At 54.2% G+C, this 137,069-nt stretch overlaps 9 protein-coding genes, 1 non-coding gene and 6 pseudogenes across 13 annotated transcripts in view; 13 read left to right on the top strand and 3 right to left on the bottom strand.

Moving 5' to 3' along the window:
• Positions 1-8,576: 8,576 nt before the first annotated feature.
• Positions 8,577-12,202, top strand: FIS1 (fission, mitochondrial 1). Its single transcript, XM_068969077.1, has 5 exons — positions 8,577-8,694; positions 9,576-9,708; positions 10,966-11,042; positions 11,483-11,588; positions 11,917-12,202. Exons 1-5 carry the CDS (start codon positions 8,650-8,652, stop codon positions 12,012-12,014), a joined length of 459 nt encoding a protein of 152 aa, XP_068825178.1. The 5' UTR covers positions 8,577-8,649; the 3' UTR covers positions 12,015-12,202.
• A 467-nt stretch (positions 12,203-12,669) lies between these two features.
• On the top strand, positions 12,670-19,335 carry CLDN15 (claudin 15). 4 transcript variants are annotated; one of them, XM_068968365.1, is made up of 7 exons: positions 12,670-13,139; positions 13,280-13,949; positions 14,067-14,530; positions 17,230-17,383; positions 18,503-18,584; positions 18,662-18,778; positions 18,858-19,335. In XM_068968365.1, the coding sequence occupies exons 3-7, from the start codon at positions 14,314-14,316 to the stop codon at positions 18,933-18,935; spliced, it is 648 nt and encodes a 215-aa protein (XP_068824466.1). In that variant the 5' UTR covers positions 12,670-13,139; positions 13,280-13,949; positions 14,067-14,313; the 3' UTR covers positions 18,936-19,335. The 4 variants fall into 4 exon arrangements, with proteins under 4 accessions (XP_068824466.1, XP_068824464.1, XP_068824465.1 ...); XM_068968363.1 differs by having other exon boundaries at positions 17,219-17,383; XM_068968364.1 differs by having other exon boundaries at positions 14,064-14,530; positions 17,219-17,383.
• A 4,690-nt stretch (positions 19,336-24,025) lies between these two features.
• On the bottom strand, positions 24,026-30,628 carry ZNHIT1 (zinc finger HIT-type containing 1). The gene is made up of 5 exons (XM_068969114.1): positions 30,548-30,628; positions 25,153-25,323; positions 24,606-24,685; positions 24,331-24,500; positions 24,026-24,238 (listed from the first exon to the last, which is right to left on the bottom strand). The coding sequence occupies exons 1-5, from the start codon at positions 30,567-30,569 to the stop codon at positions 24,217-24,219; spliced, it is 465 nt and encodes a 154-aa protein (XP_068825215.1). The 5' UTR covers positions 30,570-30,628; the 3' UTR covers positions 24,026-24,216.
• On the bottom strand, positions 27,721-27,792 carry TRNAC-ACA (transfer RNA cysteine (anticodon ACA)). Its single transcript has one exon. It is a non-coding gene; the product is annotated as a tRNA-Cys (tRNA).
• A 599-nt stretch (positions 30,629-31,227) lies between the features above and the next one.
• Positions 31,228-39,063, top strand: PLOD3 (procollagen-lysine,2-oxoglutarate 5-dioxygenase 3). The gene is made up of 19 exons (XM_068966987.1): positions 31,228-31,670; positions 32,255-32,346; positions 32,520-32,656; positions 32,740-32,903; positions 33,034-33,146; positions 33,306-33,369; positions 33,930-34,027; positions 34,257-34,358; positions 34,563-34,688; positions 34,895-35,016; positions 35,241-35,345; positions 35,463-35,588; positions 35,901-36,042; positions 36,132-36,245; positions 36,433-36,501; positions 37,018-37,122; positions 37,638-37,784; positions 38,200-38,325; positions 38,673-39,063. Exons 1-19 carry the CDS (start codon positions 31,523-31,525, stop codon positions 38,826-38,828), a joined length of 2,256 nt encoding a protein of 751 aa, XP_068823088.1. The 5' UTR covers positions 31,228-31,522; the 3' UTR covers positions 38,829-39,063.
• A 1,912-nt stretch (positions 39,064-40,975) lies between these two features.
• On the top strand, positions 40,976-47,775 carry LOC138076144 (2-acylglycerol O-acyltransferase 3-like; annotated as a pseudogene).
• A 137-nt stretch (positions 47,776-47,912) lies between these two features.
• LOC138076142 (2-acylglycerol O-acyltransferase 3-like) lies at positions 47,913-52,852 on the top strand (annotated as a pseudogene).
• A 3,469-nt stretch (positions 52,853-56,321) lies between these two features.
• LOC138076141 (2-acylglycerol O-acyltransferase 3-like) lies at positions 56,322-59,503 on the top strand. The gene is made up of 7 exons (XM_068968373.1): positions 56,322-56,448; positions 57,095-57,202; positions 57,456-57,526; positions 57,794-57,998; positions 58,310-58,484; positions 59,057-59,259; positions 59,349-59,503. Exons 1-7 carry the CDS (start codon positions 56,322-56,324, stop codon positions 59,501-59,503), a joined length of 1,044 nt encoding a protein of 347 aa, XP_068824474.1.
• A 1,679-nt stretch (positions 59,504-61,182) lies between these two features.
• On the top strand, positions 61,183-64,628 carry LOC138076140 (2-acylglycerol O-acyltransferase 3-like; annotated as a pseudogene).
• Positions 64,629-72,447: 7,819 nt separating this feature from the next.
• LOC138076139 (uncharacterized) lies at positions 72,448-80,022 on the top strand (annotated as a pseudogene).
• Positions 80,023-82,856: 2,834 nt separating this feature from the next.
• On the top strand, positions 82,857-84,853 carry LOC138076138 (replication termination factor 2 pseudogene; annotated as a pseudogene).
• A 768-nt stretch (positions 84,854-85,621) lies between these two features.
• Positions 85,622-91,258, top strand: LOC138076137 (2-acylglycerol O-acyltransferase 3-like; annotated as a pseudogene).
• Positions 91,259-93,186: 1,928 nt separating this feature from the next.
• Positions 93,187-100,678, top strand: LOC138076136 (2-acylglycerol O-acyltransferase 3-like). The gene is given in 9 exon segments (XM_068968372.1): positions 93,187-93,237; positions 94,469-94,570; positions 94,913-95,036; positions 98,101-98,197; positions 98,983-99,182; positions 99,490-99,556; positions 99,558-99,662; positions 100,232-100,434; positions 100,524-100,678. Coding segments are annotated over 9 exon segments (1,104 nt in total).
• A 16,666-nt stretch (positions 100,679-117,344) lies between these two features.
• NAT16 (N-acetyltransferase 16 (putative)) lies at positions 117,345-120,027 on the top strand. Its single transcript, XM_068967573.1, is given in 10 exon segments — positions 117,345-117,444; positions 117,531-117,598; positions 117,799-117,842; positions 117,875-117,925; positions 118,306-118,528; positions 118,653-118,715; positions 118,717-118,896; positions 119,537-119,746; positions 119,748-119,887; positions 119,889-120,027. Coding segments are annotated over 10 exon segments (1,218 nt in total).
• A 7,760-nt stretch (positions 120,028-127,787) lies between these two features.
• On the top strand, positions 127,788-129,647 carry VGF (VGF nerve growth factor inducible). Its single transcript, XM_068967090.1, has one exon. It carries the CDS (start codon positions 127,788-127,790, stop codon positions 129,645-129,647), a length of 1,860 nt encoding a protein of 619 aa, XP_068823191.1.
• Positions 129,648-131,170: 1,523 nt separating this feature from the next.
• The window catches only part of AP1S1 (adaptor related protein complex 1 subunit sigma 1), a 6,624-nt gene continuing 725 nt past the window's right edge, over positions 131,171-137,069 (bottom strand). The window contains exons 2-5 of the mRNA XM_068968805.1: positions 135,472-135,650; positions 134,534-134,642; positions 133,161-133,298; positions 131,171-131,836 (exon numbers count right to left, since the gene is read on the bottom strand). Coding sequence (XP_068824906.1) covers positions 131,789-131,836; positions 133,161-133,298; positions 134,534-134,642; positions 135,472-135,650 — 474 coding nt within the window. The 3' untranslated portion in view covers positions 131,171-131,788. The remainder of the gene's footprint in view (positions 131,837-133,160; positions 133,299-134,533; positions 134,643-135,471; positions 135,651-137,069) is intronic.

The following is a 137,069-nucleotide window of genomic DNA, read 5'->3' as shown; positions in this document are numbered from 1 at the left end:
GGTGTGGAGCCGGGCTCAATAATGTGCATTTCTAAACAATTCTCAGATGATGTCCAAGCTGCTAGTCCGGGCACCACCTTTAAGAACCACTGTTTCACACCTTTGCTCCTCAAAGTGTGTTAGAGATCAGGCACAGCATCGATGTCCTCTCGGAGCTAATTAGGAACACAGCATCTCGGGCCTCACCGAACACCTACTGAACCAACTCTGCACTTTTAGTAAGATTCCAGGTGATTCCTGGGCACGGTGTGCGCCCTCATCACATAGATGGGAGACAGACTCTAAAGGAGGCAACAGATAAATGTTCATTTACAGAGAGCGTCTCTGGTTTAAGGATTAGCAAGAAGAATCCCGCTCATCCCGGACCACAAGGGCGAGAACTGAGATTCGGGGATCCCAGGCCTCGGCACCGCCCCTTCTGCCTCTGTCTCACCGCGCCCCCCACCCCGCCCCGCGAAGATGCTCACGTTAATTGGCCAGCGGGGCCTCCGTGCCCCGCCCAGGGCTCGCTCTCGGCTCCGCCTCCTTCCAGAGGGCGGAGACTGCATAGACGCAGACTGCGCGCTCTTCCGGCTCGAGTCCTCGCGGGTCCTTCGGGTCACCGAGCCTTCCTCCTAGAGCAGACCCTGGGGTCACCCTTACCTCCGGGGCCGACCGAGCCGCTACCAGGAAGTGCAGATGTCTCCGAGGTTCTTAGCGTCTTTTTTTTTTTTTTTTTTTTTAAGAATGCCTGCGTTACTCTCTCATTCACCCCACGAACAATTCTGGGGTGTCTGCCCTTTGGCAGAGAGATAAACAAGACACGGTCCCTGTCCACATAAAGGACTGTGGGACTGGGTGACAAGCGCTGCCCCGGAGGGTAACGGCCCTGAGCCTGGGAGTTAGTTGCCGGCCACGCAGGGACTCAGGTGTTTGGTGGATGGAGAGCTCTGATTGGAGAGCATTCCGAGTGGAAGAAAGGTGGCCGTCATGAAAACTCTCCGTGTTCAGGGCGCGTGGGTGCCTGGAGACGAAGCTGGAGAGGTAAGCAGAGGCGATCCTGAAGGGCTTTGGTGCATCATAAGAAATTTCAACCATGTCCTGAGTAGTCTGCTGCTGCTGCTGCTGCTAAGTCGCTTCAGTCGTGTCCGACTCTGCGACCCCATAGACGGCAGCCCACCAGGCTCCGCCGTCCCTGGGATTCTCCAGGCAAGAACCCTGGAGTGGGTTGCCATTTCCTTCTCCAATGCATGAAAGTGAAAGTGAAGTCGCCCAGTCGTGTCCGACTCTTAGCGACCCCATGGACTGCAGCCTATCAGGCTCCTCCATCCACGGGATTTTCCAGGCAATAGTACTGGAGTGGGCCTGAGTAGTCTAGACGGTATTTTAATCAAGCGATGTGGGGTCTGATCTGCACTTTAAAATGCAGCTGGCAGCCAGGCTGGGTTGAAAGAGGAAAACAGGTGAAGGCTGTTAAAGAGTATGACGACAGAATGGAGGCAGCGGAGGCCTGAAGTTATGTTATTTATTCGTTAGCTGTCTTTTCTCTTCCCCTAAGATTGACTTCCATGGGAGAAGGGTTTATGACTTCCATGGGAGAAGGATTTACGTGTTTAGTTCATTTCTCTTACCCAGCACTTAGAAGGGTGCCTGGAACACACCAGACCCTTAAGAAATGTTTTGTTGGATGGATGAATGAATCAGTTGGGAGTTGACAGGACTTCCTGTCTAATTAAACAGTAGATGAAAGTGGGACGTAGAGGAGACTGATCACTGAAGATTAGAACACAAATAGTGGAACGCTTGGGACTTGCCTGGTGGTCCAGTGACTAAAACTCCGCGCGCCCACCCAGGGGGCCCATGTTCAATCCATGGTCAGGGAACTAGATCCTGCATACCATAACTAAGACTGGGCACAGCCAGATAATAAATTGTTGTTGTTCGGTCGTTAAGTCATGTGTGACTCTTTGCGACCCGGTGGACTGCAGCACTCCAGACTTCTCTGTCTTTCACTATCTCCCGGAGTTTGCTCAAACTCATGTCCATTGAGTCGGTGATGCCATCTAATCATCTCATCCTCTGTCACTCCTTCCCCTTCTGCCCTCCATCATTCCCAGCAACGGGCTCTTTTCCAGTGAGTCGGCTCTTCGCATCAGGTGGCCAGAGTATTGGAGCTTGAGCATCAGTCTTTCCAGTGAATATTCAGGGTTGATTTCCTTTAGGATTGACTGGTTTCATCTCCTATTAAGTTTTTAAAAATAATAGTGGAATTCTGTTTGGTGGGTGTTTGCTCAGAACTTCTCCTGGGCTGACCTGACAAGATGCTGTAAGGCAGAAGTCCGAAACAGGCTCCAATTTCTGGTGTCGTCAAAGGAGGGCCACTGCCACCAAGTACCAGTTCTAGGTTTTGGTTCCACCAGCAAAAAATGTCAGTTTCCTTTCTGCCCACTCACAGGACTGAATTTGAGAAGGTCATACTGTTTTGTTTTGTTTTGAATATTATCAGCCTACAATCCAGATGACTGACTTTAAGGCTGTTTATTCTTATATTGATGTAACATAATATTGATGTAACATCATTTAATAAAACCATTCCTTGGTGGTTTAGTTGTTTGTTTACCTTCAGAGATACGCAGGAATGAATATCTTCATGCCTTTTCTTTCCTTGCTTTTCAGCTTTTGTTGAATACTTTTTCCCCCACAGAAGTAGATTACTAGTCAAATAATATAGCTCTTACTATATATTGGCTGGTTTCTTTTCCAAAAAGTTAATCATAGCAACTGCAATAACCATTTATGCAACAATAATTAGTACAAATTGAGTATCTACTGGTAGAGGCTCTGAGCTCTATGGACATAAGATGAGCAAAGCAGACAGACCCTGCCCTCCTGTAGCTTCCAGTCTAATACAGGAGGGTGGCATTCATCAGCAAATCAAACAAGTGTATAATTAGCAAGTAATACATCAGTTCAGTTCAGTCCAGTCATTCAGTCGTGTCCAACTCTGCGACCTCATGAATCGCAGCACACCAGGCCTCCCTGTCCATCACCAACTCCCGTAGTTTACCCAAACTCATGTCCATCAAATCAGTGATGCCATCCAGCCATCTCATCCTCATCTTCTTTCGTCCGCTTCTCCTCCTGCCCCCAGTCCCTCCCAACATCAGGGTCTTTTCCAATGAGTCAACTCTTCGCATGAGGTGGCCAAACTACTGGAGTTTCAGCTTCAGCATCAGTCCTTCCAGTGAACACCCAGGACTGATCTCCTTTAGGATGGACTGGTTGGATCTCCTTGCAGTCCAAGGGACTCTCAAGAGTCTTCTCCAACACCACAGTTCAAAAGCATCAATTCTTCAGTGCTCAGCTTTCTTCACAGTCCACCTCTCACATCCATACATGACCACTGGAAAAACCATAGCCTTGGCTAGATGGACCTTTGTTGGCAAAGTAATGTCTCTGCTTTTGAATATGCTATCTAGGTTCGTAATAACTTTCCTTCCAAGGAGTAAGCATCTTTTAATTTCATGGCTGCAGTCATCATCTGCAGTGATTTTGGAGGCCCCCAAAATGAAGTCTGACACTGTTTCCCCATCTATTTCCCATGAAGTGATGGGACCAGATGCCTTGTTTTCTGAATGTTGAGCTTTAAGCCAACTTTTTCACTCTCCTCTTCCACTTTCATCAAGAGGCTTTCTAGTTCCTCTTCACTTTCTGCCATAAGGATGGTGTCATCTGCATATCTGAGGTTATTGATATTTCTCGGCAGTCTTGATTCCAGCTTGTGCTTCTTCCAGCCCAGCGTTTCTCATGAGGGGAAACATAAAGTAACACATACTGTGAACTAAAAACACAGGCCACTTGCCAAGAGACAGAAGTCAGTTATACAACAATCGCAGGGGCATTGTTGGTGGTTTGGGGGGTTTTGTTTTTAATTTTACTGTATTTTACTAAAAAAAGGGGAGGGAGGTTATTGCTGTTGCTTTGCCTGTTTTCATTTTGAATTAATCTGAATTGTTCCTTCCTCATTCATCTGCTGCTTAAGGGAAGTCCTCTACCGTGCGAAACAAAAACCAAAAAAAATGACAAATTTACACTTAAATTTTTTAAAGATAAAAACTGGAGCATACTTACAAAGTCGTCATATCCGTCTGTTTATTCTTTAACTGACTCGTCGTCCGTGATGCTGAAGCAGGACTCAGGTTTAAATCCCAGCTCCTCCGCTTCTAGCTCTGTGACCTTGGGGAGATGAATTAAGCTTTTTGAGTCTCAGTTTCCTCATAGATCAAACAGAACTCTTACCTTCCTGGTGTCATTTTGGACCACAGGTCACATGTGAGTCTTCCTTTATGTGGGGAAGAAAAGAGACAATAGCAGAATAGTCTTTGGCTCCTGGAAGATGTTATCACCATACCCAAACCAACACTCGTGTGGTTCACAAAAACACAGGGCTAACTAAGAAAAGAATGAGCGGGTTTCAGTCTTATATTCTGAAGATGCAGGATGGGTAGTGCTCAGCCTCTCAACAGGAGCCCTCCTAATCTGGATGCCAGGGAAGGCCTTCCCTAAGGAGGAGTCTTAGAGCTTAGAACTGACGTCAGTAGGAATTCACCAGGTCAGTCAGGGCACAAACCTATGTGTCATCCTACCCTCCTCTCTCACATCCAGTCCAACAGCAGTTCTTGCTGACCATACCTTCTGACCACATATCCTGAATGCCTTCACCTCCACTGCTACCGCTATAGACCAGGTCACTACTATCTCTTGCCTGGGCCACCCCAGTAGCCACCAGAGGGATTGCTCTATACTAGATCATTTCACTCTGCTGCCCAAAACCCTCCAATGCCTTCCCATCACTTATCACATTAAGTCCAGTTTCCTTACCATAGTCTACAAGGACCCCCACGATCTGCCCCTGGCTACCTCTCTGCCCTCATTTTCTAAACCACTCTTATGTGTTCCTTCCTTAAGGCTTTGGCTCTTGCCGTTTCGTCTCCCTGGAGTGTTCTCCCCATTCACCTGCACGGCTACTTCAGTTCTCTGTCCAGGTGTCACTTCTCCACGGTGGGCTTCTTTGAGCTCTCCTCCACCAGCATCCTCTTCTCTCACAGTCCCTTTCCCCTGCTTTTCTTGTTTTCACAGCACCCTGCCATTATTGTGTTTCTAGTTATTTACTTGTTTGATTATTTTTTCTGTTTCCCCCACTAAAATGCAAGTTCTCTGAGAACAGGAACTTTATTCAGTGCTGATCCCAAATACTTAAACAGTGCCTGGCACGTAACAGGTGTTCAATAAGTATCTGTTGAGTGAACTAAATCACAGATGAATGAATGAGTCATATAAGCAAAGCGGGGGGCATTTCATGGCGGAGGGCAAATGTTCTAGATAGCAAGGACTGCATGTACAGAGGGCCTGTGGCCACTAGGGGTTGCAGAACTGAAAGGAGGCCTGTGGGGTTAGTGTACACACAGGGAGAGGCAGTGAAGGAGAGATCATGCAGAGCAGGAGCCAGACCAGACTAGAGAGAACCTTCTGGGCTTTGCTGCAAGGTTTTGGCCTTTGTTCTAACAGCAGTGAGAAGCTATTAAAGGGTTTCAGATAAACTGAGAATTGTATTTTTATAAGGTCTCTCTGCCTATTCCAAAGTGACAATAGTTTGCATTTGGATGCTATTGAAAAAGATCAGTTCTGTAGCTTAGTCATGTCCCACTCTTTGTGACCCCAAGGACTGCAGCACGCCAGGCTTCCCTGTCCATCACCAACTCCCAGCGCTTACTCAAACTCCTGTCCATCGAATCAGTGATGCCATCCAACCATCTCATCCTCTTTCATCCCCTTCTCCTCCTACTTTCAATCTTTCCCAGCATCAGGGTCTTTTCCAATGAGTCAGTTCTTCGCATCAGGTGGCCAGAGTACTGGAGCTTCAGCTTCAGCATCAGTCCTTCCAATGAATATTCAAGACTGTTTTCCTTTAGGACTGACTGGTTGGATTTCTTTGCAGTCCAGGAAAATCTCAAGAGTTTTCTCCAACATCACAGTTCAATAACATCAATTCTTCAGCACTCAGCTTTCTTTATAGTCTTAACTCTCACATCCATACATGACTACTGGAAAAACCATAGCTTTGACTAGACGGACCTTTGTTGGTAATGTCTCTGCTTTTTAATATGCTGTCTAGGTTAGTTATAGCTTTTCTTTCAAGAAGCAAACATCTTTTAATTTCATGGCTGCAGTCACCATCCACAGTGATTTTGGAGCCTCTCAAAAATAAAGTCTCTCACTGTTTCCCCATCTATTTGTCATGAAGTGATGGGACTGGATGCCATGATCTTCATTTTCTGAATGTTGAGTTTTAAGCCAACTTTTTCACTCTCCTCTTTCACTTTCATCAGGAGGCTCTTTAGTTTTTTGCTTTCTGCCATAAGGGTGGTGTCATCTGCATATCTGAGGTTACTGATATTTCTCCCAGCAATCTTGATTCCAGCTTGTGCTTTATCCAGCCCGGCATTTCGCATGATGTACTCTGCCTGTAAGTTAAATAAGCAGAGTGATATTATACAGCCTTGATGTACTCCTTTCCTGATTTGGAACCAGTCTGTTGTTCCACGTCCAGTTCTAACTGTTGCTTCTTGACCTACAGGAGGCAGGTCAGGTGATATTCCTGGTATTCCTGTCTCTTTTAAGAATTTTCCACGGTTTGTTGTGATCTACACAGTCCAAGGCTTTGGCATACTCAATAAAGCAGATGTTTTTGAAAAAGACGGAGAAACATAATTTGGAAGTAAAATGAACAGGCACTACTTCTTATCCCTATAATCCAGGGTGGATGGCTGTGCTTACTGGACCCAAGGAACAAACTTAAGATCTCTTCATTGGCACAGAATCGAGCCATGTAACACATTCTTTTTCCCCCCACAAATTACATTTAACAAACCCTGATGGAGTTTTTGCCATGCGCCAGGCCTGTGCCAAGAGCTACAACAGATGCAAACACGGATGAGGGGTAGCAGGCCACCTGAGGAAAGTAACATCCTGATAGAAATAGTGGACTTTTGCCTTTCTTAAATTCCCTGCCTTCAAAGGAAGGTAAGTTCTACTTGCCCTTAGTGTTCAGCCCTGTTTTCACTCATCTGCTTCATATTATGTACACCTTTTTACCCTCTCTGCTCACCCCAATGCCCAGCCAAACTTAGGCACCCAGTACATCTTTGAAGGAACGTAAATTTTTCTCCTTGACTATTATGGAGCCAGTTCCCTAAATTGAGGTTTCTCCTAAAGTTTACTGAGCTCATATCAACTGTCCAAGCCAAACAGAAAAGAATAACTCCCTACTTTAACTCACAAGGCTATGAGGAAGAAAAGATTCAAGGGGCTTTGCAAATGTGAAGGGTGTTTGTTTGGACGCTAACCCCCTGCATTTGCACTGTGGTCATTACTATTATTTCCTGACAATTCAAGAAATATTTCTTGAACATTTCATTTTCCTTGTGCTCAGAGCTAGAAATGGACAGATAAACAAGATACAGTTTCTGCCCTCGGGGAACTTACATTCACAGGTGTGCTGGAGTACTGTGGGTCAAGGTAAAGAGAATTTGAAAGTCACTTAGCTTCCCTGGTGGCTCAGATGGTAAAGCATCTGCCTGCAATGCAGGAGACCTGGATTCGATCCCTGGGTTGGGAAGATCTCCTGGAGGAGGAAATGGCAACCCACTCTAGTATTCTTGCCTGGAGAATCCCACGGACGGAGGAGCATGGTAGGCTACAGTCCATGGGGTTGCAGAGTCAGACACGACTGAGCGACCCTCATGACCTACGCTTCACTGCACAGAACACAGATGCCAGACCAGCATGCAGCATATCCCCTTTCCATGTTTTGCTGCTTCTCACTTCCAAGCTCCTTAATGCCCATGACCCCACATGAATGGCCTTTCCCCCTTGAGTACACCCAGAGGATGCTTTATTAAATAATATTTAAAATATTGGACCTTCTGTGCAAGCAGAGGCAACAGCTTTTCTTTAAATTCCCATTAATAGCATCCCCCATTAGTATGTATTCCAGTCTCTGGTTTACGGTTGACAGATCTAGTTTTCTTTGCTCTTGCATGTTAAGTCCGCCCGGGCCCTGGAAACCCTGGTACTAGTTATGATTTTCTTGCAGGCACTAAAAAGTCACGTAGCCCCTAGGGTCCTAGATATCTGGGAGCAGGGAGTTGGGGCAGAGGGGATGGAGGAAGAGAGAGGGTTAGACTAGATCTTAAAATTACGGGATCCATGCCCAGATCCCCACCTTCTCTTTACGCTGTTTTCAGTCTGGGGGCTAACCATCAAGACACCATCTCGTACTTCACTGAGGGAGCCTCCGTAGACGGAGGCACTTGCAGGGTACCCAGGAAGACCAGCTTTAGGACTGGCCAGGCGCCGTGCGCGGCCTGCAGGCTCTGGTGAGGGAGAGGGACCAGTTGCAGCATGCGCATCAGTGAGCCCATCTGCGCGCGGCGGCGGCGGTAGGCGGAGGCGGGTTCGGCGGCGGCTACGGGAAGCGATTGGCTCTGCCTAGGGGAGGGCGGTCCCGCTTCCGCCGGACACCGGAAGTGACTCTCCGCCCCTGTCAGTGGGCCATGGAGAAAGTGGCAGTGTAGCGTCCGAGTTGTGAGGACTGCGGGGCCGGCGGCCATGGAGGCCGTGCTGAACGAGTTGGTGTCTGTGGAGGACCTGCTGGTGAGGCCCGGCTCCGAGGGAGGGAAAAGGAAGATTCGGAGGGGCGGGCCCTGAGGAGAGTCGGGTAGGGGCCAAACTCTCCTCCCAGCATCAGTTTTGCCTAGAGAAGCCGAACTACGGCTCCCGGCAGCCCCAGCAGCGTTCGGCTCTTGCCCAGAGGGTCCACTTTGCCCCAGAGCCTAGTGGGAGTTGTAGTTTCCTGTGCCACCACGCCTCAGACTCGGGGCCTGGAGTCTGACGGGTGCTAGGTTCTCTCAGAAGCTCGAGGTCAGGATGCGGGCACTTGATTTTAAGTGCTCCTTCAGTGGCGGGGGAGCACAGCGACCACCGTAAAGTTTCACATAGTACTCAATCCGGCACAGCGCTAAGTCCCTTGTAGGGGATGTCTCAATCTTCGTAGCTCTAATAGGAAGTAGGCAGGTTTATTACGGTTTTTTCCTTCAGATAAGATAGGGTCCAGACTAGGCAGGGTGGGGCTGAGAGAAGCAGTCTCCGACGAGGGGCCGCGTGGGCTGGACTGTTGTTGAGCTATTCTGACAGCCTGTTGTTTACTGTTCAGGGCAGCCTCCCGGGGTCAGCTGCTCCGGGAGCGGTGCCTGGGGCCGCCACCAGGTGGCATCTCCACTCGGCACCACTAGGGGGGAGGGAAGCAGAGAGGGGAGGTCCAAGGAGACAAAGGAGACGACCCGGCACTAAGAAGCAGAATGCCTGGGTCCCAGAGATGAAGATTGCAGGACCTGGGGTACCCCATGGTCGGGTACCCCAAGACCCGAACGGGGGTTGTGGCAAGGGAGAAGATGGGTAACAGGGACACCCAGGTCCTGCTAGAGTTCAGCTTGCCCCCTTCACTTCTAAATGACTCCTCTCCTCTCCTGTGGCAGAAATTTGAAAGGAAATTTAAGTCTGAGAAGGCAGCAGGCTCGGTGTCCAAGAGCACGCAGTTTGAATATGCCTGGTGCCTCGTGCGAAGCAAGTACAACGACGACATCCGTAAAGGCCTTGCTCTGCTGGAGGGTGAGGTGCTAGGCTGACTCCCCAACTCGCTCCTTCCCAACTTGCCATCGTCGTTCTCTGCCACCATTGGCCTGGTTTGCTCCCTCCATCTCCAGTGTGGGGATCCTTTCAACATGGGATCTCAGCGTTCAGTTATCTTCCAGTAAACTCACTGCAGGAAAGGGCTGCACTTAGTCTGACTTCTCCCAGTGTGCTTTTGGCTACTTGCTACCTCATTGGTGTTTTGCCAGACAGTCATAGCATGTCAGTCCCCGAGGGACTTTGGTGATCTGGTCATCTAGACAGAAGGAAAGGGACTGGTTTCAGGTCAGACAGCTGGTTAATTAATGGCTGAATTGGGAACAGAAGCTCCTGTCTTCACGTGTCCCAGTCATGTTGTCTTTGCCCCCACACCTCACCTTATTGGTTATTTAGCAGCTATTGTTGAAAACCTTAGGGGCGAGTCACGTAAAAGTCCAGAAGACCGTCCTCAAAACCTGTGAGCAGATGGTGTTTTTTTTTTATCAGAATACTGTTTCCTGTTAACTTTGGATAGGTCAGCATTTGTCAGAGGCCACAATACTTGACCTTTAAATTTCTCTGTACCCCTTTTCTCTTGGTCAAGTAATGGTGTATAAACAATCACTATATTAGCCAAAGATACCTATTGTAAATCCATAAAAGTAAGAATCTTCCTGAATGCAAATCATCTCAGCCTCCAGTTCCTAAGAAATAGGACACAGCTGCAGAAGTGGTCTCTAAACATTGCCATTCTAGTTGACAGACGCTTGGGAAGCTGTATAAACACCTGCCCACTTAGCAACAAATTCTAGTACACAGAGTACAGCTGAACACGTAACCTTATGGGAAGTCACTGAACTTAGAAAGTTAGATGGGATCTTTCAGGGAGGGGTAGTTGAAGGCAAGTTTGGAGCTGTTTTTTTAAAAAGAGAAGGAATGAAAACTTATTTTGAACACTACTCTGGGCAGCAAGCAACTGGAGTAGAGATGCCTTTGGCTTGTCCACTGCTCTGATTTGCTTTTAGTTCACTTGGATGAACCAGCGTTGACTGGAGTGTTGATATGGGGGCTGCGTACACCTCAGTGTTGGCTGGGGTTCATGCTGCCCCACGGCTCTGGGTAGGAAGCCCGGAGCGACTGGAGCCGAAGTGGAGGCTCAAGACAGTGAATTTAGGGAGTGAAGGGGGTGTCTGGGACACAGGCACTAAGAAAGAAGAGAAGGGGTTTTCACCCTTTTCCTTCCTCCCGACTCCCCAGAGCTGCTGCCCAAAGGGAGCAAAGAGGAGCAGCGGGATTATGTCTTCTACCTGGCCGTGGGGAACTACAGGCTCAAGGTAAAGCAGAGCACTTCCTTCTCCCCCTCCACCCTGCCTGGGTGGTCAAGCACCCACTCATCTCTCTCCTCCAGGGTAGAGCCCAGGCCAAAGAGGGCAGTAGGCAGGGGGTGGTGTTGGGTACAGAGGTACAAGGTGAAAGCAGGCCAGGACACTAAGGGAAGGCGAGAGACGGAGGATCCGGGTGCCGAGGGTGTGGGGAGCAAAGTGATGTCAGCACTGGGGTGCAGCCCCAAGCCTTGGGCTGTTATCTCCTTCAGCTTATCACCCCCACACAGTTGGGGTGGTTTGTGGACTCTACTCCTCTGGGTGGGGCTGGAGCAAGGGAGGGGGTGCAGGGAGAGGGAGGAGCCCCAGGGCCAGCGGAGAGAAGGCCCCTCTGATGGGCAGGCGGAGGGATGGAATTCTGAGGGGGTGTGTGTTGTTTTCCCTGAGTGCAGGAATATGAAAAGGCCCTGAAGTATGTGCGAGGGCTGCTGCAGACAGAGCCGCAGAACAACCAGGCCAAAGAACTGGAACGGCTCATTGACAAGGCCATGAAGAAAGGTGAAGGCCGTCCTCTCTGCCCCTCTGCCTCCCTCCACTCCCTGCCCTCATGTTTCCTTGGCCCCCAGCATCCCCGGGCCCCTCTCCACTCTCTTAACTTCTCTTCTGTCGCCCATGCCTGGGCCCTCTGGTCTCCCTTCAGATGATGCCCTCCAGGCAGTTCCTCCTCAAACTCTCTTCTTTCCCTGGCCCTCAGGGCCCCTCACACCAGGACTCCAGGGAGAGAGGCATGTCTTCTGCCAAGGAGCAGCAGGCCGTGAGGTGGTAGCCCAGGTCGCCGCAGGGACTAGGTTTGGCCTCGTGACAGTCTCCCTTTTCCTCTCCCCAGATGGATTAGTGGGCATGGCCATCGTTGGAGGCATGGCCCTGGGCGTAGCGGGACTGGCTGGACTCATCGGACTTGCTGTGTCCAAGTCCAAATCCTGAAGGAGACGGCATCCCTGCGTCTGTGCAGGGACACGTGGGAGCCCGTGGAGGACACTGGAAGAGAGGCCCACCCCCCCGGCCATCCCTTTCTTCTCCTGCACTGCATCCTGTCCTCTGTGGACGTCACCCTCCTCTCCCCTGAGACCTGTCACCTATCCCCAAATCATGTGCTTGGAGATGAGTGTAAATAAACCTGGACTTGGGCTTGGGAACCTCTGGTGTCCATGTTGAGAAAGGGGTGGGTTTGGTTGGGCCCAGGAGATAAGAAAATGGAATATATGGCTAAGCTTACGGGGTCACACGTGTGCCCTTCCTGCTCTGCGCCCTCCTGCTCCTACCCCGGAGGCTGCTGTGGGGTTCTCCTTTGTCCACCAAGCTGCCCAGACCCCACACCCTTCCTTCCTTCCCCCACCACTAGCCATGTCCTTGAGCAGTGGCAGGCAGCATAGGGATGTGGCCTTTGTATGGCCTTAGACTCCTGACAGAAAACTGACCAGAGGCGGGAAGGGCAGAGCTGAAAGGGACAGGCAAGACTGATGTCTCCTCTGACCCACTCAGCTGCCTCTCAGCGTGGAGTTTTCCACACCAGGGAGGCCCCCACTCAGCTTCCTCCAAAACCTCCACCCTTCCCTCCCTTTGTCCTGTGTCCTCCCCTTCCTCCTCCCTGTCCCTCTCCTTAAGGGAGGGGGGCCACCGGGGGCGGGGCAGGGGGGGAGGAAATGGGCATTTGGCATGGACTTGGCATAGGTCACGGAAGAGGTGAGGAACCCAGGACATCCCAGTTGCAGAAAGAAGGTTGGAACCCAGTCTCCACCCAGCCCACTTGGCCTCACACCCATTAGCCCGTGCCAGGCTCAGCCTGGGCCTGTCTTGCTTCACTTCATACCTCTCATTCCTTATCCCCGCTGAGGGGACAGGGGAGGAGGCACCTGTGGGCAGCATGGAGGAGCCTGGCACAGGGAAGAGGATGGGGATTACACCTCAGCACAGTGATGTCCCGTGTGACTGCCTGGGTGTAGAATGAGCCCCTTGGAACTGAGCCCCAGCCACGCTCGCCAGAAGAGAACCGGAGCTGTCCGGGCTGTGGCCTCAGGGTGGGAAATGAGACCGTCTCTGCCAGGACAGGTGCTCAGCGTTGGCTTGGGGTGGGGACCCAGAGGTTTCTAATCTGTCATAATTAGTAGAGCCGGTGACGGTTCTGATAACTCTGAGCTGCTTAGATTATCAGAGGATCACGTCCTGGGCTTGTGATTTATCCCACTTAGGGCCCCTTTGGCAGCAAGATCAAGCTTTTTGCCGAGAGTCAAAGATCAACCCAACAAGGGGAGAAATTAAAGTTCAGGAAGTTGGAAGTTTGGAGGAGAACAACCCCTGGTGGCCTCAACCTGGGCCTTGGACACCCAGGGCATTCACCTGGTACTGAGCAGTTCATACTTGCAAGGAGCTTTGATATGCGGTCACAGTTCTCAACATAGCCTACGAAGTGAGGAGGAACAGTTCAGCTCATGGAAGCAGAAACAAGCTCAAGGGGCTCCGACTTCATGCCCGTGGCGAGTTGGTAAAGGATAGGACCTGGTTTGAATCCCGGTTGGTTGGATTCCAAAGCCATGGGTTCCCCCAGATTTCCCATTCCCTCATTCAACCTTACTCTTCCTTGGAGACTCAACCCTGAGGTCTCTGAGTTTCTTGAACTGTTCTCACCAGCATTCAGAGAGGGTGGCTCAGCTGCCTTGATCCTTCCCCACCGAAAGGTGCAGGGGGCCTCTCTGTGTTCAGCCTCGGTCTCTTGCCTCAGCCGCTTCCTCTTTCCTTGCCCCTCTTACTCCATTCTCTGGCCTCCGATGAAAGCTGAGTCAGAAGCCAGCGCTTCCCCTTGGCTCCCAGTGCCTCCCATGGGAGCCCCTTCTTGGCGGCGCGTCCGTTAGTCACTCCCCGGTAAGTCCTCTCCCCCCACCCTCGAGGGGCGGGGAGCCCAGGGCAGCCCAGAGGCCAGGGGGGAGGGGGTGGACTTTTGGCCCGTTTCGTTTATTCCCTCCATCTCCTCGTCAGCAGCTGCTGTGCGCGCTTGGCTCATTCCTCTGACGGACCTGCAGGGAAGCGAAGAGACCGGGGGAGAGGGCAGGAGACATACCGGAGACGGACCTGGGCCACGGAAGAGGCCGAGGCTGCAGCCTGCCTCCCTCTCTTTCCCTAGCCTGCCTGAACCACCCTCCTTGGCCAAAGCCCCCTCAGGTTCCCCCGGGGCCCAGCCCCTCCCCTCTCTGGGGCCCCGGGCTCCCCTCGGGGCCTGTGTCTCACCATGCCGGTGGCTATGGAGATCTTCGGCTTCTTCCTCACAGCCGTGGGGCTGCTGATGCTGGGGGTGACCCTGGCGCACAGCAGCTGGCGAGTGTCCACCGTGCATGGGAATGTCATCACTACCAACACCATCTTCGAGAACCTCTGGTACAGCTGTGCCACCGACTCCATGGGCGTCCACAACTGCTGGGAGTTCCCGTCCATGCTGGCCCTCTCCGGTACGGGCTGGGGAGAGCCGAAGGGAGCAGAGGGAGGCGGGAGGCTGGAGAGACCCCAGGGAGGGTGGGCGCTGCCTGTGGTTGGACCTTGGGTGCCATACAGCCCAGGGAAGCCAGATGCAGTGAGGAGACCTGCTTCCTATAGCCAGGAGTGCTGGGGGCATCTCTGTCTGGAACTCCAGCAGAGGCCGCGCCACACGTGGCCCCCTGCTCTAGCATGACCCTCTGTCTTTGTGGCTGCAAGTGCAGGCACCGGGGCTAGAGTGCCAGCCCTGACACCTGCCGTGGACCTGCTCCATGCCTCCTGATAAGATGAGCTTCATTTGACCCATCTGTTAAAACTCAGGTCAGAATAGCACTGGTTCACTGGGTGGTCGTGAGGATTATGTGAGATGAAATGTGCAGAAAATGTTAACACCAGGTTGGCGTCTACGTTCTCTCAATCAAATCCAGCACTTTAGTTTTGGGGTGAGAGTGCTGGGGCTTGTGGGGTGAAGAGGAAACCCCACCTTGGATTACTGGGTGTTGAGATACTTAGAAGTGTCAATAACTGCACCAGGCTTCCACTGGGGCATTGGTCTCACTGCCATGGCGAGCTCTAGAAGGCTGTTTTAAATGGAGTCCTCTTGCACATCTCAGTATGCACTGTAGTCAGGGATGTGTGTGCATATGTGTTTGGGGTTGTTGGTGGGCTGGAGCCTACAGCTCTTTTGGCCCCAAAAGGCCCTCCCTGGTGCCTGGAGCTCATGCTGTGAGCAGTACACATCACTCCCCCACCCGCGGAGTCCTTCAGTTGGCCCAGCCCTCGCCAGTGCGCTGCAGCTCCCGTGCCCTCACTGGGGGCTGCTGGAGCCATCATGCCCTTCCAGGGTCCCCAGCTGCAGGGGCCGGGTGGCAGGGGAAAGAGCTGAGGCCAGCATGCCAGGCAACTGCCTCCCGAGTATCAGAGATGCTATGAGCCGCTAGGGAGTCTGGGTGGGTCTCCCCTGCCCCTACTATTCCCAGGGTCTCCTGAGGCAGCTGCAGGGGCTTCATGCTCTCATCCCATCCAGGACCCGCCCCCCCCCCAACAAAAAAAAAGAACTATGAAAGCTGAGTACAATCTGGGTCAGACACCAGGATCGGACGCCAGAATGGTGGGTGGGCAGGAGGGACATTGGCTGCAGCCACTCAGCAGCGTGGTGTGAGGAGGGGCCCCACGGGGACTGCTGCTCTCATGACTGCGCACAGAAGACAATGAAAGACGGAGATGCAAGGGCGAGCGAGCCGAGCGGGGAGGGCAGAGAGCACGCAGCTGTCCAGGGATAGGCTGAGGCTCCAGGCATCATCAGTGCTTCGCGTGCACCATTTCAGTGCTGTTTACAGCCCCGCCATTGGCAGCATTAGTAACCTCATCTCAGAAGCAGGAAAACTGCATGGTGACCTGCCCTGAGCCACCCAGGTGGTTGGGGGGCTGGAATTCAGAGCCAGCCGATACTCCGTTCCCAGGCTAGTTCTGGTCCTGGGGGGGTCCTGTCACTTACTCACACCGCAGCCACGCAGCTGCTTATGGGCCCTTCAATAACGTCTCCTTATCTACAAGAGCTCCCTGGGGATCCGGAGCTGGTCTGCCCAGGTGGGGATGGGTGGGTGGGTGGATGGATAAGTAGGGGGAGAGGCTGGGGGAACTCCAGAGGAAGTGACCGGAAAGGAGAAAGTGCTCACAGGGAACTTTGCCCCTCCTCCCTGCTCCCCAACGCTGAGCCACTTCACATCTTCCTGGCAGGGGCCCAGCCTTTCCCCTTCAACACGGGTGGCACTGCCCCACCCAGGGAAGGGGTGCAAGGTCCTTGGGAGTGCTTGGCAACTGTCGAAGACCTAGGAGGAGGAAGGGGGCCCAGAAAGGGAGCAGCCGTTTCCTGCGGCTCTGAGGAAGGAGCATATGAGCTAGGCTTGCCTCGCACGGTCCTAGGCCCAGGTATCCCACCTTCCAGATTAGAAGCTGCCACTGCTGCCCCCTATCGGTCACTCCGGGAAGAGACTAGGTTCAGGATGTCAGGCACTGTGCAGGGCGCTAAATGGGACCTCCCAGATGTGAGTGATGGGAGGGGTGCTCACAGAGTGTAGTGTCTGTAACACCCAGCAGAGCATAGCGGTTCTCAACTAGTGGTAGCTTTTTTACAATGCCTAGAGATTTTGATTGTCCTGTCTGGGGGGACTGCTATTGACGTCTAGTGGGCAGAGGCCAAGGATGCTGTTAAACACCCTACAATGCAGGGACTTCCCTGGTGGTCCAGTGGTTGAGGTTCCCTGCTTCCACTGCAGGGGGTCACCAGGTTTGACCCCTGGTCAGGGAACAAAGATCCTGCATCCCAAGTAGTGTGGCAAAAAATTAAAAAAAAAAAATCGTGCAAAAGGAGTATCACCCCCAGGACAAAGCATTATTAGCCAAAGTGTCTAAGTGGCGCTGAGCAGAAGCCTTGTAATGGAGGCAGAGGCGAAGTGCACCTGGAGGGTCGAGGGGTGCGGAGGTGAGCTCCTGGGAAGGAGGGGGTGTGACCCCTCAGGCTGACCCCTCAGATGGGATGGGGCCCAAAGAGGAAGCAGAGGACTTGAGGGCTTGTAGGGACTGACTCTGTCACAGGCTGGAGAGCAGGCGGAGGGGAAAGGGTCGGCTCTGGGACCCATGGCTGTGCCCCGCTTCCCCAGGGTACATCCAGGCCTGCCGGGCGCTCATGATCACCGCCATCCTCCTGGGCTTCCTGGGCCTCTTCCTAGGCATGGTGGGGCTGCGCTGCACGAACATTGGGGGCCTGGAGCTCTCCAGGAAAACCAAGCTGGCGGCCACCGCAGGAGCCCTACACATCCTGGCTGGTAATCGGGGGAAGTCATGGGTGGACCCCGTGCTGCAGTGGGAGGGGGTGGTACTGCAGTGGGGGTGGGATGGACAACCCAGACCCCAGGGTTGCCTCACCTTCCCCTTTGCATTGACACCTGCCCCCTCTCCCTGCTCACCCCACCCTCACCCATACTCACCAAATCCCTTGGTTACAAATCAGTCCATTAGCAATGTTTCTTGAGCCTGCACTAGGCGCCAGGCATGAGCGAGGTGTGGGAGGGAATCCAAAGGTGAGAGTTCCTGCCCTCCAGCGCTTAGTCTGGCTGGGAAGATCAGAGCTAGGACGTGCACGCACGCACACACATACACACACACTGTGCACAATAACAGTACCACAAGACTTGCCATCCCTTTTCAATTTGCAAGACATGTCTGTGCACATCCCCTCACAACACGCCTGTGAGATAGAGCAGGTCTTGTCCTGTTCTCCAGATGTGGACACAGGCTCAGAGAAGCCAGGTGGCATACTGGAAGACACAGCCCCAGGGGGCGGCCAGGCTGGACCAGTAGTCCAGGAGCCTGGCTGGCTTCAGGCCTTCATGCACTGAGCCATAAGGCCTAGGAAATTGGTGTCAGCGCAGGCAGGGCTGATCAGGGAAGACTGCTTGGGCTTTTGAGGATGGGTAGGAGCTGGTGACGGAGAAGGCAATGGCACCCCACTCCAGTACTCTTGCCCGGAAAATCCCATGGATGGAGGAGCCTGGTAGGCTGCAGTCCATGGGGTCGCTAAGAGTCGGACACGACTGAAGCGACTTAGCAGCAGCAGCAGCAGGAGCTGGTGAGCAGATTCCTACTGCAGAAACTGTGGTCCAGGCACTAGAGGTAGGAGGGACAGGGCAGGTGTGGGATAAACAGAGGGAAGAGGGGCTGAGGAGCAGAGTGGAGGCTAGACAAGAAAGGTGGGCTGAGGTGTGTCCTGGGTGCTGGATGGAGCAGCCTGCCGTAGCTTGACGTAGGAAACAGAAGTGAGGAGCTGGCGAGAGGAAATGAAAGGGATCCGATGAAGCTTGCTCTTGGACTTGATGCCCATGTCCTTTCTCTGGGCTGCCCCTTCCTCCGCCAGGCCTAGCTGGGTTCTCCGGTTCCTCCCCCAGGTATCTGCGGGATGGTGGCCGTCTCCTGGTACGCCTTCAACATCACCAGGGACTTCTTCGACCCCTTGTATGCCGGAACCAAGTGAGTGTGGGGGACAGTGGGTGGGTCTCAGTGCGACTCCTGAACTAGCGCTGCCTGCTCACCGTCCTCGTCCCCAGGTACGAGCTGGGCCCTGCCCTCTACCTGGGCTGGAGCGCCTGCCTGCTCGCCATCCTGGGCGGCATCTGCCTCTTCTCCAGCTGCTGCTGCTCCCGGGACCGGGACCCCGCCGCCGGGTAAGGGAGGGCGCGCCGCGGGGGCGGAGTGCGGGGCAAGGGCCGCACATCCTTCTGACCGGGTTCTCTCCCCGGCCAGCGTCCAGCTTCCCTACAAAGCCCCCGTGATACCGGCCGCCAGCCTCGCTGCCCGCCTGCCCGCCGCAGCCTCGGATGAAGAGGGTGACAGCAGCTTTGGCAAGTACGGGAAGAACGCTTACGTATAGGCAGCCGGGCCTGTGGACCTATTCCCTTCCCACTGCCCGCAGTGGAGAGGGGTCCCTGGAATACCTGGGCTGCGGGCGCGGGCCCCTGCTCCAGGTTATCAAGTTCAGGGCCAGCCACGCTCTGGCTCCGCCCCCTGCCCGGAAGCCACACCCAGCTCTGGCCTCAGGTCCCGCCTTCCCATGGGAGCTCCGCTCTGGGTACGCCTCTTTCCTCTGGTTCTCCGGATCCTCTGCGGCCAACAACCGGCCTCCTGAGAACTCATCTCTGGCCTCTGAGGCTGGACCCCTCTTAACCTTCTGAGTCTAGGTTCCGGGCCGTTAAACGGGTAGAGGCGGCCCCGAGTGTTTGCAGTCTGTATAAATTCATGCGTAAATAAACTTGTGAACTGTTCTGGGGTTGAAGGTGTCATAAGGCAATTGACCCAGCAAGGGGTGGCTGAGGCAACACCCAGGATCACATCAGTTCCTGGACCCCAGGCTGTCACCTGTCCACTGCCTTTGGACTGCCCCATCTGGCAAAGGAGGAAAGGAGTTGCAAGTAGTTTGTAGAGTGTGGCATTCTCACAACTACTGATAAGGCCCAATAAGGAGCAGATAAGGACCGGAATAGCAGATACCCTCTGGCCAGACTGATAACAAGTCATTCCTTTTACTCTGGACCTTTCTCACAGCTGTACAAGGAGATGATTGGTCTAGAGTTTCTTTACCTGGACCTGAGAGTGGATATCAGAAACTGACAAGCCCTTTGAAATGGTGTCAAGTCAGCCAGGCCTGGAGCAAGTACATTTTTCTGGGGATGGTTCAGTAACTTCCAGAAAAGGCACTGGAGGTCTGTTCAGAGGCCTGTGTATTGGTGGTGTGTGTGTGTGACTGAATGGTATCCAGCTCAGACATGGCTACAGGGCCATGGGCATGCTTGGCACAGGCCCAGCCAGCACCGAGCAGAGCCGGTACACACTTGAAGCAGGAAACTGAGGCTGAGGGAAAGAAGCCTCGCATCCAGTGTTAGGAGCAGAGAGCAAGGTCTACCCTGGCACCCATCCCATCGTGCTGCATACAGCAACGAGTCCCTTGGCGGTGGCGTGGCACTTAACCTTCCTTTGATCCCATCTGCTCACCTGCACTGACTCTCCTGGGATGTAGAGACCTCCCATACCTGCGTTCTAACTGGGCCCTCTCCTGAGCTTCAGGAGTCGTGCAGCCCTCGAGTGTTGTCACCAGGCTGGGTGAATCCATCACTTTCCCCCCAAATCACAGTTTCTTCCAGGCCAAACTCTTGAGCCTCATAGATTGACCACCTCAGTCCTCTCTGGCTGCTCCTTCACTTCCTCTTCACCACCTTCCCCTCAGCTGGCAGCCAAATCCTATCAGTTCTCCATAGAGCTTTCCACTTCCACCGAGTTCTCTGCCTTGTCCCGCCTGGTGTTGGGTCCAGCCCCCATCCCCAGACTCTGATGTTAAGAGAACCCCCTTAAGTGAGCTTTGTGACCCAGTTCCCATTTCTCCCTATTCATCATCCTGCCCTGGCAGCAGCACCCTGGTGCCGCAGGAAAAAGACAAAGACAATTACACCTTGGCACGCTGCCTGGCCCTAGCCCAACTTTAAAAAATATCAATTTGGCTGCATCAGGTCTTAGTTGCCACACTCCACACTCGTGGGCTCTTTATGGCAGCAAGCTGGCTTCTCTCCAGTTGTGGCGCACCACCTTAGCTGCCCTTCAGCATGTGAGATGTTAGTTCCCCGACCAGGGATTGAACCTTCATCCCCAGCACTGGCAGGCAGATTATTCACCTCTGAACCACCAGGGAAGTCCCTAGCTTGCCTTTCTATCCCCATTTCTTAGTATTCCTCCATATATCCATGGTCTCCCAGTAAGCTGGACTGCTCATGTGGACACACATTCGAATCAGGGCTTCCTACTGGGCTCCGCCCAGAACACATGCTTGCCATGCTGTTCCCTACCCCTGCCCCCCCAACACTCGGCTTTCATACCATTTGTGGCTGTCCCCAGGCCAAGTCCAAAGTCCACGTGGAAAGGACTGTACAGAAACACAGACACTGGGAAGCGGGTTTCACACAGGCCCTCAGTGTAACAACCTGCAGGACAGGCCCTGGGCCACGTGATGCTGACCTGCCTCTTCTCACCCCTTCCCCCTTTCAGGAAAACCAACCTGAGCCAAGTTTCACATTCGAGCCTTGACTGCGTGCCTTCATATGACCATGGGGTTAAGTTTTGGTTTCTTTGTCCATCAAGCAGGGTCACATGGCTATAAAGGGCTATCGAACTACTTTTTAACCCTTTTTAACATTATTTTCTTCTTTGCTAGAAGCTACAGAAGCAAGATCTGGTCCCTGCCCTCAGAGAACTCACAGGCTGGGAGCAGACAAAAATGCAGACAGCTAGTGACCACGTAATGGGCAAGGTGCTACGGCTGCTTGTTCCAAGAAGCCTCTGATTTCCAAGGAATCGGCTATGAAAAAGCTCAACAACAAACTGCTTAGGTCTCGGGCAATGAGGTCAATAGCTGAGCACTCACTGAAAACCAGGCACTGGGCCTGGTACAGTCTCTAGTCCTCTGATTTCTGGGAGGTGGCTGTAACAGAGTCAGAGGGGCAAAGTGGTCTGTCCAACCTTGTAAGCAGCACTAATAATCAGTAGTACAGTGAAGTGAAAGTGTTAGTTGCTCAGTAGTGTTCGACTATTTGCGGCCCCACGGACTGTAGCCCACCAGGCTCTCTGTCCCAGGGGGTTTCCCAGGCAAGACTACTGGCACCGGTAGCCGTTTCCTTCTCCAGGGGAATCTTTCTGACCAGGGATTGAACCCGGGTCTCCCACATTGAAGGCAGATTCTTTACCATCTGAGCCACCAGGGATTTCCCAAAGACTCAGGTGTTTCCCGAGGTGGGGACCAAGTCTCCACTAGTACATAGGAAGCTGGCAAAAACTGCTCAATATTTTCCTTGAGGAATTATAGTTTTAAATCAGGGTCTGGAGATCCTTCCCAGAAAAGATCAATAAATGATTTGTAGAGCCAGTCAGCATGAGGCGGCCCCTGGGATCCTATGAAGGCCAGCAGACGAAGACTGAGTGTGTCAGAGTAGACAAATCTTACACCATGCGGAACAACAAATATGAAACAAAGTCAGTACACTTAGGAAACAAACCAAGGAGACGGTGCTGACTCAGCAGCAATCCAACAGGAAATCCGAAGGAGGTGATCACAGTGAAGCACAGGTGTTCCTCAGCCAAGAAATAGTCTTTTTTTTTGTCACACCGTGCAGCTTTTGGGATCTTAGTTCCCTAACCAAGAATCGAACCTGGGGCCCAGCTGAGTGAAAGCGCTGAGTCCTAACCACTGGATCGCCATGAAATTCCTTCTATTTTCTTTCTTGAGTGCACTTCTTGGCAGAGAGGAAAATAGAAAGGCTAGGATCCAGGAAGGTTTCCCTGCCTGAGAACAAGATAATTAATCTAGGCCAGAGTCAGCAGCCAGTAGACTGAATTCCTGATGTCCCAGTTACTATTGCCGTCCAACCAACCATCCCAAGGCTCAAAGGCATCAACTGTTTTATTATACGCATAGATCCTATAGGTCAGGAATTTAGAGCAGAGATGGCCAGTGTCTGCTCCAAGATGTTGAGGACACAGCTAGGAAGACTCAAATGGGTGAGGGTGACTTGATGTCTGGGGTTTGGAATCATCAGGAAGCAGCTTCACTCCTATGATGGAAGCCTGGGCTGGGAAGGCTTGAAGGCTTGCTCACCTGGACCTGTCAACGGGAGGACCTGCACACAGAGGGCTTCCTCACAGCATGGCAGCTTCAGGACGCCTGGATTTCTTACAAAGTAGCCGAGGGCTCCAAAGGCAAGTATTGAGGGATGGGGCAGAAGCTGCACTGTCTTTTACCACCTGGCCTTTCACGTCCCATGATCACTCTTCTACCATTGTCTACTGGGCCAAGCAGTTGTTAGGTCTGACCAGATCCCAGGGGAAGGGGACCAAGAGCCACTTTTTGATGCTTGAAGGATAGTAAAAAATTTTACAGCCATTTCTGAAAACCACCACGCTGAGGATTGTCTCTTAAACCCTGTCCTTACCACCATTCAACATGACACTGTCACCCAACACCACTTGCCCAACCACCAGTCTCTGGAAGAAAGAGCAAGCAACTTCCCAGGAAGACTGGTAACACCTGGCGAGAAAGCCCAACCACAAGAAAGTCCCCCAAAGCAGGGAGAAGAGCCTAAGAAGGCCCCTGACACCAGCCTGGCTGGATCTCATTAATATCTTACTGAAATAACCTGTGTCACAGATATTTCCTAAGCATCTGCTTTGCTATGTTGCAACAAGGTACTGAGCCTCAAGACAGCAACTCCGAGGCGTTTTTGAGCTCACAGCTTATAATCCACTTAGAAAAGGTGTGGGTTTAAGAAGCTCTAGGGCCACAAGGTTATATTAATAGCATCAGGGCCTCCAAGAACAGAGGCCTCTGTACCATGAACTCCCTGACGCTTCCCAGAAATGTCTGGGTTTTCTCTGCTACTAATAATTTCACACACCACAGTCCATGATAAGACGGGCTTCCTAAGGACAACTTGGATGGGCGGCACCAAGGACAAGGGCCCAGTCTCTCCCCTTGGGTAAGAATCAGAGACAAAGACAGGGCTGGCTCCTTCTGTGTTACCCTTCTACATCCCCGTCCCCAGCCCTCACTCCACTTCCCCATCACCAGTCCTGGGACTCAAACTACACTCAGAGGAACTAGAGAAAGAAAATGCAAAAAAAAAAAAAAAAAACTAGATCAATAACCAAAAAAGCGACCCAAAGCAGCAGCCAAGAAATGCAACGACACAGCGGAAGAACAGGACAGCATCTCTCCTGGTCAGGGACCCAGAGGGGCAGACAGTGGGAGGAGTGATTGACAGGTAGGAGGAAAAGACACAGAGCAGCGAGTTCGAGAAACAAGGGACCCACCAGCCTCACCCCCAAAATCCCACAGAACCACCCGGGCAGGCTCCTCCTCGCACGAGACCTTTTATTACAACTGCACTCTGAGGGCTCAGGCACCACCCTGCCTCCGGCCCTGGAAGCGAGGCTGGTCTCCCTGGAGGACAGGACATGGGCTTTGCTGGGCTGCCCTCTTGCTCCGGGAGGAACATCTTTTCCTTCAGTGACGCTCTCTCCGAGGCCGGGCGATGCCCGGGGCCTTCCTCTCTGGGGACACCCAGGATCACACAGTCCACTTCAGGCACCTGCGGGCAGAGGAAGCCCTGGATGAGCAGAGGGTCCCTAGGCTGCTGGAGGGAGGAGGGGGAGGGTGTGGGCCAGGGGAGGCCCCTCTCACCTGGTCTCCTGGTGGGTGCCCAGACAGCGCACAGTGCAGTACCGGGCACCGCAGCTGACACAGGTGTAGGGGGAGGGGAAGCCACAGACAGCACAGAAGGGGCGCTGGGGCCGGGACGGGGGTCCTGCACAGGCCGTCAGGTAGTTAGGGCCCTCGGCCACACTCAGGTTCTGCAGAGACAAGGGGGCAGGGCCGGCTCTGACTGCTCCGCCCACATAGGGATCTCGCCAGGTGCATCCCTGCCCCGTGGGGTCCTCCCAGCCAGCTCCTCTCACCTGTTCCTCCAGCAAGGCCTGAAAGTTTTTTCGGAAGCGGAGTTTAAAATGATCACCTCGCGTTTTCTTCTTTTTCTTTCCTAGACATCAAGGGCAATGAGTTACTTGGCCCTCACCCAGGAAGACACCGGCTTCTCTGTCCCACTGTTCCCAATGCCCCCGTGTCCCTTCCCTGCCCAGGTGCCTGCCAGGTTCTAAGCCGGCCTCTGTCTACCATCCTTCCCCGCCTCCCACTTCTCCAACCCGAGCCTTCCTCCATCTCCACACTCCTGACACCTAAAGCTCCACATCAGAGCTGGAGGCGATCTTAAGGGCTCATCTCCCCTGGCTTCTTTATTCTACACACAGGAAAGGAAACTGAGGCAGAGACTGGGAGAGGGCTTGGGTAAAGGGACCCAGAGGAGCTCGCAGGCCATACATCCCCCAGCCCAACATCCTACACAACCCTGACCCAGCCAGGCTCTTCCCTCTTCCTGCAGCCTTGCCTCCCGGGCCTGCCCCACCACCACCACCCCACGGTGCCCCGTTCCTCCTCTACCCGCCTCACCAGTGTCTGTGTCGTCATCAAACTGAGGCAGCCGCTTGCCCAGCTGGGGGAGGCCCGCGTGGGGGTCGTCCTGGAAGTTGTCATTCTCCAAGGCCTCGAGCTGCCTGTTGATGCGGCGCTGCCGGGCTGCCCGGTCCAGCACCCGCCGCTGTCCAGGGTCCTGGGAGCGAACTAGATGGGACAGGGCCACAGGAGTTACGGGAGCAGAGAAGAGAGACGCTGGGCAGCCTCGGCTCTGGGCCGTGGGTGGAAGGAAGATGTCCAGGGGGTGGGAGCCACAGTTCTCTGATCTCACCCTAGTCCCCAAACCCTTGGCCCTTGGATCTCCTCCCAATATATCGCCCATTCTGGCTGCTTCCTTCTCAGCCACCTAAGACTGCTGTCTCAGTCATTCATGCCTGGTTTCCATCCTTTTGGCCCCATTCTTTCCTCCCAACCCCAGACCTGGGCAGTGAAATGTCTCCTAGAGACCTCTCATTGCTGGCAGAAACCACACAACTGTGCCGGTGACCACAGTGCACTCGGCTTTCCCAGGCGCCACCGGACCTTGATGCACTCAGCCTTTATGCACAGCAATCTCATTTCCCAGCTCAAAGAACAAGCCACCATGGAGAGATGCTTATCCATCAGCCCACGCTCAATCATACCTGCACGGGTACCCCCGTCTCCCTCCATTCCAAGTGGATGCACCCACAAGTCCCACGGCTAAAGCCAAATCCTTCACTCTGAGTTCAAGTCTTCCCCTCCCTTGCATCTTCAACCCCCACCTCCACCCCCCACTCAACTGGTACTTTCTCCTCCATAGGAAAACCTGCTGAATTCTCATGTGTTTAACTTCACAGCCACTCTGCTGTGAGAGCACAGTCCGTGTGACGTTTTATTTCCCTACCTCTCTTCCACTCCAAACTCACCCCAAGCAAACCAACTCTCACTCAACGGGAACCAGTCACACTCAGGACAGCTAATGTAATGGATAAATGGGTGTGAGTTCTGGCTGCTCCACCAGTCAGCTGTCTCAAGCTAGCAGAAGTTGGTTCATGAGGTTTAAGGAAAGAAGATGTCACCATAACATAAAAGTGCAAAGTGCAATAAATGCTACAGCAAGAATGACCTAAAGGAGCTCCCTGGTGCTCCAGTGGTTAGAACTCTATGCTTTCAGTGCTGTGGGCCCAGGTTTGATCCCAGGTTGGGGAACTAAGATCCTGGATGCTGCATGGTCTGGCCAAAAGAAGAAAACTCAGAAGAGCTAGCTAAGACAATTAACGAAGGTGGCTACATTAAACAATAGACTTTCAGTGTATACAAACTTAGCTTCTATTAGAAGAGGCCAGCCAGGACTTTCCTAGCTAGAGAGGAGAAGTCCATCCCTGACTTCAAAGCTTCAAAGGATAGGCTGGCTCTCTTGTTAGGGGCTCAAGTGGCTGATAACTTTAAGTTGAGGACAGTGCTCATTTACCAGTCTGAGAATTCTAGGCCCTTAAGAATTAGGCTAGATCTACTCTGCCCTTGCTCTATAAACGGAACAGCAAAGCCTGGATGACAGCACATTTGTTTATAACATAGTTGACTGAATATTTGAAGCCCACTGTTGATACCTACTTCTCAGGAGAAAAGATGCCTTTCAATGTACCCAGGCACTCAAGAGCTCCAATGGAGATGTACAGCAAAATCAATGTTGTTTTCATGCCACAATACTATTCTCCAGCCCACAAACCAAGGAGTAACTTTGATTTTCAAGTCTTATTATTTAAGACATGTATTTCATAAGGCTGTTGCTACCATAGATAATGATTCCTCTGACGGAGCTGGGCGTAGTCCATGGAAAACTTCCTGGAAAGGATTCAGAATTCTAGATGTCATGAAGAACATTTGTGATTCATGGGAGAGGGAAAAAATATCAACACGAACCAGAGTTTGGAAGAAGCCGATTCAACCCTCGAGGATGACTTAGGAAGTAACTGCAGACGTGGTAGAAATAGTGAGAGAACTAGAATTAGAAGAGGAGATGGGACTGAATTGAGTCCCTGAAGATGGGACTGAATTGCTGCAATCTTGTGATACAATTTTCATGGATGAGTCAAGAAAGCGGTGCTTAAGATGGAAACCACACGTGGTGAAGATGTTGTAAAGATTGTTGAAACGACAACAAATGATTCAGAACATTACATAACTTTGTTGATGTAAAACCCTGGCAGCGGTAGGGTTTGAGAGGATGAACTCCAATTTTGGAAGAAGTTCTACTCTGGATAAAACGCAATCAAGCAGTATTGCAGGCTACTGAAAAATCCTTCATGAAAGAAGAGTCAACTGACGTGGCAAACGTCACTGCTGCCTTATTTTAAGCAATCGCAACAGCCCCCCAGCCTTCAGCAACCACACCCTGATCAGTCAGCAGCCAGCCACACTGAGGCAAAACCCTCCAACAGCAAAAGTGAAAGTGAGTGAAGTCGCTCAGTCCTGTCCAACTCTTTGTGACCCCATGGACTGCAGCCTACCAAGCTCCTCCATCCGTGGGATTTTCCAGGCAAGAGTACTGGAGTGGATTGCCATTTCCTTCTCCAGAGGATCTTCCCAACCCAGGGATTGAACCTGGGTCTCCTGCATTGTAGGCAGACGCTTTACCGTCTGAGCCACAAGGGAAGTCCAACAGCAAAAAAGGTTACAATGTGCTGAAGGCTTAGATGATGGCTAGCGCTTTTTAGCAAAAAGTATTTTTAAATTAAAGCATACACAGGGACTTACCTGGTAGGCCAGTGGCTAAGACTGTTCTTAGAATGCACGGGACCCTGGGTTTGAACCCTGGTCAGGGAACTATTAATAGATCCCACATGCCACAAGTAAAAAATAAAAGAAAGATCTCACATGCCACAACAAAGACCCAATATAGCCAAATAAATTTCAAAACAAATTTTTTAATAAAGCATATATATTGTTTTAAGACATAATGCTATTGCACACTTAATTGACTATAGTGTAAACATAATTTTTATATGCAACGGGAAATCGAAAAATTGGTGTGACTCAACTTTATTGTGATACTCACTTAATCACGGTGGTCGAGAATCAAGCCTGCATATCTGAGGTCTGACTGTACTAATCTCTCTGCATAAAGGGAATCCTTTAATCTTTACATCAACCTTATGAGACAGCTATCACTATCATCTCCAGTTTACTGGAGTTCAGAGATTAAGAAACCTGTCCAAAGTTCACACAGCTAATAAGCAGCTCCTGGGTCAGAACTCAAACCCAGAACTGCCCAGCATCAAAAAAAATCTTCTTGATCACTGCACTATACTGCCTCCCTTCCTAGTACCAGGCGGTGCCCTGGGTTCTGGGAAGACAACCAGAGTTTAACATCAGGTGGGGGACATAAATGATCACACCAACAAGCACAGTACAGGAAGTATATGCTAGGACGGGGAAGTGCAAAGTACTAGAAACACATGACAGAAACACATGGCCTGTTCTTGGGGTGTGTGTTGGTCACTCTCCTGTCTGACTCTGCGACCCTATGGACTATAGCCCACCAAGTTCCTCTGTCCATGGAATTCTCCAGGCAGAGATACTGGAGTGGGTTGCCATTTCCTTCTCCAGGGCATCTTCCCAACCCAGGGATTGAACCCGAGTCTCCTGCATTCCAGACAGATTCTTCACCGTCTGAGCCACCAGGTCTTGGGGTAGTCAGAAAGATTTTCCAGGGGAAAGTAAGCCTAGGTTGAGGCCTGACTGATGGACAGCAGTTAGCCTGGTTGGAGGAGGGGAATGTGTCTTAGACTTTGGTACCAGCATGAGAGAAGGCCTGGATGAAAGACTGCAGTGTCTTCAGTACATTTTTTAAAGTTCTATATGGCTGGTATTATAAAGTATGTAGGCAGGGGATATGAAGTCAGTGAAGTCGTTCAGTCGTGTCTGACTCTTTGCGACCCCATGGACTGTAGCCCACCAGGCTCCTCCGTCCATGGGATTCTCCAGGCAAGAATACTGGAGTGGGTTGCCATTTCCTTCTCCATGGGATCTTCCCAACCCAGGGATTGAACCCAGGTCTCCAGCACTGCAGGCAGACACTTTAACCTCTGAGCCACCAGGGAATCCCTTCAATGAAGTCAGGCAGACCATTAAGAATATTACCTTTAAGTGTCTGTATGAATTTGGATTGGGGAATCACATTTTATTTTTTGGCTGCACTGCAAGGCTTGTGGCATCTTAGTTTCCCAACCAAGGATTGAACCCAGGCCTTGGCAGTGAAAGGTCCTTAGGGTCCATTCCACTAGACCACCAGGGAATTTCCTGGGCTTGGATTATGGTGAGGGTGACAGAGTTCCAGTGAGGGGTTTTAAGAGGACATGACTGGATTTATTACAAGTCAATCTGGTAGATTGCTCCCACCCTCACCACTTTTTATCTGGATTACTCAATAGCTTCCTAACTGGCCTTCCAATCTCTGGACCTGTGCTACATAATAAAGCAGCCACTAGTCACATGAGGTTATTTTAGTTTAGATGTAGATTAATTAAGATGTAATTCATTAAAATGCATGCAATTTTAAATTAAGTTCCTCAGTCTAACCAACCACATTTCAAGTGCTCGACAGTCACAGGCGGCTATTGGCTGCCCTACTGAATAGTGCTGATTAAAAACATTCCCATCATCCCAGAAATTTCTACCGGACAGCGTGGCTATAGCCCCTCCAATCCACCCTTTGCACTTAAGTCCTCTTCTAAGAGATAAATTTGTTTGCGTCAACCCCCTGCGTTAAAAGCCGTTGAAGGTTCTTCACTGCCCTCTGCATAGAGTTTAAACTCGTCAGCAGTGTTTAAAATGCCTTTCAAGGGGACCTTTCCCTTGTCCTCCAGCCTCTCTCTCCTCCACAAGCCCTGGAACTGTGAACTTGATTTCCTAAGCGATCTACGTTTTCTTGCTCTCCTACCTTGGCGCGTGCAATTACCGCTGCAGGGAAGGAGCCCCCACGCACCTGCACGAAGCGAAACCGTAACTTTCAAGACAGTCCAAGCGTTTTCTTTCCCTCCAAGCCTTCCCTATCCTCTCCTTCCCAGAAGTTGGGCTGGATGCCACTCCTCCCTGAGTCCAGGAGCTTTGCATCCCTCTACCATAGCACGTATCACTCTGAAACGCAATGGTAGATCTCCGTGCCGGCCCCGCTCCCGGAAAGCAGCTCTTGGATGCAAAAGATCTTTCTTCTTTCTTCATCCCCAGCGCCCGGTTTGCAGCAGGCATGAATAAAACGTGAACAGAAGCGAGCTGCCCCGGGTTTAGGGGACTGTCAGTACCCAAGCGCCGGGGGAGGGATTTGAGACTAATAACTGGGTGAGGGAATCCTCGGCCAGGTTCGAATCTGACAGGAAGAGAGTGGGCCAACAGCCAGAAGCTCACTTACCCGAAGTTTTCTTCTCCACCATTTCCACAACACAGCTGCAAGATGGACCTACTGAGCACGCGTGCTAAATCACGTGCCGTGGGTCGGGGCATCATGACTTCCGGCGACGAGTGCTCCTGCGCGTGCGCGGAGTCAGCCCACAGGTTTTTGACTAATTACGCGGTGTTCCCTTGGAGACCAGAAAGCTTTCCGCCATATTTTTTACGGGCAAAACTACTTCCGGCCTCGGTGCAGCTGTGTTATTTCGGAACCCCCGAAATGGGTCATTTTAAAGAGACGGTGCCAGCGATCTTTCAAGAAACGTCATTTTCCTTTGGCCCTTCCGAACGTAGAATCATCACAGAGGCAGCCCCTGGAGCCCCTCCCCCGGGCCGTGGAGATGATGGGCCATAGTAGCGACAGAAAATGGGCAGGCTTAAGTGGGAAGTCCCAGAGGATCCTCTGCCAAAACCTCAACCCCCAGCCCTCCGGAGACTGCAGCCTCCTTGGCCTCCTCCGTCCCTGCCGCCGTCCCCTTTCGGCGCGGCCCCACTGCCTAGCTCTCCCGGTCTTCCGCCCGGCTGCTCCAGGCTGGGCTGTGGCAAAGACCCGCCTCCGGGTCCTCCTGGACCCTCAAGGGGTCACTTCCCCTCTCCGCGTTTCAGTTTCCTCAAGTGTTAGGCTGGCAGGGGGCCGGGCTGGCTCTAAAAGAACCTCGGCTCGGGATCGCCAGCCGCACTCCCTGCCCTTCCCCCGCCTCCGGGCCGGGCGCCCCCTCCGCTCGTACAGCTCTGCCGGCGGCCTGGGACAATCCTCGCCTTGTCTAGGGCTCCGGCATCTGGAGTTTTCTGTAACCTCCGGCTACGCCTTTTTTTTTTCACCCCCAGGGCGGAGCCCCAACCGGGCTCCTCCTAGCTGCTGGCCGTACAGTAGCCCCGGTCCTTTTTCTAGAGCCCCTCTCCCGAGTTGGGATCCAAGGCAGACAGCCAGAGCCGGATGCGGGCCTGTGTGCAGCTCGGCCCGCTCTCCGCCATGGCCTCGGGCCCGGGACTCCGGCCCCTGCTACTACTGCTGCTACTGCTGTCGCCGTCTCCTGCCGCCTCGGCCTCAGATCGACCCCGGGGCAGCGATCCCGTCAACCCAGGTGAGAACCCCAGGAGGGACGACCGGCGCTGGGCTGACGTGTCTGCGGGCTTGGGCCGGGGAGGGGGATCTAGGCTGGCCTCTCCCTCGGTCAGCGGGCTCCCTAGGGCTGAATCACACGATGCCTCGCCCAGAACTGGGGTGTCCAGCCACCCCTCCGCTCCACTTCGCGCGCTGACCGCGAATTTCTGAGTGTTACTAGCATTCCGCTCTCACTGGGGTTAACGTTTCCCTGGGTTAGAATAATTTAAGAAGGGATAAGGGAAAAGAGGGTATGCTTCCCTGGTGACTCAGACGATGAAGAATCCGCCTGCAGTGGGGGAGACCTGGGTTCGATCTCTGGGTCGGGAAGATCCCCTGGAGAAGGGAATGGCAACACACTCCAGTATTCTGGCCTGGAGAATTCCATGGACAGGGGAGCCTGGTGGGCCACAGTCCATGGGGCCGCGAAGAGCCAGACACCACTGAGCGACTAACACACAGGGTCAGGAGCAGCGTTGGGGGGGGGAGTGGGGGGAGGGGAGGTGGTCGGTGATCTGGGTACATGGGGCAGCAAGCTGGGTGCTGAGTCCCGTCTGGTGACAGAAAAGCTGCTGGTGATCACCGTGGCCACCGCGGAGACAGAGGGATACCGGCGTTTCCTGCAGTCAGCGGAGTTTTTCAACTACACTGTGCGGGTGAGGAGAGGAACACCCTCCTGGGCCCCTCGAAGGGGTCGGGGTGGCGTCTAGGCCCCCACCCAGAGTGGGCCAAGGGCTGGATGCCTGGGACCCTCCGGTGAGCCTGGTAAGGGCGATGAGCCCACCTGGCCACCTGAGACCCTCCCTGGCATTCTGGGTCTTCTCCACAGACCCTGGGCCTGGGAGAGGAGTGGCGAGGCGGTGATGTCGCCCGAACGGTCGGTGGAGGACAGAAAGTCAGGTGGCTCAAGAAGGAAATGGAGAAATACGCAGAGAGGGAAGATATGGTCATCATGTTTGTGGACAGGTAGGGCGGGGGGGCGGACAGAAGGGGAGAGGATAGGGAGAGTCCTAGTGGCCGTCCTCCTCATCGTCCCCTGCCTCCCTCAGCTACGATGTGGTTCTGGCTGGCAGCCCCTCGGAGCTGCTGAAGGAGTTCGTCCAGAGTGGCAGCCGCCTGCTCTTCTCCGCAGAGAGCTTCTGCTGGCCTGAGTGGGGCTTGGCAGAGCAGTACCCTGAGGTGGGCACAGGGAAGCGCTTCCTCAACTCTGGTGGTGAGTGGCCGAGGGTCCGGCAGTGGTGGGGAATGGAGTGTCCCAGGTGCTTGAGGGCGGGCGAGGGAGTGGGGACCGGCCCTGGGACACTGGGGAGTCTGGGAGTCAGCGCATCCTCTCGCCCTGCCAGGATTCATCGGCTTCGCCCCCGCCATCCACCAAATCGTCCGCCAGTGGAAGTACAGAGATGACGATGACGATCAGCTCTTCTACACTCGGCTTTACCTGGACCCAGGCCTGAGGGTAGGGAGAGGCCGAGGAGGCCCCATCCCCGCAGCTCTGGGGGGTGGCAGGCCCTAAGGAACGGGCTCAAGAGGCTTTCAGAAAGACACAGAGAGGAAAGAGTTGGAAGAGATGTCTCAGCCCCTCTTTAATTCACTGCCCCTACCTCATCCCATCCAGGAGAAACTCGGCCTTAGTCTGGATCATAAATCGCGGATCTTTCAGAACCTCAACGGGGCTTTAGGTGAGGAGACAGCAATGAGAAAAGGGACGATGAGAGAGGCTGTTAGGGGTCCTGAATGTGGGCGGGGCTCCTGGTAGATCAGGGGTGAACTTCAGCTCACTTCTGTGTTAACTTCAGCAAACGTCCGAATGGCCCACAGAGTAAGGTGCACTCTGCTACCAGGAATAGCAGCAGCCCCTGTTGTACACGTCCATTGCTACGTGCCAGGCTCTGGGTCAGGGTTTTCCTTCTTGAATTTCATTGAACATAACAATCCTATGAAAGGCGGTCTGTGATTACCCACTGGTTACATATGGGGAAACCACCTCCCTGTGGGGCCAGAGACTTCCCCAGGGGGCACAGGTAGTAAGTGATGGGGCTCCCCAAGTGGCAGCAGCCTGGCCAGTGCCCTCAGAGAGAGACGTTATCCCATCCCTGCCCCATGGACCACGGTCCTTCCTCCTCTGGAACACCTGGGTACCTCCCCCCACCACCACCACCACCTCCACTGTATTTAGAAGCACCTGCTGATTGGCAGTTTCTAGAGTAAGGGAGTCTAAAGCCTGGACTTTCTTCCCCAGATGAGGTGGTTTTAAAGTTTGGTCGGAATCGAGTGCGTATCCGGAATGTGGCCTACGACACGCTTCCTGTTGTAGTCCATGGGAACGGTCCCACGAAGGTGCTCCAATCGCTTCTCCCCTCAGCCCAGCCCCTGCCCCAGTCAGTCCTGATCCCACAGCCCCCCAGTTTCCTCCAGCCCTTCTGAGCCGTGAGACCTCCCCGGCCCCAGAAGCGCAGGAGCTGGAAGAGGTTCTCTGTGCCCACGCTCCCCCTGCCCTTCTCCGGTCCCTGCCCCCACCTCCCTCACCCCTGGCCCCGCCTCAGCCTCTCACCGCCTCTCCCAACAGCTCCAGCTGAATTACCTGGGAAACTACGTCCCCAACGGCTGGACTCCTGAAGGAGGCTGTGGCTTCTGTAACCAGGACCGGAGGCCACTCCCGGGGGGGCAGGTGAGGAGGGGGTGCCAGGGTGGGTGGGAGAGTGCTCTGAAGCAGAGGGTACCAGGAGGGTGCTGGGCAGTAGGGGTGGAGGCAAAGCCCCTGGAGCTCCCCCCGCCCCCCCACCCTCCACTAAACTTGGCAGGGTGTGGAGGACAAACTGGGTAGGGGAGCTGGGCTTTCCTCTGAGACCTGTCACGTTGTCGAATCTTCCAGCCTCCCCCCCGGGTGCTTCTGGCTGTGTTTGTGGAACAACCTACCCCGTTCCTGCCCCGCTTCCTCCAGCGGCTGCTGCTCCTGGACTACCCCCCCGACAGGGTCACACTCTTCCTGCACAACAACGTGAGACACCCCGACTGCCAGCCTCTCCCTCCCAAGGGACCTCCCCACCCCTGCTGCCCAGATCAGACTTCTCCCCACAGCCCGGACTCCTTCCTGCCGCCTTTCCTCCTGCAGGAAGTGTTCCTCCTGCCCCGTCCTGTCCCTTAGATGCCACCTTTCTGCCCTCTCGGCGTCCCCACTCCAATCTCTTCTCCCCGCACCTCCAGGAGGTGTACCACGAGCCCCACATCGATGACTCCTGGCCCCAGCTCCAGGACCACTTCTCTGCTGTGAAGCTGGTGGGGCCCGAGGAAGCCCTGACCCCAGGAGAGGCCAGGGACATGGCCATGTGAGTGAGCCTCGGGCGGGGCGCCTGCACCGTTCCCACCCTTCCCCTGCTCCCCACGGTCTTTTTTTCCTCCCTCCTGACTTCCAGCTGGTCAGCTTCCTTCTACTCCCTTGCCCTCTCCTCTTCTCCGCGGGTTGCGGGTCAAGGGAGTTCCACCCCCTACCCAGCCCCTGCCCACCCCCCACCTGCTCCTGTTCATCTGTGTTTTGGTCTGTCCCCTCCAGGGACATCTGCCGGCAGGACCCCAAGTGTGAATTCTACTTCAGCCTGGACGCTGACACCGTCATCACCAACCTGCAGACCCTGCGAATCCTCATTGAAGCGAACAGGTCTCTCTCACCGGGCTTAGCCAGAGGGCCCCCAGATTAGTCCCCAGGGAACCCCTCACTTCCCGCTCTGGCCATGGGGCTTGCCTCCTCCCTGCCCTCACCTGCGCTTGTCCACAGGAGGGTCATAGCGCCTATGCTGTCTCGCCATGGGAAGCTGTGGTCTAACTTCTGGGGGGCCCTGAGCCCCGACGAGTACTACGCGCGCTCGGAGGACTATGTGGAGCTGGTGCAGAGGAAGCGAGTGTGAGTCTTGCAGCCTCCCCCACCCCAGGAGCCCTCCCAGACCCCTCCATCCTGCCCCAAAGGCCCGAACGCGGGGGCCCCGTGTGGCCACCACGAAGGCATGCTGGGTTGTGGGGTAGTTAAGGACTGACGGTGGAGCCGGGTGTGAGAGGGTTGTGACCAGCAGGGCTTCCCTGGGGAAGCAAGAGGGACCTCGCAGCTCTCAGCTGCCGAGGGAAGGGGCTCCAGGGGTGAACTGGGCAGGACGGGGGGGCGGCCAGGGGGCCGCCCGCAGGGGGCACCCACCTAGCTGACCCCTGTGTGGGCCTCCAGGGGCGTGTGGAACGTGCCCTACATATCCCAGGCCTACGTGATCCGCGGGGAGACCCTGAGGACGGAGCTACCTCAGCGGGAGGTGTTCTCGGGCAGCGACACCGACCCAGACATGGCCTTCTGTAAGAGCCTGCGGGACAAGGTGAGGGGGCCTGGGGCTCCTGGTGGGGGCGCTGGGGGGCAGCACGCTGGCTCCCCATCCCCCTCCTTACACCCTCTGCCCACTGCCAGGGCATCTTCCTCCACCTCAACAATCAGCACGAATTTGGTCGCCTCCTGGCCACCTCCCGGTATGACACCGACCACCTGCACCCTGACCTCTGGCAGATCTTCGACAACCCCCTGGTGAGTCGGCGGCCCCTGGCTCAGATGGTGCGGGCCTTCCCTGAAGGGGAATGCCACGCCCCGGCCCCATCACACGTGTGTGCGCACTGGGCGGGGTCGCCTGCCGCCTGGGCAGGGGTCCTCCCGGGTGGGAGCAAGCGGTGTGAAGAGGGCAGAGGTCAAGGTGCTCCCCTCCAATCTCCCCTAGGACTGGAGGGAGCAGTATATTCACGAGAACTACAGTCGGGCCCTGGAAGGGGAGGGGCTCGTGGAACAGGTGAGCCCCGCTCAGGACCTCGGCCCAAGGGGATGGCCGCTGCCCCTGGGGCCCACCACCTGGATGAGGGGTTCTCCCAGGGTCCTTGCACAGGTGCCTGTGGGTTTTCTGCTCAGGCAAGACGAAGGCAAAGGCTGAGCTGATAGGCATGCAGCCCCCAGCCCAGCATTCACCCCAGTGGTCCTCCCTTGTCCGTTGGGTGTGTTGGTGTATGGGTGAAATGACATTTTTTAAAACGAGGTTGAAAACCACTGTCCCAGAACCCAGGGCTCCAGGAACCGTGCTGTCTGTGCCGAGTTCTGAGCGCTGCTCTCACCTTCTCTGGCCGCGTCGGTCCCCTTCCTGACTCCCCCGACCAGCCCATCCCCACGCTCGGCTGCCCATCCCTCCACATTCTCTCCTGTCCTGGCTTACCTTTCTGCTCCCTGCTTTCTGTCTCCTCCCGCTGGCTGCCTGTCCCCTCCCGGGGCACCACCCAGCCCTGTTTTCTTCTTCCCCTGCCCCGTCCTGACTCAGCCCTGCCCAGACGTGTACTGGTTCCCTCTCTTGTCTGAGCAAATGTGCGATGAGCTGGTGGAGGAAATGGAACACTACGGCCAGTGGTCAGGAGGCCGGCATGAGGTGAGGGCCCTGGACTGCGGAGGAGGGGGCCCCCAGGAGGAGGGAGGGGGCATTTCCCTGACTGAGGGAAAATGGAATCTGGAGAGTGGGAACAGAGAGGGGGTCCCCGAGCAGGAAAAGGCAGCCAGGGGGCACCTCTGTATTCTTTCATTCCACCGTGCATTCAAGAAATACTCCCTGGGCAGGTCCTTAGACACCAGCCCCTGACCTGGACGTGCAGGTGGAGCTCTGCCCTCCACAGCCCCACCTGCCGTCAGTAGCAGCAGGGAGCTAGCTTCTGAAGTCTGTGATGGACAGCCTGGGTGCTGCGGGAGTCACAGGTGGGAACCTTGACCCAGATGCGGGGGGACCGAGGGCTTCACAGAAGAGGTGACATCTTCGCTGAGACTTAGAGGAAGGAGGTGTGAGTCAGCTAAGACGTGCTGGAGACTTCCAGAAGGAGGGAGCGCAGACTTCAGGGCCTGGGAGCAAGAGGAGGAGAGGTTGGCACCACCGCATCAGCTGTGCACCCACAGGACTCTAGGCTGGCGGGAGGCTACGAGAACGTGCCCACTGTGGACATCCACATGAAACAGGTGGGCTACGAGGACCAGTGGCTACAGCTCCTGAGGACGTACGTGGGGCCCATGACCGAGAGCCTGTTCCCCGGCTACCACACCAAGGTGGGCCACTGCACGCCGCCCCTGCTCCCTCCTCCGCCTTCCCACACCTGTGCTGGCTAGACGGCTCCACACGATGCCTTTTGGCCTGCGAAACATTTAAATCGGCCCCATAGAGTGAGATCCGGGCTCCCCTGGTGGCTCAGATGGTAAAGAAGCCGCTTGTGATGCAGGAGACTTGGGTGGATCCCTGGGTCGGGAAGATCCCCTGGAGGCGGGCACGGCAGCCCACTCCAGTGTTCTTGTCTGGAGAATCCCATGGACAGAGGAGCCTGGCAGGCTGCAGTCCATGGGGTCGCAAAGAGTCAAACACACAGAGTGAGACCTTGCAGGAGGGCAGCTCTGGGGGAGCAGCCCACGGGAAGCAGTGAGAACCCTCCCGGCCATCCCCCCAGCCTCTCCTCCCCTGTGCCCGCAGACCCGGGCGGTGATGAACTTCGTGGTCCGCTACCGACCAGATGAGCAGCCCTCTCTGCGGCCGCATCACGACTCATCCACCTTCACCCTCAATGTCGCCCTCAACCACAAGGGCCTGGATTATGAGGTGAGTCCCTACTGCCCTCCACTCAGGGTGCCCCCGGGCCCCTCCACACACAGAGACACACACGCACACCCCTCCCCCAGGCCCTGTGTCCAGCCCCCTCACAGGCACGGTCACCTCCCTGCCCCTTGTCTGCCCTCGTCACGTCTCCCAGTGACCTCTGGGGTCATGTTCTGGACCCCTTCTGGGCTGGCTACCCGCTGTGTCCTGTGTCTCCCGTCTGCCGATGCCCACCCCTCTTGTCCCCTCCCTCCCTGATGCCCGGTTTGGCCTCTCTCGCCTCAGGGCAGCTCACCACCCAGTCCCCACGTCCACGCACTCTCCAGCCCCTTCCCCTCTCGTCTCTCCAGGGAGGTGGATGCCGCTTCCTGCGCTACGACTGTGTGATCTCGTCCCCCAGGAAGGGCTGGGGGCTCCTGCACCCGGGCCGTCTCACCCACTACCATGAGGGGCTGCCCACCACTCGGGGCACCCGCTACATCATGGTGTCCTTTGTCGACCCCTGACACTCAGCCACTCTGCCCAGCCTTCTGTGCCATCGTGCCTTCCCGCACCCTGCCTCCTGGGGCGGGGTGGGTGTGGACTCCTCGCCTCCTGGGTATATGGGGTCTGTGTGCCTGGGACTGAATGTGTCGCCTCGCTGCCCACAACATGGCCCTCAGGAAGCTCAGGGAGCCCCCTGTCCTGTTCCCCGGTCCCCAAGGGCTCATGGGGACAGGACCTCTGGGGGTTCGCTACATGATAAATTATTGTTTCTCAGTCTCCCTCTCAATAAAGGAGGGTTTGTAATTCTTGAGCCCATTTATTGTTTCATTACCTGTGGACCCCTTGTCCATCCCACCACCCAGGGCAGAGGGGACACCGAGGGTGACCCCAAAGGAGAACTGAAAAGGAGAAATGACAGAAACATGATATTAGAGCAGAGTGGGAATCTAGAAGCTTCCTTGTCATTCCAGAGCTCGGGAGGGGTGTGTTGGAGGCCAGACCCAGAGAAGGACTTCCCCTGTCAGCATGAGACGAGAGGCCCCCACTCCCGCACAGCCCCCAAACTGTCGTCCCCTATTCTCTCCTCACCTGATGGCATCTTCTCCCATGCAGAAAGGATGAGAGGCACAGCCCTGAGCTAGGGTCCAGGGATAGTGCTGGGACACGCATTGTAGGAGGGAAGACAGGGTGGAAACTTATTGAGAGTGCTTGGACCTCAGCTTTTAGTCACATGGAATCAGGAGAGGGGAATCTGGAGGGTGAACCCAAGAAAGCTTCCTGGAAGAAGGGGAAGGGAAGCAGCCTTGAAAAAAAAAGACCTCCTAGAGCTGGTTTTGCCTCTAGTCTCAAGGGGACTATCCAAGGCTTGCAGAGACCCCTGGAGGTACCCTGAGGACTGCAGAGCAGGCCCCTTTAGCCTGGTCCTCCCCAGCCTTGCACCAGCTGCCTTCCTGTGTTGATCTCCCAATGTTCCCTGGCAGACGCCTTTTAAAAATCAAGCACCTGTCCTAGGATATTTCTAGCTTCTAACAGTCCACTTGCATCCACAGCTAAATTGTCCTTCCTTCCTCCTACCCAGATTCCCAGGAAAACTTCATCCATGAAACCATCCTTCCATCCTTCCTGGCCCCCTGGGTGGGTCACCTTCCCACGTGGACTGAGCATCTCTCTGGCTAGACTCTAAAGTTCATCTCACCCAGGCCCCCGCCACCCTCATCACTTGCCCTGTGATGCGAGTGGGCTGAGCAGGGATAGGAGGAAATATCCCTCCTAACAGAAGGTCCCTGGTCAGTGAAGCTGCATAGGTGTGAGGCCAAGGACAGGGGCAGAAAGGGTGTGTCAGCCTAAGCCTATCCTGTCTCCACCCTTCATTCACAGAGCGTCTCCCATGCACTGGGCACCCATCGTGACGGCTGCAGTGATGAGCACAATTTTTCTGTTGCTCACGGTGTGCAGGAGACGACTGATTGGAAAATTGCCATGATGGGAGACTTGCCTGGTGGTCCAGTGGTTAAGACTTTGCCTTCCAATGCAATGGGTGTGGCTTTGATCCCTGATTGGGGAGCTAGGATCCCACATGCTTTATGGTCAGAAAAGCAGAATGTAAACAATAGAAGCAACATTGTAACAAATTCAATAAGGACTATAAAAATGGTCCGAGTTAAAAAAAAAAATCATGGTGATGGAGAGAAAGTATTCTGTGCCAGGAGAGAATGTGATGCGTCATAGAGGCTTCTGACAGTTGCGCATCAGAGTTCCGTAAAAAAAGTGACATTTAACGTGGCTCAGGACTTCCCTGGTGGTCCAGTGGTTAAGAATCCACCTTACAATGCAGGGGATGCTGGTTCGATCCCTGGTGGGAGAACTAAGATCCCACATGCCACAGAGAAACTAAGCCCGTGCAGCTCAACCCCTGGCTCCTCTGGACGGGGAACTCTTGTGCCAGAACTAGAGAGTCTGTGTGCTGGGATGAAAGGTCCTGCTTAACGCAGCCAAATGAATAAATTAAAAAATAAAGAAGTGACATTCAAAAAAAAAAAAAAAAAAAAGACATGTCCTACCAGTGGGGAGGGTGAAGATGTAGGGGTGGGGAAATCAGCATCATCATAAGATACTGAGTTTAAGATGGGCTCAAGGATGTTTGTCCAAGATGGGAAATAGCGCCAACATGTTGTAAGAACTAGAAATGAGAAGTGACCTTTAGGGACTTCCTTGGCCAGTCAGTGGCTATGACTCCCTCTCCCCAGTGCAGGGGGTCAGGGTTCAATCCCTGGTTGGGGACCTAAGATCTCACAGGCTGCACTGTGTGGCCAAAACTTTTTTAAAAGAAAAGTAATCTTTAAAAATTGTATCAAAATATTTTAAAAAGATTTTTAAAGTGACATTCTAGGAATTCCTTGTAGGTCCAGTGGTTAGGACTGCCCTCTCATGGCCAAGGGCCCAGATTCAATCCCTGGTCACAAGGCAAGGCGCAGACAAAAAAATAAATTAATTTAAAAAGATGTCAGTCCCTGACCTGGAAAAAGTGGTTGCTCCGCAGCCTCTAGCCATGTTGAACAGGGCCGTAGTCACAGTGAGGACTGGCCCGGCCCGCATGGATGGAGTGCCCACAGCCCAGGGGGCTCGCACTTGCAGGGGCTCCCCAACCCTTGGCCTTTCCCATAAAACCCTTCCCTCCAGAGGTCTCCCCACAGAGGCCTAAGTTGCTCCTCAGGGGGGAAATCCTCCTGCAGGTCCTCTAACCAACAGGGGCCAGGCCTGGGTGACAAAGGGGGAGTCCTGCTGTGCAGGGTACACACACACGGCAACTTCCACTGGCCCAGGACTCTGCCAGTGTGCTCATCACAGGGAGCCAGTCCTGACCTCCCCAAAGTCCAAACACCTTCCTCACCGCCAGACTCCAAGCCATGTCCCTGGTCTCCCCTTTCGGCCCTATTGATCACAACCCTGTGAACCCAAAGAGCTGGTTAACCCTCCCTTTCCAGAGCTCATGATGGTCCACTGTGTAGGTCAGCAGAGGGAGCAGAAAAGAGGGCAGAGCCCAGGTCAGGGGTCAGAGCCAGGGTGGCCCCTGTGTGACTCCCCTCTACAGAAGGCCAGCCGCCTCCACCGGCCTCCAGGTGAGTGCCCTCCTGCGATGGATCTTCTCCGTTTTGGAGCTTGGTGAGTCCCTGAAGCCCTAAGGACCCCTGGGTCTGGCTCTCTGCTTCCCGATGCCAACGTGGGAGGGAAGCGAGGCTGGGATCTCTTGCCAGGGCTGGGGGGGTTCCTTCAAGAGATGAGAAAGATGTAGGTTGGACAGATGGACTGGAAACGATGGAACAGGGAAGGGGGTAAAGGGGGGAGCTGGGACTTAAACCTCTGGAGTCAGAGTCCTCACACCCCTTCCCATCACCTCCAGCCCAGGAGTGCATGACTGCCTTATTCCTTGTACTCCTGAGCCAGCCTTGGATCCTAGGACTCACTACCTGGATGGGCTCTATGGAGACAGAAATACACCTTGGGCAGGAGGCCGCGGCTGTGCCTGGGCCCCCAACTGGGCCATCTGGAGACATTTCTGGGACCACCTCCCCATCTCGCTGAGGCACTGTGGAGCTCTGTGCTGGGTGGGAGCTGGGCTTCAGGGTAGACCCTGGTCCCAGGGTAGACCTTTGGGGCCGTCACCCCCAAAGTCCAAACTTAGAAGCCCCGAACTGGTGTGCACCCTGTGTCCCCAGCTGGAGGCACCACAGTGTTGGGTCCCTCCCACAACTACCTCTTGGTGGAACCTTCAGCACCTTCAGCACGCAGACCAACGGCTTCTCCCACCTCGTCCCTGGCCTCGAGCCCCACCTGCTCCAGCTGCCCCATCCCGGCCATCTTCCTGTCTCCCGGGACTTCGTCCTGTGTGCTGGTGAGCAGGGACTTCGTCCTGTGTGCTGGTGAGCAGGGGTCCCTGCGGTCACCTGCTCCCTGCCCTCCTCAGCCTCTGGGGGCGCCTGGCCCCAGCTGCATCTCCCAGTGCCCTCCCCCCTCTTTTCAGGAGGACTCAGATGTCAGTCTCCAGGCCTCTGACTGCACTGAGAGCTGAAGGTCCATGGTTGGGACCTGAAATTCTGGCAGCCAGCCGTGTCCCCAGGCTGGTGCTTGACACTCGGGCCGACCGTGGACTCTGTCCCAGTTGATCCTGGGGGCCGGGAAGAGGAGTTGCAGCGGCCACCTCTCTGGCCTCTCTCCGCCCAAGCTGGGTCCCCAATCCCAGTGCAGTGAACCCCAAGGCTCGCCCCTGCGCTGGTGGACGGCTAAGTGTGGACTATCTGCAGCGGCTCTCCCAGCTTTCCAAGAGCGCAGGACACGCTATGGCGTCCCCAGCCCCAGGCACCTCCTCCTCAACTAGGCGGCCCCCAGCCCGCAGTGGTTCTGTTGGAGGAACGGGGAGCCCTTCCAGGGCCCGAAACTGGGCTCTTGTCTAACACTCAGAAATGAATTGTCCGAGGAGACACATCTGCTGACAAAGCAAGAGATTTTATTGGGAAAGGGTACCTGGGTGGAGAGCAGGAGGGTAAGGGAACCCAGGAGAACAGCTCTGCCACATGGCTCCCAGTCTCGGGTTTTATGGTGATGGGATTAGTTTCTGGGTTGTCCTTAGCCAATCATTCTGACTCAGAGCCCCTCCTGGTGGTGTACACAGCCAAGATGGATGGCCGAGAGAAGATTTTCTGGGAGGTGGTCGGACATGTGGTGTCTCCTTTTGACCTTTCCTGAACTCTTCCGGTTGGTGGTAGCTAATTAGTTCCGTGTTCCTTAGCAGGACCTCCTGTCATAAAACAACTCATGCAAATAGTTACTATGGTGCCTGGTCAGGGTGGGCAGTTTCAGTCAGTGTGCTTCCCCTAACAGTTCCCTCAGTGGATGTCATGGGGACTGAAATTAAAGGTGGAAACCACCTGTGCTGTTTGTGTTTGGCTGGAATATCGACACGCCTGGCTGCACCTCCCAGTGGCCTAGACACTGTCGAAGACCCACAGACACACCAGGATCCGCTGGCCACACTAGAGGTCAGAGTCCCTAAAGCACCTGGGGGTGGGCCTTGGTGTCACGCCCCTAACTCCTCCCACTGACTCCAGTGTGCTCTGGGAAGTGAAGGTTCGTTTTGGGGGTCTGAAATCCTGGCTGCCCTATCACAATACCAGCCCTGGACTCTGTCCTGATTAACCTGCTGTGCTGGTGGGTTTGATGCTGAGAAAGATTGAGGGCAGGAAGAGAAGGGGATGACAGAGGATGAGATGGTTGGATGGCATCACTGACTGGATGGACAGGACGAGTCTGAGCAAGCTCCAGGAGTTGGTGATGGACAGGGAAGCCTGACGTGCTGCAGTCCATGGGGTCACAGAGTCGGACACGACTCAGCGGCTGAACTGAACTGGCTGGTGGGTTTGTGGGCAGCATGGATATCCACGTGCCTGGCTGTGCACCACAGTGGCCTAGACACTGCCGGAGACCTGCAAACAGAAATGGGGCGAGAGCCCAGGATCTGCTAGCCATTCTGGAGATCACACGGTCTCGGCTGAGACCCAGTCGGTGGGCTCTCTGGCTTCTTCTGTGACCCCTCCCCCACAAGATTCCAATGCGCCTGGAGGGGAACCTGGGTATCAGGCCCTAACCCACTGCTCAGCCCCGCCCAGCGGTCACACAAACCCACCCACTGGAGAAGTTTCAAGATCAGTTGTCAGGAGCCTGGAGACCTGTGGAGCTCCAGATTCAAAGGTCTCCACTTGCACAGTCTCCTGTGAGCAATCGCGGAAGGCCCCAGGGACTTAGCCACTCAGACTGGAAAGGTTACCCGAGCTCCTATCAAATCCTCCATCCTTTGTCCCCCTGGTCCAGGAGCCCTGCTGGCAGAAGGGCAGCACCTGAAAGTCTCCACCGCCCTGATGCCTTCCCGCAGCCAGAAAACCCTGCAGAAACAGTGGCTGGAAGTACTGAGCACCTGCCAATACATGCTCACTTTCCTCTTCATGGGTGAGCAGAGCAGTGCCCAGGGTACACTAGGGAAAAGGGGACCCTAAGAATGGGGAGGGGAAGGAGAACCCCACCTGCGTGGAGGCCCAAGACAAAGGGAGGGGGAGAGGTCCAGCTGGGAGATGGGCGGCGTTCTCACTGGTGAGAGTGGAGGGGAGAAGTCATTGTGGTTTTAAAAGCTAATTGATTTCTCTTTCTCATTTGTACCCAGGCCCTTTCTTTTCCTTTCTTGCCTTCTTCCTCCTCTTTACCTTCCTCTGGTGGCTCTCTGTTCTCTACTCGGTATGGTTATTCCTGGACCGGGACACACGCCGCCAAGGTGAGCGCTTAAACAAGGGTGCGGGGAGAAGAGGTGATAAAGGGTGTCTCCAGGAATTCCTCCACCCTGCCCTTATCGCTCTACCCCAGACGGAAGGCTTTTTGAGTGGATGAGGAACCGGACTGTTTGGAAACACTTAAGGGATTATTTTCCCATTAAGGTAACAGGTCACCCTCCACCTTCTGCTTCTTCTCTGTCCCTTATCTGCCCCTCCCCAGGCTGAGTCTGAGCCCTGGCTGCCTAAGTTCAGGCAACAGGTCAGGCAATGGGATGGTGATCCAGAGGGCAGTCCTTGTGCCCTTGACACCCTAGTAGGACCTTGAACTCTCATGTCTGTTGGTGGGAAGGGAGGTCTTTTCAGCTGGTATCTTGCCTTCTCTGCTTTCTTCCCCTCATTCTGCCCACCCCCCTCCCACAGTTGGTGAAAACGGCAGAGCTGCCCCCAGACCACAATTAGCTGCTGGTCACTCACCCACATGTGCTTTGGACACTTCTGTAACTTCGCGACTGAGAGCGCGGGCTTCTCCCAGCAGTTCCCCAGGCTTCAGCCCTAGACCACCAGGCTGAACGACCTCTTCTACTTTCCAGTCTATCGAGACTACTTTTTGTCATATGGTAAGTCTTGTCCCTGGTGGCTCAGACAGTAAAGCGTCTGCCTATGATGTGGGAGACCTGGATTCAATCCCTTGGTCTGGAAGATCTCCTGGAGAAGCAAATGGCAACCCACTCCAGTATTCTTGCCTGGAAAATCCCATGGACAGAGGAACCTGGTGGGCTACAGTCCATGGGGTCGCAAGAGTCAGACACAACTGACCGACTTCACTTTTCTTTCAAGTCTTGACCTGAGGCGGAGGAGGGGTCCCCCCACTCCTGCCAGAGTGGCCCCCCACCCGCCACCCAGCCCCGGGACCTGACTTGAACATTGGCCAGGCTTACAGTGGGGGTCAGTGACTGGTTTGGGAGCGAGCGTTCCACATCCTTGCTGGGAGAGGTGCTGTGGGGCACACGGACAGAGGCACGGGGATACGGAGTTTGGAAGGAAAAAGGTGGAGAGCTCATACTTCCTGTGCTAAAGGGCAGGCTGAGGGATTAGGGAGCCAAGTAGCGGGTACTGACTGTCCCTGCACCCCCTCTTGTCCACAGGAGCATGTGCTGTGAACCACCAGAGCCTGGATTTTACCCTGTCCACTCCCAGCTCGGCCAGTCTGTGGTCATCGTGATCGGCAGAACCCAGGAGGCCCTGCATGCTATCCCAGGGGAGCACTGCCTCACTCTCCGGAATCGTAAAGGCTTTCGTCCGCCTGGCACTGAGGCACAGGTGAGTGGGGGCCCAGCCAGGGCTGCCTTCAAAGGTCAGAACCTCACAATGTCTCTGGGGATCTGCACTCTATCCCTACACACCGGTCCCCTGGAGGTGGGCTGTGTGTCCCAGAGCTTCCACCATGACCACCTCTAGGGGGCGCTCTTGGCAGACCTTGGGTGTTTCCTCTGTGCCCAGCCCTGGTGCCCCTTCCCCAGGCTTCCTCCCATGCAGAGAGACAGGATCACAGTACAAACTGCTGGACCCTGGGACTCAGACACCCTGGGTTCACAATCTTTTACGACACCGTCTCACAGACAAGAACTTGGACACTTTGTTTTTTTTTAATCCATCTATTATTCATGTGTTCATTTTGGCTGTCCTGGGTCTTCATTGCTGTGTGGGCTTTCTCCAGTTACAGTGACTGGGGTCTAGTCTCCAGCTGTGGTACTCGGGCATCTCTGGTGGCTTCCCTTGTTGCAGATCACAGGCCCTAGGCTCACCGGCTCACTTGAATACACTGACTTCATGCCCTACCAGATGTGGGACCTTCGGGGACCAGCGATCAAACCCATCCCCTGCATTGGCAGGTGGATTCTTAACCGCTGGACAACCAGGGAGGGCCCCACGCTTCTTTACTTGTGATACAGGATGAACACCCACCTTTCCACCATATGGTGGCTGGTAACTGTGTGGAAAAATGTATAGAGGACAGCCCAGTACGCACTCGTTTCTCAAGAAACATAAGTCCCTTCTCCCAGAGAGTTCTTTGTAGCCACTGTCATTTCCTTCAAATGGTCTTGGGAAGTGGTATCTTGTGGGGGAGAATGTGGGGGCACTCCTAGACCCCTGATCTGACCAGCTGTCTTCTCTCTTGCACCCCCCCCCCCCCACCAACCAAGAGCCTCCCTGGTGCCTGTGTACTCCTTTGCGGAGAATGACATCTTCAGAGTTAAGGCTTTTGCCCCAGACTCCTGGGAGCATCTGTTCCAGATCACCTTCAAGAAGCTCGTGGGCATTTCTCCTTGCATCTTCTGGGGCCGCGGTCTCTTCTCAAACAAGTCCTGGGGCCTGGGGCCCTTTCAGACCCGTCACCACTGTGGGTGAGCACCTATGTCCAGGGGAGGAGGCCAATGAGAGCTGCATAGGCAGCCGAGGCCCCTCCCCTGACCTGTGTCCCCCTGTCTCTGCAGTGGGCCGCCCCATCCCAGTGCCCCAGTGCCCGCAGCCCGCCGAGGAGCAGGTGGACCACTATCACATGCTGTACATGAAGGCTGTGCGACAACTGTTTGAGGAACACAAGAAGAGCTGCGGCCTCCCGGCTTCTACTCGCCTCACCTTCATCTAGCCCTGGCCTCACCCCTCCCCACCTCACACTCCGCCCCGCCCCCAATCCCAGTGCCTGAGCCCCCCATCGACTGCCATGCTACTGTCCAATAAGAGCCAATAAAAGCTGAAGTTCTCCCACACTACCATTTCCTAGAAATGGATGTCAGCCGAGCTCAGACTCCCGCTTCGGGTGTAACCAGTTCCACGTATATTCCAGCCCATCCTAGTGGGTATGGACTTGCTGCCTTAGACCGAGTATCACGACCTTGAATTCTCCTCCCAGAGAGACTTAATTCTGCTGCATGAGCTTGCACATGTCTCTTCCCTTGGCTGGGTCACTTCTCCCACTGTAAATACAGGCAAGTGCTTAGCTAAGAGCTATAGGGTTTCAGGATGGAGTTGAGGAGGGGAGCTCCCCAGAGGGCTAGGGCTAGGCTTGAATAGTGGACTTAGGATTTAGGTAGGTGAAGGCAATAGGTATTTTTGTTCAAATACCATGAACAAAAGCTGATAAGAGTCTAGGTACCTGACAGTAGGGAGTGTTGAAACTATCCCCAGTGATAGAAAAGGTAGTTTTAAGTACAGAGCTCACTTCTGCATCTCTTCCCATCCTTCATGTTCCCTGGGGGCTGGGATGAAGCAGGGATTTATTTTACCAGCACGCAATCCCACTGCAAGCCCAGCATTAGACCCACATGAACTCATTCACGCAAATGAGAGAGAACTCTTGTGAAGATAAAATTACTCAGATTGAAGGACTTAGAACAGAGATTGGCAAAATAAGAGCCAATGATTATTGCCATCATCACCGTCACCACCATCATCATCACACACATGGCATCTGCCCGATGAGATGGTCAGCTGAAACAGGCTGCGGGCCCTTCTGTGGTCACAGCATACTTTGACTTCTGTCTGTCCTGTCTCCTGAGCGGCTCTGTGTCTTTATCCAGGATGTGAAGAGAGTAACTTGTCGGAAAATGTAACTGAATGCAACTCTGTGTTCTGCTGTCTTAGAAAATTTTTCCAGTGGAAGAATTTTCTCTCGTCCTTGGATTAAAATCTTGGCAGTCCTGTAACTTACCTAGGTCCTTCTCAGGTGATAAGTTCTATAGTCATTTTTTCAACCACCATAGCTTCATTTCCAGCTTGGAGGTCCTGACTAGCTGGTATCTCTCTCTCTCTCCTTTTTTTTTTTTTTTTAATTGGCAAAATATGAGTGTCGCAAACGAACCAGCAGAGCCTACGAAGCCTTTATTTGAGTAGGGTTTGATTATAGATTTCATGTGAGCTCAGGCTTCTTTGCTTAATGGATATTGGTATTTCTTATTTGTTTGTTTTTTGCCAAAGCTTACTGATCCTGAAACTATGTAACTCAGATTCGGACTTGAACCCATTCAGCCGGGACCCAAACCCAGCCAAAACCCACGGTCTTCCAACTGAGATCACATACCTGGTGTCAGCACTTAATGAAGCTCAGGTTCTTGATGTCTCATCGCAGAAATAATTCAAGGAGAGACAAGTGCGATAGGCGAGAACCGAATTTAGAGAGAAACACACCCCACAGACAGAGATGGGCCGTGTCAGAAGGAGAGAGGGGCTCCACTCACTTAAAGTTGGTACCTAGAAATGTTTAGTCAGTGTATCGGTCAACACATTGATCTTCATCTGAGGAAAGGAATTTCCCATCTCCAGCAAGGGCGAGCTAGGTGCAAGCAGGGGGCCATTGCTTGGCCAGAAGAGTCAGCTGGGGGAAGACGGAATCGAAAGGGGAGGAGGGATATGTTGTCTCCCCCTCCCTCACCAGCTGCTGGTCACAGCCCTGTGAACCCAAGTAGTGGTTAACCCACCCTTGCCAGGGCTTATGGTGGTCCATTGTGCAGGTCAATAGAGGGGGCAGAGATGAGGGCAGAACCCAGGCCGGGGGTCAGGGCCAGGGGTTTAGGCCAAAAGAAAGCTTCAGAGCCATAGTGGCCCGTGTGTGACTCCTCTCTACAGAAGGCCAGCCTCCACCAATCACCTCTGCCTGGGGCCTCCAGGAGTGTGCCCTCCTGCAATGGATCTCCTACTCTCTGGGGCTGAGTGAGTCCCTAAAGTTCTGAGCACCCCTGGGTCTGGCTCTCTGCTTCCCCATACCAGTTGGGAGGGAGGCGGGGCTGGGATCTCTGGGGCAGGGTCCTTCACAAGGTGAGAAAGATGTAGATTGGACAGATGGGCCAGAAGTCATGGAACAGAGTCGGGGTTGGGGTGTAAAGGGGGAACCTGGGACTTAAACCTCCAGAGTCAGAGTACCCCCTCAACACACACACACCACACCCCCTCCAGCCCAGGTATGTCTGGCTATCTTGTTCCTTGTACTTCTGAGCTGGGCCTGGATCATAGTGGTCCACTACCTGGATGGGCTCTATGGAGATAGAAACATACCTTGGGCAGGAGGCCACAGCTTTGCCTGGGTCCCCAACTGGGCCATCTGGAGACATTTCTGGGACCACCTCCCCATCTCGCTGAGGCACTGTGGAACTCTATGCTGAGTGGGAGCTGGGCTTCAGGGTAGATCCTAGGGACCATCACCCCCAAAGTCCAAACATAGCACCCCCACCCCCCTGGTGTGCACCCTGCATCCCCAGCTGGTGGACACCACAGAGTTGGGTCCCTCCCACAACTACCTCTTCGTGGAGCTTTCACCCTCTTGGGGTCCTGGCCCTTGGGGTCTTCAGCACCTTCAACACAGAGACCAGCAGCTTCTCCCACCTCTTCCCTGGCCTCCAGCCCCACCTGCTCAGCTTGCCCTGTCGCCTCCATCTTCCTGTCTTCCAGGACTACACCCTGTGTGCTGGTGAGCAGGGGAGCCCTGGGTCTCAGGACCTGCGGTCACCTCCTCCCCTCTGGGGGCACCTGGTCCAGCTCCACTCTCCCAGTGGCCCCTTTTCTGGAAGACTTAGGCATCAGTTCTTCCTGCCTCTGCTCTGCTTCATCAGGTTTGGTGTCGCCTGACAAGGCCAGTGGGGTCACAAAGAGTCAGACATGACCGAGCGACTGAACTGAACTGATAAGGCCAGTGCGTGCTGTCTCTTGTCCAGGCCTGGTGGCCACCCTGGCTGTGAGTTAGCCCCTGGAAGCGCTGGATGGTAATCCACAGGGGACCCAGTGTGCACTTGACTCCACTATAGGGCCTTGAACCCTGAAGTCTGTTGGTGTGGAGGAAGGACTTTTCGCCTGGTATCCTGCCATCTCTGCTTTCTTCCCCTCATCCTGCTCCCTGGACCCCACAGCTGGTGAAAACCCCTCCACGGGAACTACTTGCTGCTTGCCTACCCTCTTGGGATCACCAGCGTCGGAATCTTCTGTAACTTCGGCACTGAGAGCACAGGAATCTCCCAGCAGTCCCCGGGCTTCAGGTCTCGGGAACCTCGCTTAACGGCATCTTCTGCATCCCATTCTGCGGAGACTGTGTTAGGTCTTATGATGAGTCTAGAGATGAGAGGGAGGAGGTGACGCCACCTGACGCCTGCCAGAGTGGACCCCACCCAGCACCCAGCCCAGGGACCTGACTTGAACATTGGCCAGGCTCACAGTGGGCATCAGTGGATGGTTTTGGAGTAAGTGTCCTGCATCCTTGCTGGAAGAGGCGCTGTAGCACACACTGACAGGCGGACAGGGTAGGGAGTCTGGAAAGGGATGGTTATCTCATGTTTCCTGTGCAAAAGCACAGGCGTGACAGACTAGGGGGCCAAGGAGGGTGCACTGACTGTTTCTGCACTCCCTCTTGTCCACAGGACTCTGTTCTTCAAACCACCAGAGTCAGGATTTTATACTGTCCCAGTCCCAGCTGGGCCAGGCTCTGTTCATTCTGGTCGGGGGAGCCCACGAGGCCCTGTATGACATCCCAGGGGAGCTCTTCCTCACTCTCCTTACCAAAATCGTAAAAGTTTTGTCCTCCTGGCAGTGAGGCACGGGTGAATGGCTGGGTGAATGGCTGTCCAGCTGGGACTCCTCTCAACGGTCGAAACCTCACTGTGTCTGGATATCTACACTTCATCCCTACACACCTGCCCCCTGGACTGGACTGTGTCCCCAGAGCTTACACCACGACCACCTCTAGAGGGCGCTCTGGGCAGCCCTTCAGTGTGTGCTCTGTGCTCAGCCCTGAGCCCCTTCCCCAGGCTTCCTCCCACAGAGAGAGAGACAAGATCCCAGTGCGAATCGCTGGACCGTGGGGCTCAGACTCCCTCAGCTCACATTCCCTTATGATACCCTCTCACAGGCAAGAGATTGCATGATCCTTTGTGTGAAAAAGGATAAATACCCATCTTGCCACCATGCTGTAGTTGAGACTGTATGAGAAAATGTATATAGGAAGTTAGAGTATACATTAATCTTAAGAAATGTAAGTCCCTTCTTCTAGATATTTCTTTGGAGCACCATCATTGGCTTCAGATGGCCTCGGGAAGTGGGAACCTGCGGGGGAGGAATGTGGGGACCCTCCTAGAGCCGCTGATCTGACCAGCCCTCTTCTCTCTTGTCTCCCCACCTTCTCAGTGCCCCTCTGGTGCCCGTGGACTCCTTTGGGGAGAATGACATCTTCAGAGTTAAGGCTTCTGCCCCAGACTCCTGGCAGCGTCTATTCCAGGTCACCATCAAGAAGCTCGTGGACATTTCTCCTTGCATCTTCTGGGGCCATGGTCTCATCTCAGCCAGGTCCTGGGTCTGGTGCCCTTCGCCAGACCCATCACCACTGTAGGTAAGTGCCCAGCTCGAAGGGAGAGGGCCGCTATCAGCTGTGTGCAGCCAAGGTCTCTCTCCTGACCTGTGCCCCCTGTCCCGGCAGCGTGCCGCCCCATCCAGGTGCCCCAGTGCCCGCAGCCCCCCGAGGAGCAGGTGGACTGCTATCACGTGCTCTACATGAAGGCTCTGGAGCAACTGTTGGAGGAGAACAGGAGAGCTGCGGCCTCCCGGCTTCTACTCGCCTCACCTTCGCCCTGGCCTCACCCGTCCCCACCTCCTGGCCCTCCCAGCCCCTGATCCCAGTGCCCGAGCCCCCCACCGGCTGCCATGCTACTGTGCCAATAAGAGCCAGTTCTCTCTCCACTGCTTCGTAGAGTCTCTCTGGGCATGAGCCTGCCCACGTGGGTTCCATCTCCACCTGATCGAGACAGACTCGCTGCCGGAGACTGACAGCAGGGCCCTGAACTCTGCCCCCAGAGACTGAATTCTGCTCTCTCGGCTTCCACCTAATCTCTTCCCTTGGCTGGACCTTTCTCCCTCTAAATAAAGGCATCTGCTTAGCTAAGAGTTATAGGGCCTAGAATGGTATTGGGGAGGGTAGATCCCTGAAGAACTATTCTCTGAAGTGTGGACAGGATTAGGTGGGTGCAGACAATAGGGTAGATGGTGAAACACTGTCAGCAATAGCTGACATGGGTCAAGAGTACCTCCCGGAAGGGAGAGTTGGAATGAGCCTTCGTGATAGGAAAGAAAGAGTTAAGTACACAGCTTCCTTCTGCCTCTCCTCCCATCCTTCCTGTTCCCTTGGGGCTGGGAGCTCACGTGATGCAGGGGTTTATTTTACCATATGAAGCCCTACTGCAGCCCAGCATTAGGTCCACCTGACCTCATTCACTCAGTGAGAAGGGATTCTTGGCAAAACTAACTTATTAGGATCAAAAACTTTAAAAGAGTTTGGCAAAAGAAGAGCCAATGAATTTATCACTATCATGTCCGTCACCACCACCATCATCATCACAGGCATGGCACCAGTGAAATATTATGAGGGACTTTATGTGATCCAGTGGATGGGAACCGGCCTGCCAGTGCCGGGGACACAGATGGGACCCCTGGTCCGAGAGGATCCCACGGAGCAACTAAGGATGCCAAGGACCAGCTAAGCCCAAAGGCCACAGAGACTGAAACTCTGTGGGGACCAGGAGCCACAACCCCTGAGCTTGGAAGCCACAACTACTGAAGCCGTGAGCCTAGGGCCTGTATTCTGAAAGTAGAGAAGGCTCCACGATGAGAAGTCCGTGTGCAGCAAGGCGGAATAGCCCCATTCGCTGCAACCAGAGACAGGCCTTGCACAGCCGCAAAGACCCAGCACAGCCAATGATAAACACATAATCTGAAATATTTGCAATACTTTTTTCATTTAATTTTTTTCTATTTTATTTTTAGCTGCATTGGTCTTGCTTTTACATGCCGGGCTTTCTCTAGTTGCCCAAAGCCAGGGCTACTCTCTACTGGCGGTGCACGTGTTTCTCAGGCCCTGGCTTCCGTGCTGCTGAGAACAGACTCTAGAATGCTCAGGTTTCGGTAGTTGTGGCTCCAGCTAAGTAGTTGTAGCACATAGACTTAGTTGCCTCACGGGATGTGGAATCTTCCCCGACCAGGGATCGAACCCATATCTCCTGCCTTCCCAAGAAGATTCCTAAGTGCTGGACCACCAGGGAAGTCCAATTTGCTTTTCATTAAAAAATTATTTTAAAAAGTGATGATGCAGGAATTCCCAGGTGGTATAATGGACGGGACTGTGAGTTCACAATGCCTAGAGCCCTGGTTCAGTCCCTAGTCAGGAAGAAAAATCCCACAGGGCACGGCGGAGCTCAACAACAACAACAAGAAAGAACACTTTCCTTGACCTGAAAGCTGCTGGTTCACCACCTCTGGTCATTGTTGACCTGGGCCATGGTCAAGGTGAGGACTGGCCCCAGTCCACCTGAGGGTGTGCCCAGCCCAGTGGACTCTCTCTTAGAGGGGCTCCCCAGTTCTTAGCCTTTCTGAAAAAGCCATGCCTCCAGAGGTCTCTCCACCGGGGCCTAAGCTACTCCTTAGGGATTAAAGCTTCCTGCACATCCTCTACCCCTCAGGGGCAGGCTCCGGGGTTAAACGGGAGCCCCGCTATTCAGGGTACACACCCACAAGGCAAGCCGCACTAGCACAGACCTCTGGCCCAGTGAGCCCAGGGACCAGCTGGAGTCAATGCCCAGATCCCAGATCAGATCGTTGAGCTTGCAGATCTGCAATCAGAAGGGATTTGTCAAGTTGGCACTGAACACCAGTGAGGAACCCGGGGGGTGAGGGGGGTGGGGGGCAGTTGGTAGCCGGGCCTAGCCTCTGGGGCAAGGCTGCTGGGGAGGAGCCCCGCCTCTGGGGCCCAGGAGTCAGGCGTCCCCTGTGCCCCCAGAGTCTCCCCGGAGCCAGTCTTCTCTTTGGGGGAGAATGAGGCCTTCCACAGTTTCTGAACGCACCGGGGTTCTAGGTGGAAAGACACAGGAAACACCGGGCCGCTGCTGAGAGTGGCTCTACGAATGTTCCAGGCCCCAGGGCCTCCTCCTGCCCTGCCACACCTGAAACCTCTGCCTGCTCTGCTCCCAGGCTCCCCAGCCCGCTCCCTGCTCCCGGGCTCAAGGCCCCTGCATGGTTGGGAGGTGAAAGTCCCAGGTTGGGGGCTGAATACTTGGTGCCAGCCCCGCCCCCAGGCTGGCATTTGGCCAACCCACCAGCCCCGAACTCTGTCCCACTGGATCCCTTGAGAGGGAAGGGCACCTCAAAGCATCTCAGCGATCACCCCTCTTGATCCTCTTCTGCCCAAAGTCGGGGCCCCCATCCCGGTACAACTGGGTGGGCTGTCGGGGCGGAGGGGGTACTTCAGCACACGCACAGGCGCTGCTCTCGGTCTCTGGTCTCAGTTGAGTGTCTCTCGCAGCTGTTCCAAGATCAGACCCCGTGCTACCCGATCCTCGCCCACGGACACCTCCTCTTCATCTAGTTGGCCTCAGGCCCCTGGAGGAGTGTGGCTGGCGACTGAAATTCAACCTGGGAATAAACTTGCGTGTTGGTGTGTTTCTCCTCAGGGTTGAGATACCGGCGCTAATTAACGCCTCCGAGTGGCCTGCTGCTGCTGCTGCTGCTAAGTCGCTTCAGTCGTGTCCGACTCTGTGTGACCCCACAGATGTAGCCCACCAGGCTCCGCCGTCCCTGGGATTCTCCAGGCAAGAACACTGGAGTGGGTTGCCATTTCCTTCTCCAATGCATGAAAGTGAAAAGTGAAAGTGAAGTCGTTCAGTAAGTGTCCGACTCTTCGTGACCCCATGGACTACAGCCTACCAGGCTCCTCCATCCAGGGGATTTTCCAGGCGAGAGTACTGGAGTGGGTCGCCATTGCCTTCTCCGTCCGAGTGGCCTAGACACTCCCAGACCCACAAACACTAGGGTGTGCTCCTCCAGGAAGAATCGGGGCTGGGACCCAGTGGGTGGGCTCTCTGGCTTCTTCTGCAAAAAGAAGCACTCCCGCCCACAATGATTTCTAATGCACCGAGGGCTGGGCCTCCAGGGCACGCCCCCTAGTTCATCTCCCACTCGCAAGAAGGGACCAGCCAAGTCCAACCCACTGGAGAAGTTCATAAGTGAGAGCGGACTGGAGACTTCTGGGGCTCTGATGAAAGAGTCTTCCCATGCACACAGCCCCCTGCGAGCGATCCTGGGAGGCTCCAAGTGCTTGGCCACTCAGACCAGAAAGATTTCTTGCGCTCCCACTAAAGCCTTCGTCCCATTTTTCCTGGTTTGGGAGCCCTGATGGCTGAAGGGGAGCACCTGAGAGTCTCCACCACCCCACCACCCACCCCCAGCATGAAAACCCTAAAGAAACAGTGGTTAGAAGTACTGAGCACCTACCAATATGTGCTCTGTTTCTGCTTCCTGGGTAAGGGGAGCCGGGCAGGGGTCCAGCTGGGAAGGTGGGAAAAGGGGAAGGTAGAGGGAGGAAGGCTGGAGCACCCCCTACTGGACCACCAGGGCAAAGGGAGGGACGTGAGGTCTCTCAGTCCTGTCCCACTTTTCCCCACCCCACGGACTGTAGTCTACGAGGCTCCTCCGTCCGTAGGATTTTCGAGGCAAGAATACTGGAGTGAGCTGCCGTTTCCTTCTCCAGGGGATCTTCCCGACTCAAGGATTGAACCTGGGTCTCCTGCATTGCAGACAGATGCTTTACCATCTGAGCCACTAGGGAAGCCCAGGGCAAAGGGATGGTTTAGTCGCTAAGTCATGCCCGACTCTTGCGACCCCATGGACTGTAGCTCCTCTGTCCATGGGATTCTCCAGGCAAGAATACTGGAGTGGGTTGCCATTTCCTTCTCCAGGGGATCTTCCCAACCCAGGAATCGAACCCAGGTTTCCTGCATTGCAGGCAGATTCTTTACCAAGTGAGCTGCCAGGGAAGCCCAGGGCAAAGGGAGGGGCGTGTCAAAGCCTAGCAGGGAGACAGGCAGCAGTCTCCCTGGTGAGGGGAGAGGGGAGAAGTCACTGCGGTATCACAGTCTGACTCATTGTCCTTTCTCGCCGTTCCCCAGGCCTTTTCTTTTCCCTTGCTGGCTTCCTCCTCCTCTTCACCTCGCTCTGGTATCTCTCTCTTCTCTACTTGGTATGGTTATTCCTGGACTGGGACACACCCCAGCAAGGTGAGTGCTAAACAAGGGCAGGAGAAGGGGGTGACAGAGGACGAGATGGTTGGATGGCATCATGGACTCGATGGACATGAGTTTGAGCAACCTCTGGGAAATTGTGAAGGACAGGGAAGGCTGGCATGCTGCAGTCCATGGGGTCACAGAGAGACACAAGTTAGCAGCTAAACAGCAAAAACAAGGGCCTGGCTAGAAGGAGGTGATAAATGGTGTCTATAGTAACTCTTCCCCCCTTATCTCTCTGCCCAAGGTGGAAGGCGTTATCAGTGGTTGAAGAACTGGACTGCTTGGAAACACCTGAGCGATTATTTCCCCATTAAGGTAACAGGTCACCCTCCAAGGGACGCTGCACTCCCCCCGCTCCCTTACCTCTCACCTCCTCTCTCCTCCCCACGATGGATTCTCACCTCTGGCTGCTTACGTTCAGGTAACGGGGCAGGGGGTGGGGTGGTGTTCCAGACTGGACCCTCGTGCCTTTGGCCCCATCTTATCCTGAGCTCTCAAGATCTTGGTGGGGAGGGACGCCCTTTCAGCTGGGCTCCTGCCTTCTCTGTTTTCTTGCCCTCATCCTGCCCCCTGCCGCCACAGCTGGTGAAGACAGCAGAGCTGCCCCCGGACAGGAACTACGTTCTAGGATCCCACCCACATGGGGTCATAGCCGTCGGAACCGTCTGTAACTTTGCCACAGAGGGCACTGGCCTCTCGCAGTTCTTCCCAGGGCTTCGGTTCTCATTGGCTATGTTGAATTGTATCTTCTACCTGCCAGGCCATCGAGAGTACTTTCTGTCCTGTGGTGAGTTTGAGCTGAATGACAGAGTGTGACCCCACCCCAGTCTGGCCGGAGTGACCCCCAGTCACCACCCACCCCAGGCACTTGGCTTGACTTGGCCTGGTTCACAATGGGGGTCAGGAGGTGGCTCGGCCCCAAGCGTCCTGCATCCTTGCTGGGAGAGGCACTGTGGGGCACGTGGACAGGGGCACAGGGGTAGGGAATTTGGAGAGAATGGGATGATGTCGAATACTCAGTGTGCTAAAGGGACAGCAGAGGGACTATGGAGCCAATGAGGGGGTACCAACTGCCCCTGAACCTCCTCATGCCCACAGGAACATGTTCTGTGAACCGTCAGAGCCTGGATTATGTTCTGTCTCAACCACAGCTGGGCAGGGCTGTGGTCATCGTGGTCGGAGGGGCCAATGAGGCCCTGTATGCCGTCCCAGGGGAGCACTGCCTCACTCTCCGGAATCGGAAAGGCTTCGTCCGCCTGGCACTGAGGCACGGGTGAGCGGGGGCCCAGCCGGGGCTGCCTTCAGTGGTCAGAACCTCACCGTGTGTGGCGGTCTACCCACTATCTGTACACTTCGGCTCCCTGGAGGTGGGCTGTGTGTCCCCAGCGCTTCCGCCGCGCCCACCTCTAGAGGGCGCTCTAGGCAGACCTTGGGTGTTTGCTCTGTGCCCAGCCCTGGTGCCCATTCCCCAGGCTTCCTCCCACGCAGAGAGAGACAGGATCACAGTGCGAAGCGCTGGACCCTGGGGGCTCCTATGCCCTCGGCTCCCATTCTTTTATGATGCCCCCTCACAGGCAAGACCTTGCACACCTCTTACTTGTGAAACAGAGCTAAGGCCTGCCTTGCCACCACGTTGTAGTTGAGACTGTGTGAGAAAATAAATATGAGAAGGTCCAGGACACACTGGGCTTAAGAAAGAAAATCCCTTCATCCAGATCTTTCTTGTAGAACCATCATTTGCTCCTAATGCCTAGGAAAGTGGGAACCCATGGGGGAGGAATTTGGGAGGGCTCCTCGAGCCCATGAAGTGCCCAGCCATTTCCTCTCTTACCCCTCCCTTCCCAGCGCCTCCCTGGTGCCCGTGTACTCCTTTGGGGAGAATGACATCTTCAGAGCTAAGGCTTTTGCCCCAGACTCCTGGCAGCATCTGTTCCAAGTCACCATCAAGAAGCTCCTGAGCTGCTCTCCTTGCATCTTCTGGGGCCGTGGTCTCTTCTCAGCCGAGTCCTGGGGCCTGCTGCCCCTCGCCAGACCCATCACCACTGTGGGTGAGCGCCCGTGTGCAGGGAAGAAGGCCACTATCAGCTGTGCATGCAGCTGAGGCCCCTCCCCGACCTGTGACCCCCTGTCCCTGCAGTGGGCCGCCCCATCCCGGTGCCCCACTGCCCGCAGCCCACCCAGGAGCAGGTGGACCACTATCACACGCTGTACATGAAGGCTCTGGAGCAACTGTTTGAGGAGCACAAGGAGAGCTGCGGCCTCCCGGCTTCTACTCGCCTCACCTTCATCTAGCCCTGGCCTCACCCCTCGCCACCTCACAGCCTGCCCCCCGCCCCCACCCCCTAATCCCAGCGCCTGAGAACCCCACCTACTGCCATGCTACTGTGCCAGTAAAAGTAAGCTTTCTCACCTCTGCTTGATAGAATCTCTCTCTTTGAGCAAGTTTGCCCACGTGTGTTCCACCACCACACTAATCGACAGAGACTTGCCACCTTAGACTGAGAGCTGAGCCCTGAATTCTCCCAGATATTAAATTCTGGTCTATCAGCCTCTGTCTAATCTCTTCCCTTGGTTGGGGCCTTTCTCCCTCTGTAAATAAAGGCATCTGCTTAGCTGAGAAACAGGACAATCAGAATGGTTTCAGGGAGGGTAGATCCCAACAGGCTAGGCTCTCAAGTGCAGACAGGAGGTGTAGGTAAGTGACGACAATAGGGTAGCTGGTGAAATACTGTGAACAAAAGCTGACAGGGGTCGAGGGTACCTTTAGTAGGCAGATTTCGATTGATCTCTTGTGATAGAAAAGAGAGAGTTTCCTATCCGCATCTCCTTCCTATTCCCTGGGGGCTGGGAGAGCATATGAAGCAGGGATTTATTTTACCATATGAAGCCCTACTGCAAGCCCAGCATTAGGTCCACATGAACCTCATTCACTGGGTGAGAAAGGACTCGTCTCAAAATTACCTTATTAACATCAAAAAATTTAAAAGAGTTTTGGAAAATAAGAGCCAACCAATTTATCACCATCATGTCCATCACCACCATCATCCTCACAGTCACGGCACCAGTGAAATACCAAGGATCCCTGAAACACTGGGAGGGACCTTACGTGGTCATAGCATCCTTTGACTTACGTGCCTCCTATTTGCTGACTATCTTTGTGCCTGTATCCATGACTTAAATGAGAAGCACTTTTTGGAAAGTAACTGAGTACAAATCGATTTGCTCTCCACCATGCTGGAAATTTTATTCAGTGGAAGAATTTTCTCTTGTCCAAGCGAAAACTCTTAGCAGTCTCATGAATTATCTGGGTTGTTCTCAAGTGACAACTTCTACATTCACTTAACGTTCATGTCTAGAAATGTTCAGGTGGGTTAGCAATCAACACTTGGATCTGCATCTGAGGGTAGGAATTCCCTGGTAACTCAGGTGCTAAAGGCATCCCTGCTGGCTGAGATGTAAATAATCAACCTGGCATACTGGAGACCCAGGTTCCATCCCTGGATCAGGAAGATCCTCTGTTGAAGGGCAAAGCAACCCACTCCAGTATTCTTGCCTGGAGAATCCCATGGACGGTGGAACCTGGCTGGTTAGAGCAAAGTCCATGGGATCGCAAATAGTCGGACATGACTGAGCAGCTTTCACTTCTTCAGCTGGTAAAGAATCCACTGGCAATGCAGGAGAGTCCAGTTTGATCCCTGGGTTGGGAAGGTCCTGTAGAGAATGGAGAGGCTACCCACTCCCGTATTCTGGTCGGGAGAACTCCAGGGACACAGGGGCCTGGCAGGCTACAGCCCATGGGGTCCCGAAGAGGCGGGCACAACTGAGTGACTTTCACTTGCAACAAGGGGGAGCTAGCTGCACCCAGGGAAGGGCAGAGGAGGAGGTGTAGCCACGGCTGAGAGTGGGCCTGCCACTGTTCCACGTTCCCTGGATCCTCCTCCTGCCGGTCCTCACGCTTATCCACACCGACGATGAGACAGGCTTCTACCTGCTCTGTCCCCAACTCCACCACAGGCTCAGGCCCCGGCATGGTCAGGAGGTGAGAGTCCCAGGACGGGACCTGAACTCTTGGCTGCCAGCCTCGCACCCAGGCTGGACTCTGTCCAAGTGAATCCCTCAGGAAAGAAGGGGACGTAAAGGCATCTCAGCAACCACCCTTCTTGACTGCTCCTCTGCCCACAGTGGCGACCCCGATTAGGTTACAAGGAACCAGGGAGCCCACTCCCGCACAGGTGGAGCCACCCACGCAGTTGTTCCAAGAGCTCGGGGCTCGGTACGTGTCCCCGCCCACAGGCACCTCCTCACTTAGGCAACCACTGGCCCCTTAGTGACTCTGGGCAAGGCCTGAAATTAAAAGTGGGAACATACTTGTGCCACTGATGTGTTTGACCTTGGGGATGAGATACCCTCTCCAAGCCACGTCTCCAGTGGCCTTGACACTCCCAGAGACTCACAAATGGACAAGGGCGCTTGTCCAGGATCTTTGAGATCACACAGTTGAGGCTGGGACCAGTGGGTGGGCTCTCTGGATTCTTCTGCAACCTCTGCCCCACAGGATTTCGGATGCACCTGGGGGTGGACCTCTGTGGCATGCTCCCTGCCCTGCCTCCCTGTCCTACCCAGTGGCCAGCCTGGACTGACCCACTGGAGAAGTTCATGATCAGTGTGCAGGGAGGCCTGAAACGTCTGGGGCTCTGGACCCAAGAGTCTCCATATCCACACAGCCCCTGCAAGAGATCCCCGGAGGCCACAAGGATTTGGCCACTAGACCAGAAAGGCTTCCAGGACTCTTAAAAAAACCAGCATTCTTTTTCTGGAGTCCTAGAGTCCTGCTGGCAGAAGGGGAGCACCAGAGAGCCTCCACCACCCAGCCGCCCTCCCCCACTATGAAAATCCTGCCGAAACAGTGGCTAGAAGCACTTGGACATCTACAAAGACGTGCTCTGTTGACTCTTTCTGGGTGAGGGGAGCAGGCTGTGGGGTCCATGATGCAAGAAGCGAAGGGGGAGTGTGGGGAGAAAAACGCTACAGACGCCCACCCCATGTGGGATGTGAGGGGCAAAGGGAGGAGGGGCCAGAAGTCAGCTGGGAGATGCCAAGGATCTCATCTGTCAGTATGGAGGGGAGACGCCATCATGGTTTCACAGCCTAGGTCATTTTCCTTTCTCGTCCTTCCCCAGGCCCTTTCTTTTCCCTTCTTGCCTTCTTCCTCCTCTTCACCTCCATCTGGTTTTCTCTGTGCTCTACATGGTGTGATTCTTTCTGGACCAGGACACAGCTCCCCAAGGCTACTAAACAAGGGCCCCGGTAGTGAGAGGTGATAAATGGTGTCTATAGTAATTCTTCCCCCCTTATCTCTCTGCCCAAGGTGGAAGGCGTTATCAGTGGTTGAAGAACTGGACTGCTTGGAAACACCCGAGTGATTATTTCCCCATTAAGGTAACAGGTCACCCTCCAAGGGACGCTCCACTCCCCCCGCTCCCTTACTTCTCACCTCCTCTCTCCTCCCCACGATGGATTCTCACCTCTGGCTGCTTACGTTCAGGTAACGGGGCAGGGGGTGGGGTGGTGTTCCAGACTGGACCCTCGTGCCTTTGGCCCCATCTTAGACCCTAACTCTCTTTTGGTGGGGAGGGATACCGTTTCAGCTGGGCTCCTGCCTTCTCTGTTTTCTTGCCCTCATCCTGCCCCCTGCCGCCACAGCTGGTGAAGACAGCAGAGCTGCCCCCAGACAGGAGCTACATGCCAGTGTCCCACCCACATGGGGTCATGGATGTCGGAAGCTTCTGTAACTCCTGAGCTGAGAGCACTGGCTCCTCCCAGCAGTTCCCAGCGTCTCGGTTCTCAGGTTCACACCGAACAGCATGTTCCACCGTCCAGTCTGTGGAGACCACGTTACGTCCTGCAGTGAGACCAGGGCGGAGTGACAGAAGGCAACCCCACCTCCATCCGGAAAGAGTGGTCCCCGCTCACCACCCAGCGCAGGCACTTGGCTTGAACATTGACCAGGCTCACCAAGGGGGTCAGGAAGGGGCTTTGGAGCAAGTGTCCTGCATCCTTGCTGGGAGAGGCGCTGTAGGGTACACGGACTGGGGCACAGGGGGAAGGAGTTTGGAAAGAAAGGGGTGGTATCTCACCCTTCCTGAGCTAAAGGGCAGGGTGAGGTACTAAGGGTACAAGGAGCGGGTACTCACTGTTCCTGCACCCCCTCTTGTCCACAGGGCTATGTTCTACAAGCCACAAGAGCCTGGATTTTATTCTGTTGCAGCCCCAGCTGGGCCAGGCTGTGGTCATCCAAGTCGGGGGAGGCCAAAGGCCCTGTATGTCATCCCAGGGAGCACTGCCTCACTCTCTGGAATCGTAAAGGCTTCGTCCGCCTGGCACTGAGACACGGGTGAGCGGGGGCACAGCCAGGGATGCCTTCGATGGTCAGAGCCTCACAGTGTGTCTGGGAGCGACCCTCTATGCCTACATACCCGCCCCCTGGAGGTGGACTGTGTGTTCCCACAGCTTACACGGTGACCACCTCTAGAGGGCACTCTGGGCAGACCTTGGGTGTTTGCTCCGTGCCCAGTCCTGGTGCCCATTCCCCAGGCTTCCTCCCACGCAGAGACACAGGATCCCAGTGCGAAGCGCTGGACCCTGGGGTTCAGACTCTCTCAGCTCACATTTTTTTACGATACCCTCTCACAGGCAAGACCTTGCATGTTTCTTTACTTGTGAAATAGGGTTAACATCCACCTTGCCACCCACCTCTCAACACATTGTAGTTGAGACTGTATGAGAAAATGTATATAGGAAGTTAGAGTATACATTAATCTTAGGAAATGTAAGTCCCTTCTTCTAGATATTTCTTTGGAGCACCATCATTGGCTTCAGATGGCCTCGGGAAGTGGGAACCTGCGGGGGAGGAATGTGGGGACCCTCCAAGAGCCGCTGATCTGACCAGCCCTCTTCTCTCTTGTCTCCCCACCTTCCCAGCGCCTCCCTGGTGCCCGTGTACTCCTTTGGGGAGAATGAGATCTTCAGAGTTCAGGCTTTTGCCCCGGACTCCTGGCAGCATTTGGTCCAGATCACCTTCAAGAAGTTCCTGGCCATTTCTCCTTGCATCTCCTTGCGTCTCTTCTCAGCCCAGTCCTGGGGCCTGGTGCTCTTGGCCAGACCCATCACCACTGTGGGTGAGTGTCTGTCTCGAAGAACGACTCCATCAGCTGTGTGTGCAGCCGAGGCCCCTCCCCGACCTGTGCCCCCTGTCCCTGCAGTGGGCCGCCCCATCCCGGTGCCCCACTGCCCGCAGCCCACCGAGCAGCAGGTGGACCACTATCACACGCTGTACATGAAGGCTCTGGAGCAACTGTTTGAGGAGCACAAGGAGAGCTGCGGCCTCCCGGCTTCTACTCACCTCGCCTTCATCTAGCCCTGGCCTCACCCCTCCCCACCTCACAGCACCCCTCACCCCTGATCCCAGTGCCCGAGCCCCGCACCAACTGCCATGCTACTGTGCCAATAAGAGCCAGTTCTCTCACCACTGCTTGGTAAAGTCAGACGCTGGCAGAGCTCAGGCTCTCCCTCTGGATGTGAGGATCAGTTCAGTTCAGTCACTCAGTCGTGTCCGACTCTTTGCGACCCCATGCATCGCAGCACGCCAGGCCTCCCTGTCCATCACCAACTCCCGGAGTTCACTCAAACTTATGTCCATCAAGTTGGTGATGCCATCCAACCATCTCATCTTCTGTCGTCCCCTTCTCCTCCTGTCCCCAATCCCTCCCAGCATCAGAGTCTTTTCCAATGAGTCAACTCTGCATGAGGTGGCCAAATTACTGGAGCTTCAGCCTTAGCATCATTCCTTCCAAAGAAATCCCAGGGCTGATCTCCTTTAGAATGGACTGGTTGGATCTCCTTGCAGTCCAAGGGACTCTCAAGAGTCTTCTCCAACACCACAGTTCAAAAGCATCAATTCTTCGGCACTCAGCTTTCTTCACAGTCCCTCTCTCACATCCGTACATGACCACAGGAAAAATCATAGCCTTGACTAGACAGACCTTTGCTGGCAAATGAATGTCTCTGCTTTTGAATATACTATGTAGGTTGGTCATAACTTTCCTTCCAAGAGTAAGAGTCTTTTTAATTTCACGGCTGCAATCACCATCTGTAGTGATTTTGGAGCCCAAACAAATAAAGTCTGACACTGTTTCCACTGTTGCCCCATCTATTTCCCATGAAGTGATGGGACCAGATACCATGATCTTCGTTTTCTGAATGTTGAGCTTTAAGCCAACTTTTCACTCTCCTCTTTCACTTTCAACAAGAGGCTTTTTAGTTCCTCTTCACTTTCTGCCATAAGGGTGGTGTCATCTGCATATCTGAGGTTATTGATATTTCTCCCGGCAATCTGGACTCCAGCTTGTGCTTCTTCCAGCCCAGCATTTCTCATGATGTACTCTGCATAGAAGGTAAATAAGCAGGGTGACATTATACAGCCTTGACGTCCTCCTTTTCCTATTTGGAACCAGTCTGTTGTTCCATGTCCAGTTCTAACTGTTGCTTCCTGACCTGCATATAGGTTTCTCAAGAGGCAGGTCAAGTGGTGTGATATTCCCATCTCTTTCAGAATTTTCCACGGTTTATTGTGATCCACACAGTCAAAGGCTTTGGCATAGTCAATAAAGCAGAAATAGATGTTTTTCTGGAACTCTCTTGCTTTTTCCATGATCCAGCAGATGTTGGCAATTTGATCTCTGGTTCCTCTGCCTTTTCTAAAACCAGCTTGAACATCTGGAAGTTCATGGTTCACATATTGCTGAAGCCTGGCTTGGAGAATTTTGAGCATTACTTTACTAGCATATGAGATGAGTGTAATTGTGCGGTAGTTTGAGCATTCTTTGGCATTGCCTTTCTTTGGGATTGGAATGAAAACTGACCTTTTCCAGTCCTGTGGCCACTGCTGAGATTTCCAAATTTGCTGGCATATTGAGTGCAGCACTTTCACAGCATCATCTTTCAGGATTTGAAATAACTTCACTGGAATTCCATCACCTCCACCAGCTTTCTTCATAGTGATGCTTCCTAAGGTCCACTTGACTTCACATTCTAGGATGTCTGGCTCTAGGTGAGTGATCACACCATCGTGATCATCTGGGTCATGAAGATCTTCTTTGTACAGTTCTTCTGTGTATTGTTGCCACCTCTTCTTAATATCTTCTGCTTCTGTTAGGTCCAGACCATTTCTGTCCTTTATTGAGCCCATCTTTGCATGAAATGTTCCCTTGGTATCTCTAATTTTCTTGAAGAGATCTCTAGTCTCCCCCATTCTGTTGTTTTCCTCTATTTCTTTGCATTGATCACTGAGGAAGGCTTTCTTATCTCGTCTTGCTATTCTTTGGAACTCTGCATTCAGATGCTTATATCTTTCCTTTTCTCCTTTGCTTTTCGCTTCTCTTCTTTTCACAGCTATTTTGAAGGCCTCCCCAGACAGCCATTTTGCTTTTTTGCATTTCTTTTCCATGAGGATGGTCTTGATCCCTGTCTCCTGTACAATGTCCCGAACCTCCGTCCATAGTTCATCAGGCACTCTATCTATCAGATCTAGGCCCTTAAATCTATTTCTCACTTCCACTGTATAATCATAAGGGATTTGATTTAGGTCCTACCTGAATCGTCTAATGGTTTTCCCTACTTTCTTCAATTTAAGTCTGAATTTGGCAATAAAGCCTTCATGATCTGAGCCACAGTCAGCTCCCAGTCTTGTTTTTGCTGACTGTATAGAGCTTCTCCCATCTTTGGCTGCAAAGAATATAATCAATCTGATTTCGGTGTTGACCATCTGGTGATGTCCATGTGTAGAGTCTTCTCCTGTGTTGTTGGAAGAGAGTGTTTGCTATGACCAGTGTGTTCTCTTGGCAAAACTCTATTAGCCTTTGCCCTGCTTCATTCTGCATTCCAAGGCCAAATTTGCCTGTTACTCCAGGTGTTTCTTGACTTCCTACTTTTGCATTCCAGTCCCCTATAATGGAAAGGACATCTTTTTTGGATGTTAGTTCTAAAAGTCTTGTAGGTCTTCATAGAACCGTTCAACTTCAGCTTCTTCAGCATTACTGGTTGGGGATAGACTTGGATTACTGTGATAGTGAATGGTTTGCCTTGGAAACGAACAGAGATTATTCTGTCGTTTTTGAGATTGCATAGAAGTACTGCATTTCAGACTTTTTGTTGACCATGATGGCTACTCCATTTCTTCTAAGGGATTCCTGCCCACAGTAGTAGGCATAATGGTCATCTGAGTTAAATTCACCCATTCCGGTCCATTTTAGTTCGCTGATTCCTAGAATGTCGACGTTCACTCTTGCCATCTCCTGTTTGACCACTTCCAATTTCCCTGGATTCATGGACCTAACATTCCAGGTTCCTATGCAACGTTGCTTTTTACAGCATCAGACCTTGCTTCTATCACCAGTCACATCCACAACTGGGTATTGTTTTTGCTTTGGCTCCATCCCTTCATTCCTTCTGGAGTTATTTCTCCACTGATCTCCAGCAGCATGTTGGGCACCTACTGACCTGGGGAGTTCCTCTTTCCATATCCTATCATCTTGCCTTTTCATATTTTTCATGGGGTTCTCAAGGCAAGAATACTGAAGTGGTTTGCCACTCCCTTCTCCAGTGGACCACATTCTCTCAGACCTCTCCACCATGACCTGTGCGTCCTGGGTGGCCCCACACGGCATGGTTTAGTTTCACTGAGTTAGACAAGGCTGTGGTCCTAGTGTGATTAGACTGACTAGTTTTCTGTGAGTATGGTTTCAGTGTGTTTGCCCTCTGATGCCCTCTCGCAACACCTACCGTCTTACTTGGGTTTCTCTTACCTTGGGTGTGGGGTATCTCTTCACGGTTGGTCCAGCAAAGCGCAGTCGCTGCTCCTTACCTTGGAGGAGGGGTATCTCCTCACTGCTGCCCCTCCTGACCTTGAATGTGGAATAGCTTCTCTAGGCCCTCCTGCGCCCATGCAGCCACTGCTCCTTGGACATGGGGTTGCTCCTCCCAGCTCTGTCCCTGCCCTCAGGTGGTGGGTAGCTCCTCTTGGCAGCTGCCCCTGGCCTCGGGCGGCGGGTAGCTCCTCTTGGCCCTTCCTGCACCGTCACAGCCTGGCACTCTCGGCCGCTGCCCCTGACCTTGGACGTGGGGTAACTCCTCTTGGCCACAGCCCGTCAGGCATGGGGTCCTCCCGACTTCTGCCCCTGACCTCCGACTTGGGGTAGCTCCTCTTGGCCGCCTGCTCTTGTGTGCCGTGAGATATGAGGATACCCACGTGTAATCCCCACAATCCTAATGGTTTCACACTTGCTGCCTTAAATTGGGAATCAGGACCCTGCATTCTCCTCAAGAGAATTCATTCTGCTGCCTGAGCTTGCCTAAGTCTCTTCTCTTAGCTTGGTTCCATCTCCCTTGTAAATAAAGGCATGTGCTAAGCTAAGAGTTGCTGGGCATCAGGATGGAGTCTGAGAGTGGAGTTCCCCGGAGAGGGAAGCTTGCAGAGCTGCCAGGATATAGGTGGGTGGAGACCACAGAGTAGAGAGTGAAATACTGTGAATACGTGCTGACAAGCGTCAAGGGTGCCTGCTAGCAGGGAGGGTTGGAAAGATCCTCAGTGACAGAAATGCCAGAGTTAAGTACATACCTGCTTTGGCATCTCCTCCCATCCATATGTGAATTATCAACATTTAAAGTCTTAAAAAATGGAGACTTCCCAAATAAGAGCCAAGGACTTGACTACCATCATCACCATCGCCACCATCACCCCAGGCATGGCACTTTGATAGTCAGCTTTGACAGTCTGTGGGGTCTATGTGCTTAGAGAATTCTTTGATGAGTGTCCAGTCCTATCACCTAACTGGCTTTTGGTCTGTATCCATGACTTAAAAAGAACTTGTTGCAGCGTAACCGAATGCAAGTCTTTGTCTTCCACTGTCTTGGAAAATTTGTCCGGCGGAAGAATTTTCTTCTTCCCTGGATGAAAATCTTGGCAGTCCTCTGACTTATCTGTTACTTCTGAGGTGAGAAGTTCTACATTCACTTAAGTTTGGTACCTTGAAATGCTTAATGGCTGTATCAATCAACCCTGGTGTCCTCATCTGAGGGTAGCAATTTCCCACCTCCAAGCAAGGGGGAGCTAGCTGCAAGGAGGGTGCTTGCTGGCCGGAAGAGGCAACTAGGGGAAGAGAGAATAGAAAGGGGCGGAGCAATGTCTTTTTCCTCCTCGTTTACCAGCTTCTGTGACTGGTCCCCTTGGTGTTGGAATACGGGGGAGAGGAGAAAAGGGGCCCAAAGTTCTGGGCTGCGCTGTCCTAAGACAGCAATGTGTTCTCTGAGCTCCAGGTTTTTGAACTCGATTTCTTTCCCTTGTGGCTTATTTCATGGATTATTTAGAGTTGTCTTTTAAGGTCCCTCTGGGAAGCAACAAAGGCTAGAGAGGGTGAGGAAAGAAAGGAACCCTCCTACTCTGTCAGTGGGAATGTAAACTGGTCCGGCCACTATGGACAACAGCATGGAGGTTCCTTAAAAATCTAAAACTGAGCTACCATATGACCCTGTGATCCCGCTCCTGGGCATATTTCCAGAGGAAAACATGGTCCTAATGGATACATGCACTCCCAATATTCATTGGAGCACTGCTCACAATGGTGAACATGGAAGCAACCCAAATGTCTGCTGACAGAGGACTCGATCAGGAACATGTGATAGATACATGTATGTGATGGAATATTACTCGGCCGTAACAAGTGATGAATTTGGGTCATTTGTAGTGATACGAAGTCACCTAGGGTCTGTCATACAGAGTGAAATAAGTCAGAAAGAGAAAATGAAGATCGTGTATTAACGCATATATATGGACTCTAGAAACGTGGTACTGATGGATCTGTTTGGAGGGCAGGAATAGAGATGAAGATGGAGAAAATGGACTTGGCGACCCAGGGCAGAAGGAGAGGGTTCATAGAGCATGATGCCTTGAGAGGGCAGCACTGACATATATACACTAGCGTGTGTGGAGTGGATAGCTAGTGAGAAGCTGCTTTATATCACAAGGAGTGCGGCTTGGCCCTCTGTGATGACCGAGAGGCGTGCGGTAGGGGTGGGGCGGGAGGAAATCTCAAGAGGAGGGGATATATGTGTACGTATAGCTGATTCACCTTGTTGCACACCAGAAACCGGGACTTCCCAGGTGGCACTAGTGGTAAAGAACCAGTCTGGCAATGCAGGAGACACAGGAGATGCGGGTACAATCCCTGGGTTGGAAGATCCCCTGCTGGAGGGCATGGCCACACGCTCCAGTGTTCTTGCCTGGATGACCCCATGGACTGAGGAATCTGGTGGCCTATAGTCCCTAGAGTAGCAAAGAGTCAGACAGGACTGAAGCGACTTAGCCCACACGCACCGCAGAAACTAACAAGGGGCAGGGAACAACGGATTCGCTCAAACTTGGAAAAGGAGTCTGTCAAGGCTGTACACTGTCACCCCACTGGTTTAACTTCTATGCAGAGTACATTATGCAATATTCCAGGCTGGATGAATCACAAGCTGTAATCAAGATTGCTGGGAGAAATATCAACAACCTCACATAGGCAAATAATAGCAAATGACCCTAAAAGCAGAAAATAAAGACAGACTGGTTCCAACTAGGAAAAGGAGTACGTCAAAGCGGTATATTGTCACCTGCTTATTTACTTTCTATACAGAGTACAGCATGAGAAACGCTGGACTGGAAGAAACACAAGCTGGAATCAAGATTGCCGGGAGAAATATCAATAACCTCAGATATGCAGATGACACCACCCTTATGGCAGAAAGTGAAGAGGAACTAAAAAGCCTCTTGATGAAAGTGAAAGAGAAGAGTGAAAAAGTTGGCCTAAAGCTCAACATTCAGAAAACGAAGATCATGGCATCCGGTCCCATCACTTCATGGGAAATAGATGGGGAAACAGTGGAAACAGTGTCAGACTTTATTTGTTTGGGCTCCAAAATCACTGCAGATTGTGATTGCAGCCATGAAATTAAAAGACTCTTATTCCTTGGAAGAAAAGTTATGACCAACCTAGATAGTATATTCAAAAGCAGACATTCCTTTGCCGACTAAGGTCCGTCTAGTCAAGGCTATGATTTTTCCTGTGGTCATGTATGGATGTGAGAGTTGGACTGTGAAGAAAGCTGAGTGCCGAAGAATCGATGCTTATGAACTGTGGTGTTGGAGAAGACTCTTGAGAGTCTCTTGGACTACAAGGAGATCCAACCAGTCCATTCTAAAGAGATCAGTCCTGGGTGTTCATTGAAAGGACTGATGTTGAAGCTGAAACTCTAATACTTTGACCACCTCATGCGAAGAGTTGACTCATTGGAAAAGACTCTGATGCTGGGAGGGATTTGGGGGCAGGAGGAGAAGGGGACGACAGAGGATGAGATGGCTGGATGGCATCACTGACTCGATGGACGCGAGTCTGAGTGAACTCCGGGAGTTGGTGATGGACAGGAAGGCCTGGCGTGCTGCGATTCATGGGGTAGCAAAGAGTCGGACACGACTGAGCGACTGAATTGAACTGAAAGAGCCACTTGATGAAAGTGAAAGAGGTGAGCGAAAAGCTGACTTAAAAGTCAACATTCAAAAAACTTAAGATCATGGCATCCAATCCCAGCACTCATGCCAAACAGAAGGGGAAAGAGTGGAAACAGTGACACTTTATTTTCTTGGGCTCCAAAATCACTGAGGATAGTGAGTATAGCTGTGAAATTAAAAGGTGCTGCTGCTCCTTGGAAGGAAAACTTGACAAACCTAGACAGCCTATTACAAAGCAGAAACATCACATTTGGACAAAGGAGCATATATTCAAAGCTATGTTTTTTTCCGATAGTCGTGGATGGATTTGAAGGTTGCACCATAAAGAAGGCTGAGCACTGAAGAATTGATGCTTTCAAACTGCGGTGCTGGAGAAGACTCCTGAGAGTCCTTTGGACTGCATACAGATTAACCTACTCAATCCTAAAGAAACAACCCTGAATATTCATTCAAAGGAGTGATGCTAAAGCTGAAACTCCAGTACTTTGGCCACCTGAGGTAAAGAGCTGACTCACTGGAAGACACCCTGATGCTGAGAAAGATTAAAGGCAGAAGGAGAAGGGGACAACAGAGGACGAGATGGTAGGATGGCATCACCGACTCAATCCACATGAATTTGAGCAAGCTCGGGGAGATGGTGGAGGACAGGGGAGATTGGAGCCTGCAGTCCGTGGGTCACAAAGAGTCTGAGAGCACTTAGTGATGACAACACTGCCTCCCCGACAACAACACGCTACTGTAAAACAATTATACTTCAATTAAAAGAGTAGTAAAATTTAAACAGAAAAAGTCACATTCTGGAAATTCCCTGGCAGTCCAGCAGTTAGGACTCCAGATCTCAGTGCCCAGGGTCCAGGTTCAGTCCCTGGTCAGGGAACTAAGTATCTCCAAGGTGAGGCACCGCCAAACAACAACAAGATAGGTGAGTTTCCCTGACCTGGAAACGAGCTGGCTCCGGTCAGTGTTGAGCACACTCATAATCACGGTGAGGACAGGCCCCAGCCCACTCGGAGGGTGTGCTCAGAGCCCAGTGGGCTCTCTCTTGGCGGGGCTTTCCAATCTTTAGCCTTTCCCACAAAGCCCTTCCCTCTGGAGGTCTCCTCACAGAGGCCTGAGCTAGGTTTAGGTAACAAACCCTCCTACAGGTCCTCTACCCCTTAGGGGCCATATCCAGGTGACAAATGAGGAACCCTGCTACTCAGGGTACACACACACAAGGCGACCCCCACTGACACAGACATCTGCCGGCCCTGCAAGACACAGGGAGCCAGTCCCAACCTTCACAAATTCCAAACAGCTTCCTCACCCTTAGACGCTCCGCCACATCCCTGATCCCCCCTCTTGTCCTACTGGTGAGAGTCCTGTGTGCCCAAGTAGTGGTTATACTTTCCTTGTGGGGCTCCTGATCATGATGGTCCGTTTTGCTGGTCAGCAGAAGGGGCCGAACCAGGGCAGAACCCAGATCAGGGGTCAGGGCCAGGAGATTAAGCCAAAAGACGGTAATATCAGAGCCACAGTGGCCCCTGTGTGACTCCCTTCTACAGAAGGCCAGCCTCCTCCAATCACCTCCACCGGGGGCCTCCAAGTGTCTGCCCTCCTGCAAAGGATCTTCTCCTTTCTGGGCCTGGCTGAGTCCTTGAAGCCCTGAGAACTCCCGGACTGGCTCTCTGCTTCCTGATGCCAGCTGGGAGGGAGGCAGTCCTGGGATCCCTGGATTGAACAGATTGGGGCTGAATCTATGGAAGAGACAAGAGGGCAAAAGGGGGATCTGGGACTTAAACTTCTGAAATCAGAGTCCTTCCACGTCGTGCCCCCACCTCCAGTCCAGGAGTGCCTGGCTGCCTTGCTCCTTGTACTCCCGAGCCAGGCTTGGATCTTGGTGGTCCTCAACCTGGACGGGCTTGACAGAGAGAGAAACATACCTCGGGAGGAGACCATATCTCTGCCTAGGTCCACACGGGGCCGTCTGGAGACTTTTCCAAGACCACCTCCCCATCTCAGAGAGGCACTCTGGAACTCTGTGCTGGGTGCGAGCTGGGCTTCAGGGTAGACTCTTGGGACAGTCACCCCCAAAGTCCAAACATGGCACCCCCAAACCCCTGGTGTGCACCCTGTGTCCCCAGCTGGAGGCACCACAGAGTTGGGTCCCTCCCACAACTACCTCTTGGTGGCGCTCCCACCCTCTCGGGGTCCAGGTCCTTGGGGTCTTCAGCAGCCTCAGCACAGAGACCAGAGGATTTTCCTGCCTCTTGCCTGGCCTCCGGCCCCACCTGCTCCAGCTGTGGCATCGCCTCCATCTTCCTGTCTTCCGGGACTACATCCTGCGTGCTGGTGAGCAGGGGAGCCCTAGGTCTCAGGACCCTAGACCCTGCGGTCACCTCCTCGCTGCCCTCCTCCCTCTGGGGGCGCCTGGTCCAGCTCCATCTCCCAGTGCCCTCCTCCCTCTTTCTGGAAGACTCAGACGGCAGGCCTTCCTGCCTCCCCAGGTTTGGTGTCGCCTGTAAGGCCCGTGCCTCCTGTCTCCTGTCCAGGCCTGGTGGCCGTCCTGGCCCAGGGTTGGCAGCTAGAGGCCCTGGAGACACAGCCTGGATCGCTTTGCTTTCGCAGCTGCAATCAGAGGGATTTCTCAAGTCAGCGAGGGAACGCGGGCGAGCAGCCTGCCTGCGGCCTCTGGGGCACCGCTGCGGGGGAGAAGCGCAGAGTTCTGCTGGCAGGCAGCCCCTGCTCTCCCTGGTCTCTCGAGTGCCATCCTCTCTTTGGGGAAGAAGGAGATCTAATTTCAGACGGGCCCGGCGCCTGGGTGAGAAGCGCTGAGGGTCCCTCCACTCTTCCCGTCCCCCACCCCGCAACCCCCCCGGGGCCTTCTCCCGCCCTTCCACCGGCCCATCCGCAGGGTCTTCGCTCCCTGCTCTCATGCCTGCCAGCCGGCTACTCCCAGGCTGAAGGTTCCCAGACTGTTGCCTGACTTCTTGGCTGCCAGCCTCGCCCCCAGGCTGTCCTCTCGCAACTCCACCAGCCCTGAACTCTGTCACAGTCGATCCCGGTGGGAGGGAAGGGGCCTTGCAGGAGGGGCTCTGTGACCACCCTTCATGTCTCCTGGTCTGGGCACAGTGGGGGTCCCCGACCCCGGTACAGCGAGCTTGAGGCCCAGCAGCGCGCAGGCGCACACAGTCTACATGGAGCTGCTGACGCAGCACTTGGAAGAGGACAAGGCGCCCTGCGGCATCCCGGCACACAGGCACCGCGTCTTCACCTAGGGGCACCTCTGGGCCCCAGCAGCTGCCTGGATGACTGTGCTGCAGAGTGAAATTAAAGGCTGGACCTTGCTGCATCAGGGTCTCCCCTAATGGCTCAGTTGGTAAAGAAACCGCTTGCAGGGCAGACACCCAGATTCAATCCCTGGGTAGCGAAGATCCCCTGGAGAAGGGAATGGCAAGCCCCTCCAGTATTCTTGCCTGGAGCATTCCAAGGACAGAGGAGCCTTGGTGGAAATCAATAGTCCATGGGTCGCAGAGAGGCAGACACGACTGAGCGACTAACACTTTCACAGTGCATAGGAGATTTTTAGGGTGATTAGGATACCCTGTATTTTATGTAATGGTATTTGTCAAAACCCACAGAACTGTGGGACACAGTGAGGGAGCCTGAATGGGACCTACGGACTTTAGCTGACAGTCCTGGGTCAAGTGTGTTCCATCAGTTGTAACCAACATCCCTAATAATGCAAGGTGTTCACAACAGGATGAAGCACAGGTGGGCTGTGTTCCATATTAGAACGCTATTTTCTGTAGAGCTTTTACATAAACGGAAAAAATGCTTTAAGCTATTTTTAAGTAAATTCAGCTTTTAAAAAAAGGTGGGAACACACCTGCGGTGTTTGTTTGTTTGTTTTGGCAGAAGTCCCCATGCCCGGCCTCGCCTCCCAGTGGCCTAGATACTCCAGGAGACCCACAGACCGAGCATGGGCTCACGTTAAGGATCAGCTGTCTACTCCAGATCACACATCTCCACTGGGTCCCAGGGGGTGTGTTCTCTGGCTTCTTCAGATACCTCCCCACCTCGAGATTCCTAAATATTCCTAATGATCCAAGCACTGGACCTGGGTGGCACGCCCCATACACCGCCCAACAGATTGCTCAGTCTGACCCATTCGGATTCAGTCTGACCCACTGGAGAAAGTCAGTGATCACTGTGAGGAGGCTGGAGACATCTGGAGTCCGGATCCCAGGGTCTCCTCATCCACACATTGCTTCCCATCCCAGCAGTCCTGCGAAGCCCCAGGGGCTTAGCCACTCACACCAGAAAGCCTTCCTGGGCTCCTACTGAAACCTTCATCCCTGCCCCCCGAGGACCTGGAGCCCTGCAGCAGAAGGGCAGTGCGTGGGAGTCTCCACCGCCCAGCCATCTTCCCGCAGCATAGAAACCGTGGACAAACAGGGCTCGAAGTACTGAACGCCTAACAAAGCGCGCTCTCTTTCCTCTTCATGGGCGAGGGGAGCAGGGCATGCTTTCACTGCGACAGAAGGAAGAGGAAGGGTGGGGGAAGAAAGGTTGGAGGCCCACCTGCGTGGAAGCCCGTGGACAAAGGGAAGGGAGAGGACACAGGGCAGGCTGGGAGATGGGCAAAGATCTCACTGGTGAGCAGGAGGCGAGAAGTCAGTGTGCTTCCGAAAGCTAACTCATTTTTCTTCCTCATCGTTCCCCCAGGCCCTTTCTTGTCTCCTCGCCTTCTCCCTCCTCTCCACCTCGCTCCGCGGTTTCTCTGTTCTCCACTTCATAAGGTTTGGTTCTGGACCGGAACACACCCCAGCAAAGTGAGCACTAAACAGGGGCCACGTAGTGAGAGGTGATGAAGGGTGTCTCCAGGAAGCCTCCCCCCTTATCTCTGCCCCAGAAGGAAGGCATTCTGAGTGGGTGAGGAACTGGACTGTTTGGAAACACCTGAGGGTTTATTTCCCCACTGAGGTGACAGGCAGTCCGTGAACTGTGAACTTCCAGATGTTCAAGCTGGTTTTAGAAAAGGCAGAGGAACCAGAGATCAAATTGCCAACATCTGCTGGATCATGGAAAAAGCAAGAGAATTCCAGAAAAACATCTATTTCTGCTTTCTTGACTATGCCAAAGCCTTTGACTGTGTGGATCACAATAAACTGTGGAAAATTCTGAAAGAGATGGGAATACCACACCACCTGACCTGCCTCTTGAGAAACCTATAAGCAGGTCAGGAAGCAACAGTTAGAACTGGACATGGAACAACAGACTGGTTCCAAATAGGAAAAGGAGGACGTCAAGGCTGTATATTGTCACCCTGCTTATTTACCTTCTATGCAGAGTACATCATGAGAAACGCTGGGCTGGAAGAAGCACAAGCTGGAATCAAGATTGCCGGGAGAAATATCAATAACCTCAGATATGCAGATGACATCACCCTTATGGCAGAAAGTGAAGAGGAACTAAAGAGCCTCTTGATGAAAGTGAAAGAGGAGAGTGAAAAGTTGGCTTAAAGCTCAACATTCAGAAAACGAAGATCATGGCATCTGGTCCCATCACTTCATGGGAAATAGATGGGGAAACAGTGGATAGAGTGTCAGACTTTATTTTTTGGGCTCCAAAATCACTGGAGATGGTGACTGCAGCCATGAAATTAAAAGACGCTTACTCCTTGGAAAGAAAGTTATCTCCAACCCAGATAGGATACTGAAAATCAGAGACATTCCTTTGCCAGCAAAAGTCCGTCTAGTCAAGGCTATGGTTTTCCCAGTGGTCATGTATGGATTTGAGAGTTGGGCTGTGAAGAAAGCTGAGCTGACTGTGAAGAATTGATGCTTTTGAACTGTGGTGTTGGAGAAGACTCTTGAGAGTCCCTAGGACTGCAAGGACATCCAACCAGTCCATTCTAAAGGAGATCAGCCCTGGGATTTCTTTGGAAGGAATGATGCTGAAGCTGAACCTCCAGTACTTTGGCCACCTCATGCAAAGAGTTGACTCATTGGAAAAGACCCTGATGCTGGGAGGGATTAGGGGCAGGAGGAGAAGGGGATGACAAAGGATGAGATACCTGGATGGCATCATCGACTCGATGGACGTGAGTTTGAGTGAACTCCGGGAGTTGGTGATGGACAGGGAGGCCTGGCGTGCTGCGATTCATGGGGTTGCAAAGAGTCGCACACGACTGAGCGACTGAACTGAAGGTCACAGTTCACCCTCCAAGGGATGCTCTCCTCCTCCCTCTCCCCTTCCCGCCCTCACCTCCTCACCCCTCCCCATGCTGGAGTGTGAGCCCTGGCTGCCTAAGTTCCCACACTGGGCAGCTTTTGGGATGGTGTTTCAGAGGGGACCCTCGTGCACTTGACCCCATTGTTGTACCTTGAACCCTGAAGTCTGTTTGTGTAGAGGGAACTCTTTACAGCTGGTATCCTGCTTTCTCTACTCCTTTCTTATCATCCGCTCCACCTCCAACAGCTGGGGAACACCACAGAGTTGGCCCCCAATGGGAACTACTTGCTGGTTCCCCATCTCATGGGACCACCAGCATCAGAACCTTCTGTAACTTCTGCACTGAGAGCACAGGATTCTCCCACCTGACCCTGGGGCTTTGGCCCTGGTCAGGCATGATGAATGGCATCTTCTACATTTCTGTCTATCGAGAAGACATGATGGGCTGTGGTGGGTCTTCGGCTCAGTGGGAACCTGCAAACTAACCCCATGTCCATCAGAGGTGCCCCCAACCACCACCTGGAGCAGGAACCTGACGGGAACAGTGGCTGGGCTCACAGTGGGCTTTAGAGGATAGTTTTGGAGCAAGTGTCCTGCCTCCTTAAAGGGAGAGGCGTAGGGCATGCTGACGGGGCACAGGGGTAAGGAGTTTGGAAAGAAAGGGATGGTTATCTCAGCCTTCCTGTGCCAACAGGTAGGGTGAATGCATAGGGAGCCAAGTAAGGGACTGTAAAATGCTTTCACACCCTCTTTCCTCCAGGGCTATGTTCTGCAAGCAACCAGAGACTGGATTTTATCCTGTTCCAGCCCCAGCTCGGCCAGGCTGTGGTCATCCTGGCTGGGGGAGAACTCGAGGCCTTGTGTGCCCTCCAGGGGAGCACTGCCTTACTCTCTGGAATCGTAAAGGCTTCGTCCGCCTGGCACTGAGGCACGGGTGAGCCGGGGCCCAGCCGGGGCTGCCTTCAGTGGTCAGAGCCTCACAGTGTTTCTGGGGATCTGCACGCTATCTCTACACATCCACCCCCTGGAGGTGGGCTGTGTGTCCCCAGAGCTTCCACCGTGACCACCTACAGGGTGATCCTGGCAGAGCTTGGGTGTTTCTCTGTGCCCACCACCAGTGTGCATTCTCTGGGTTCCTCCCACGAAAAGAGAGATAGGGTGACAGTACTGGTCACCAGACCCTGGGGCTCACATGCCCTCTGTTGAAATTCTTCCTGACAACCTCACAGGCAAGACCTTCCAAACTCATTCACTTGTGAAATGGTGTTAGTGCTCCCCTGGCCACCGTGTTGTCACTGAGACCATATCAGAAACTATATACAGGAAGGCCCTCCATCAGTCTTCCTGAGAAATGTAGTTCCCGTCTCCCAGATCTATCTTAGTAGAACTCTCTTTGCCTCAAATGGACTTGGGAAGTGGTAACCAGTGGGGGACGATCTGGGGGTGTTCCTAGGGCCCCTGATGTCCTCTTCTCACCTCCGTCTTCCCAGGGTCACTCTGGTGCCCATGTACTCCTTTGGTTACCTAAATCCAGATACAGGGCCTAGGACTTATGAGAATGGAGCCTTCACAGTTAAGCCTCCTGCCCCAGACTCCTGGCAGCATCTGTTTCAGACCACCTTCAAGCAGCTCATGTACTTTTCTCCTTGCATCCTCTGGAGCTGTGGTCTCTTCTCAGCCAAGTCCTAGGGCCTGGTGCCCTTGGCCAGACTCATCGCCTCTGTGGGTAAGTGACCAGCTCCAGGGAAGAAGGCCATTATGAGCAATGTGGGCAGCCGAGATTCGTGCCCTGACCTGTGTTCCCCTGTCCTGGCAGCGTGCCACCCCATCCAGGTGCCCCAGTGCCCGCAGCCCCCGAGGAGCAGGTGGACTGCTATCACGTGCTCTACATGAAGGCTCTGGAGCAACTGTTGGAGGAGAACAGGAGAGCTGCGGCCTCCCGGCTTCTACTCGCCTCACCTTCACCCTGGCCTCACCCGTCCCCACCTCCTGACCCCCCCAGCCCCTGATCCCAGTGCCCGAGCCCCCACCGGCTGCCATGCTACTGTGCCAATAAGAGCCAGTGCTCTCTCCACTGCTTCGTAGAGTCTCTCTGGGCGTGAGCCTGCCCACGTGGGTTCCATCTCCACCTGATCGAGACAGACTCGCTGCCGGAGACTGACAGCAGGGCCCTGAACTCTGCCCCCAGAGACTGAATTCTGCTCTCTCGGCTTCCACCTAATCTCTTCCCTTGGCTGGACCTTTCTCCCTCTAAATAAAGGCATCTGCTTAGCTAAGAGTTATAGGGCCTAGAATGGTATTGGGGAGGGTAGATCCCTGAAGAACGATTCTCTGAAGTGTGGACAGGATTAGGTGGGTGCAGACAATAGGGTAGATGGTGAAATACTGTCAGCAATAGCTGACATGGGTCAAGAGTACCTCCCGGAAGGGAGAGTTGGAATGAGCCTTCGTGATAGGAAAGAAAGAGTTAAGTACACAGCTTCCTGCTGCCCCTCCTCCCATCCTTCCTGTTCCCTCGGAGCTGGGAGATCACGTGATGCAGGGGTTTATTTTATTTATATTTATTTTATGAAGCCCTACTGCAAGCCCAGCGTTTAGTCCACATGACCTCATTCACTCAGTGAGAATGGACTCTTGGGAAAATTAACTTATTAAGATCAAAAAATTTTAAAGAGGTGGTAAAAGCGAGGCAATGAATTTATCACCATCATGTCCATCACCACCACCACTGTCTCAGGCATGGCATCAGTGAAACATGAAGGATCACCTGAAACATTGCAAGGGACTTTATGTGATCCAATGGACAGGATCCGGCCTGCCAGTCAGGGGACACAGATGGGATTCCTGGTCCGAGAGGATCCCACGGAGCAACTAAGGATGCCGAGGAACATTTAAGCCCAAAGGCCACAAAGGCTGAAACCTGGCAGCTCTAGGGACCAGGAGCCGCAACCCCTGAGCTCAGGAGCCACAACTACTGAAGCCGTGAGCCTAGGGCCTGTATTCTCAAAGTAGAGAAGGCTCCACAATGAGCAGTCCATGTGCAGCAAGGCAGAGTAGCCCCCTTCGCTGCAACCAGAGAAAGGCCTTGCACAGCCGCAAAGACCCAGCACAGCCAATGAGAAACACATAATCTGAAATATTTGTAATAAATTTTTTTAGTTCTTTTTTCTGCTTTATTTTATTTTTGGCTGCATTGGGGTCTTGCTTTTGCAGGCAGGGCTTTCTCTAGTTGCACTAAGCCAGGGCTAGTCTCTACTGGCAGTGCATGGGCAACTCATAACGCTGGTTTCCATGATGCCAGGAATGGACTCTTGAGCACTCAGGTTTCATTAGCTGTGGTTCCAGCTTAGTAGTTGTGGCAGGTGGGCTTAGTTGGGGCAGATGGAATCTTCCCAGACCAGGGATCAAACTCATATCTCCTGTCTCCCCAAGGGGATTCCTAAGTGCTGGACCACCAGTGAAGTCCAATTTTTTTTTCATTAAAAAGTTATTTTAAAAAGTGATGATCCAGGAATTCCCTGGAGGTACAATAGACGGGATTGTGAGTTCACACTGCCTAAGACCCAGGTTCAGTCCTGGTCAGGGAAGTAAAATCCCACAGGGCACAGTGGAGCTGAACAACAACAAGAAGAAAGAACACTTTCCTTGACCTGAAAGCTGCTGGTTCACCCCCTCTGGTCATTGTTGACCTGGGCCATGGTCACGGTGAGGACCGGCCCCAGTCCCCCTGAGGGTGTGCCCAGCCCAGTGGACTCTCTCTTAGAGGGGCTCCCCAGTTCTAAGCATTTCTGAAAAATCCCTGGCCCCAGAGGTCTCTCCACTGGGACCTAAGCTACTCCTTAGGGATTAAAGCTTCCTGCACATCCTCTACCCCTCAGGGCCAGGCCCCGAGGAAAAACAGGGAAACCTGCTATTCAGGGTACACACCCACATGGCAAGCCCCACTGGCCCGGACCTCTGGCCTTGGGTGAGCCCAGGGACCAGCTGGAGTCAATATCCAGATCCCAGATCAGATCGCTGAGCTTGCAGATTTGCAATCAGAAGGGATGCGTTAAGTTGGCACTGGAACACCAGTGAGGAACCTGGGACGTGGTGATGGCATTAGCAGCCTCTGGGGCAAGGCTGCTGGCGAGGAGCCCCGCCTCCAGGGCCCAGGAATCAGGCGTCCCCTGTGCCCCTAGAGCTTCCCTGGTGCCAGTCTTCTTTTTTGCAGAGAATGAGCCCTTCCACAGTTTCTCTGCCCACCAGAGTTCTAGGTGGAAAGACGCAGGAAACACTGGGCTGCTGCTGAGAGTGACTCTATGAATGTTCCAGGCCCCAGGGCCTCGTCCTGCCCTTCCACACTCGAAGCCTCTACCTGCTCTGCTCCCAGGCTCCCCAGCCCTCTCCCCCCTCCTAGACTCAAGGCCCCCGCATAGTTGGGAGGTGAAGGTCCCAGGTTGGGGCCTGAATACTGGCTGCCAGCCCCGCCCCTAGGCTGGCATTTGGCCAACCCACCAGCCCCGAACTCTGTCCCACTGGATCCCTTGAGAGGGAAGGGCACCTCAAAGCATCTCAGCGAACACCCCTCTTGATCCTCTTCTGCCCACAGTCGGGGCTCCCATCCCGGTACAACTGGGTGGGCTGTGGGGGCAGAGGGGGGACCTCGGCGCATGCGCACGCGCTGCTCTCAGTCTTGAGTGGCTCTCGCAGCTGTTCCAAGCTCAGATCCTGTGCTACAGGGTCCCTGCCAACAGTCACCTCCTACCCTCACCTAGTTGGCCTCAGGCCCTGGAGGAGTGTGGGCGCGGCTGAATTTAAAGCTGGGAATATACATATGGTACAACTATGTTCGTCCTTAGGGTTGATGTCCCCGGGCCAAGTAACGCCTCTGAGTGGCCTAGACACTCCCAGACCGGAAAAGACAAGTGCGCGCTCTTCCAGGATCCGCGAGATCACACAGTCAGGGCTGGGACCCAGTGGGTCCTGGCTTCTGCCACCCTCCTCACAATGATTTCTAATGCACCGAGGGCTGGATCTCCATGGCACACCCCTTAGGCCACCTCCCAGTCCCATGAAGAGACCAGCCCAGACCAACCAGTTCACGATAAGTGTGCCGAGGCTGGAGACGTCTGGGGCTCTGATCAGAGATGTGCCCCACGCACACAGCCCCCTAAAGCGATCCTGGGAGGCCCCAAGCCCCTGGAGAATACCATGCACAGAGGAGCTTGGAAGTCTATAGTCCATAGTATCTCAAAGAGTCAGACATGACTGAAGTGACTTAGCAAGCTTGCACACTGGAGCTTGGACGCTTTCCTGGATCCCATGTGTAATATTGCTAGAGACAAGAAGGGCTTGTGTATGGCTGGACCCAAAGAAGGACTTCCCTTGTCGGGATAAGATGAGAGTCTCCCACCCCAGCATAGTCATTGTCTCTCCTTCCCGATTCTCTCCTCACCTGATAGCATCTTCTCCCATGCAGGAAGGATGAGGGAGGCATAACCCTGGCTGGGGTCCAGGGACAGTGCTGGACCATGTGTTCTAGGAGGGAAGACAGATTGGAAGCTTACTGTGGCTTCTTGGATCTAAGCTTTAGTTCCATGGAATCCAGAGAGGGGAATCTGGAGGGTCAACACATGAGAGCTTCCTGTAAGTGGGGGATGGAAAGCAGCCTTGAAAAAAATAAACCTCCTGTAGCTGGTCTTGCCTCCAGTCCCAACGAGACCATGAGAGCCTCGCAGAGACCCCTTGAGGTGCCCTGAGGACAGCAGAGCAGCCCCCTTTAGTCTGGTCCTCCCCAGCCTTGCATCAGCTGTCTTCCTGAATTTACCTCCCAATGTTCCCTTGCAGAAGTCCTTTTAAAAACCAAACAGGGCTGGAAATTGCTGGGCTCCAGAAATTGCTGCTGTAGGTGATTACTCTGGACTCTGCTGGCTTGCAGGTGGGTTGCAACAGGGAACAATCCCTAAGAGGCATGAACTGGTGAAGGGGCCGAAGAAAGTTGAGAAGGTCAACAAGGATGCTGAATTAGCGGCCCAGTGGAACTACTATACTCTAAGTCAAGAAATATTAAGACGACCAATAGCTGCCTGTGAACTTGCAGACTTTACAACAAAGATGCCATCATTGAGTTTTTACTGGCCAAATCTTCTGAAAAGGCTCTTGGGAAGGCAGCCTCTCACATTAAAAGCATTAAGAATGTGACAGAACTGAGGCTCTCCGACAACCCTGCCTGGGAAGGCGATCAAGGAAACCCTAAAGGTGACAAGCATGATGACCTCCAGCGGGCACATTTCATCTATCCCCTCGTGGGCTTGGAGATGAACGGCCAACACAGCTGTTGCTTCCTCCGGTGTCGTGGTTGTGTGTTTTCTGGGTGAGCCCTCAAAGAGATCAAAGCAGAAGTTTGTCACACATGCAGGCCTGCCTTCCAGGAGGGGATGAGGTCATCGGGCTCAACGGCACCAAGGAAGGTGTGGAAGTGCTGCTGCAGAGCAGGATGGAGGAGAGGCAGCTGCAAGCCAAGCTGGGGAAGAAAACAAAGAAACCCAAGGCGGCAGAGTCTGTCTCAAAATCAGGTGTCAGGGAAGAAGCCCCAGGACCGTCAAAAAGGAAGACAGGGAAGCCCGAAGAAATCCGTCTTGACTCTTGAGAGAAGACCAACTAACTCAGCTCCCAAAAGTGCAGCAGCACCCAGGAGTGCTTCTGGAAAAGCCGCCAAGAGGTCCATCGCTGACAGTGAAGAGTCAGAAGCTTACAAGTTGCCCTTCGCCACCCACAACTCTGCCAAGCCCCCCAAGGAGCAGTTGGCCCGCCGGGTCACCCACACATCCTACTACTTCTGAGACGTGGTGCAGCCTCCACTGGGCTCTGTGCACTTGCTCGTCCCCTTAAAGCTGGAGCCACTCAAGTAGGAAGGCGCAGTGGGAACTCAGTGACCCTGCCGGCCCCCCGCCCATCACCCTCTCCCGGTCAGCTCCACCCTCTGTGCACTTGGACCTTCCCACAGCCCCAAGAGCATTTTGGCCACATATTTACGCTCAAAATAATTAAAGACTCCAGATTCCTCCTGGGTTTTTGGTCAGCTCATTTTGACTAAAATTCTCATGGTTTTGCTGCCAACAGTTAAGTAATTAAATAAGTCGAGTGAGACTGAACTTGAGAAAGGAAAAAAAAAAAAAACCTGTCCTTGGACATTTCCAGCCTGTGACACCCGACTTGTACCCACAGCTAGATTGTCCTTCTTCCTTCCTCCCACCCAGACTCCCATGAAAATTTCATCCATTGAGCCTTCCTTCCAGTGGGCGGGGCTGGCTCCCTGGTGCGTCACCATTTCTTGTGGACTGAGCATCACTCTAGCCAGACTCTAAAGACCCTGTCACCCTTGGCCCCCATCACCCTCATCACTTGCCCTCGGATGCAGGTGGGTTGAGCAGGGACAGGAGGAAATATCTCTTGCCAATAGGTCCCTGGACCAGGAAACTGCAAGCAAGTGAGACCTGGGGCAGGAAGAGAAAGGTGTGCCAGCCTGAGCCATACTAGAATCTGCTTATCCTGTCTCCTACTAACCCACCCTTCATTCATGGAGCATCTCTATGTGCTGGGCATGCATCATGACGGCTGCAGTGATGAGCCCAGTTCTCTTCTTGTTGCTCACGGTGTGCAGGAGACTTTGATCAGAAAGTCATCTGACAGAGGGAAAGTACTTTGTGTCAGGAGACAATGTGACGTGTGACAGAGGCTTCTCATGGGTGTGCGTCAGACTTCCCTAAAAGAAAGTAACTTTGGGACTTGCCCGGTGGCCCAGCGGTTAAGAATCTGCCTTGCAATGCAGGGGACACAGGTTTGATCCCTGGTCAGGGAAGTAAGGTCTCACGTGCTGCAGAGCCACTAAACCTGCACTGCAACGAAAATCCCGTGCGACACTAAGACCTGATGCAGCCGAATAAATAAATATTTTTTAAAAAGTAACCTTCACAAAAAACAGAAGTGTCCTTCCAGTGAGGACAGGGGCGATGTAGGAGTGGGGCGTGGAGGTCACCACAAACTACTGAATGCCAGGTAGGCTCAACGATGTTTGTTCAACACAGGGAATATTGACAATATTTGTAAGAACTATAAATGGAAAGTAACTGTTACAAATCATAATAATTTAGATTTCCCTGGTGGTACAATGGATGGGAGCCCACCTGCCGGTGCAGGGGACACAGGCTCAATCTCTGATCGGAGAGGATCCCACATGCCATGGAGCAACTGAGCCCGAGGGCCGCAAATGCTGAAGCCTGATGCCTAGGGCCCAAGAGCCTCAGCCACTAAGCCTGGGTGCTGCAACTACAGAGCCCGGAAGCCACAGCTACTGAAGCCGTCAGCCCAGAGCGTGTTTCCTGAAACAAGAGAAGGCACCACAGTGAGAAGTCCACCCCCAGCAAGGCAGAGTAGGCCCTGTTCACTGCAACCGGAGAAAGCCCTTGCACAGCAACAAAGACCCAGCACAGCCAATAATGAATAACTAAGTAATTTTAAATAGTTGCAATGACTTTTCAAGTCTAATGCGTTTTTGTATTTTGGTTTTGGCTGCATTGAATCTTTCTGGCTGCACGCAGCGCTTACTCTAGTTGCACCAAGCCAGGGCTTCTCATCACCGGGGCTTCCGTGTTGCCAAGCTCAGACTCTAGAGCTCTTGGGTTTTAGCATCTGTGGCTGCAGCTCAGTAGCTGTGCAGCATGAGCTTAATTGCCTCATGTCATGTGAAATCTTCCTACACCAGGGGTCGAACCCATGTCTGCTGACTTGCCAGGAAGATTCCTAACTGCTGGACTATCAGGGAAGTCTAATTTTTTTTTTTTTTAAGTGATGATCCAGGAATTCCCAGGTGGTACAATGAATAGACTCAGTTCATGCTACCTAGGGCCCAGGTTCAATCCCTGGTTGGAGAACTAAAATTCCACAAGGCTAACAAAACAAAAAAAGGGGACTTCCAGTAACTTGGAAAAAATGCTGGCTCACTGCCTCTGGTCAGACTTGAACAAGGTTCTGGTCACGCCAAACACTGGCCCCCAACCACTTGGAGCACGTCCCTACAGCCCAGTGGACTTTCTCGGAGGGGCTCCCCAATCCTTAGCATTTCCTACAAAGCCATGCCCCCAGAGGTCTCTTCATGGGGGCCTAAGCTACTCCTTAGGGTTTAAAGCTTCCTGCACATCCTCTACCCCTCAGGGCCAGGCCCTGGGGAAAGACGGGGAGCCCTGCTATTCAGGGTACACACCCACGTGGCGAGCCCCACTGGCTCAGACCTCTGGCCTTGGATGGGCTCCAGTACCAGCTGGAGTCAATGCCCAGATCCCAGATCAGATCGCTGAGCTTGCAGATCTGCAATCAGAAGGGATGTGCCAAGTTGGCGATGAAACACCAGTGAAGAACCCGGGGGTGGCCAGGCAGGGTTTCTAGGGCAGCGCTGCTGGGGAGGAGCCCCGCCTCCGGGGCCTGGAGTCAGGCGTCCCCTGTGCCCCCAGAGCCTCCCCGGTGCCAGTCTTCTCTTTGGGGGAGAATGAGCCCTCCCACAGTTTCTGAACCTGCCGGGGTCCTGGGTGGAAAGATTCAGGAAACGCTGGGCTGCTGCTGAGAGTGGCCCTGCGAATGTTCCAGGCCCCAGGGCCTCCTGCTCCTCCACACCTGAAACTTCTGCCTGCTCTGATCCCAGGCTCCCCAGCCCGCTCCCCACTCCTGGGCTCAAGGCCCCCGCATGGGTGGGAGGTGAAGGTCCCAGGTTGGGGCCTGAATACTTGGTGCCAGCCCCGCCCCCAGGCTGGCATTTGGCCAACCCTGAACTCTGTCCTGAACTCTGGCCCACTGGATCCCTCAGGAGAGAGGGAGACTTATTTGAAGGGGTCTCAGTGACCACCCATCTTATTCCTCTTCTGCCCACCCTGCAGGCCCCAATCCACGTACGGTGAAGCAGGTGGCCCACCTCAACACACGTGGACCCGGGGCACGGGCTCACTGTGGAGCCAGCTCTGCAGCTGTTCCAAGAACACACCCTGTGCTACAGGGTCCCTGCCCACAGTCACCTCCTTATCACCTAGGCGGCCACAGGGCCCTGGAGCAGTGTGGGTGGAGGCCGAATTTCACACTGGGAATGTACATGTGGTATTACTGTGTTTGTCCTTAGGGTTGAGACCCCCGTGCCAAGTAACGCCCCCGAAGACCGGCAGGGGCCTGCAAACACTAGGGCGCGCTTGTCCAGTATCTGTGATATGCAGTCAGGGCTGGGACCCAGTGGGTGGGCTCTCTGGCTTCTTCCACAACCCTTTCCCCACAAGATTTCTACTGCACCCCGGGGGTGGACCTCGGTGGCATGTCCCCTGCCACCTCCCCGCCTCCCAGCCCCAAGCAGTGGCCAGCCCAGACCAACCCACTGGAGATCATGATAAGTGCAGGGAGGCTGAAGACCTCCGGGGCTCTGAACATAGTCTCCGCAGCCACAGACAGTCCCTGGAGGCCACAAGGGCTTGGTCACTGAGACCAGAAAGGCTTCCAGCATCCAGTCCGGGAACCCTGCTGGCAGAAGGGGGGCACCTGGGAGTCTCCACCACCCCGCTGCCCTCCCCTAGCATGAAACCCTAAAGAAACAGCAGCTAGAAGTACTGAGCATCTACAAACACGTGTTCTGTTTCCTCTTCATGGGTGAGGGGAACCGAGCTGGGGTCCACTAGGGAAGATGGAAAGGGTGGGAGAGAAAGGCTGGAGCCCACTGACACTACTCAGACCACTAGGGCCAGGAAGGGAGGGCCCAGAAGTCCAGCTGGAAGTCCGGCAGGGGTCTCATTGGTGAGGGTGGAGAAGTCACTGCAGTTTCAGACTCTAAGTCATTCTCCTTTCTCCTTTGCACCCAGGCCCTTTCTTTTCCTTTCTTGCCTCCCTCCTCTTCACCTCCCTCTGCTGGCTCTCTGTCCTCTACTTGGCGCAGTTATTCCTGGACCGGGACACACCCCACCAAGGTGAGCGCTTAAACAAGGGCCCGGGGAGAAGAGGTGATAAAGGGTGTCTCCAGGAATTCCTCCACCCCGCCCTTACCTCTCTGCTCAAGGAGGAAGGCGTTCTCAGCGGACGAGGAACTGGGCTCTTTGGAAACACCTGAGGGATTATTTCCCCATTAAGGTAACAGGACACCCTCCAAGGGATGCTCTCTCCCTCCCTCTCCCCTGCTCCCCCACCTCCTCAGCCCTCCTCACCTCTCCCTGTGACGGCTGCTTCAGCTCAGTCAATGGGGCAGCGAGTGTGGTGGTGTTCCAAGAGTGAACCGTGTGGCCTTGACCCTATCTTTGATTCTGAACTCTGAAGTCTGTTAGTGTCGAGGGAGGTCTTTTCCCATCAGTCTTCGATGCTTATTTCCCTCACCCTGTCCCTTGCCCCCCACAGCTGATGAAAACAGCAGAGCTGCCCTCAAACGGGAACTATGTACTTGCCACCCACCCACACTGGGATCTTGGCCATCGGAAGCTTCTGCAACTTCTGCACGCAGGGCACCGGCTCCTCCCAGCAGTTCCCAGGGCTTCAGTTCTCGGTGGCCACACTGAACAGCCTCTTCTACCTCCCAGTCTATCGTGACTACGCTATGCCCTATGGTGAGTCTCGAGCCAAGTGACAGAAGGCAACTCCATCTGGCCGGAGTGGGCCCCACTCACAGCCTACCACAGGCACTCGGCTTGAACTCACGGTGGAGGCTCAGGAAGTGGCTTTGGAGCAAGGGTCCTGCATCCTAGCTGGGAGAGGCACTGTAGGGCACGTTGACAGGGGGGCAGGGGGACAGGGGTAAGGAGTTTGGAAAGAAAGGGGTGGTGTCTCACTCTTCCTGTGCTAAAGGGAGAAGAGCCTAGGAAGCCAATGAGTGAGTAAGAGCTGTTCCTGCACCCCCTCTTGTCCACAGGAGCATGTTCTGTGAACTGTCAGAGCCTGGATTTTATTCTGCCCCAGCCCCAGCTCGGCCAGGCTGTGGTCATCGTGATCGGGGGAGCCCACGAGGCCTTGCATGCCATCCCAGGGGAACACTGCCTCATTCTCCAGAATCGTAAAGGTTTTGTCTGCCTGGCACTGAGGCACGGGTGCGCAGGGGCCCACCTCACAGTGTGTCTGAGGATCTACACTCTATGCCTACACACCTGCCCCCTGGAGGTGGACTGTGTGTGCCCAGAGTTTACACCATGACTACCTGTAGAGGGCGCTCTAGGCAGACCTTGGGTGTTTGCTCTGTGCCCAGCCCTGGTGCCCATTCCCCAGGCTTCCTCCCACGCAGAAAGAGATAGGATCACAGTGTGAATCGCTGGACCCAGTCTCTTGGATGCCCACAGTTCACTGTTTTATGAAATCCTCTCACAAGCAAGACCTTGCAGGCTTCTTGTGAAATAGGGTGAACACCCACCTTGCCACCACGTTGTAGTTGAGACTGTATGAGAAAATGTATAGACAGTGGCCCAGTACACATTCGTCTTAAGAACCATGAGTCCCGGACGTCCCTGGTGGTCCAGTGGGTAAGACACCATACTCCCAATGCAGGGGACCTGGGTTTGATCCCTGATCAGGGAACTAGATCCCACATGCCCCAGCAAAGACCTGGAAGAACCAAATAACCAAATTAAAATATTTTAAAAAAAAGAAACATAAGTCCCTTCTTGCAGATGTTTCCTTGTAGTAACATCATTTGGCCTACAAAGTGCTTCAGATGGCCTTGGGAAGTGGGAACCTGTGGAGGAAGAATGTGGGGGCCCTCCCAGAGCCCCTTATGTGGCCAGCCCTCTTCTCTCTTGTCTCCCCACCTTCCCAGCTGGTGCCCGTGTACTCCTTTGGGGAGAATGACATCTTCAGAGTTAAGGCTTTTGCCCCAGACTCCTGGCAGTGTCTGTTCCAGATCACCATCAAGAAGTTCGTGGGCATTTCTCCTTGCATCTTCTGGGGCCGTGGTCTCTTCTCAGCCAAGTCCTGGGGCCAGGTGCCCTTGGCCAGACCCGTCACCACTGTGGGTGAGCGCCCGTGTGCAGGGGAGAAGGCCAATGAGAGCTGCATAGGCAGCCGAGGCCCCTCCCCTGACCTGTGTCCCCCTGTCTCTGCAGTGGGCTGCCCCATCCCAGTGCCCCAGTGCCCGCAGCCCACCGAGGAGCAGGTGGACCATTATCACACGCTGTACTTGAAGGCTCTGGAGCAACTGTTCGAGCAGCTGCGGCCTCCCGGCTTCTACTCGCCTCACCTTCATCTAGCCCTGGCCTCACCCCTCGCCACCTCCCAGCCCCACCCCCCCACCCACCTGCCCCACAGCCCCCGATCCCAGTGTCTGAGCCCCCACTGACTCCACACTACTGTGCAAATAAAAGCCAGTTCTCTCACCACTGCTTGGTAGAACCTTTCTCTAGGAGTGAGCCTGCCCACTTGTGCTCTGCTGCTGCTGCTGCTGCTGCTAAGTCGCTTCAGTCGTGTCCGACTCTGTGTGACCCCATAGCCAGCAGCCCACCAGGCTCCCCCATCCCTGGGATTCTCTAGGCAAGAATACTTATGCTCTGCTGCTGCTAAGTCGCTTCAGTCGTGTCCGACTCTGTGCGACCCCATAGATGGCAGCCCACCAGGCTCCCCCATCCCTAACTGATACAGACTTGCTGCCTTAGACTTGCTGCAGGGCCTTGAATTCTCCTCCCAGAGATTGAATTCTGCTACATGAACTTGCATGAATCTCTTCCCTTGGCTGGGTTCCCTTTTGCCTCTGTAAATGAATGCATCTCCTTAGCTAAGAGTTCTTGAGCATCAGAGGGGAGTTGGAGAGGGGAGTTCCCCCAAGAGGTAAGCTTGCAGAGTGGACCGGATTTAAGTAAGGGGAGACCATAGAGTGCATGAGCTTCCCCTGTGGCTCAGCTGGTAAAGAATCTGTCTGCAATGCGGAAGACCTGGGTTCGATCCCTGGGTTGGGAAGATGCCCTGGAGAAGGGAACAGCTATCCACTCCAGTATTCTAGCCTGGAGAATTCCATGGACTGTATAGCCCATGGGATGACAGAGAGTCGGACACGACTGAGCAACTTTCATAGAGTACATGGTGAAATACCATGAACAAAAGCTGGCAAGCATCTAGTGTACCTAACAGCAGGGAGGGTTGGAATGATCCCCAGTGACAGAAAAGAACAGTGGTACAGTTAAGAACACACCTGCTTCTCTCTCTCTCCCCATCCTTATGTAAATTACCAACATTTAACATTTTAAAAGCTGGAGACAGACAAAATAAGAGCCAGTGACTCGACCACCATCACCACCGTCACTACCGTCATCATCACAGGCGCCTGCCCAATGAGACGGGAGATGGCCAGTCGAAAGGTCTGAGGGTCCTTATGCGGTGATAGCATCCTTCGACTTGTGTCAGTCCTATCTTCTGATTGGCCTTATTTCTGTATCCATGACTTAAATGAGAAAGTCTTGTTGGAGCCAAGTTGGAACTTGTTGCATAACTAAATGCAAGTCTATTTCCCCTCTGCTGTCTTCAAAAATTTATTCAGCAGAAGAATTTTCCTTGTCTCTGGATAAAAAATGTTGGCACTCTTTGGACTTACCTGGTATTTCTCAGGTGATGAGTTCTACATTCACTTTATGTTGGTACCTAGAAATGTTTAGTCGGTGTATCAATCAACTCTTGTATCTTCATCTGAGGGTAGCAATTTCCCATCTCCAGCAAGGGCCAACTAATTGCATCCAGAGTGCATGCTTGGCCACAAGTGGCAGTTGCGAGAAGAGAGAATAGAAAGGGAAGGAGGGGAGTGTTTTCTCTCCCTCCCTCTCCAGCTTCTGTGACTGGTCCCCTGTGGGTTGGAGTGTGGGGCAGAGGAGGGGAAAATGGCCCCCAAAGTTCTTAACTGCGTTGGCCTCAGACAGCAACGGGCTCTAGATCTTTGAAGTCAGTTTCTTTCCCTCTTGGGTCCTTTCAAGGATTTTTGGGAGTCTTTTTGGCAAGAAGGGACTCCTAGACTGTTGGTGGGAACGTAAATTGGTCCAGCCACTAAGGAAAACAACATGAAGCTTCCTTAAAAATCTAAAAATAGAGCTGCCATATCTCCCTGCACACCTTCTCCTCATCAGGAGAAAAAGATGGTCAGAAAGGAAACCTGCACCCCAATATTCACTGCAGTACCATTTACAACAGCCGAGATATGGAAGCAACAGAAATGCCTACTGACAGGTTAATGGATACAGAAGAGGTGGTACGTGTATATAATGGAATACTCTCAGCCATGAAAATGAATGAATTTGGGTCATTTGGAGGGATATGAATGAACCTAGTGGGCTCTCTCTTGGAGGGGCTCCCCAGTTCTTAGCCATTCACACAAAGCCCTTCCCTCTGGAGGCCTCCCCACAGAGGCCTAAGCGGCTCCTTAGGGAACAGATCATCCTGCGGGCCCTCTGTCCCTCAGGGGTCAGGCCCGGGTGACAAGTGGGGAGCCCTGCTGTTCAGGGTACACACTCGCAGCTCATCCCCCACTGGCCCAGCCTGTCATCACAGGGATCCAGTCCTGACGTCCACAAAATCCAAGCACTTTCCTCATCCCCAGGTTCCCCAGTCACACCCCTGGCCTGCTCTTTTGGTCACAGCTCTGTGAAGCCAAATAGTGATTAACCTTTCCTTGCCAGGGCTTACCGTTGTGCAGTGTGCTCATCAGAGGAGGAGGCAGAAATGAAGGCAGAACCCAGGTCAGGGGGCAGGGCCAGGGGATTGGGCCAAAAGACAGAAAGCTTAGAGACATAGTGTTGTGACTTCCCTCTGCAGAAGGCCAGCCTCCTCCAGTCTCCTCCGCCTGGCTCTCCAGGTGTGTGCCCTCCTGCAACGGATCCTCTCCTTTTTGGAGCTTGGTGAGTCCCTGAAGCCCTGAGGACCCTGGGCCTGGCTCTCTGCTTCCTGATGCCAAGGTGGGAGGAAGACGGGGCTCGGATCGCTGGAGTGGGATCCTTCAAGGAGTGAGAAAGGCAGCGATTTTCTTCAGGACAGATGGGCCTGAAGCCATGGAGCCGCGAAGGGGGTAAAGGGGAGAGCTGGGACTATGGACCTGGGACTCCTAAACCTCTGGAGTCAGAGTCCTCACACACACGCCACCTCCAGCTCAGGGGTGTCTGGCTGCCTTGTTCCTTGTACTCCTGAGCTGGGCCTGGATCCCAGTGGTCCTCAACCTGGACGGGCTCTATGGAGACAGAAACACATCTCACGCAGGAGGCCATGGCTCTGCCTGAGTCCTTACCAGGCCATCTGGAGGCGTGTCCGGGACACTCTCCCCATCTGGAACTCTGTGCTGCGTGGGAGCTGGGCTTCTGAGTAGACTCTTGGGACCATCACCCCCCAAATCCAACATTAGCGCCCCCCCCAACCTGGGGTGTGCACCCTGTGTCCCCAGCTGGTGAAAATCACTGTCCTTCCCCAGTGCCCTCCTCCCTCTTTTCTAGAAGACTCAGGCTCAGATCTTCCTGCCTCTGCCCTCCCCACCAGCTTTGGTGTCCTCTGACAAGGCCAGCGCCTCCTATTACCTCACCCGACCTCGACCTCAGGTCCGGGGAGCAGGGAGGGAGGCGGGCACCCTGGAGGCAAAGCGGAGCTTGCTGATCCACAAGAAGCAGGGATTTGTCAAGTTGGCCTTCGAACATGAGTGAAGAGCCCGCTGGGGGGCCTCTGGGGCGGCGCTGGTGGGGAGGAGCCCAGCGCCCGCAGGGCCGGAGGTCAGGCGCTCCCTGCTGTCCCAGCGCATCCCTGGTTCCATCTTCTCTTGTGTGGCGAACAAGGTCTTCCAGCAGTTTCCAAACCTGCCAGGCTCCTGGGTGAGATGGGCACAGGAAGCGCTGCAGTAGATGCTGAGGGCGGTCCTGCTGGGCCTCCTCCTGCCCTCCCTCCAGCCCATCCGCACTGTCGTAGGTGAGGAGTCAGTGAGATCCAGCCTCCACCTGCCCTGCTCCCCAGCCCACTTGCCCGCCCGCTACAATGGGCTCAAGACGCCCTGCATCCTCCCCTCATCAGCAGGTGAAGGGCCGCGGTTGGGGCCTGAAATCCTTGCTGCAGCCCTCAAGCCCTGGCTGGCATCTGGCTTAGGTGCCAGCCATGAACTCTGTCCCAGTTGATCTGTTGGGAGGAAGGGAGCCTGGTCTCCATAATCACTGCAGATCATGACTGCAGCCATGAAATTAAAAGACGCTTCCTCCTTGGAAAGAAAGGTATGACAAACCTAGACAGCGTATTCAAAAACAGAGATGTTACTTTGCCAACAAAGGGCTATGTGGTCAAAGCTATAGTTTTTTCCAGTAGTCATGTACAGATGCGAGAGTTGGACCATAAGGAAGGCTGTGCGCCAAAGAATTGATGCTTTTGAACTGTGGTTCTGGAGAAGACTCTTGAGAGTCCCTTGGACAGCAAGGAGATCAAACCCAGTCAGTCCTAAAGGAAATCAATCCTGAATATTCATTGGAAGGACTGATGCTGAGGCTGAAACTCCAATACTCTAGCCACCTGATGCAAAAGGCTGACTGATTGGAAAAGACCCTGACTTGGGGAAAGATTGATGACAGGAGGAGAAAGCGGTGACAAAGGATGAGATGGTTGGATGGCATGACCAACTCAATGGACCTGAGTTTGAGCAAATTCTGGGAGATGGTGAAGGACAGGGAGGCCTGGCATGCTGCTGTCCATGGGGCTGCAAAGAGTTGGACATGACTTAGTTTTTACTGACTGAACAACAAAAACGGCAACCACACCTCTTATGTCCTATTCCCGTAGAGTGGGGCCCCCCTTCTGGTGCAAGGAATCAGGTGGTCCACTCCAGGGCAGACGGGCGCACTGCACGCTGTCCAGGTGGAGTGGCTCACACAGCTGTTTCAAGAGCACGAGGCTCGCTACAGGGTCCCCAGCAGGCACCTCCTCCTCACCTAGGTTGCCACCAGCCCCGTCGATGACTATGGAGGGGACTGAAATTAAAGGTGGGAACGGATGTGTCTTGTTGATGTGTCTGTGCTTGGAGGTGAGGTCCAAGTGTCTAGGCGCCTCCCAGTAGCCTAGATACTCTGAGAGATCTGAAAACAGACCCGGGGCTCGCATCCACAATCAGTTGGCCACACACCAGATCACATGGTCTCGCCTGGGACCCCGGAGGTGGGCTCTCTGTCTCCTTCAGGAACCCCTCCTCCGTAAGATTCGTTTTTATTTTTTAAACTGAAACATTCTGTTTTGTTGTACGTACTTTGTGCTATTGCCTTTTATTTATACTGAATATTGGTTTTTCCATTTACAGAATCAACATAAAATTTTTCCTTAAATAAAACTATTTAAACAAAAATTGAACTGATTTAAAGAAAAATATCAAGTAAACAATAACAAACATGATACACACATGTATCAGCATGCTGCTGATGAACTAATGAGTGGGCTTCTGTCAGGTGCCAAATCAGTTGAAAGCAGGGCCTATAAATGCTGGCACTGCGTGCTTTCACACCTCAGCTGACAGTAGGAGCATCTTGTGGTCTTCACCTCTGGAAGAATTCTTGTCATCACAAGTGTGATCAATGCCAGGGATAGAAGGACGAGAAGTGGACGGGGGGTGGGAGCACCAAGAAGGAAGGGGCTCGCCATGTGTGGTGGGGCAGGACTGCCATGTGAGGGGATGGGCCTCTTGCTGGGGCGGGCATGCAGGAACCTAGTGGACATGGACTGCCCGCCTCTCCAAGGCTTGACCTCAGAAACGTCAAAGTGCCAGGGGTGCCCCTGAGAGCTCGATGATATCCACCCTGCATGAAGGCAGCAAGGGCACAGGGAGACCAGGCATGGTGACGCCAGATAGGTTATTAATTCACCCAGGGACTACGATAGGATGTAAAGCCGACTCTGTCCAGGGCAGGGAATGGAACTGCCATCTGGAGGCAGTGTGCCAGCCTTTGAGCTGCAGAAAAGACCCCTCCAGTGGAAGGTGGAGCAAGAAGGGCCTGAGGGAGGGCTTCTACGACAGCATCAGGACCCGCCACTTGGAGGGGTTTACTTTCCAGCGACTTGCCATTGTGGAAAGATCCAGCCAGCGTTCACTTTGCTGGGCATTTGTGCACAGACAGGCCACAGTTGTAGGCAAGCATTCCGAGGTCACGAGAGACCCCAAAGGGGATGTGACAGAGACACTTTGTCCCACCATTGTGTATCCCTGAGGGCCTGTCCCTCCAGCACTGAATCTTGAGTTTGGGCACATGAGAGGAGGCAGTGTTTCCCTGTAAGGGAAGCAGAACTGCCACCTGAAGGATGAGGGGAGTTTGGCACCCAGATGAGGGAGGAGAGGGCCCCCCAGGAGCAGGAAATCACACGTACAATGGTGTGGGGAAGCGAGGGAGTTCCGAGTGGCTCTGTAGGACTGTGTTGTACAGTCGCTCAGTCATGTCCGACTCCTTGAGACCCCATGGACTGCAGCACGCCAGGCTCTTCTGTCCTTCACTGTCTCCAGGAGTTTGCTCAAACTCATGTCCATTGAGTCAGCGATGCCATCCCACCATCTCATCCTCTGTCACCCCCTTCTCCTCCTGCCTTCAATCTTTCCCAGCATCAGGGTCTCTAAGTAGGACTGCTGGGAGGATTCTAGATGGGAATGTCCCAGCATGATGCTGGAGGATCAACAGGCCAAGAAGTTGCACTGAGGGCAGTGGTGAGCCATGGCGGGATTTTAACCCAGGAGCAGCACATGTATGCCCATTCGCTCTGTCGTGTCCAACTCTTTGCAATCCCGTGGACTGTAGCCCGCCAGGCTCCTCTGTCCATGGGATTTTCCAGGCAAGAATACTGGAGTGGGTTGCCATTTCCTTCTCCACTCCATAAGATTCTTAATGGACCTCAGGGCCATCTCAGTGGCAAGCCCCCAACCCACCTCCCAGCCCCATTCAGGGGAGAGGTTCAGTGATCAGCGTGTGAGGAGGCTGAAGACCTCTGGGGCTCCCAATCAAGAGTCTCTGCTTACACACAGCCCCCTACAAACCATCGCAGGAGGCCCCAGGGGTTGTGCACTCAGACCGGAAAGGCTTCCTGGGCTCCTACTGTAACCTTCATCCTTTTCTCCCCCCAGTCCTGGAGCCCTGCTGGCAGAACGGGGGCAGTGGAAAGTCTCCACCACCCCTCCACCCTCCCACAGCGTGGAAACCCTGTAGAAACGAGGGCCAGAAGTACTGATCATCTCCAATACGTCCTGTTTCCTTTTCATGGGTGAGGGGAGCTGGGCAGGGGTCCTCTAGGGAAGGAGGGAGGGGAGAGACTTGGGGATGGGAGGCAGGAGTCCCACTTACCTGGACACCAGGACAAAAGGAGGGAAGGGCCAGAGGTCCAACTGGGAGAGGACCAAGAGGATCTCATTGAGAAGGAAAGGAGCAGTTGCTGTGGTTTCAAGATCTAAATCATTTTTCTTTCTCGTCTTTCTTCCAGGCACTTTCTTTTCCCTTGTTGCTGTCTTCCTCCTCTGCACCTCACTCTGGTGTTTCTCTGTTCTCTACTTGGTATGGTAATTTCTGGACTGGGACACACCCCAGCAAGGTGAGTGCTAAAGAGTCCAGGTAGTGAGAGGTGACAAATGATTATCTCCAGGAATTCTTCCACCCTTATTACTCTGCCCAGGTAGGAAGGTGTAATGATTGGGTGAGAAACTGGCAGGTCTGGAAACACTGAAGGTATTATTTCCCCATTAAGACAACAGGTCACCCTCCAAGGGATGCTCCACTCCTCCCTGTCCAGCCACACACCCCTCCCCATGATGAATTGTGACCACTCACTTCTTAAGTTCAAGCAATGGGGGAGGGAGTTAGGGTGGTGTTCCAGACCCCTCTGGACCCTTGTGCCCTTGACCCCACCTTAAATCCTGAACTCTGAAGTCTGTTGCTCAGGAGGGAAGTCTTTTCAGCTGGTATCCTGGTATCCGACACTGCTGTTTCCTTCATCCTGCCTCCTGCCCCCACAGCTGGTGGAAACAGCTGTCCCCAGAGTGGAACTGTGTGCTAGTCACCCATCCACACAGGATCGTGGGCATCAGATGCTTCTGTAACATTGCCACGGAGAGCACTGGCTTCTCTCAGGAGTTTCCAGGCCTTGGGTTCTTAGTGGCCGGGTTGAACGGCTGGATCCACCTCCCAGGCTATCAAGACCATGTTATGTCCTGTGGTGAGTCTTGAGCTGAGTGACAGAAGGCAACTCAACCCCACCCCAGCCTGAGTGGCACCCACTCACCACCCATCACAGGCACTTGGCTTGAACGCTCGTCAAGTGGGGGTCAGGGAGTGGCTTTGGAGCAAGTGTCCTGTATTCTTGCTGGGAGAGGTGCTGGAGGGCACATGGACAGAGGGACAGGGGTGGGGAGTTTGGGAAGAAAGGGATGATGTCTAATACTTTGTGTGCTAAAGGGTGGGGTGAGGGACTAGGGAGCCAAGGAGCAGATACTGACTGCCCCTGCACGCTCTTTTGTCCACAGGACTATGTTCTGCAAGCCACCAGAGCCTGGATTTTATCCTGTCCCAGCCCCAGCTGGGCCAGGCTGTTCATTCTGGTAGGCGGAGCCCACGAGGCCCCGCGTGCCATCCCAGGGGAGCACTGCCTCACTTTCCGGAATCGTAAAGGCTTCGTCCGCCTGACACTGAGGCACGGGTGAGTGGGGTCCCAGCCAGGGCTGCCTTCAGTGGTCAGAACCTCACGGTGTCTCTGGGGATCTGCACTCTATCCCTACACACCAGCCCCCTGGACTGGACTGTGTGTCCAGAGCTTACACCATGACCACCTCTAGAGGGCGCTCTGGGCAGCCCTTCAGTGTGTGCTCTGTGCTCAGCCCTGAGCCCCTTCCCCAGGCTTCCTCCCGCAGAGAGAGAGACAAGATCCCAGTGCCAATCGCTGGACCGTGGGGCTCAGACTCCCTCAGCTCACATTCTCTTATGACACTCGCTCACAGGCAAGACCTTGCGTGCTCCTTTACTTGCAAAATAGAGTTAATATTCACTTTGCCACCTTGTTGAGACTGTACGAGAAAATGTATATAGGACTGCCCAGTACACATTCCTCTTAAGAAATGTAAGTCCCTCCTTCCAGATCATTCTTCATAGCCCCTGGCATTGCTTCAGACGGCCTCGGGAAGTGGGAACCTGTGGGGGAGGAATGTGGGGGCACTCCTAGAGCCCCTGACCTGATCAGCCCTCTTCTCTCTTATTTCCCTCCCTTCCCAGCGCCTCCCTGGTGCCCGTGGACTCCTTTGGGGAGAATGACATCTTCAGAGTTAAGGCTTTTGCCCCAGACTCCTGGCAGCGTCTGTTCCAGGTCACCATCAAGAAGCTCCTGAGCTGCTCTCCTTGCATCTTCTGGGGCCGTGGTCTCTTCTCAGCCGAGTCCTGGGGCCTGGCGCCCCTCACCAGACCCATCACCACTGTGGGTGAGCGCCCGTGTGCAGGGAAGAAGGCCACTATCAGCTGTGCATGCAGCCGAGGCCCCTCCCCGACCTGTGACCCCCTGTCCCTGCAGTGGGCCGCCCCATCCCGGTGCCCCACTGCCCGCAGCCCATCGAGCAGCAGGTGGACCACTATCACACGCTGTACATGAAGGCTCTGGAGCAACTGTTTGAGGAGCACAAGGAGAGCTGCGGCCTCCCGGCTTCTACTCGCCTCACCTTCATCTAGCCCTGGCCTCACCCCTCCCCACCTCACAGCACCCCCAGCCCCTGATCCCAGTGCCTGAGACCCCCACCGACGGCCATGCTACTGTGCCAATAAGAGCCAGTTCTCTCTCCACTGCTTGGTAGAGTCAGATGCCTGCAGAACTCAGGCTCTCCCTCTGCGTGTGAGCATGCCCACATGTAATCCACCTCCATCCTAACGGATACAGTTTCTGCCTTTGACCGAGTATCAAACCCATACGTTGTGCTCCCAGAAACTTAATTCTGCTGCATGAGTTTGCTTAAGTCTCTTCCTTTGGCGGAGTCCCTTCTCCCTCTGTAAATAAAGGCATGTACTTAGCTAAGAGCTGTCAGGGAAGGAAGCTCCCCAGAGGGCTTGACTTTTAAGAGTGAACAAAGTTAGGTAGGAAGAGTCAATAGGGTAGATGGTGAAATACAATGAACAAAAGCTGATAAAGGTCAGGGGTGCCTGACTGCAGGGACTGTTGGACCGACCCCCCGTGACAGAAAGAGTTAAGTACATAGCTTACTTCTGCATCTCTTCCCATCCTTCATTTTCCCTGGGGGATGGAAGACCAGATGAAGTAGGGATTTGTTTTACCAGCATGCAGCCCTACTGCAAGCCTAGCCTTCAGTTCAGTTCAGTTCAGTCGCTGTCGTCTCCGACACTTTGCAACAGCATGAATCGCAGCACACCAGGCCTCCCTGTCCATCACCAATTCCCGGAGTTCACTCAAACTCATGTCGATCGAGTCGGTGATGCCATCCAGCCATCTCATCCTCTGTCGTCCCCTACTCCTGTCCGCAATCCCTCCCAGCATCAGAGTCTTTTCCAATGAGTCAACTCTTCACATGAGGTGGCCAAAGTATTGGAGTTTCAGCTTCAGCATCAGTTCTTCCAATGAACACCCAGGACTGGTCTCCTTTGGAATGGACTGGTTGGATCTCCTTGCAGTCCAAGGGACTCTCAAGAGTCTTCTCCAACACCACAGTTCAAAAGCATCAATTCTTCACAGTCAGCTCAGCTTTCTTCACAGTCCAACTCTAACATCCATACATGACCACTGGGAAAACCATAGCCTTGGCTAGATGGACAAAGTAATGTCTCTGCTTTTGAATATACTATCTAGGTTGGTCATAACTTTTCTTCCAAGGAGTAAGCGTCTTTTAATTTCACGGCTGCAATCACCATCTGCAGTGATTTTGGAGTCCAAACAAATAAAATCTGACATTGTTTCCACTGTTTCCCCATCTGTTTGCCATGAAGTGATGGGACCAGATGCCATGATCTTAGTTTTCTGAATGTTGGGCTTTAAGCCAACTTTTTCACTCTCCTCTTTCACTTTCATCAAGAAGCTTTTTAGTTCCTTTTTACTTTCTGCCATAAGGGTGGTGTCATCTGCATATCTGAGGTTATTGATATTTCTCCCGGCAATCTGGACTCCAGCTTATGCTTCTTCCAGCCCAGCGTTTCTCATGATGTGCTCTGCATAGAAGGTAAATAAGCAGGGTGACATTATACAGCCTTGGCATACTCCTTTTCCTATTTGGAACCAGTCTGTTGTTCCATGTCCAGTTCTAACTGTTGCTTCCTGACCTGCTTCTCAAGAGGCAGGTCAGGTGGTCTGGTATTCCCATCTCTTTCAGAATTTTCCACAGTTTATTGTGATCCACACAGTCAAAGGCTTTGGCATAGTCAAGAAAGCAGAAGTAGATGTTTTTCTGGAACTCTCTTGCTTTTTCCATGATCCAGCAGATGTTGGCAATTTGATCTCTGGTTCCTCTGCCTTTTCTAAAACCAGCTTAGACATCAGGAAGTTCACGGTTCACGTATTGCTGAAGCCTGACTTGGAGAATTTTGAGCATTACTTTACTAGCATGTGAGATGAGTGCATTTTGTGTGGTAGTTTGAGCATTCTTTGGCATTGCCTTTCTTTGGGATTGGAATGAAAACTGACCTTTTCCAGTCCTGTGGCCACTGCTGAGTTTTCCAGATTTGCTGGCATACTGAGTGCAGCACTTTCACAGCATCATCTTTCAGGATTTGAAACAGCTCAACTGGAATTCCATCACCTCCACTAGCTTTGTTCGTAGTAATGCTTTCTAAGGCCCACTTGACTTCACATTCCAGGATGTCTGGCTCTAGGTGATTGATCACACCATCGTGATTATCTGGGTCATGAAGATCTTTTTTGTACAGCTCTTCTGTGTATTCTTGCCATTCTTAATATCTTCTGCTTCTGTTAGGTCGAGACCATTTCTGTCCTTTATTGAGCCCATCTTTGCGTGAAATGTTCCCTTGGTATCTCTAATTTTCCTGAAGAGATCTCTAGTCTCTCCCATTCTGTTGTTTTCCTCTATTTCTTTGCATTGATCGCTGAGGAAGGCTTTCTTATCTCATCTTGCTATTCTTTGGAACTCTGCATTCAGATGCTTATATCTTTCCTTTTCTCCTTTGCTTTTCACTTCTCTTCTTTTCACAGCTATTTTGAAGGCCTCCCCAGACAGCCATTTTGCTTTTTTGCATTTCTTTTCCATGAGGATGGTCTTGATCCCTGTCTCCTGTACAATGTCCTGAACCTCCGTCCATAGTTCATCAGGCACTCTATCTATCAGATCTAGGCCCTTAAATCTATTTCTCACTTCCACTGTATAATCATAAGGGATTTGATTTAGGTCCTACCTGAATCGTCTAGTGGTTTTCCCTACTTTCTTCAATTTAAGTCTGAATTTGGCAATAAAGACTTCATGATCTGAGCCACAGTCACCTCCTGGTCTTGTTTTTGTTGACTGTATAGAGCTTCTCCCATCTTTGGCTGCAAAGAATATAATCAATCTGATTTCAGTGTTGACCGTCTGGTGATGTCCATGTGTAGAGTCTTCTCCTGTGTTGTTGGAAGAGAGTGTTTGCTATGACCAGTGTGTTCTCTTGGCAAAACTCTATTAGCCTTTGCCCTGCTTCATTCTGCATTCCAAGGCCAAATTTGCCTGTTACTCCAGGTGTTTCTTGACTTCCTACTTTTGCATTCCAGTCCCCTATAATGAAAAGGACATCTTTTTTGGGAGTTAGTTCTAGAAGGTCTTGTAGGTCTTCATAGAACCGTTCAACTTCAGCTTCTTCAGCATTACTGGTTGGGGCATAGACTTGGATTACTGTGATAGTGAATGGTTTGCCTTGGAAACGAACAGAGATCATTCTGTCATTTTTGAGATTGCATCCAAGTACTGCAATTCAGACTCTTTTGTTGACCATGATAGCTACTCCATTTCTTCTAAGGGATTCCTGCCCACAGTAGTAGATATAATGGTCATTTGAGTTAAATTCACCCATTCCGGTCCATTTTAGTTCGCTGATTCCTAGAATGTCGACGTTCACTCTTGCCATCTCCTGTTTGACCACTTCCAATTTGCCTGGATTCATGGACCTAATATTCCAGGTTCCTATGCAACATTGCTCTTTACAGCATCAGACCTTGCTTCTATCACCAGTCACATCCACAACTGGGTATTGTTTTTGCTTTGGCTCCATCCTTTCATTCTTTCTGGAGTTATTTCTCCACTGATCTCCAGTAGCGTGTTGGGCACCTACTGACCTGGGGAGTTCCTCTTTCAGTATCCTATCATTTTGCCTTTTCATACTGTTCATGGGGTCCTCAAGGCAAGAATACTGAAGTGGTTTGCCGTTCCCTTCTCCAGTGGACCACACTCTGTCAGACCTCTCCACCATGACCTGTGTGTCTTGGGTGGCCCCACACGGCATGGCTTAGTTTCATTGAGTCAGACAAGGCTGTGGTCCATGTGATTAGATTGACTAGTGTTCTGTGATTATGGTTTCAGTGTGGCTGCCCTCTGCTGCCCTCTCGCAACACCTACCGTCTTACTTGGGTTTCTCTTACCTTGGACTAAGGGTATCTCCTCACGGCTGCCCCTCCTGACCTTGAATGTGGAGTAGCTCCTCTCGGCCCTCCTGCGCCCGCTCAGCCACTGTTCCTTAGGTCCTTAAGCCTAGCCTTAGGTCCACGTAAAATCATTTGCTCAAATAGAGAGAACTGTAGTGAGGATTAAATTATTAAGATTTAAGGACTTAGTACAGAGGTTGGTTATATGAACCAATGAATTTACTACAATCATCACCTTCATCATCACAGTCAGGGCATGAAGGAAAGGAGATGGCCAATTGAAACAGTCTGAGCAACCTTACGAGGTCATAGCATCCTTTGACTTGTGTCCATCCTATTTGCTGACTGGCTTTGTCTGGATCCATAACTTAAACAAGAAGAACTTGTTAGAATGTAACTGAGTGCAATTCTGTCTTCTGCCATCTCAGAGTTTATTCAGTGGAAGAATTTTTCTTTTGTCGCTAGATAAAAATCTTGGCAGTCCTGTAACTTATCTGGGCCCTTCTCAGGTGATAGATGAGTTCTACATTCACTAATGTTGGTACCTAGAAAAGCTCAGTGGGATTAGCAATCAACACTTCGATCTTCATCAAGGACAGAAATTTCCCACCTAGAGTGAGGGTGAGTTGGCTGCAAGCAGGGAGTGAGCGTGGGGGCGGGGGGGACATGCTTGGCCAGAAATAGAGGCAATGGAGGGATGTTGTGCAACCCCCTCACTAGCCAGTGAAAAGACAGCCCCCCAAGTTCTTGATTGCTCTGTCCTAAGGAAGCAATGTGTTCTCTGGGTTCCAGGTCTTTGAAGCTAATTCCTTTTCCTTGTGAGTCTTCTCATGGGTTCTTTGGAGTTTTCCCTTAAGGTCCCCTGGGAACTTCCGTACCTCAGCACTGGTCCCTGGTTTTCTGCCCATGGATTCCATGTAGGTTTCCCTGTAGGAACTCCATCACTTTCCCAGGTCAGAGGATGAGGAGAGAGATGGGAGAGAGGGATGGGGAAAAAAAAAACAGCTCCAGGCTTGGGCATCCTTGGCCTGGATACACTTGGAGGGCATCCACTTGTCCACCCTTCTTTTTTGGGTGGGCATATACAGTCAACCACTCCATTTCTCGCACAAGCACAGCCGCTAAACACTGGGGACATCCCCAGGTCCTTAGAGTCTTGAAGCCGTTCACCACCAACCTGGTTGACTTCCCCTTTGCAGGTAGGGCTCTAAAAGTCCTCCCCAAATCCCTCTCTCTTTCTTCTCCCAACTCTGATCTTATGATGGGGGAGGGGCTCAAGAGTTGCTTTCTCAACCATTGGCTTGAAAACACTTCATGTGATCTGGTCCGGCCCTTTTTGGAAAGCGGGACCTAGTTATTATATGTTCATGAAGAGCCCAGACTTCAAGATCAGCATTATATGTGTTTTCCCCTGGATTCTTACCCTGAGGGGCAAATGGACTCTCTTCAGTGAGAACCAGCTACCAAGAGCTGGGGTGCGAGGATCAGATCTTCCTCCAAGAAGCCCCCTGCCCTTCTTCCCTGTGAGCAGCAGATGCCTTTCTCTGAAGCTATGGGGTTGTGCCAGGTCGTAGGTGAGTAATGAGACCTTTGTATAGGAGTAGGGGTTGGGGCAATGGCACCCCATTCCAGTACTCTTGCCTGGAAAGTCCCATGGACAGAGGAGCCTGGTGGGCTGCAGTCCATGGGGTCGCTAAGAGTTGGACACGACTGAGCAACTTCACTTTCACTTTTCACTTTCATGCACTGGAGAAGGAAATGGCAACCCACTCCAGTGTTCTTGCCTGGAGAATCCTAGGGACGGGGGGGCCTAGTGGGCTGCCGTCTCTGGGGTCGCACAGAGTTGGACACGACTGAAGCGACTTAGCAGCAGCAGCAGCAGGGGTTGGGAAGAGAGGAGGGGACTTCATCTCCCATCAGTTCTTTGCCTGAAATCCAAGACCAACAAAACTGGAGTTGTGGGGGTAGCGGGGGGGATGGCCTGAGTCTGGAGAGGAGTAGAAGTCAAGGAGTCCAGTGAGAAAGTGAGACAAGCCCAGGAGGCAGAGATGTAATCAAAGTGGAAAAGTGTTCCCAAGACCTGTGATGCCAGTTGAGCAGGTTTCTTAGAAAAGGGGCCAGATTTTATCCCAAGGGAGAGACAAGAGTCTGAAGGGGACATGACCCTCCATGGAAAACATCTGGGTCGGGGAGGGGCCACCACATGAAGCAGAAAAGCACAGGAAGGCCAAGATCAGGCTTCTGGGTCTGGAAGGGAGACTTGGCACCCAGAGGTGAGTGGGCCAAAGAGGATGCGTTGTTACTGCTGAGGGTTGTGGGAAGTGAGCTGTGTCGCGAAACTTGGAAACACAACAGGTGTGGCACTCCCTTCAATGTCCCTCCAGGGTCCACCCGAGTCAGGTGAATGCCACTTGCTGATGACTTGTCAGCTTGGCATCCCGTCCCATGTGGCCAGCCACAGGCTGCTTCCCCCACCACCATCCCCCGTCTAAGTGTGCGCTTCTCTCCAGGAAGCCGGCCAAAACTGGGAGGAAGCCATGGGCCATGCTTCTCACCCATTGCTGAGCCTCCCCAGGCAAGCTCTGCTGCCATGCTCTGACCCCAGCCTCTCTAAGGGTACAGGAAATGTCCCCTCACTCCCTTTTCCCTCCTGTCATCTGGCTTTGTAGCCCTCCCGCAGCAGACATCTGTCTTGGGTGAGACTTGGTCTAAGGAGCTGCAGCCTGGCATGGAGAAGGGTAGAGAGCCCCAGTGGCAGGGCCCTGGCACAGCCTCCCACTGGTCCCTGCAGACCACAGACCACATCTGGGCAAGGGGCACAGCTCGCTGGACCGAGGTACTAGGCAAATCATTTCAAATGGCTTTTCTTTTTAGAACACTTTGGGGAGTGATGGATGTGCTCACTGTCTTCTTAAAAAACTATGCATGTTTATCTGTTTATTTGGCTGTGTAGGATCTTAGTTGCAGCATGTTGATTTCAGCAGTTTTGTCGCTCAGGCTCTTCAACTGTGACACCCGAGCTCTGCCAGGCCAGAGTTGCAAGTCTCAGTTGTGTGGGCTTAGCTGCTCTGCAGCATGTGGGATCTTAGATCCCCATCCAGGGGTCCAACTTGTGTCCCCTGTATTGCACAGTGCCTTCTTCACCACTAGACCACCAGGGGAGTGCCCAGAACGGCGTTTTGCATATCAGTCCCAGCAGCTGCTGTCATGTGGGTTCCAAACTTGGAACCAAAGCCCCTCAACGCAACTGTCAGCCTGGCCGATGGATTCAGACTCAGGCCCAGGCCCTCATAGGAATTAAGATGAAATAGGACAAGTTTGAGCGCAGGCCTCAGAGGAGGCAGCTTGTTCCTTCTGGTTCCAGCCTTCAGGTCCTGGGTCCTCAAAGAAAAGTGTGCCACGTGGCTGCCCTGGTGCTATGACACTGATCATTTGGGGGGAGCAGAGATAGGACAGCGTTGGATGACATATATTTCCAAGGAGAGGCTTGACAAAGAACCTGGGTTTGTGGAGCCAGAGTGGTCCACGGACCATCTCAGCACTGATGGGGAAGCACTAGAGAGAAAGGGCCACTGAGTGGTCAGCACAGAAAGAGCATCCAGCAGCGGGTCCCACAGACCTGGCGCCAGCAACTGACCGTGACCTTGGCCAAGTCACTTAACCTTCCAAGCTTCAGTTTCCCCCTGGTACCGTGGAGCTGCTTACTTCAGAGTTGTGGGATCTTTAAACTTTTTACTGAAATAAAACACAGTGAAGTGAAAGTGTTAGTCCCTCAGTCATGTCCAACTCTTTGAGACCCCGCGGACTGTAGCTCGCCAGGCCTCCTCTGTCCATGGAATTCTCCAGGCAAGATACTGGAGTGGATAGCCATTCTCTTCTCCAAAGGATCTTTCCAACTGAGGGATCGAACCTGGGTCTCCTGCATTACATGCGGGTTGTTTTGTTTTTAACCATCTGATCCGTCAGGGAAGCCCCTCACCGGGAGACCTTGTGAGCGAGTCACCAGGGCGCTAGTTGAGTTTCTCATCAACTGAGCTTGCACAGGATGGTCCTGGGAAGTGCGTGAGGTGCACTCGAGCTTCTAGGACAGCAGCTCTGGCATCTTTGTGTGTGGATTGAGGAGAACTGTCACCCACTGGCTCCCCCGCTACACAACCCTCGGATTTCTCTGCTGGGTGCCTGCCCACTCACCCAGCAGGGAGCCAGGAACAAACATCTGGAAGGCATTTGAGAGAAAGCAGAGACGGGTCAGCACGGGGAAGGGCTTGCCTGGAGCGGAGCCTTTAGAAATGGTAGCGGAGTTGACCCAGGAGCCTGGAGGAGGTTAAGGGAGATTAGAGCATCTTTACAGCTGTTTGGGAAGCTCCAGCCCCAGATAGAATCCCGCTGGGTCAGACTTCAGCCCTGCGCCCGGCGCCATGCCCACTCAACCGCTGCACATGCAAACCCCAATGTGGGCTTCTCCCCACTTCTCCTACTGGTCCTTTCACCTGAGCTCTAGCCCTGTGTGTCCTCCCCAACTGCTCATCCCTCTGGCCCCGAAAAGCCAAAATGTGTGTGTGCGTGTGTGTGTGCGTGCGTGTGTGTGTTAGTCGCTCAGTCATGTTCAACTCTTTGTGATACCAAGGACTATAGCCTGTCATGCTCCTCTGTCTGGGGAATTCTCCAGGCAAGAATACCGGAGTGGGTTGCCATTCTCTTCTCCAGGGGATCTTCCTGACCCAGGGATGGAACCTGGTCTCCTGCATTGCAGGCAGATTCTTTACCATCTGAGCCATCAGGGAAGCCAAAAAAGCCAAGCTATCTATAGGCAAAGCCTAGAATCTTTGTATCCAATGAGCTCTATATCCTGTACTACCTGCTGCCATCATTCAACATCAGACAACAGACAACATCAGACAACATCATTCCCTGGTTCCATGTTGGGGATGCCAGAATCACCTTCACCTCCCTCCTCTCTCTGCACCTTCCAGAACGCCAGTCACACTTCCTGGCCTCCTGGCTTCGTAGCTTCTTCTCTTACTCCAGGCCCCCATCCCTCCCGTGGACTTCCTCTGTGACCACTCTTCGGTGAGCAGAGGTCTTGCCTCTCATCTCCCATCTAACTTCTTTTCACGCTGGCAAGATGAGAGATGGCTTTTCTTAAAACACTGCTTTCATCGTGTCATTGTCCCCACTCACTGGTGCTGGCTCCTCACTGTTAGAAGGTATGAACTCCTCGGCACAGCATTTGAGACACTCCACAAACAGAGCCCAGCCCAGACACACAAAAGTACTGTCTGCTTGTGTCTGGGTTTGCATCCACTGAGACGTGGTCTTTGTGCAAACTAGAAAAGGAGTTTTCCTGGGCAATAACAAACATTTGCTGTGTGAGCATTTCTTTGGGGAAATGTACATGCCAGGTGCATGGAGAGAAGATGGATCACTAGACTTCCTAAAGGATCTACTCTCAGAGCCATTAAGGAGCTTCCCTGCACCATTTCTCCTCCCGTGTATCTCAATAATGACTCCCTGAACTCTGTGAGTTCTCCTCCGATCTGGAAGAGCCTAACTTACGAATCTAAGCCTTATTGTTGTTGGACTGCCACAAATCATGTCCACCTCTTTGCAACCCCGTGGACTGCGGCATGCCAGTCCATATCCTCCGTAACCTATATGCAGGATGCCGAGCTCCTCTGTCCTCCACTGTCTCCCAGAGTTTACTCAAATTCATCTCCATTGAGCCTGTGATGCTATCTAACCATCTATCTCATCCTCTTCCACCCCCTTCTCCTTTTGCCTTCAGTCTCTCCCAGCATCAGTGTCTTTTCCAATGAGTTGGCTCTTTGCATCAGGTGGCCAAAGTATTGGAGCTTCAGCTTCAGCAGCATTCCTTTCAATGAATATTCAGGGTTGATTTCCTTTAGGATTGACTGGTTTGATCCCCTTGCCTTGTAAGCACAGCCTTTTGGCAGGTCGTCTTCCTTCCCTGACATTCTTCGTGTAGCCACCAGAGGGCAACCTCTACTCACAAGGCAAATCTGTCACTTAAAGCCGTTGGCTGACTGGCCAGTCCCAGTCTACAGGATGGGTGCAACCCAGCATTGCTTGTTCTTGCAAAGCAGGCTGTTTCTCAGCTCTGGGCTTAGCTCAGGTTTCCCTTCCCGCAGGAGGGACCCTGCCCTTCTTTGTTATCTGGCGAGGAGTTTTTGAGTTTCAGTTTGGGTCTCACTTCCAGTATATATCCTTTTACCTGCCAACCTGCCAAGCTGGTCCAGGACACCTTCCCCTCTGCATCCACGCTGCACTTCCTGAAGATCTAGCACTGTCTTCTATGTTGCTTTAAAATATCAATTTACAAAAGAGCTGGATAGCTTCAGCGTTAAGAAGAACAGTAACTGCGTTGGATTGCATCACATTACTTTGTGTTTTAGTCACTAAGCCGTGTCTGACTCTTTGCAACCCCATGGACTGTAGCCCACCAGGTTCCTCTGTCCTTGGGATTTCCCAGGCAAGAATACTGGAGTGGGTTTGTCATTTTCTACTCCAGAGGATCTTCCTGAGCCAGGGATCAAACCCATATCTCCTGCATGGACAGGTGGATTCTTTACCATTAAGCCACCTGGGACGCCCTAATGCATTACATTAAGCTTGTTTAAAATCCATGAGTTCATAATGGTCCTGAAAGTTAATAATTGATCACCATTGAAGGATGCTGGGGAACCATCACATTATTTTAAAAGTTAACAAATAAAGGGAGAAATTCAAGCATTTATCTGGTCTTTCCATCACAAACTATCTCTGAGAATAATCATAGTAAAAGAGAACAAGTTTCCTTTTATAAGCATATTCCAGTTCGGGGGGGGGGGGGAGAAAAAACGGAAAGAACAAGAATATCACTATTTTGCAGCCCCTAACAACTGATTGGATTTAAATCTTGAGCATTCATATCTGAGAAAATCCCAATAATGCAACCATATTTGAGCCTTTTATAGAAGAATGCCGGAGAAGGCAATGGCACCTCACTCCAGTACTCTTGCCTAGAAAACCCCGTGGATGGAGGAGCCTGGTGGGCTGCAGTCCATGGGGTCGCTAAGAGTCGGACACGACTGAGCGACTTCCCTTTCACTTTTCACTTTCATGCATTGGAGAAGGAAATGGCAACCCACTCCAGTGTTCTTGCCTGGAGAATCCCAGGAACATGGGAGTCTGGTGGGCTGCCGTCTATGGGGTCGCACAGAGTCTGACACGACTGAAGCGACTTAGCAGCAGCATAGAAGAATGCAGCACCACCTATAGATTGGACAGGAGAGAACTGGAACTTTGGGAAACGTTCCATTCTGATTGGTTGAGAGAACTGGAGGTGGGTGAAAGTTGGACCAATCCAAGCATTTCTGATCACAGAGGGGAGGCTTCAGGAGAAAGGCGAGGAATGAGAGTGGCCTCTCCATTCTGCCACTGGTGACTTTTTCCTCCATCTTTTAGCTTTTTGAGGTCCTTTCTCATGAATGAACATATTCCACCATAACCGCAGCTTTATGAGATGCATAGTGTGTTAGCAGTTTCAAAAATCAGAAATGGGGGAGACTTACCTATTGGCTTGCTTGGCTTTGAACTGAAGAGATGACTCTGATCCGTTTAACTCTTGGGGTGGCTTTGCGTGTGGGAGTCCGGGAACTCCTTCAAATCCTCCATCTTGTCACATTAGCTCAGCCAATGGGATACGATTACCAGGTTGCAGAGCAAACACCTTGGAAAGCGTGAAACTAGAAAGAGGTAGGTGAGAGGTCAGCTTTGGTGGGAAGAGGGAGCATGGGAGCTGGGCAGGAGGTGGGAGGAGGGACAAGGGAGGGTGTCCCAGCCTCAGTAGCACTGTGCGGGTTTTAAAGGACGTTCACATCCATCACTTTCCTGGCTCCTTGCAGGTACAACTGCAGGTGTTTTACCTCACTTCATGGGGGTGGGGAGCCCCCACCAGGAGTTAAGAGTCTGGGCCACTAGCTTGTTAGAGTCAGAGGCGGCCCTGCAGTCCCTCCAGTTCCGATCGGCTCGCTGGGCCCTTCCTTCCACCCACTGGGGTCAGCACAGGAGCCCGGCCGTGCACACAGAGGTCTGTGTTCGTGTACTCGGATGCCCACAGGTGTCCCTGGAAGTCCACAGGTGTACGGCCCCGTGCACTCGTGCTGCCCCGTGGGGGCCTTGCGGCCTGACGGCGGGTGAGATGCCCGCGGCTGAGGGGAGCTGGGCGAGGCTGCTCGGCGACCCCGGGGCGCGGGGGTCATCTGGCCCAGAGCAGGCCTCGCTCTGCTCCTTTCAGTGTCCCGCTTCTGCCTCTTGGGGTCTGCTCCCTTCCCAACCGTCTTGGGTTTCCCGTTTCCCCTGTCGGTTTCTCCGACCCGGGCAGGGTGTTCGGCTCCGTGTCCCCTTTCCAGCTGCTCTTACTAATCTGGCGGCCAGAGACCGCAGAGCCTGGCTGACTTTGCTGGGGGCCCTGGAGAAGGGGAACTTGAGCGGCGGGGCGAACTCCCGGGACCGAACTTAAAGATGCTGCGGGCACGATGCGATAACTCTGTCACTCCACTCCACCAAAACTCAAGACACCTCCCCACCCTCAGTCCCGCTCCCCACCGGGGACAAGGGGAGGGGGCCCCATCTGCAACGCTAGAGGCCACCCAGCTGCGCCCACCTCACCGCCCAGGGCAGCTCCGCTTTCCCCCGCGCCCCGCCACCCCATCTCCTGCCCCGCGCCCCAGCCAGCCCCCGGCCGCAGCACAGTCCGCTCCAGATCCGCGCCGGGTTTCCTTCGCATCGCTGGGGTCTCCGCCCCTCCGAGCGCCGCCGCCGGGGCCGAGCCGGAGCGTAGCGGCGGGTGCCACTCGCACCGCCCGAATCGCGAAGCGCTGGGAACCCGAGCCCGCGAGCCGGTCTGAGCGGCGGTGCTGACCCCGCCTTCTATCAGAACTCCGAGTCGGGACCGGACGGCGCGCCCGCGCCTCATCGGAACTTGACCCTCGGAGCTCCGAGGGGACCCCTCTCTTTGCGGCCGGCCTCGATCGGCTTCTCAGCACCCCGGCCCTGGCCCTAGCTCGGGAGAGGTAGGGGGATGCCGCGGGGCCTGGGGGCGGGAGGCTGGCGTGCTCCTCCCCCGCGGGATGGGGGCAGCGGAAGGCCACGCCCCCCCAGGAGAAGCAGGCCGCCGCGCCCCCTACTGCCCAACCCCTGCCAGTCCCGGGGATGATAGTAACTTGAGACCCGACTTTGTTCAGATGTTCAGAGGCGCCTTCCCTCCTTCACCCCATCATCATTTGGCTCCTACCGTTCCCCAGAGTCTGGCAGTGTCGGGGGGGGGTGCCCTTGCCAAGTAGCTTCCTTTGGGATCTCCCTGCCTCCTGCTTCCCCAACAGACCGGGACGACCCTCCAGTACAGCACCCCCTCTCCATGATTCTGGCCCTCTGGGGCCCCGGGCACCCCCCCTCCCCAGCTCCACGGTCTTCCTCATCCCCTGCCTCTGCCCCCACTTCACCTTGTCACCTCTTACTTGACCCCTTTCCCCACCACACACCCGCTGGGAGAAGGGGGTGTGTCAGTCTGCTTTCTATTTCTGATCTCCTTGGGGAGGGGGTGCAAGCTAGGAAGGTTTGTTTGTTTGTTTGTTTGTTTGTTTTCTTTTTGCGTCTACTGGGCTCTGAATCACCAGGTGTCTTGTCTGTGACTCATTATCCGTGCCCCCCAGATCCTCTCTTGATGGCCTTTGTCTCCTTTCTGGCTCAATTCTGATCCTTGTCTCTCTTTCCTTTGGGCGCTTCGTGTAGCCGCCGTCTCTTTGTCCCTGCCTTTCCTCTCTCCGTTTGTCTTCCAGCTCAGAGAAGCTGCGACCTCAGCGGCATTAATATTTCAGGTGTGCGGGGTGAGGGAGGAGGGGAGAGGGGATTGGGCTCCTGGCATGCCCAGGGATGACTACAGTTATCCTCTCACCAGTGTGGATCATTCATATCTATGAGACTGAGAGAATGGATACAAGGATGATAAGGAAAATGCTGCCCCCTTTCCTGGAACCTGGCCCCGGGGGTGCTTGGACTACATCTCCCATAGTGCCCTGGGGTATAGGGCTGCCTCCGCCTCTGACTCCACACCTAATGGAAGTTATAATTCAAGGAGCCAGGTTGGAGGGTGGGAATGGATCAGAGTGTGTAACAAGGGTTGTGGGGGCCAGCTGGTTGTTTTGGCTTGGCCTGGACTCCCTAACGCACTTTGACCGCAGCACCCACCTCCCCCAAGGCTTACGGACCTTGGAACCTCTCCATCTCCTGCAAGGGAATAGGAGTAGAGAGTGCTGGGGAGAAAAGAAGCAGGGTGGCTGGGCAGGCTCCCTCTCCTTCCCTGTGGCCCTGGGAATCCCCTCCCCTTGTACATGTCCGTATCTGAGATGTAGACCCCCTCTTTGGAAACAGTCTCCCCATCTTGGAAGAGAGAGGGAAACCAACGTCCAGTTGCATGTGCGGCAGTCTTCAGGAGGCTCACATTCTGCCCGCTTTGGGCAGCAGTGGAGAATTGTTGGAGTTATCACTGAATTGCCAGCTTGTATCTTCCAGGGATTCAGGAACTGCTGGTGAGGTTGTCTGGAAATCCAAATGGGAGCCTCAAGCTAACCTACTCATCTCTGGGACCCGTCATTCCTAGAGCCTGGCATGAGGAGTCTGATTGATCTCATTTTTGGCATAGAAATTGCTGACAGTGTAGAGATGGCAGTGAGGGTTCCTCTCGCAAGCTCATCTCTCGTTCTGAGTCAGCTTAGCCCTTAGCACTTGGAACATTTGACTCCTGCCAAGGACCCAGTCTTTCCTATCCTTGCTCTTCAGGCTGGGGTCAGAGATCTCCCCACTGGCCTCAGAGCCAGGAAAATGGAACTTTTTGCCTGGCTTTGCCCAAGCTGAGTCACCTTAGGCAAGATCTTAACCATCTTGGGCCTCGATTGATTTTATCTCCATGAAAGGATGGAGCCAGATGGTCCCTGATGGCCCTAAGATCCTAAGATCCTCTGAGCCTGTGCTTCCCCTCCCCCTTTTATGATACTGGGCTGAGCTATCTGACCACACCCTAGCTTACATTGCAGAGCCTTGAGCATCAACATTAGACTGAAAGAAAAAAAAAAAAGGAGATGGAGCCCTTGTTTGAAACTTGCTGGTATAGGAAGCACATTGTGTTTACATAAGCCATATTTGCGATATGGAAACTAAACTGAAAGTGAAAGTTGCTCAGTCATGTCCACCTCTTTGTGACCCCATGGACTATGCAGTCCAGGGAATTCTCCAGGCCAGAATACCTGGAGTGGGTAACCGCAGGGGATCTTCCCAACCCAAGGATCAAACCCAGGTCTCCTGAATTGCAGGCGGATTCTTTACCAGCTGAGCCACCAGGAAATCATCCTTAAGCCACCCCTTGCTGCCCTTGCTGGTCCCATCTCCCAAACCCATGTCATGTTCTATAAGGCTGAGGCAGCCCTGTGCCCCAGGGCACTATGTGAGATGTAGTTCAAGCACCCCCTGGGCCAGGTTCCAGGAAAGGGGGCAGCATTTTCCTTATCATCCTTGTATTCATTCTCTCAATCTCAAATTAATATTGCCCCCCACAAAGTAGCTGGCATGTGTGTCCCCTGGGATGTTGGTTACTGAGGCTTATGTAGGTTACACGAGGGAACAATTCTACCTGGCTGAAAGAGAGAGGAGGGGATTTGATTGGCTTATTTTGTTGGTCTGGAGAAGAGAGGTCTAGCAATGAGGAGTCATCTGGCCTTGGGCAGGGAGCTTTCTCTTTGGCCCTGCCCCTGAGCAGGAGAGGGGAAGAAGAATTGGATGCCAAAGGCGTAGCAGATACACAAGGTACTGACCCAACAAGGAGACTTGGAGGAATGGGAAGAGCAGGGGCAGCCTGAGTGGGACATGAAGCAAGGATCACAGGAAGAAATTTCCAAAAAAGAAGAGAGAGAGAAGGAAAGGGACTGCATCTCTAGAGGTGAAGTCAGTGGGGAGAGGGCATAGGTAATCTTGGCGGATATTTGTTTGCTGAAGCTCCAACAGAGCTCTCTTCAAAATAATCACCTAGCCCTGGAATGGAGCCAAGTCTCCCTCTGGAAAAGGAGGGAACAGCCTCAAAGAGGAAGGAAAGGGCGGTTTTGATTACCCTGAGAGGAACAGCTTGACATTTTCTAATAGAACTGTCCATCTGTCCACTCCTTAGTTTATGTTTGAATATGTGGGGCGGGGGGCACTGGGGCAGCGATATGGAGAGATCTGATGTCTACACCCCCACTCTTTGTTCTGGAATGAGCAGCAGGGGGAGTCGGGGCAGTTGAACCCTCTCCTTCCCCTCTTTCTGCCAGCTGGGAGGAGCCCTGGAGGGAGTGGGGGTGACGGGAATTTCTTCACCTGTGTTCTGCGGAGAGGTGGTGTGGCCCTTGAAGGGGGGTGGGGTCCCTCTGTTATCCCCCAGGGGCCTTCTGTTCTTAATCTCAGTTCTGGGGGTGACCAGGGTGACCAGGGATGAAGGAATTCAGGGGGTCCTGAGTGTGTGAAGAGCGTCCCAGAGGGTGGAACAACGCAAGACTGGGCGCTCTAGGAGCTGGTGGTGGGAGGGGAGCTGCCGGCCCTCTATTCCCAGGGTCTGTGAGAAGAGAAGGGGTGTTTGAGTAGGAAGGGCTTGTGTGGATCGCATGGAGGGGGCCTGCTGTGGAACCGGGGCGGGGGGGGGCTCTGACCCCCGCACTGGGTTCTCTCTTGTCTGCAGGATCATGCATGACGCTGGGAGCCAGCAGTGATGGAGCCACCTCAGAGGTTTCTAAGCCCGAAAAAGACATGGAGCCAGATGCAGAGGTATGCTCAGAGATCCCAGGAGGCCAGGGCCGAGTCCAGTCCCAGATCAGGGCTTGAGGCTGAGTTCAAGCTCCCAGGCTAGGGACTGAGTCAGGACCTGAGGCCAAGGCCAAGTCCCTGGGTCCAAGCCCAGTTCTGGATCGGGGAATGAGGCCGAGGCTGGCCCTTTGGACTTCATGAGGAATTTCGCTCAGTCGTGTCTGACTCTTTGCGACCCTGTGGACTGGAGCCTACCAGGCTTCTACATCCATGGAATTCTCCAGGCAAGAATACTGGGGTGGGTTACCATTTCCTTCTCCAGGGGATCTTCCCGACCCAGGGATCGAACCCGTGTCTCCCGCACTGGAGGCAGATGCTTTAACCTCTGAACCACCACGGAGTGGCCACAGAAAGGGAATTTGAAGAGGTGTTGGCCATCTCGGGTGTCTGTATGTGTTGGGGGCGGGGTGGGGGGGGGGCATCGACGGTGACCTTGACTACCTTCCCAGCCGCTTCCACAGCTGGCTCTAGGAGGAACCTGTGAGAGCCGAGGGTTCGGGAGGCGGGTGAAAAGGGATTTGGGTGCATGGGTCTTGGGAGAGGACGAATGGAGCCTCTCCTCGGCCCTGGACCGTTTGCTGAGGAAATAGAATCGGCTTTTGGAACCAAAGAGTAGGGCGTGTGAATCCAGGGGCCTGGTCAGTGACGGTGGGTGGGGGGTGTGTAGAGCTTGGAACGGCGGAAGAACCCGAGAGAAGGATGACAGCTTCAGTATTTTAGGATTCTTTTGAGGAATTTCTGGAGGTAAGAACACACAAAAAGGGGAGCAGTCAAGAAGGAGGAGTCTGGGGATGGAAGCAGCCAAAATGGGGTCCGGACCCCTAAGTAGACTGAACTCTCCCAGCAAGAGAGCCTGGATACAGGGCTGGCTCAGAGATGGGCTGGGGGCGGGGCTGAGGCAGCGGGGCGTGGCAAGCGCCGGGGTGGAGCCAATGCGAGGGGGCGTGGCGAACGGGCAGGGGTCTGGAGCATCTCAAGCGGTGAAAGAGACGCCCGGGAATGATCTTTCTGCAGGCTCTCGAATCCGAGACCCGGGTGCTGAGGAGAGCTCCTTGGGCAGGTCACAGGTCTGGCCTGGCGCCCCGGGGGAATGACGACGGAGTGCTCAGCTTGTGAGAAGAGGCGAGTCCTTTGAACGGAGAGCCCCGTCGGAGAGCAACCCCCCCACACACACAATGGCCTCGGTCGCAGATCGAGAGGGAGTCGGTACACGAGATCGACGTCGGGGAGACGGCGCTGGAGGAGGGACTGCGCAGTGGCGTCCCCGGAGCGCGGCAAGAGGGTGGCCCGGCTGCTAGAGCACTTCTGTTCGCAGCTGGTAAGGGACAGCACCCGGGGGATCAAAGTGGCACGACTCACCAGGGGCGATCAGTTGGGGCCCCAGGAGCTGAAGAAATTCCGCCTAATCACCAAGCAGAACAAAGGAGCTCGGGGCGCCGGGCCTCTCCTCAGGGGCCTCCGGGCTTTGTCCCCTCTCCTGCAGCCTGCCGCCGCCTTTCTTTCGCGGCCCGCTCTGCCCAGTGGAGGCGCCTATGAGCCCTGCCCTGGGAATCCCAGTCCTTACCCAGGCCTTGCTGCCCAGGGAAAATCAAACAGCTTCCACTTCCAGTCTTTAAACCCTTGATCCTTACCCTGGGAGGCTGGAGCCCAGGCGTCCAGGCTTCGTGACCCTGCCTCCCCTCCATGGGTCCCGCCTCGGTCTAGGGACCGAAGCATCCTAATCTGAGCCTTTGTCCTTTACCTCCGCCTCCCCCGTCCTACCGCGATCAGGGGCCTCCTGCGATCAGCTTTCCCTGATTCCACTGTTGAGGCCCACATCACCAGTTCCCCTCGGGGAGCCAGGTATTCGGAGGCCTTGCCCCTGGTTCCTCCATGCTCTCACATACCTTACCCCACCCAGCCTCGCACCGTCGGCCCTCCCCCGGGACCCAGATGGGAGCCCATGGGTGTGACTGTGGAAGTGAAGATGCCAAGAGGCGCCAGGCTCTCAGCTCTCCCGCCGCCCAGAGCCGTGCTCGCTCGTGCCCCCACGCAGGGCATCCTTTTGGTCCAATTCAACTCGTAGGCGCTGCTAGGCCTCCGGCGTCTTCTCGCAGCTGCCCGGGGAGGCCGTATGGAAGGCTGGCGGCGACCTGGCACGCCTCCCTCCTGCTGTCGCCCTCCTTGCAGCGCAACAGGAGAAACCATCCCAGGAGTGGCCGCCCTACTGGCCGAGTGAGAGTAACCTGCGCCTCCTGGCGGCCAAAAGCCTGGAGTGGCGGGTGGACAGCCGCGCGCGCCCGCGCGGTGCTCACGCTGTGCACGCGCCCTTTGCGCATCCCTCTCCGCGGCGACAGCACGTGGCGCTACCTCCGCATCGACGCCTTCAGCAGCGACGGTGCGCAAAGGCGGAGCCAGCTTCTGTAGCATCTGCAGCTCCAGAGCCCATTTCAGCCTCAGCATCATGTGCCAGCTCTGCCCGGCGCCCCAGTTGTGGTCACAGGTGGCTGACTTCCACCAGGCTCGCTGGGGGCTCGCGCTGGTCAAGGGTTATACTGAACAGTACTTGCTGGAAGCCGACAACTAAGGCCTCTCCAGTCGAGTTGGAGAGGAGAGAAGGTGCACTTTAGACCCACCTCCTTCCGCGGATCCCTGCCCCCCGCCCAAGCCCTGCCCCTACTGTTTTCAAGTTCCGCCCTGCTCTTGGTCCTCAATCTGTTGTTCAGTCGCTCAGTCGTGTCCGACCTTTGGCGACCCCATGGGCTGCAGCTCGCCAGGCTTCCCTGTCCATCTCCCCAAGCTTGCTCATATTCATGTCCAGTGAGTCGGTTTTGCCGTCCAACCATCACGTCCTCTGTCGTCCCCTTCTCCTCCTACCTTCAATCTTCCCAGAATCAGGGTCTTCTCCAGTGAGTCGGCCCTGTGCATCAGGTGGCCAAAGTATTGGAGCTTCAGCTTCAGCATCAGTCCTTCCAATGAACATTCAAGATTAATTTCCTTTAGGATTGACTGGTTGGATCTCCTTGCAGTCCAAGGGACTCTCAGGAGTCTTCTCCGACACCACAGTTCAAAAGCATCAATTTTTCCTCTCTCTGACGCCTACACTTACCCGCGGCCTGTTCCTCCCTTCCCTTTTCCCCTTACCTCTCTGCCATCTGGACTCTAGCGCCCCCAAATGCAGTTGCCCACACCTGATCTGAACCGCCGAGTTTGGGGGAGCCACTTACTGTTACTGTCCACCCATCCTCTTTCCCAGCCAAAGAATGAGTTCCTTCACAACTTCAGAGCCTTTCCCAGTCGGTGCCCCGGCCTAGGAATGTACTTTGCTCTTTCCGGCTTATTCCTTCTGCCCCCTCTTGGAGGGAAGCTGGTAGAAGTGCGCGCAACGCCCAGCGCCCAGCCGACAGCTCAACCGCCCAATTCATACTATTTTTCTTCCTCCCCATTTTTCTCAGGCCCTCAGAGCTTGCCTCGCGCTCCTCCCTCGCCCAGTCTTAGCCTCCTGTGCCTGGACCTCTCTTAGTTCTCCATTTCTCATTTACCTGCACCTCCCCCCACCCCACGCCCCCCCCCCCGCCCCGCCATTCCCGTTCCCCATGAACCCTTCCTCACCCTCTGTGTGTAATATGGAGAAAGACTCTGTAAAGGAAATACATTTATAATGCTCCACCTCCATCTGGCCCCTGCTTATGCTCTGGCAATGCACCTTTCTGAGGCTGCCTCCCCTGACTGGGGTTTCCCCCAGCTTTGCAGGATTTTGCTGGCTCCCTTCCCTATGCCACCAACTGGGAGCCTGAACCAGGCCTGTGAATCAGAGAGTCCCGGGTGGGGAGTATGGTATAGCGGAGGGCAGGTCCCAGAGCCTGGTGCGAGGCTATCTCGTCCTTCTAGCCGGGCTGCCTTCTAGCACAACTGGAACCCCCACCTCCAGATATTTCTGGACACCCCTCCCATCCTCTTAACGCTTTCTGTGGACTTTGACAGTCTCCTATTTAAATGCAAGTAGTAACAGCTGCATTTGCACAGCGCTGTCTCCACCACGGGATCCTGACGTCTCCCGCAGAGGGAGGACACGGAGGCTCCGAAAGACCCGAGTGACTTCCAAGTGGCTCACAATAGCTGGGAGCCTGGCAAGGACTAGAAACCAGGTGTCCCCAGACCAGAGCACAGGTCAGAACCTCACTGTAGCTGGAGCTTCCTATTGGACAATGGACAGTCATTGTCCAAAGGGAGTCATTGAGAGCCGGCACGGCGGGGTGGGGGTGGGGGGTGGTGGAATCAAAGACGTGAACAGCGGAGGGCGACAGGGGGTGCACGGGGGTGGGCCAAGGGGACAGCCTCTGTTCCCCCACTTTCCCCCGTTTCGGCTGTGCTGCCCTGACTTGCTTGGTTGCTTCCTGTGCCTGGTCGAGCTGCCGAGCCTCCCTGCCACTTCAACCATGGCTGTGTTGCAATAAAACGGGCCCCTTAGCCCCCCTTCTGTGTCTGTTTCACTTCTTGTCAGTGGGGAGGGCTGAGATGCATTGTCCTCCCACACTTCCCCAGCAGCCGGTATTAGGGAGGATCTCTAAGCCCTGTGGCAACCGGGCTAATGACTTCCTGGAGGGGAGCTGGGGAGGGCTGCTGGCCGTGGCGCGCCCCCACCCCCACCCCAGCCAAGCGGCAGAGAGAAGTGATTGCTCAGAAGAGAGGCGGGCAGCGGCGCGGCGCCTGAACCGGCCCCGGGCCTCGCTTTCCCCTGGGCCGGGGGCGGGTGTGTGCGTGTTGGCCGGCGTGGCGGGGAGGGGTGGCCCACTGCTGTTTCAAATTCTTGCTCTTCTCGCAAGTTCCCCGTGGCATCCGGAACCAGCCTGCCTCATCCCCACGACTCAGGGGTCTAACACCCAGCTGTCGGCTCTCTCGTGGCCAGTGCGCTCCTCTTCTCCCGATTCCTGGGTGGGCACCGCACCGGAGGGGCAAGAGGTGGAGGGAGCCTGGGCGCCGCCCCGCAGGAGCTCGGCTCCGGGGCGGCGGGGACTGCGATCCCGAAAAGTACCACGCGGGGGCGCCAGGACCTGCGCGGACGCGGGCGAGGCAGCGAGCGCAAGGTGGTTTCCGTCCGTGTGAGTGTGTCCATGGGCGTCTTTGTGTGTCTGTGTTTCTGTACATGTGTGTACGAGTCAGGGGGTGTCTGGGTGGGATGTATTCGGGGCTACATGCCTGGAGTACCCCAGAACCAGGCACTTCAAGTGGCTTCTTGATAAGGAGGGTTCTTGATAGGTTACCATGTATGTGTGCATGGGGAGGTGAGGGACTCTGTATTGTTGCGTGTGCAAGGCATAGCCTGTGAGTCTTGGGTTTTTGAAGTTATATCCCTTTAGGGCTTTTACCTCCTCCCATCATCCCGTGTAAAAGAAATCGAGGGCTCTCAACCTGAACCTCCATTCCACTGTCTTGGTTACATCTTCACCATGTGTCTGGGTGACTCTGCTAGACTAGGTGTGACATTGTGTTTGTGTAAGAGGGTGTGTCTCAGGATATCAGTGTAACTGTGAATGATAGTGGTGTGTGTGGCAAGTGGATGTTGGAGAAGTCTGGCTCAGGATTATGGAAATGCACAGTCTCCTTTCTCTTGTTAGTTTGTGGATACCATCTTCATGGTGTGATGGGGGGGTGTATGTGTGTGTCTTCCTTTCTCAGTCTTTCCAGTAGCTGTCTCTCTTTGTGTCTCTCCTCATCTCTGTCTCTTTTCCTCTCTCTCTTTTCCTGTCTTGGTGACTCATCTCTGCGGCTTTGCCCTCCTCCGTCTTGCTGGGTCTCCCCTCCCCCACCCAGGAGTGGGTGGGGGTATGAGGTAATAGGACCCTGGGATTAAAAATCAGGGTGAGGACCCCCTTTCTATTATTCATCCTTCCCAGACCCACCAGTAGCCCCTAGCCCTCTTTCAGTCCCCTTCCCAGGACTCCAAACCCTCCTGAACTGTGGTGGGCAGGGGATAGGCAATGATGCATTCTAATGGGGTCATTTCCAGGGGGTTCTTAAGCACCTTCTTTCAATTCAAAGTGAAGACCCCAGCCTCCCTCATAAAGTGCCCCTCTCTGCAAGTCCCCCCCCCCTCCATCGCTGACGCATTAAAGGCTGCAGAGGTGAGTCACCGGTTGGGGGGAAGGGAAGAAGAGAGGGGAGTGAGCTGCAAGGTGGGGAGGGGGACCCAACCCCCTACCCTCTTCTTTCCCAAACCTTCTCAGGGAAAAGACCCAGTGCTCTGTCCCTCTTCCTTGGTTTTCCAAACCTTCAGCTTGGATCTCTACTTGGTTGGACCCCATCTTCTCTTAGCACCCTCCTGGAGAGTATGAGAGATTCAGAAACAAAGACATAGAGATGGATTTGTACAAGTATCTCAGAGCAAACAGGGATCTCCTCCTACTCCCCGTCTCAGCTTTGCCTTTTCCAGCTCTGTCTCATTTCTCCTTCTTTCCTGCCATCTCCCTCCTCTCTCCAATTCCAGGAACCTGTCCCTAGTCCAGCTCTTTTCCAGAAGCCCCTAGAGACAGTAGGATGTGAAAGGCACAGCACATCTTTGAGAGGTGGGGTGTGTGTGAATGAACTGACCCCAGGCAGGGAACTGGGATGGAGAGAGGCACAGTCAGACCCGGAGATTCAGAGCCCATGCAGACGTATCCTAGATGGTGGAATCACCAACACTGCTGCCTTGCCTTCTACCTCACTGTCCCCTCCCCCATGCCATAATGACTGAGACTCTTGGGATGTCGATTTCTGAGAAGCTCCCCTGGACTTCTGGGCTGAGTGGAGGAAGGAAGGGTTGGAGGAGAATGAATGAAGGAAGGAGGGAATACGCTTAAAAAAAAAAAAAACACAAGGGGAAAAGCTTGAACTTGGGGGCTGCAGAAGAGTGGCCAAGACACTGAGACTTTCCTGCACAGAAATTTAGAGATGAAGGTAAATGTGGGGGAGAGGTGGGAAAGATCAAAGGCACGTAGAAGTCACATAACAGCATATATGAATAAGCACGGAAGGATCCAGAGAAATGCACAAAGACACAGGGGTACACACACATTGTTGATGCACCAAGCCACATGATGCTTTTCAGACACCAGCAGATGCCCAGAGTGGATTCACTCAGACTCCCAACCGCACAGGTATACAGGCACTCAGAGGAATCAGGACCCACAAACACTAATAGTTACACACAGACACCTGGAAACAGGCAAAAACACAGCCCCACAGGTTGAAAGAGAAAATTTACGTATTTAAATTGGAACGCTCCCATGCCTATCCATCCTCTATCTGATTAAATACATAACTGGCCTCCCCATTCCCTTTCTTTCCACCCCTGTTTCATTAATCTCTATACACACAAACACAATGCGTACATATGTACGTGCACATACACAAGCCCGCGGGAACACAGTTTCTCTAGATGCCTGGCTCCTTCATCTCATACTTGGTCTCTTAGCCCCATCAGCCTCTCGCTCTGTCCCCCTTGCCTCCCTCCCTCTTTCCTTCTCTCTTGGATGGCTTCCCCTCCCCCCACCAGATGTCTGAGCCATCTCTCTCTGATTCATCCTCCTCAGGAAGGTAACGTGACCCCCCCTCCCCATTCCACTGCTCTCAGGAACCAGGCAGGGAGGATAAAGGGGAGGTGGGATGGAGAGGGAGAGGAATGAGGGGAACCCATAGGGGTAGGGGGAGGCCCTAGATGGTTTGGGGGGAGGGGGATGAAGCCCATTCTCAGGTCTGCTGCCCCCTTCTCTCCCTCCTTTCTTTGGCATCTTCACAATCACCTTGGTTCTCCTTTTTTTTTTTTTCCTTTAGCCTGATCCTTCTACCTGTTCCAGATGCCTGCCTCCCTGCCTCCCTCTCCTGCCCCCATCTCTTCTCTTTCCTCTGTCTCTACTCCTCCCCACCTTTTTCCCCGCAGAGCTGATGGGCTTTCTTCTGGGAAAGTGGAGCCAGTGATGGACCCGAGAAGCCACTGCTGGCTATAGAGGGAAAGCACGTGAGTGTGTGTGTGTGTGTGAGAGAGAGAGAGAGAGAGGAGAGGATGAGGGTCAATACTAGGAAGATGAGAAAGGGGGTGAGGACTGGCTCTGAAAGAGTCTCTGAGCTCCTGGCAGGCAGCCCCAATCCTGGTTTCCAGAGTCTTAGGGCGAGGGTGCCCTACATGTGCCCACGGGCAGCCCTGTGTCCGCAGTTCTTGTGTGTCTGGCATGTGTCGTTCCACCCCCCGCTCTCCCTGCCTACACCCCCGCACAGCTCTCTGCCTGCACCGCAGCCCCCCTCCAGCTCCCTCCCTCCCCTTCATTCCTGCAGTGGCTGCTCCCCTCGCCTCCCTCCCCTCTCCCTGCCCCCTCCTCATTTCCGCCCCCCCCGCCCCCCGCACCCCCGCCTATGGCTGGTCTCCCTTCACTGGACCCGGCTCGCTGATGGATTCTCTTTGCGCAATCTGTGCGTCATCTCCCCCCCCACCGTCCCCCCCCCCCCCGCCCGGAACCTCTAACTATCCAAGCCCCCAGCCCCAACCCCTTTGACAGGAGATTCGGAAGAGGGGTCTGGTGGCAGAGAAGGGTGATCTCTGACGTTGCTTTTGAACCCACCCTCCACCCCCCACCCGCATCGCGTTCACATCTTCCCTTTAAGCAAAGAAGAGAGATTGAACTGAGTCACCCCCGCAACCTGCACAACCCCCTCCCCACCAGGTCTGCTCTCGTCCTCCAAACGTCCTTTGGGGGGTAGCAGCGGGAGGGGAAGAAGCAGGAAGGTGGTGAGGAGAGGTGGTCTGAAAAAGGGCACAGCGGGGGCGCCAATGTATTCTACAGAGTCAATTGGACAGAAAGACAGACACACCTTTTTCTCCAGACACGCACCGACCACGGACAGACACGACACAGAGGCACACATATCCTCAATCTTTCCCCTGTCTCTTCCAACTCGGATCCTTTCCATCCAGATCACTCAAACCGCAAGATCCACCCATGTGCCCCAGCCCAGGGCACGCACCCCGCACCGCAGATCCGCGGACAGCGCCCGCAGGCGCGCAGAACCATCCCTCCTCTCAGGTTCACGCCGTCCTTGGGCGTGTTTCCCATGGACCCTGCAGTCAGGAGACGGGGTGTCTGGCTCCCTCCTCAGTTTTGGAGTCTTATCTTCCCCCTTCCCAGTATGGATCTCCTACTGGGGCTCAGTCAGACTCTGGGAGTGCCCCCACCCTATTCCACTCGCCGGGTTCCCGCCGCTGCAGGTTGCTCTGTAACCCACCCTCCCGCCTTGCAGCGGCTCTGCATTCACCCTTCCATTCATTCTTCCATTCATTCATTCATCCTTTTCTCCTCGTCCCTCCTTCATTCATTCATAGCCCCCTACCCCGCCCGCCTCAGCATTTCATTCATTCATTCCTTCATTCATTCATTTCCCCTGTGCTAGGCTAGCGCACGCCCCTCCAACCGAGGCCCGCAGCGCGCAGGCGCGGGCCGGGAGAGGCACGTATCCTCCAATCGTTGGGCGTCCTCCCGCCTCTAGGCGCCCGCCCGCTTCCCCATGAATGAACATTGACGTCAATGGGGCGGGGCGATTCCCACGTGACTTCACGGGCTCCTCTTTATAAGGCGGTGGCGGCGCGGGCGCTGTCCAGCGTGCTGAAGCCTGAGCGAGCGAGTCTCCCGGAGCCGCGCGGACCCAGCTGAGCCCAGCGCACTGGACGCCAGACCTCGACCATCTCTCGTACCCTAGCCACCGCTCGGAGCCGAGGCGGACTCATCCCGATCTTCCCCTGTCCCCACCCCGCCCCGACCCTCTTCTCCACCTCCCGCGTCGTGGCACCAGCTGGTAAATACTCTGCTGTCCGTCCCTCAAACCCTCGGCAGTCGTGGGCGTGAAGGGAGGGTTCTCTCTCCCCACAGATGGGAGTGTTGAAAACACAGCGGGGAGCCCCCGGGAAGGGTCCCTGTAAATGGGGGAGTCGCCGCTTTTCTCTTGCTGCTGAAGTCGCCCACGCACCATCCGGGGAGGGAGCAGATTTTTTCCCCCCTGCATCCTTGCTGCTTAGTATGTGGGCGCTGGCAGTGAGATGGCTCAGGGAAGGGGGCGAGGAGGCACTGGGGAAGCAAGGGTTGCAGACGTTTCCCCATTTACACGATTCCAGAGATCGGCACAACATCGTCCTCCTTTGCTCCTAAACGTCCCTTTTCCGGGTAAGGTTAGGGAGACAAGGGAAGCCCCGGATTTCCTGATTAAATATAGGGGAAGGGGATATAAAATCAGAAAGCGGAAAAATTCTTACAGAAACCCTCTCTTTCTTTGGTCCCTTCTTCCCCCCCCCCCCCTACAGTCTCCGGCAGTCCTTCGGTCATGAAATCGCTCAGGTTGCCGGCTACTGTCCTCTTCTGCCTGCTCCTACTGATCAAGGGGTTGGGAGCAGCGCCCCCCGGGCACCCTGAGGCTCAGCCACCTCCTCCCAGCCCTGAGCATAAAGAGCCGGTAGCTGGGGACGCAGTGCTCGGGCCGAAGGATGTTAGCGCCCCAGAGGTCCGAGCCGCTCGAAATTCAGAGCCGCAGGACGAGGGAGAGCTTTTCCAGGGCGTGGATCCCCGGGCGCTGGCCGCGGTGCTGCTGCAGGCACTCGACCGCCCGGCCTCGCCCCCGGCGCCCGGAGGCTCCCAGCAGCGGCCAGAGGAAGAAACAGCAGAATCTCTGCTGACCGAGACCGTGCGCAGCCAGACCCACAGTCTCCCAGCGCCAGAGACCCAGGCGCCCGCGGCCCCTCCTCGCCCTCAGACTCAGGAGAATGGTGCCGAGGCGGCCGATCCCTCGGAGGAGCTCGAGGCGCTAGCTTCCCTGCTTCAGGAGCTGAGAGATTTCAGTCCGAGCAGCGCCAAACGCCAGCAAGAGACGGCAGCAGCAGAGACGGAAACCCGCACGCACACGCTGACCCGAGTCAACCTGGAGAGCCCCGGGCCGGAGCGCGTGTGGCGCGCTTCCTGGGGAGAGTTCCAGGCGCGCGTCCCGGAGCGCGCGCCCCTGCCGCCCCCTGCTCCCCCGCAATTCCAGGCGCGTGTGCCAGAGAGCGGACCCCTTCCCGAAGCCCATCAGTTCGGGGAAGGAGGGTCCTCCCCCAAAACACACCTAGGTGAGGCATTGGCACCCTTGTCCAAGGCGTACCAAGGCCTGGCCGCTCCCTTTCCCAAGGCGCGCCGGCCGGAGACCTCCCTCCTGGGCGGCACTGAGGCGGGGGAGCGCCTTCTACAGCAAGGGCTGGCGCAGGTAGAAGCCGGGCGGCGGCAGGCGGAGGCCACCCGGCAGGCGGCGGCGCAGGAAGAGCGGCTGGCCGACCTCGCCTCTGACCTGCTGCTCCAGTATTTGCTGCAGGGCGGGGCTCGGCAGCGCGGCCTGGGGGGTCGGGGGCTGCAAGAGGAGGAGGGGGGCGGGCGAGAGACAGCGAGGCAGCAAGAGGAGGCGGAGCAGGAGAGACGCGGCGGGGAGGAGAGGGTGGGGGAGGAGGACGAGGAGGCTGCGGAGGCGGAGGCGGAGGCGGAGGAGGCGGAGAGGGCGCGACAGAACGCGCTCCTGTTCGCCGAGGAGGAGGACGGCGAAGCCGGAGCCGAAGACAAGCGCTCCCAGGAGGAGACGCCCGGCCATCGGCGAAAGGAGGCCGAGGGGGCAGAGGAGGGCGGGGCGGAGGACGAGGACGACGACGAAGAGATGGACCCGCAGACGATCGATAGCCTCATTGAGCTGTCCACCAAACTCCACCTGCCCGCGGACGATGTGGTCAGCATCATCGAGGAGGTGGAAGAGAAGCGGAAGCGGAAGAAGAACGCCCCTCCCGAGCCTGTGCCGCCCCCCCGGGCCGCTCCGGCCCCTACTCACGCCCGCTCCCCGCAGCCCCCGCCCCCCGCCCCCGCCCCCGCCCGGGAAGAGCTGCCCGACTGGAACGAGGTGCTTCCGCCGTGGGATCGGGAGGAGGACGAGGTGTTTTCCCCGGGGCCCTACCACCCTTTCCCCAACTACATCCGGCCGCGGACGCTGCAGCCGCCAGCCGCCTCGCGCCGCCGCCACTACCACCACGCCCTGTCGCTTTCGCGCCACTATCCCGACCGGGAGGCCCAGGCGCGGCGTGCGCAGGAGGAGGCGGAGGCCGAGGAGCGCCGGCTGCAGGAGCAGGAGGAGCTGGAGAATTACATCGAGCACGTGCTGCTCCGGCGCCCGTGACGCGCCCCGGCCCCGGCCCCGCCCCCGCGCGCCCGCCTCCGTGTCGCCCCTTTACCCCTCGGTGTTTGCATGCGCCCGGCCCCGCCCTCGGCCGCCACTCAGCCCCGCCCCTGCTCCCCCTCCGCGCGCGGGCCGCCCCGCCCCCGCGCTGCGCCCAGACCCGTCAAGACGTCTTCGCTGGTGGGAAGCCCAAAATCCTCAAACTCGCTCGCGGGGATCTCGGGGCCAGCACAGGCAGGCGGGTAGTTTGTGCGAGTTCCCTGCCCCCCACACTCCCCCCCCCGACTCCTCATGAGGGACCCAGTCCCCACCTAGTCCCTCTCTCGGGATGTCCCGATCTGAAACCGGAAAAAGCATTTCCAGTTAACTGTGTGAAACGTCTTGTCTCCCGCCCTTTGGGCCTCCCAAGAGCCACTCTGCCCTCTCTGGATCGCTGTGAATTTACCCCTTCTTTCCCTGCTCTGTTGTAAATACCCCTCACGGAGGAAATAGTTTTGCTAAGAAATAAAAGTGACTATTTTATTAGGACTTTGTTCTCGGTTATTCACCCGTCCCCTTGGGCCTCTGTGGTCCTTCCCAAGGGGCGGTGAGGGAAGCGCCTGCCACCTCCTGCTCAAAAGCGAGGGTTGAGTGATAGAACCTCTTTCAACCGAATCTGAGGGGCGGCGGTAGAATGGGTTCACATCCTTTAGAAAGCGGTAAGTTCCACTACCAGCTTGACCATTAGTCACAAGACCCCACGTCCTGGGCAGAGAGATGCAGAGTGAATAAGGAACTGCAGCTCTGGGCCACCTAGTTGAGATCTTTGGACCATCTCAGGGCCACCTAGGCAGTATGGGTGGCTCCCCAGCACCCCTGCTCCACCTTGCCCACCCACCTTCCTTAACTGCTCCCTAAATTCCCTGGTCCTACCTAGTTCACATGATCAACACTTCCTATGGGGAGGTATTGGCAGCTAAAAAAACATCCTGGTTTTAGCCGCTTGTCAAACCTTTTTTAAGCATATACATGCATCCTCAGTCGTGTGTGATTCTTTGGCAAAACTGTGGACTGTAGCCCGCCAGGATCCTCTGTCCATGGTGTTTCCCAGGCAAGAATTCTGGAGTGGGGAGCCATTCCCTTCTCCAGGGGATCTTCCTGACTCAGGGATTGAACCTGAGTCTCCTGCATTAGCAGGCGGATTCTTCACCACTGAGCCAGCAGGGAAGCCCTGCACAGGACACACTTATCCTAAAAAGGCATTATTCATTATTATAAGAAATTGAACTGGGTGTCCTCTTTTTTTTTTTTTCCCCTATATCTGGCAATCCTAGTTCCAGGGAAGAGTGGAATGGAATGGGCAGGGTTCTGTTTCTGTCCTCACTGATTCCAGCAGCCCTGCCTTCCTTCACAGAGCCTAAGCAAGCCAAAGTCCAGAAATGCTTTTCCTTTTATTTCAGAGAAGGAAAAAGAATCAGACACTTTCCCCACCCCACCCCCTTAGCTCCTGCCTCACCCAGAATTTAAGAGTGAAGGAGGGACAGGGCCCAGTCTCCTGTAAAGCCTGCCCTCCCCCCAGCCCTCCCTTCCCTCAAAGTAGCAAGGTTAGAAAAAAATTAACTATGCTGTTCCTCCCCGGGCACTGGACAGAGGCCCCACTGCAGCCAAGAAGGAAGGGGAGGGGCAGATGAGGGAAAAGTACTTCCCTCTGGAGACACAGAAGTCCCCCTCCCAGGCAGAGAGGCCGCCCCCGGCTGGCTGCGGGGAGGGCTGGAGGTAGGTTATGGGGCAGGGAGAAGAGAAGAGCCCTGAAAACCTTTTCCCTTTAACCTGACATATTTATATATTTACAGTTATAAGGAGGGGGGGAAGTTTGGGGTGACACTGGTTCTTCAAAGGCAGGGAATGGAAGCCAAATAGCACCCCCGACTTGGTCACATTTTCCTGCCTCCTAGCTCCTTAAACCCTTCAGTGAGAAAAGGGGAAACAGGAGGTAGGGAGAAGAAGGAGGGAATGCTTGAGGCTCCTGAGCCCACAGCTCACTGCAGAAAAAGGTGAGGCAGCAGAGCAGGCGCAGCTGGGCCCCACCAAGAGCGAAAGGGCCACCAACGCCCCACCTCTCCACCAGACCCCCACATCTCCACTCGGCCCCAGGGCGAGGGCTATGCCAGACCCATCTCCTCCAGCACACTGCGTGGCGACTCATCCTCCTAGGGCAGAGACAGAGGGTGGTGGGGAGACACCAGGAGAGACGGGGTGAGGTTGAGGGGATGGGTGGGCAGCAATCACGAGGGCAGACCGGGGCAGGGGGGTGGACACAGAGACACGGGGGAGAGGGGAGAGAGAAGCCCAAGTAAGCCCAAGGCTGGAACGGCTGGGGACCCTTCAGGGGAGCTGCCCAGCCTCCTGAGGCCACCCTGTAGAGCCAACTGAGGCAACCAAACCGAGTCCACCACCACCCAGAGAACCCAAAGCTGGGAGCTCGGTGAGCAGGGGGCTCGACCTTATTAGCTGAAGGGAAGGGAGTAAAATGGGGGCTTGGGAGCTGGGAAACCTGCTTTCCCAGGGCTGGAGGTGGCAGATGGTTGGGTGGGACCTTTTTGTTTTTTTCCTCCAGAGTCGAGGGAGGCAGTAAGAAGTTGGCGTCAGGTCCCCAAGGAAAGTGGACCAGACTGCAGAGAGATGAGTCATAAGGGTCTGAGCAGAGCACTAGTAACAGGGTGGGTGTGCAGGTGCCAGGGCACGTGTGTGTGTGTGTGTGTGTGTGATGGTGTGTGTGTGATGGGGTGTGTGTGTGTGTGATGGGGTGTGTGTGTGTGTGTGTGTGTGTGTGATGGGGGACTAGACCAGTGAGGTAGCCAGTCAGATTTTACCCTTCCTCCTGCTGCACGGATGAGCACCCCCCTCTCCCCCTCCTCAGAGCCAGCTCAGGCCGGCTTGCTCATCACTGCAGGTTCCGGTGACTCATCTCCTTGCACCAAGGCTCAGCAGTGGCACAGCAGAGAGGGGGCAGGCAGCAATGGGGTGAGGGCGGGGGTGTCGGACAGAAGAGAGAACCAACAACCAGGTGCCCTCCACCCAAACCCTGAAATCCCCAGGGCAAAACTCTGCTTCTCAGCAGCAGAGGCTTTGAGTATGTGTGTGTGTTTTTAAAAAAGGGAAGACACCAGGGAAGAAAAAGAATGACCTATTGTGTGCCCCTTCTCCAATTCTCCGGGCAACCCTAAACACCAAGAGAAGCACGGGACAAAAGCGATCTGGCTGGGATGAGACACTCTGGGTCTCGGGAGAAGGAGGGGGAGCACTTGGTCCCGGCGGGCTGTCTGGCCCCCAACTACCTCCTATCCTGAGCAGTCAGGGCTTGAGGCCCAGCTGGCCAACCTGGCAGCGTGGGGGCCAGACGCCACAGGGAGGGGGGCTGTTTCGGTAGCGGCGGGAAGGGGGCAGCTGGGGTCCACAGGTGAAGGGTCCAGGGTAGGGAGGGTGCCCTCGGCCACGGTCCTCTTCCTCCTCCTCACTGTCCCGGACCCGTACCTCCTGCAGTAGGTCCGCCTGCTCGATGGCCTTCAGCACACTCTTCTTGGAGGTGTCCTGGACGTCTCCCCCCATCAGAAACTCATCCAAGATGAAGTAGGCCTTCTCAAAGTTGAAGATGATGTCCAGCTCGCAAACCTGGAGGGCGGGGGAGGAGGCAGAGGTAAGGGTCAAGGTGCGTTCTCCCCCGCTGCCTGCGCCCCAGCCTCCCCAGCTCTTTCCCCACCTTGGCTCCGTGGCCTTCATGACCACTCTCCACCTGGGGTTCTTGCCCCAGGTCTATGTCCTCCTGACCCCTAGGCTTTCATCCTGGGTTCGGCTTTTCCTTCTCCCTTTCTCTTCCTCTGTGATCGAGATATTAGTTGCTCAAGTCTACCCTTGACTCTGCCGCCTGTTGCCTTCTCCCCTAAATCTATGACACAAATCCTACCAGAGGTCGGGTCGGCCTCCCCGCCCATCCCCACCCCACTCCCTGCACCCCCAGGTGCGGTGACAGCGCAGGGAAGGAGACTCTGGATCACAGAGTAACGGCCTCAATTCTAGGCCACACTCTGACACTAACCAGCTAACTCTTGTTTTAGTTGCTAAGTCGTGTCCGACTCTTTTGTGACCCCATATACTGTAGCCCGCCAGGCTCCTCTGTCCGTGCAACTTCCCAGGCAAGAATACTGGAGTGGGTTGCCATTTCTTTCTCCAGGGGATCTTTCCAACCCAGAGATCGAACCCACGTCTATTGCACTGGCAGGCGGATTCTTTATCACCAAGCCAGGAAAGCCTGGAAGGAAACCAGCTAACTCAACATGCCATTTAACTTCTCTTGAGTCCGTTTTCTCTTCCAAAAATGGAGACACCAACACCTACTCATGGAATGAGAAGCAAACAGGAGAACCTGAAAGCTCTTTGTAAACTGTTAAGTGAAACACAAATTATGGAGTTATTACTATTCCCCATCTAAGATATGAGCTCACTGCCAGTGCCCAGGCTGTAGCCCAGATCAGTTCATTCAGAATCTCTAGGGGTGATTCCCAGGCATCGCTATTGTTTAAAAAAAACTACCCAGAAGTCTCCAAAGCAAAGTCAAGGTCAGGAACCACTGATACTATCTGAACATGACCTCTGTCCTTGTGTGGGAAGTTTGAGCTGAGCTCTAGATGGATTGATTAAGTGGCAGATTCTGGTTCCCACCCTTCTCCCATGGGGGCCTGATTAAGACGCATGGCTAATAGGCTTAAGGCTTAAAGAGGGAGATTAATTACTGTTCTCACTGTTCCAACTTCCCCTTTCCTGAGTCAGGACAGAGACTGGAAGGGTCCGAGTCTGGTAGAAAAAGAGGATTGCCGAGCGCGGAAACTGGGGTGGGTGGAGAGACTTACGCTGCCAAAGTATTTGTCCAGGAGCTCCACGTATCGGTGGATCAGCTCCAGCGTGATGAGCTCATTGTCTTGGCCCTCGATGGCACAGCAGAAGTAGAGGCTGGCGTATCTGAGGACGGGGACACCGGAGGGATGGATGGCTGGGAGTGCTGCCGGGGCTGCTTCGGGACCCAGGCATTCTGTGCCCGAACCTCCCATTTCCCCCATTCCTGATCTGTGTCCTTACTAGACACAGGTGGGGTGGCTCCAGGGTAAGAAAACGTCACTCACTGTGTCTCTTAGTGCCTCTCATAAACACAGGCAAAGAAACAAGCTCTTTCCCTCTGACCCATTCAGTTTGACTCAGCAAAAACCTGAGCCAACAAATTCACCTGCTGAGGAGGATGGAACCACAAAGGGTTTGTGTGTCTGGGGGTGTGTGTATTGGGAAAGTGGCCCAGGGTCTACGACTGCTCAGTGAGGCTGCAATGGATGTGTGCAATCAATAAGGTCGGGCCTTTGGGACAGAGGTAGGTGCGTGAAGTAGGCACCAGGCTTGAGCAAAACCAAGAGGGAACAAGACTCTCTTCAAGGTGAATTTGGAAAGTAAAGGCTGGCTGGAGTTCATCACTGCCTTCCAGATGTCCTTAGCTCTCAGCTCTCCCAGACCTAGTTAGTTAGTGTTAGCCACTCTTTGGACTGTAGCTTGCCAGGCTCCTCTTTCCATGGGATTCTCCAGGAAAGAATACTGGGGCGGATAAGTATTCCCTTCTCCCGCGGATCTTCCCAACCTAGGGATAGAACCCAGGTCTCCTGCATTGCAGGCAGATTCTTTACCGTCTGAGCCACCAGGGAACCTCTGCCAGACTAAGGGACTGCCTATTTCCCAGCCAGGTGAACCCATTCCAGACCCCAATCAGGCAGGATCCAGGCAGGTCTGAAAGTAGGTGAGGAGTCACCTCTTGTAGACAACTTTGAGGTCCCTCCACTCCAGGAAGCTGCACATCTTGGGCTTGCGAGCCAGAACCACCTGCATAAGCTCCCGAACCATCTTCTTCCGCTCCTTGTCTGAGGTGGCCAGGTACCATTTTTGCAGCCGCAGCTTCCCCTGCCGGCTGAACAGCAGCATGAATCGCATCTGGGGGTGGAGGGTAGGGAGAGGAAGGAGGAGTCAGAGCCGAGGTTTAGAGCTTTGATTCTCTGAGCTTGTTTCCTCCAAAACCACACAGTCCCAAACTCCTCCCATTCAACTCTTTTCTCCTCACAGACCCTACTTTCTTCAAAACATCAGCCCTTCTGGTCAACTGGGTATTCCCATTAGCAAGCACCTTCCTTGGAGGGGGCGTCAGCGCTTCTGAGTCTGTCGTGTGGGTTCGAATCCTGGCTCTACTAGTTGAGAAATTTGCCCTGGGCATTACTTCATTTCTCTGGGCTTCAGTTCCCCCGTGTGGCAGGTGGAAATAATAAAAGTACCTCCCTTACAGAGTTGTTAGGTGGAACTGACATAGGAAATAGCGCCTGGCACGAAGCAAGCACTATAACACCTTGGATGTCATTATTATTATTTCCTGACTTACTGTTTCCTAAACCTGGTTTCCAAAGGTGGGTAAAATGCTAGCACAGTGACGAGCAGCCCCTAAGTTGATGGCAAAGAGATGTTTGCTTTCTTTCCTGCTTTCTATCCACCACCATCCTAAAATCAGGTATTTTCTTTCCCCAAGAAGCTACTTCAGCCCTCTGCCCCATCCTAGCCATACACCCTAGCCAATGTCCCCAACACACTGCCCTCCATTCCTATGCCCAGCGGTATCCTTTATGTTAGCACATGATACCAAGTGAAGTCGCTCAGTCCTGTCTGACTCTTTGCGACCCTATGGACACCAGGCTCCTCCGTCCATGGGATTTTCTAGGCAAGAGTACTGGAGTGGGTTGCCATTTCCTTCTCCAGGGAATCTTCCCGACCCAGGGATCGAACCCAGGTTTCCCGCATTGTAGACAGACACTTTACCGTCTGAGCTACCAGGGAAGTCCATGACATGACACCAGGACCCCCTAGATTCCACCCCCCTCCACTCTACTCAGCCATCCAGGCATATAGCCAGAGGTATTCCTTTTTTCTTCCTTTTAGGGTGCCTCCCTAGCATGCCCACACCTCCCCAGATATCAGGTGATCAATTTCCCTTTCAGTTCTTCAGTTTGGACCCAGCCATTCTGGGCGGCTCGCCTAGGGAATGTTCCTGGAACAAGCACAAGGAGGTGGAGCGGGGAGACGTGCCGAGCTCTCACTCTCACTACCCCGTGCACCCCCAGTTTCCCATTTCCACGGGGGTAGGGGCTCCAGGCCACATCCTGGAGTGATCTCCCTCCCCTGTCGCTCGTCTCTCCGTGTATGCCACCAGGGCTGGAGTCCTGGGTGTGTGGAACACTACTAGTCTAGACGGCTACAGATCAGAATTCAAGAGAACTGTATTTTCTGCTATCGGGGAAAGGGAAGCGCTGCTAGCGTGGCCGGAGGGCAAAAGAGTGGTGCAAGGGAGGCTAGGATGGGAGGGTGGGC

This window comes from Capricornis sumatraensis, chromosome 3, assembly GCF_032405125.1.
Source record: "Capricornis sumatraensis isolate serow.1 chromosome 3, serow.2, whole genome shotgun sequence".
Lineage (NCBI taxonomy): Eukaryota > Metazoa > Chordata > Mammalia > Artiodactyla > Bovidae > Capricornis > Capricornis sumatraensis.
This window is presented reverse-complemented; position numbering and strand designations above follow the sequence as displayed.

Bases quoted from the DNA above. Each gene is read 5' to 3' on its own strand.
- FIS1 (XM_068969077.1), top strand. From the start codon at position 8,650: ATGGAGGCCGTGCTGAACGAGTTGGTGTCTGTGGAGGACCTGCTG. The intron at 8,695-9,575 runs GTGAGGCCCGGC...CTCCTGTGGCAG, and splicing joins TGTCTGTGGAGGACCTGCTG to AAATTTGAAAGGAAATTTAA. The intron at 11,043-11,482 runs GTAAAGCAGAGC...CCCTGAGTGCAG, and splicing joins TGGGGAACTACAGGCTCAAG to GAATATGAAAAGGCCCTGAA.
- CLDN15 (XM_068968363.1), top strand. From the start codon at position 14,314: ATGCCGGTGGCTATGGAGATCTTCGGCTTCTTCCTCACAGCCGTGGGG. The intron at 14,531-17,218 runs GTACGGGCTGGG...CCGCTTCCCCAG, and splicing joins GTCCATGCTGGCCCTCTCCG to GGTACATCCAGGCCTGCCGG. The intron at 18,585-18,661 runs GTGAGTGTGGGG...CCTCGTCCCCAG, and splicing joins CCCTTGTATGCCGGAACCAA to GTACGAGCTGGGCCCTGCCC.
- ZNHIT1 (XM_068969114.1), bottom strand. From the start codon at position 30,569: ATGGTGGAGAAGAAAACTTCGG. The intron at 24,501-24,605 runs GTGAGAGGAGCT...TTGTCTCTGCAG, and splicing joins AGGCCTTGCTGGAGGAACAG to AACCTGAGTGTGGCCGAGGG. The intron at 24,239-24,330 runs GTGAGAGGGGCC...CTCTGCCCGCAG, and splicing joins GGCACCCACCAGGAGACCAG to GTGCCTGAAGTGGACTGTGT.
- PLOD3 (XM_068966987.1), top strand. From the start codon at position 31,523: ATGCGGGCCTGTGTGCAGCTCGGCCCGCTCTCCGCCATGGCCTCGGGC. The intron at 34,689-34,894 runs GTGAGACACCCC...CCGCACCTCCAG, and splicing joins CACTCTTCCTGCACAACAAC to GAGGTGTACCACGAGCCCCA. The intron at 35,589-35,900 runs GTGAGTCTTGCA...GTGGGCCTCCAG, and splicing joins CTGGTGCAGAGGAAGCGAGT to GGGCGTGTGGAACGTGCCCT.
- LOC138076141 (XM_068968373.1), top strand. From the start codon at position 56,322: ATGGCTGAAGGGGAGCACCTGAGAGTCTCCACCACCCCACCACCCACC. The intron at 56,449-57,094 runs GTAAGGGGAGCC...GCCGTTCCCCAG, and splicing joins GCTCTGTTTCTGCTTCCTGG to GCCTTTTCTTTTCCCTTGCT. The intron at 57,999-58,309 runs GTGAGTTTGAGC...TCATGCCCACAG, and splicing joins AGAGTACTTTCTGTCCTGTG to GAACATGTTCTGTGAACCGT.
- VGF (XM_068967090.1), top strand. From the start codon at position 127,788: ATGAAATCGCTCAGGTTGCCGGCTACTGTCCTCTTCTGCCTGCTCCTA.